At 44.1% G+C, this 142,717-nt stretch overlaps 1 protein-coding gene across 7 annotated transcripts; it reads left to right on the forward strand.

The window, feature by feature from the left end:
• Nucleotides 1-22,850: 22,850 nt before the first annotated feature.
• Nucleotides 22,851-106,220, forward strand: USP44 (ubiquitin specific peptidase 44). Of its 7 annotated transcripts, none has more exons than XM_029601581.1 (7): nucleotides 22,853-23,139; nucleotides 26,272-27,762; nucleotides 51,713-51,911; nucleotides 80,742-80,850; nucleotides 88,045-88,250; nucleotides 96,525-96,625; nucleotides 101,445-102,452. In XM_029601581.1, exons 1-7 carry the CDS (start codon nucleotides 22,900-22,902, stop codon nucleotides 101,565-101,567), a joined length of 2,469 nt encoding a protein of 822 aa, XP_029457441.1. In that variant the 5' UTR covers nucleotides 22,853-22,899; the 3' UTR covers nucleotides 101,568-102,452. The 7 variants fall into 7 exon arrangements, with proteins under 7 accessions (XP_029457448.1, XP_029457447.1, XP_029457441.1 ...); XM_029601586.1 differs by lacking the exon at nucleotides 22,853-23,139 and adding an exon at nucleotides 23,173-23,443; XM_029601584.1 differs by lacking the exons at nucleotides 96,525-96,625; nucleotides 101,445-102,452 and adding an exon at nucleotides 105,540-106,220.
• The last annotated feature ends 36,497 nt before the right edge of the window (nucleotides 106,221-142,717 follow it).

Below are 142,717 nucleotides of genomic sequence, written 5' to 3' on the forward strand. Positions count from 1 at the left end.
GTAGGTAATCTATGACAATTTGCCCCTTAGCGAAATTACTTAGTCTAAAAGGCCTTGATTTATGCAAAAGCTGGATGCGTGCAAAAATGTATACATAGACAGGTCAATATTCAAAGCCATTTCACCAGTTATCCATCTACATGGCAAGTTTAGAATATTCCCCTTGCTTATCTGGCTAAAAATTGCCTGAATAAATCACTATCCAGCTAAGATTTAACCGAATAAGAAAAGGGCATCTTGGGGGCATTCCAGGCAGGGTTGAACTGAAAAATGTATCCAACTAACTCCAATATCTGGAAAACTCACGATGTGCCTGAGAGAATGGCTCTCCAGCTTAGGCCTGGATTTATCAAAATGTGGTAAGTACTGCATGCGATAGCAAAAGGGGCATGTTTTATGCTAATATAGCATTTATTGTGAAGAGCTAAGTTAGCACAAATTGTGATACCCTTTTCAGATTCTGCAATAAGGGCCAACTTGTTGTATTGAGAGAGAGAGAGAGAGCAAGCGAGCACCTGGCCATAATGTCATGGCCCATAGGTAGGTATTTGTATCCCTATGGTAGGCCCACCTAGTAACTCGAGGTGGGGGATTAGGTAAGAGTGTAGGGGGTTAGGGGCCACTTTGACATTCTACAAGACACCTACGAACAGAACAGTGGTCTCTTGTGAAGATTTGATGGCCTTCGGAGTGAGGAAACTCACTCCAAGATGAGATTTGGGCAATGTTCTCTCAACCTAGCTTGATGTTATATATTTTACTGGGGTAACCTTTCACCTGCATAAAATTTAGCTAAATAAAAAGAGAGGCACGTCCTAAATTTATCCAAGCAGTACCAGTGTTCATTGTCCTAAGGTTACCCAGGTAACGTCAGTGGCAGACTTACCCGAATAAGTCCCGCTTCACATTGCAGCCCTGGCAACTTTCCTCGGGTAACTTGCTACTTGCTATACCATTCAATATGGACCTCAAAAGTTTCTTATTGTTTGTATATCTCCTCTCTGTTGCTAATTCTTGTATGACCTGTTTTGTATAGGACTATGTATGGCTGACAAGTATGACTGGATAACAAAGCTGATTTGTAATCTATGTAGTGTGAAGGAGGCGTACTATTGATCTCTGTGTAGATTAGCTTTTGTGGCTGAAATGTGACTGTATGTAAAAGAACTAGGTTGTATTTTAAGTAGTCAGTGTGAATAATTCATGCTTGCTAATTGAATTCTGCTGTATGGCAATAGTGTCTGTCTTCATTCCTGAGGGATCCATTGTGCCACAGATGTGTGTATTTTGTTTAATAATAAAACAAGAGGTTGATAGGTGAAAAGGGGTCTGCATGCAAATAGAAAGTGTATTTAGTACAAGTCTGTGCTAGAAGAGAATGTGTGAAAAAGAGACAAGTTGTTAATGCAAGAAAAAGTAGGCTTAGGTTAGGATAAGAGACCTTTTTCGGCAGACTAACAGTTACATAAGGATACTGCTGAAGAGGACAGCCCAGTGGCTCAGTGGCAGTGCTGTGCACTGCTATGTGGAGGGTTCCCAGCGCAGGCCTTTCGCTCACTACATTAGCTGCAGATGGGGGATGCTGCAGAGGCAGCGTTCACAGCCTCTGGTGGGAGGTGGCCACAGCCATCATGCAGTGGCGACACCTAGTGGCTGAATTCAGGACCCAGGCTTGCTGGGTTGCAAGAGGGATCTGGGGGGGAGGGCCAGGAACTCTAGGTCTGCATACAGGTTGGCCCCCAGCCGAACAGAGCTGCCACAATGACTGGATAAAGTAAGATGGGAGGGAATATAAAATAAAAGGGAAAAACTAAAGGCTCCTGAACCATCGAAAATTTCAGGAGGGGGGAGGGGGGGGGGGTGGATAAGGCGAGGCATTAAGGGGAACACAGAGACATCCCCCAGCCCCTGGGAATGCCCTATTCTCAGCTGGTAAATGTACACTGGGCATGTACTTTTACTTTCACTGAAGCTGGGCCATTTTATGAGTTAAATGCTTCAAAATTGTCATCTTTGTGAGCTCCATGAGAAAATCATTTTCACTGTATTTCAGGTTCAGCTGAGGTTGTAAAGGGCCCGTTTTTTGGTGGGATGCTGAGAGCAGACCCTAGCTAAGGAAACAAAATCAGTCAGTTAAATGTCCCTGACAGACAGCTCACTATAGTTTTGGGAGCGTGACTGACAGGATGGCCAATTCGTTGCAGTTTTTGCTCTGCTCCAAGTTGGCCGGTTTGTTTGTGTTCGTGTTTGTTTTTTTTCTTTTTTGCATTCGGCTTGCAGACTTTCAGTTTAAATTTAAAAATGTGTGCAGCACTTTTGCCCAGGGCTGAAATCTAGCTTCCAGGGGTCCTTCCGCCCCGGATCTGCACGGCATTGTGCTGTCCCTGTCGTGGCAGAAGGCCATCAATCACAGTGGTGCAGGGCCTGACACCGGGGACCCGGCGGCCCTGCCTTAGCGGCCCATGCGTGAGAAAGATCCCCCTCCGGCTTTTCCAGCCGCCGACAACGTGGCCTTCTCTCGCCCCGCGCCTCCAGAAGGATTTGCAGGAGCAGTAGGCGATCGGCTGCGAGCGCCAGGGCTCGGTTCAGCGGGTTTAGCAAAGGGCTCTTTACGCTGCGCCACCCCGGCGGATAATAAAGCCTTTTGCCTCATTTATCTGGGCAACAAAGGGGCAGAAGCCTAAAAGGCCCATTCATGCGCACGGAGCCGTTGCTTTCAGTCTACTATTTACACATCGCGAATGTATTTCATTCCCATGTACACAACGCCAGCTCTGACCGAGAATAAAACCAATGCAAATGAACAGGCCCCATCTCCATGGCAGTAGGCTTGGAAAAAAAAAAAAGTAATAATAAAACCAAAGGAGCCATTTCTAGTTTGGGCTGCATTCCACGGACTTGATGAAATGAAGTAAAATGAAATTCTGGGCCCACGGAACCGTATCTCGCCTTCTCTTTGGATTTAAGCTGGGAATCGTTTTGCTGTCAATGCGGCAGGATTTCTGGACAATGGCAGTGGTTGTTTTTTTTTTTTCATTTGGGAAAGGCTGGCCCAGATACAGAGCAGGACCAGTTCAAGTTTGGGGGCTTATTAGCATTTGCAAGGATTCCTGAAAGCTCCTTTCTGCTGCTCGCCTCAAGGGTCGTCTGTTGTGCTGAGCTCCAGCACCAGGCCAGCCCCGCTGCCGGCTAGGAGCAGAATTTATTACCGCCGCTCCTCCAAACAGTTCATCTTCTTAAGAAGAATTGTAAAAGCTTTCAATGTGTTTTGAATTTTGTCAGTCGCAAATTTTTAAAATCCTGCTTCTCCCACTATGGCTCCCTGTGACTCTGGGCAAGTCACTTCAGCTTCCAGGACCTCGGATACCAACTTAGAGGTGGGGAAGTTAACCGGATATTCCACAGAAGTCACCCAGATAAGGGTTCTGTTGAATATACCCGGTTAAAGTTTAGCCTGATAATTTTAGGGCAATAATTTGTCCGGCCTGACTTAAGGGGTAGCACAGAGTATCAGCACTACCCGGACAGAGTGAAACTGCACCCTGGAAAAAGGCCCCCAGTGCTAGGCCAGCTCTTTTTTTTTCTGTAGTTGCCTGCACAAACTTTAATAAAACTAAAATAGGAGAACTATTAAAATCTCAGGTTTTCTCTGGCCAGCTCCAAAAGTTAGCCAACAAACCTTTTGAATTTTGACCTCTTGAGACTGGGCCAGGGAAATACCTGCCGTACCTGACCTTAACTTGCCTTGATCACAGGCCAGTGATCAAATGTAAAGACTCCAAATCCAATCTAGCTGGAGAGTTTTTGCTCCTGCTCTGTCAGGCTTTAGCGAGCAAATCCTCACTAGGATTAATAAATGATGAGCCCTTAAGTAGAACAGAGGAAAGCTAAAATGATCTCTCGCTTATCCTGCTTTAATAGTACAAAGGCCAGCAGCAGAAGGGAGAGAGAGAGACCTGAAGAAAGGGAATCCAGTGCCTCACCGCTGGCTTATAAATATCGTTTGCAGGGCCTGCAAAGGAGTTGAAATTCCTTCTTCTTGCCTGCAGGTTATTTGCTTCCCATAAAAGCAGGTAACGGCTTGTTAATGTTGCTAGGAAAATACTACAGCACCTAACATGTTGGCCACAAACTTTCCGCGGGAAGGGAAACGATTCAGATGAGACTTGGGTTTTCGCGCAGGGCTGCCACCTCACCCAAGTTAACCCGGTTCAGCCCTGCAATCATCAAAACCGCATGAGTGCAATGCAAGGAAACCAGGACTAGGTCAGCCCCTCTAAGCACGCCTTCCCATCTCACTTCACTTTGTTCTTATTAAATCTTCCCCTACTGCCTTTAGTGGCAGCAAGACTTCTTGCTATGGAGCTCCTGGTTACTAATACTTTTAATTCTTTGTAATGTGATTTATACGGTGCAGCCTGGAAGAAGGCATTTTCATGCCAGACAGTCTAACTTTATAGCACATGGGCCATTCAGCACCCTACTGAATAGAATGACCAGTCAGTTAAAGGAGGGGTGCCATGATTTTTCCCCATCTGTTTTTCTGGCTGTTGAACCTAAGTTATTTGTAAAAAGAACAAAACAAAAAAAAAACCAAAACCACCCAACCTATAAGATCACCCAAACAAATAATAAGTTTTTATTTATATTCTGCCTTTTGTGACACTCCAAAGTGGATTACTTTCAAGTACTGTAGGTATTACCTATCCCTAGAAGGCTTACAGTCTAAGGGATACATTTATTGTGTTAGGCATTTACCGCACGGTAAATGCCTTAATACAGGGATAAACATGCAATATTTTACCCACAGATAACGCCAAAATGGTAAGAAGCTGCTGTGCATGTAAAGCAGCTCATTACCAGACAATTTTGTGATGAGCATAAAAAAGTGCAAACTGGGATACTTTCATGAAGGTTAACTACAACTCAGGAATTGTAGCTAATTTTCCCCTGGAGCATCAGGATGCTAATGTGAACACCGATGTTCCCAGGAGAGGTCTTAAAGGGTCCAAGTGGCCCGAATGAAGTCTTCCCACCCAAAGTATGTAAAACATAATGCTGTGGCTCTTGTGAGACCCCCTGCCCTACCCCCCCCCCCCGCCACTTCTCGAGGCAGTCCCAAGGTAAAATAAAAAAATAAAAATTGCACAGTGAAAGCACTCACCTCCCCTCGCTTCCCAATCCCACCTCTTGTAAAAATGGAAATCCCCCAGTCCTCAGTGGCCCCCTCAGGACCACCCCCCACCCTAGCCCACCACCTTGGCCCCCTTCCCCATGATCAACTTGCAAACCCTCGTGGGCTAGTGGAGCCCGGAGCATCCCATAGGTTACAGGCTCTGCCCCACCTGAAGAAAAATGACACCGGACAGCCACTTATCAGCATGCCTCTATCACATCTCCCCTCCTTTCACACCCCCTCCTCTCATTTGCTGTGGAAATGGAGTCCTTGGGGTGCTGTGCAAACGGCAAACGCCTTGTATTTAATTAGGAGGCTTCAGCCAGTGCTTAGCTTCAGAGTCTGATTCTGCATGCTGCGCAGGGACGGTCAACAACCATTTAGGGGTCGATGCAATACAGTGCACTCAGCCGAGTGCACTGTTTAACCTGCAGTTGGACGTGGGCTGTGTAGGTACGTCCACAGCCCCTTATGCTAAAAGGGGATTAGCACCTCCACAATGCGCCGTGAAACTAATAGCGCTCATCACATGCAAATGCATTTTGATGAGGCTATTAGTCACCCCAAGTGTAAAAATAAAAATGTGCGTCCAATACGCACATTTTTGTGCTCAGAAATTAACATCTGCCCAGAGCAAGCGTTAATTTCTGAGTGCCCCAAAAATGTTGTGCAGAAAATACTGCTATTCTGTAAATTCTCCGACTTAATATCGTGGATGCTTGACGCTGGTGCTCTCTTTCTGACATTCCAGGGCTCTCCCAAACTGCCCTCATCGTAGCAGGTAATAGGTTCCCTGTGACAGATGTTTTACTGGCATAGCACAAATAGAGAACTTTTCCAATCAACAGCCAGGCTGGTGAAAAGTAAACCACTAGGGGGCTGATGCAAATAAGAAAATATGCTGAAAGCGGGCGCTGAATGTTCAGTCGGAGGAATGAAAGATTTAAAAAAAAACAAAAAACATTTTTTTAAAAAAGTGACGGTGGTCAGGTTCGGGAAACGGATGCTCAGTTAAGCAGCGTCCATTTTCTGAACCTGTGGCTGTGTGCTGATTAGAAAAACGGACACAGATAAATTCAGAGTCCGTTTTCTTAACTGGTGGAAAGCCGCGGATAGCCGACTTCTCCCAGGTGCCCGCTGTCAAGGAGGCACTAGGGGTGCACAATTGACCCTAGCACCTCCTTGATAGCGTGACCCCTAATAATATTGCATGGTGCCTCCAGGAGAGGTGCCCGGGGTGTTAGGAAAGTGGGCGCTGAACACTCAACGCCCACTTTCAGAGCATTTTTTTTTTTTTTTGCATCGGCCCCCTAGTGGTTTTCTTTTCACCAGTCTGACTGTTGATTGGAAAAGTTCTCTATTTGTGCTATGCCAGTAAAACATCTGTCACAGGGAACCTATTACCGGCTACGATGAGGGCAGTTTGTGAGAGCTCTGGAATGTCAGAAGGAGAGCACCAGCATCAATCATCCATCTGCACTTACATGAAATGCTGGAAGTTACAGTATCTGCTTTCAAATACTGCCCGCAGTTGTCAATCCCTCCACAGTGTACAGGCAGACACCTCAAGGCGACTCATGTACTCTCTCTCTCTCACATACACACACACACACACACACAAAATCCCACATGAGCTGAGATGCCGAGTGAGCACAGTATTTTCACGGGTGCAACTGAATAAGTGTAGTGTAATGCAGCACTGTAGAAAGCGGGTGATAGAGGCAGTGCTATTTTACGTTACACTTATTCAGATATTCCCAGCGAAAGGACTCCCCATGTGTAGAAGAGAAAGCGGAAGGATTATCAGGAAAGGTTTGTTGTTTTGCCGATAATAACGAAAATTTGAGAGAGCCAGGAAGGAGTGGAAAACTTAAGGAGGATTCTAATGAAGCTCAAGAAATGGTCTGGAGTGTGGCGGCTCATATTTAATGCTAAAAAATGCAGAGTCATAAATTTAGGGAGCAAAAACCCAAAGGTGGGGGGGGGGGAGGGAGGAGATGGAGGTGGGGGGGAGCAAATGGACAGGGATAGAGCTGAGCAGAGGTGGAAGTAGGAAAGAGGAATATGTGAAGGGGCAGCTGAAGGAGAGGCAGCCATATGGAAATGAGGGGGTGAGAGAGGGAAACGGAGTGAGGAGGATGAGGGGAAGGCTGAGACAGAGTCACAGGTAAGGTGAAAGGACGCAAATGGAAAGACAAATGAAGATGGAAGGGCGGAAGAGGTCAGGGAGGGAGGAATGGAACGACGAATCACAGGGAGAAAGGAGAGTGCCTTGGCACACAGAGAGATGCTGTCAAGTTTTAAGCTAGTTTTGTTTTTCTCTTAAGCCTTTTTTGTCACCAGATCTTTTTCATAGTACAATTTTTGCCTTCCAGCATTTCCACTGCTAAATATTCCCGTAGTTTTGCAGAAAGCCCAGTGCCTGATAAAGAAGTCTGACTCTGCTGGTAGCAGTGTGCAGAGAGCCACCTAAGGGCCAGTGGGAAGAACACAGCCCCAGGCAGGCCTGGACTCCTCTCTCTGCCCGAAACGTTCAGTTCTGTATCCTCGTCATGGATGCATCTTCATGGATCAGGACCTCTCCTTCTCGGAGCACTCGACTGACCGCCACAGTACCTCGGCTTCCCCACAAGGTGTTCCTTACGTGAATATTGCAGGCCATGCCCGTAGGCAGTCAGCTAGTACTTCTGGTTAGCAACCAAGTCAAGGATTTAGGGAGGTTTTATAGTGAGGATAAATTATTTATGATCCCTCAGACTAAATCAATCTGAAAAACATGTTTTATGAACCTCTGCTTGATTAAACAGGCCAGAACATTTCTGTTGACAGATAAAGGCTATAGCTATAACCCAGGCTCTTATCTTAACATGCCTGGATTACTCCATCTGTATCTTAATTGGACTTCCAAAAAAGTATATCCACTGTTTACAGTGAAGTGCAGAATGCGGCAGCTCACGTGACTAAATATATGAGAGAATGTTGCCCATTTTTTAAAAATTATACTAGCTTCCAGTGAGCTACCAAATTCTTATTAGAATTTTAATTTTAGTCTTTAAATTTGCACAAAGTGAGGGGCAGGCTACCTTAAAAATTGCCTGCACTCCTACTGCCCCAGCTGCATGCTGCCTTACTTCCAAAAGTGCTCTCTAACGATGGTTCTCTTTGAAAGATGCATGTCTGCAATGTATCCCTGATTCGTGCTTTCAGCTGCATTGGTTCAACGTCTTGGAATAATTTTCCTCAGAAGGTTAGAGACATCCAGGATTATTTGACTTCTGTGAAAACGTTTTCTATGCAAACTTAAGGAATGTTATCATCTGGCAGGAGCTGGGATTTTATGATTGTACTGTTGCGGTCTGGATGTGGATCCTTGGGCCGACCGGCAAGATGACGGTCGGAAGGCAGACACACTCAGCGAGGGATGGATCTTCACCTGGAAACCCGTGACCCTACCAGAGGAGCTGTTAAGGCCCGGGTCGCTAGGACTTAGGTGGCTTCGCCCTGGAAGTCCGAGGTCCCCCCAGGAGGAGCCCATAGGGACCCGGACCGCTGGGACTTAGGAGAGTCGCTGGCGTGAAGGAAAACCTGGAGCGGACTGGGGTCAGGACTGGCAGCAGACAGGCAGAATCGAGAGACAAACCAGGATCAGGACAGGCAGCAATCAGGCAGAATCGTGAGACAAACCGGGATCAGGACAGGCAGCAATCAGGCAGAATCGTGAGATGAACCAGGATCAGGACAGGTAGCAATCAGGCAGAATCGTGAGACAAACCAGGATCAGGAACACAGGAACTCAGGAACAGCAACTACTCTCTCCAGTGAGTGACCACGTTGCAAGGCAAAGCTGAGGAGCCAGGTGCCGGTTTAAATAGTCTGCCGGCGTCTGACGTCAAGAGAGGGGCGGTTCAGCACTTCCGGGTGCTGGACCTACAAAGGCTGGCTCTTCGCGCGCGCACATTCCCCAGCAGGGGGAGGGGCCGAGTACAGGACGCGACGGCGTCTCCACGAGGGAGACGCCGCTGCCATGCGGCCAGGAAGGCCTCTTGCCACGCGGCTCGGGGTGCGGTTGGGGAGCCCGGAGGCCAGGTAAGGACCCGGTCGCCGCGCAGGCGACTGGGGTCGCAACAGTACCCCCCTTCTTACGCCCCCTCCTCAGGGGACCCGGCTTTCCAGGATTGTCCCGATGGAATTGGGCTAACAGCGATTTGTCCAGAATATTTCGGGCTGGCTCCCAGGAATCCTCCTCAGGACCGCAACCCTCCCATGCCAACAGGTATTCCCAGCGACGAGCCCGGAAACGGACATCTAATACTTCTCGTACCTGATAAGTAGGTTCTTCATTAGAGGAGGATGATACAGCATCAGTCGAGGGATGATGGAAACGGGAGAGTACCACTGGTTTCAGTAGAGAGACGTGGAACACGTTGTGTATACGTAAAGACGAAGGCAGACGGAGTCTATACGAGACTAACCCAATTCGTTCTGCTATAGCGAAGGGACCACAGTATCTTGATGCCAGTTTCCTGGAGCGGCCCGGCAAATGGAGGTTCCTGGTGCTTAGCCACACCTTGGTGCCGGGTAAGAATACGGGCGCTGGTCGTCGGTGGCGATTGGCACATCTTTGTGCCTTTTCTGCAGAAGATGCGAGTCGCCGCTGGACCGTCCTCCAGAGATGATGAATCTGTTGAGCCACCGTTAGAGCTGCCGGTGATGGCACGGTAACTGGAATGGGCACCGGTGGTTTCAGGTGGCGACCAAAAACTGTTTGGAAAGGGGATTGTCCCGTTACCGAGTGGGTGTGATTGTTGTAGGCAAACTCGGCCCAGGGGAGGAGGTACACCCAGTTGTTTCCCCTTTCGGAGATGAAACTTCGAAGGAACGTCTTCAAGGACCTATTCATGCGTTCAGTCTGTCCATTACTCTGTGGGTGGAAAGCTGTAGATAGATTCAACCGTACCCCAAATTTCCGGCAGATGGCCTGCCAAAATCGAGCCGTGAACTGAGGGCCCTGGTCAGAAACGATGCTTTGCGGGAGCCCGTGAGCCCTGAAGATATGCTGTGTGAACAGAAGGGCCAACTCGGGTGCCGAAGGTAACTTGGGTAATGGTACGAGATGAACCATTTTGGAGAAACGGTCTACCGTTACCCATATCACCGTGTTGCCCTCGGAAGGAGGTAGGTCCACCACAAAATCAGTGGCGATATGAGTCCAGGGTTCCGTGGGTATAGGAAGTGGTTGCAGGAGCCCCCACGGGCGGCCGCTTAGAGGCTTCTGCCTGGCGCAAACAGGGCAAGAATCCACATACAGGCGTACATCCTGGTGCACCTTGGGCCACCAGTAATATCGATTCAGAAGATCGAGGGTCCTCTCCCTTCCGGCGTGACCACCGGAGAGGGAATCATGAGCCCAAGCGAGAACTCTCTTGCGGTCCCTGCGAGGAACTACAACACGTTCTACAGAGGATACGGTAGTACTGGCTAACTGGACTTTGGCTGGATCAATAATATACTGAGGAGATTCCTCCTTTTCCTCCGGGATATCATTCCTTGAGAGAGCGTCCGCCCGGATGTTCTTAGTGGCAGGTCAGTACTTGAGGGTAAAGTCAAACCGACTAAAGAACAGCGACCACCGCGCCTGTCTGGGGTTCAGTCGCTGGGCTTGGTTCAGGAACTCCAAATTCTTGTGGTCGGTGTAGACCGTCACAGGATGACTCGCTCCCTCCAACCATTGCCTCCACTCTTCTAATGCCAACTTGATTGCCAACAGCTCCTTATCCCCAATCCCATAGTTGTTCTCGGTGGGAGTAAACTTCTTGGAGAAATAGGAACAAGGGAATAAATGGCCCGAAGGGGATTTTTGCGAGAGGACCGCCCCTACCGCAACACTAGAGGCATCCACCTCCACGAAGAAAGGCTGAGTAGGATCCGGATGTCGCAAACAAGTGTCTTGGAAGAAAGCCTCCTTTAAGTCCTCAAAAGCTTTGCAAGCCTCGGCAGGCCAGATTCGAGTGTCCGCACCCTTCTTAGTTAGGGTGGTGAGTGGCGCCACCATCTGGGAATACTGTGGAATAAAGTGGCGGTAGAAATTTGCAAAGCCCAAGAAGCGTTGCAAAGCCTTCAAACCCACCGGCCGCGGCCAATTCCGAATGGCAGATACCTTGCTGGGATCCATGCGAAAACCAGTTGCAGAAACGATATACCCTAAGAAGGGCAAGGAATTCTGCTCAAAGAGACATTTCTCCAATTTCGCAAACAACCGATGATCCCGCAGAATCTGAAGTACCTGTCGGACATGTCGTCGGTGAGAGACTAGGTCCGAGGAGTAGATAAGAACGTCATCTAAGTATACTATGACGCATGACTGTAGGAAGTCCCGAAGAATCTCATTCATTAAGTGCTGGAACACTGCGGGAGCGTTGCATAGACCAAATGGCATCACTAAGTATTCGTAATGTCCGTCCCGGGTGTTGAAAGCGGTCTTCCATTCGTCCCCGGGACGGATACGGACCAAATTGTAGGCCCCTCGCAAGTCCAGCTTTGTGAATACCTGTGCCCCCTGGAGTTTGTCCAACAGCTCCGGGATTAACGGCAGAGGGTAGCGATTCTTCTTGGTTATGGCATTAAGTCCCCGATAGTCTATACAGGGCCGCAAAGACCCATCTTTCTTTGCCACAAAAAAGAAACCTGCTCCTGCAGGCGACTTAGAGGGGCGAATAAACCCCTTTGCGAGATTCTCAGAAATGTAATCTGACATGGCCCGGGTTTCAGGCTGAGACAGTGGATATACTCTCCCACGGGGGGGAGTGGAGCCAGGAAGCAATTCAATCGCACAATCAAAAGGACGATGCTGTGGTAGTAATTCCGCTTTTTCTTTAGAGAACACATCAGCGAAATCCTGGTACGAGGACGGAAGCTGAAACCTGACATCTGTCTGTGCCAGAGGCGTTGGCGGACGCTCCCAGGGCTGGATGCAAGAACGGGAGCACTGTGAACTCCAGCGGACAATCTGGAAATCGTCCCATCGAATCTCCGGGGAGTGCAGTTTGAGCCAGGGTAACCCAAGAACCACGGGATATACTGATTTCTCCAAAATCAGGAACGAAATCCTCTCCGTGTGAAGCAGACCGGTTTGGAGGGTGATGGGCGTGGTACTGGTAGTTATGCTGCCAGAGAGCGGAGTACCCTGAATGGAGGTGACCCGTAAGGGCGGTTCCTGAGGCTGCGTGGAGAGCTGAAGGCGTTGTACCAAGTCCTTAGTGATAAAGTTCCCTCCTGCCCCGGAATCAATGAGGGCCTGTGTGTTGAAGGAACCACCTGGATACTTGAGGGTTACCGGCACGGTACAATGAGGAGTTGCATTTAGACAACCTAGGGAGACATCCTCACTTACCCCTAGGTGCGGGAGTTTCCCGGCCGCTCCTTGCATTGGGCCAGGAAATGGCCCTTACCTCCGCAGTACAGACATAAACGCAAGTCCCGGCGGCGTTGCCTCTCTTCGGGGGTCAAAGCGGACCTTCCTAGGTGCATAGGTTCCTCGATGGAAGACTCCGCTGGGGTGCCGGTGGTACGAGATCCAGAGTTCGAGGATCTAGTGGTAGCTGATGGTACGGGTGCCAGGCGGCGGGGAGAGCGCCCCTCCTTCGCTCTTTGTTGCAGGCATCGGTCGATGCGCCCAGCCACGTTAATAAGCGAATTAAGGTCCTCTGGAAGATCCCGAGCGGCGAGCTCATCCTTAATCCTAGCCGCCAGGCCCTCAAGAAAACCCCCACGAAGGGCGTCATCGGCCCAACCCACTTCTTGAGCAAGTGTGCGAAATTCCAGAGCGTAGTCGGCTAGGGTTCGTGTCCCCTGCCGGAGCTGGAGTAGCTCAGAAGTTGCGGAGGCCTGACGTGCAGGCTCGTCGAATGCTGCTCGGAATTCCTCCACGAACAAGTTCAGATCACTCAGGGCGGGATCGTTCTTGTCCCACATGGGAGACGCCCAGTTTAAGGCCCGACCATCAAGTAACGAGAAGATGTAAGCCACCTTGATTCCATCTGAGGGAAACTGATTGGGCAGCAGGGCGAACCGTACAAAGCACTGATTTAGAAAGCCCGAGCAGGCCTTAGAATCCCCAGCAAAACGCGAGGGAGCCGGAAGCTGCGTGGGGGTATGGAGCGTCACCACAGGTGCAGGTATGGCTACTGGAACCGGAACCGGTGCCGCGGGTTCAACGTCCATGCGGGTAGCCAACCGTTCCACGGTGGCCGCCAAGGAGTCCAGTACTTGTTGCTGCTGTACCAAGCGCTGAGCCAGTCCGGGAATGGCCTGCAGGCCAGCTAGGTCTGCCGGATCCATGGCCTTGCAAACTGTTGCGGTCTGGATGTGGATCCTTGGGCCGACCGGCAAGATGACGGTCGGAAGGCAGACACACTCAGCGAGGGATGGATCTTCACCTGGAAACCCGTGACCCTACCAGAGGAGCTGTTAAGGCCCGGGTCGCTAGGACTTAGGTGGCTTCGCCCTGGAAGTCCGAGGTCCCCCCAGGAGGAGCCCGTAGGGACCCGGACCGCTGGGACTTAGGAGAGTCGCTGGCGTGAAGGAAAACCTGGAGCGGACTGGGGTCAGGACTGGCAGCAGACAGGCAGAATCGAGAGACAAACCAGGATCAGGACAGGCAGCAATCAGGCAGAATCGTGAGACAAACCGGGATCAGGACAGGCAGCAATCAGGCAGAATCGTGAGACGAACCAGGATCAGGACAGGTAGCAATCAGGCAGAATCGTGAGACAAACCAGGATCAGGAACACAGGAACTCAGGAACAGCAACTACTCTCTCCAGTGAGTGACCACGTTGCAAGGCAAAGCTGAGGAGCCAGGTGCCGGTTTAAATAGTCTGCCGGCGTCTGACGTCAAGAGAGGGGCGGTTCAGCACTTCCGGGTGCTGGACCTACAAAGGCTGGCTCTTCGCGCGCGCGCGTTCCCCAGCAGGGGGAGGGGCCGAGTACAGGACGCGACGGCGTCTCCACGAGGGAGACGCCGCTGCCATGCGGCCAGGAAGGCCTCTTGCCACGCGGCTCGGGGTGCGGTTGGGGAGCCCGAAGGCCAGGTAAGGACCCGGTCGCCGCGCAGGCGACTGGGGTCGCAACATGTACTGTTTTTAAATCTTTGATGAGTTTGATCTCACTCCTCGGAGGCCAGAACATTAGACATGGGAATCTTTTATTAGTTGTGGTCACCAGAATGTGGGAACCTGTCTTAAAATTATGTAAAAACAAATGTATTTATTTTTAATATTTTTTATGTGATAGAGGTCTTTAAAATCATGAGAGGTCTAGAATGGGTAAATGTGAATCAATTATTTACTCCTTCAGTTAATAGAAGGACTAGGGGGCACTCCATGAAGTTAGCAAGTACACATTTAACACTAATCGGAGAAAATTATTTTTTACTCAACACACAATTAAGTTCTGGAATTTGTTGCCAGAGGATGTGGTTAGTGCAGTTAGTGTAGCTGGGTTTAAAAAAAGGTTTGGATAAGTTCTTGGAGAAGTCCATTAACTGCTATTAATCAAGCTGATTTAGAGAATAGCCACTCCTATTACTGGCATCAGTAGTATGGGATCTTACTTAGTGTTTGGGTACTTGCCAGGTACTTGTAGCCTGGATTGGCCACTGTTGGAAACAGGATGCTGGGCTTGATGGACCCTTGGTCTGACCCAGTATGGCAATTTCTTATGCTCTTATGGCATTTCTTGCAAAATGAGTTACAAATGTAATAAATAAATGTTAACAAATGACAGTGGTGTCTTAAAATACTTTGATTAGTACTCTATTGCTTTCTATTTCATGATAGAAAATGCATCCCATGTACAAAGTTCCTGGTCACTCATTTAAAAAAATGTCACTTGTAGATGTAAATGATGAATGGAAAGGAACTTCCAAAATGTACTTATAGATAGCATTAAAAAAAGGACAGTTAACCAGGTAAATTCCATAAAAATGTGAAGAGTCAAAATTCACTTCTAGCAAGCCCTTATCAAACTTGCCGCCTAATTGCTTTGTACTCGCAGACCTTACTCCTGATTTCCCTTTGAAAACTGCCACAGGTACCCACAGACGTTTGCAACTGTTTTTTTCTAAAGGAAAAATAACACGCTGTTATATTTGCCAGCTCGCAGGTTGCTCCCATGAGCTGGCTCACTCACCCAATGCTTGCCTAGCACTGCCTCTCTGCGCAGCTAGGAATTCCGCCGCTCCGCGAGGCCAGAAACACCGCCATCTCGTGTCGGGGCCTCCCTCTAAGTGCATGCAGTGCACACCAACATATGTAGGCCCCACAGCGGGAACAGATTTCACCCGTGCTCACTGATGACATCACATGGCCAGGCATTTAAATCCCGGCCGTGCAACACGGAATTGCCTAAGCTATGACTTGCCGCTCCAGTGTTGGATGCTTTTCCTTTTCAGCCTGCCCAGCCTTGTCTTCATTTCTTCAGCTTGCCCAGCCTTGTCTTTGATTCCTCAGCAAGGCAAGGCTGGGCACCAGCCTTGCCTTCGTCCTTCTGGCCCTACCTAGCTACCGCATCCCTATCCTTGTACAGATTTCCGGTATTGATCTTAGTCTGGACTCTCGCTATCCCTGTCTGCTGCCTGGCATTGACCATAGCCCAGACTCTTGTCACCCTTGCCTACCGCCTGCCCACAGAGACTGCTACCTAAGAGCTGCTGGACCCGGAACCCAAAGGCTAAACCCGAGGGGAAAGGGATTGTTACAGGTGAAGCTTCAGTCCAGTCTCTCTACCGTCTGCTCTGCCAGTTGGTGGTGAAGACCTGTAGGGCCTACACTATAGGTTGCGTCAACCTCACCCCAACCAAAGCGTCCACAATCCTAACACATGCAGAGATTTGAAAATACAATTTGTGTAAGTTATTTTGTGATCACGCCCAAAACACATCAATGCCGCTCCTGAACACAGATTTGAACGCTTCCTAGTAAATGTATGTGTGCTATGGAGACCCGGGGAAGACTTTCAGCTGTACCGAGTGAAGGCAACTTTCAAGTGGCCAACTTACCCAGGGAACTGAGCAAAAGGAAAAAAAAAAAAAAGACACATCCACCAAAAATATAATACATATAGCATAAAAAATAGAATATAACAACACGTGTAATACTTTGGGCTAGTCCTGTGGGTCAGGCTACATCATGCTGTGTGATCTGCTGTCAGAGCTTCTGCTCATCAGGCCTGGGCATACTAATTTATTTAGTAAAACATAACTAAATGCAGTTATTTTACTGTACCATATTTCACCATTGGAGGCAGTGTGGTCTTGCATATGTTTTTTCTGAACTGTATTTAACACATGGATTAGAGTGAAAGAAGTCCAAGATGCTCTGAGTAACATCTGTAAATGTTTGTATTGACACGGATAGTTTATATAACAAAATAAAACAAAAGTGGAAAGGAACCCACATTAACAGATACTGGGCCAGATATACTAAGTAGTTGTCCCATAGACACCAAAATGGAAAAAATTCTTTAGTACATCAGGCTTAATTATGTAGAAAACTGTAAACCAAAGAATTGTAAAAATTATAGTAATGGCAATAATTAATTCTTTATAAGTCTGTTGATGCCCCTTCTTCAATTGTGGACCCCTGCGTCCCTTGTGAGGATGTTCCAGAATCTGGGACCAATCTGGTGGAAGTCCCCCTCAGATAGGGTCTTTGATCCTTGTGTGCCTGACATATGCTGCCTCCACCTGAGGAAGAGGGTGTTGGTGGGATTTTCCTTCATTCACCCAGAGAAAACACAAAAAGCAGATGGGAATGTAAACAGGGCTGGCAGTATTTACAAATGTGTACATGTTTTATTAGACTACATGCCTGAATACATTGGTACAAGATATCAAACAGCACATTTATCTACTTGTGAGTATTAGTCTCAGACTATACAACTACGGACATCTCTACGAGATAGCAGCTGGCATATTTAATGATTTGAGTGTATTAGTCCACACTAAATACCAGCATATAGAAAAGAAAGAACATCTTGCATTCCCTTTGATCCAATGCAGTTACCCTCTCATTTTTCCCTTCCCACTGTACCCCTAGTGTTACCCATGTGAAGAAACGCAGCTGGGCTGGTGGGTACTGCCAGTCATCTGGTGCTTCCCGACTGCTGCTGCTGTCTTCCCTGCATCACTTCCAGTCTAATGCTGGATTTGTGTCCTGGAGAACACGACTCTGCCTCCTGATCAGCTGCTGGGATCCGTGCCCCACTAGGGTCCGCAGCTCACCTCCCAATAGCTGCTGGGGTCCCTATCGTCCTGGGGTATGCATGCTGCCTCCCGATCAGCTGCTGGAGTCCCTGTCCTCCTGCTCCACCTCCCGATCAGCCACTGGGATCATGATTCTGGAGACTCCAACACCAACTCTGCACAGCCAACCTCCTGACGTTTTTTCCTTGGGAAGGGTTTTTGATGCTTGGGTTTATAGCTCAATTAGGCTTATAGTTTGCTTGCTGTTTAGTGATTATAGCTCTCAGTGATTCTAGCTCACCTAAGGCCATAACCAATTATTTGCTTTTATCCTGCTTCGAGGGGCTCCTTCTCTTAGCCAGAAGGCTGAGACTCGAGCAGAATCATAGAAAGAGTGCAGACTCCCTCACCCTGCATATCTTTTTTTTTTTTATCTCTGGTCTCTGGGAGATACATGCAGAAGTCAGGCCGGTGCGGATTTTAAAACGTGCGAGTATGTGCCTATCTTCTGGTACCGCGCACAAATTATTTTTCCAAAAGGGGGCAGGGCACGGGTGTGGTCTGGGCGTAGCATGGATGTTCCTACATTTATCAATGAAATTTGCGCTTAAAACTTTTGCTATGCTTGGCATGTAAGTCCTGAAATAAAAAAAAAATAAAGAGGTTAGTGGGATTTTAAGGGTTGGGGCTAATAGGGTAAAAGGTAAGCTGCTTAACCAGGGGGGGGGGGTTAAGAAGTCCTAGCCTTTATCTGGGCGAACTGGGAACAGTCTGGGGAAACTAGTACTTGCGTCGGTGCGCGGATATACCAAAATCCCCCCACTTACACCGTACAGGTGGCATTTGTGTGAGTGCACGCATGCGCCCATACAAAATTGTGCGCATGTACACGCACGTGCACGCATACAGCCTGATTTATATCATGCGTGCATATACGCGTATGTTATAAAATGGCCACTTCCATTGCAGCCAGCCGGCGTATACGCATACTTGTGCGCCCGCATGGCTGTTTAAAAGTCACCATCTTAAAGGCGAATTTTAAAAGCCTTATGCGCACAGAAGCTGGGAGATTTGCGCAAAAGTTGGGCCGGTGCGCACCTCGCGGATTTCAAGAAGCACGCAAGTACAGGCCAATCTCACGGCATGCGCGCACAATTTTTTTTCAAAAGGGCGGGGGTGTGTGCGCGGTCTGGGCAAGGGCACGGGCGATTTCTACATTTCTCAATGAAAGCTGCGCATAAGTATTTACGCGCACAAGCGCATGCCAGGGTCCCCTACCATGTAACTTCTGCCCTGGATGTCTTGTAAGTCCTGAAACAAAAAAAAAATACTAAAGAGGTTAGCGGGGTTTTAAGGGTTGGAGCTAACAGGGTAAAAGGTAGGCTAGTTAACTAGGGGGTTAGGAAGTCCTCTCCTTTACCTGAGCAAACTGGGAACAGACTGGGGAAGCTGGTAATTACGTTGGCGCGTATTTGTACCATGGTAGAGGCGGCATTTGTTCGTACGTGTACATGCATACAGCCTATTATATATCATGCACGCACATACACGGATATGTCATAAAATGGCGACGTTGATTAATGCAAGCTGGCATATGCGCATCTGCGTGTGCCCGCGCGGCTGTTTAAAAGTTACTGTCTTACTGTTCAGGGTGAGGATCTGTTTGTTTGCTAAGACTCTCTTTCAAAAGTGCTACAATTTAAAACTTTGCCATTATGTGTTTGTGAAGTGCTATTTCACTGTAATTCAGCAGTAATATTCAGGGGGTTGTCATATGCAAACTCTGACTCATACTTCTACAATAGGAGTCTGATCACCTTCACAGTAGTGGTCCGATTACTTAGTTATTTTTAGCTGAACAGTCTGTCAGAAAACCGGGAGATACATGGAGTTCACTTTTTTTTTTAAACTACTTCAGTTAAATGCTCTCTCTACAATGCATGGAAATGAAGGTCAGTAAAGAACAAAATATAAAGCTGTCCCTTTTTTATAGAACTGACAATACATTTCTTGACGAGCTTTTGCGAGTTACACTCTTCATCAGGTCAGAAAAAAATGAGCATGTCACAAAAATAGATGATGCAGCCTGAACATCCTCTTTTGCTTTGACCTGTTTATTTTGTTCTGATTTAATGAAGCGTAACTCCCGAGAGCTAGACAGGAACTGTATTAAATTAGCCCTATAAAAAATATCATCATATACTATTTTATTGATATTTCTGTGCATATGGACTAGCACAGCAACTATAACTACTATAGTAATCTAGAGCAAAGCTGGAGAAACGACAGCCCGAGGCTTAAGGTGAGGGCATTTCACCTTCAGAAGTGTTATTGTCAGGCAGTTTGACCTCATGGGTGGACCCTCTCACCCATACAGAGAACTTAGTGTGGTCCTCAGGCCAAAAGGTTTGTCCACTCGTGATTTAGAGGGATGGCGAAACCCCCATCCCAACCAACTGTGTATCTGAAGACAATTCTTCAGTGCAGCCCACAGTTTAAGTCCCTGCCTTTTCCCATACTTGCCGATACAGTACAGTGCGCTCTGGTGGAGCCTTTTCCCATACAGGCCGATACAGTACAGTGCGCTCCGGTGGAGCGCACTGTTCACCCACATTTGGACACGCGTTTTCGACGCGCTAGCTTTACCCCTTATTCACAGGCCGATACAATAAAAATCGTGGCCTGTGAGCGTGCCCGCTCTCCCGGCACGCTCACAGGCCACTCTGCTGTGCGCGCGATTCAGTAAATTAATTTATTTAAATTAGGGCCCACGGTAAAAAGAAGTGCTAGGGACACTAGCGTCCCTAGCACCTCTTTTTGGATAGGAGCGACGGCTGTCAGCGGGTTTGACAGCCGACGCTCAATTTTGCCAGCGTCGGTTCTCAAACCCGCTGACATCCATGGGTTCGGAAACCAGACGCCCGCAAAATTGAGCGTCCGGTTTTCAACCCGGGAGCCGCGGGCCCATTTAAAATTTTTTTTTTTTACATTTTTAACTATTTGTAACTTTTGGGACCTCCGACTTAATATCGCCATGATATTAAGTCGGAGGGTGTACAGAAAAGCAGTTTTCCGATGCCGAGAGAAATTAACGCCTACCTTTGAGTAGGCGCTAATTTCTGAAAGTAAAATGTGCGACTTGGCTGCACATTTTACTTTCTGAATTGCGCTGGCATAACTAATAGGGCCATCACCATGCATTTGCATGTTGCGGGCGCTATTAGTTTCGGGGGGGTTGGACGCGCATTTTTGGCGCGCTATTACTCCTTACTGAATAAGGGGTAAAGCTAGCGCGTCAAAAACGCGCGTCCAAATGTGGGTTAACAGTGCGCTCTGTACTGTATCGGCCCGTCAGAATAGCACATTGAAAACATGCGTCCACCCCCCGAGACTAATAGCGCCCGCAACATGCAAACGCATGTTGATGTCCCTAATAGTCATTCCCGCGCGATACAGTAAGTAAAATGTGTAGCCAAGGCGCACATTTTACTTTAAGAAATTAGCGCCTACCCAAAGGTAGGCGCTAATTTCTGCCGGCACCGGGGAAGTGCACAGAAAACAGCTTTTCTGTCACCCTCTGACTTAATATCATGGCGATATTAAGTCGGAGGTCCCAAAAGTTAAAAAAAAGTTAAAAATAAAAAAAAAAATTTTTAAATCAGCCTGCGGCTTGAAAACCGGACGCTCAATTTTGCCGGCGTCCGGTTTCCGAACCCGTGGCAGTCAGCGGGCTCGAGAACCGACACCGGCAAAATTGAGCGTCGGCTGTCAAACCCGCTGACAGCCGCTGCTCCTATCCAAAAAGAGGAGCTAGGGACGCTAGTGTCCCTAGCACCTCTTTTTACCGCGGCCCTAATTTAAATATTTTGTTTTACTGTATCGCGCGCACAGGACACTGGCCTGTGCGCACGCCGGGAGAGCGGGTGCTCGCCCGCTCTCCCGCAAACTTTACTGTATCGGCCCATAAGAGCCTAAATTGCAATTCCAGCATCAAACCCACAGATTCCCTTTTCTCCAAAATAAGGTTTCCAGTTTTATTTTGGTGGTATTTAGTGCTGTAGCTATGCATGTCTGAGAAAAATAATCTATCATATTCAATAAGGCCCTCTGAAGTATTAATATAGCTAATTGTTGTGACAAATTGTTGACTAAAAAAATCATTTATACTATGTTATTTAATTCTAGTTGGGAAATTTTACATCTGTAATTAAATTAAAGTTTGATGAAGTATCTCCAAAACCTGAATGTTTTAAGACACGTCACACTAGTCCAGCAATTAAAGATTTGAGTATCATGTTATTTGCTCCTGCGAATACATGATAATTTGCTCCTGCGAATACATGGTTATTTATATTTTATTGTTTGATATTTTAATGATGTATGCATATTATCTTTAAAACCCTTGTTTCTGTAAAGCCTGTTGCTGTCAAATGTTTTACTGTTTTTTAAACTGTTACATGTAAAGCCTGTTGCTAATTTATTGTTTCACTGTAAACCGAGGTGATGTATGTCTATACGTACCGCGGTATAAAAGAATCTATAAATAAATAAATAAATAAATAAATTTGGAGCAGAGGAATATCTTAGTGGTTAGAGCTGTGGGCTATAAACCAAGAGACCAGGGTTTGAGTCCTACTATTGCTTCTTGTAACTGTGGGCAAGTCACTTTACTCTCTATTGCCTCAGGTATGAATTTAGATTATAAGCTCTCTGGGGATAGAGAAATACTCACAGTACCTGAATGTAAACCGATGTGATATAAAAAAAATATTAACCAAGTAGACTTAGGGAAGAGCCAGAACGGGATTTATTTAATGTTTAGGTACTTGTGACCTGGATTGGCCACTGTTGGAAACAGGATTCTGGGCTTCATAGACCTTTCGTCTGACCCAGTATGGCAAATCTTAATGTACTTATAACATAAAGGCCTAGAAAATCCATCAGATCTTTCAGAATTTTTAAAATGTCATTTATAATTTTTTCCCAAAGCAACCAGAACTACATCATCATATTAACATGAAGACATTCTGTTAAAAGCCATACGTTTTGAACACATATTGCACATTGTAACGTAGAACCAACTCTCCTCCATTATCTCTGGCTATTTTGTTCGTTTTGTTTATCTCTAGGCAATTCGTCTAAAATCAATTTTTTTATATTAGTTTTATTTCTTGGGATTTCCCAAGTGATTTAAAGAAGGCTGGAATTACAAGTCATTGAGTTCAGGTATGGTGAAAGCTTCGAATTATTTTTCTGATGAATTAACTTTAATCCTGGATTTATTTTATGGGGCAGGTGACTATTTTACTCGAGTAGCGCTACAGAAATATTAAATAGTAGTAGTTGTTGTGAAGGACATTGTCATCTTACCGTACACGTTGTTTAAATAAAGCATTGTTTAAAAAAAAAATCTTCACGGTCCTACAATCTAGAGCGCGAGGGTTTGCGTGCCAAGCCTCTCTCAGATACACGCCGGTTTTGCTATGGTCTACGTCGACAGGTGGAAGGGAGCGTATTGGCTATGGTTCCATGGCGCCGCCCCTTTCTCCAAAGATGGCGCTGGAGCGTTAGCGGCCGCGCTGCGCATTTTGTTGCGCTCGGCGGGATCTGCGACCCTCGGTGATTCCCGGCCGGGTTCTCTCTGTGTTGGTGGCCCGCGGTGCGGAGCACCGTCCCCGGACAAGAGGGCTCCTCGCTTGCTTCCGAGCGACGTTTATTCTCGGGTAATGCTTGCGCTTCCTCCGCGAGGCTCCGGTCACTGGGGTGCAAAGTTGGGAGTTGAGGAGAGGAACAAGTTGTGGTGGAGGAGCGGGTCCGCTGGGCACAGGGGCCGGTCCTCGGTTTCGAGCAGCAGTTCTTGGGCTGTAGTGGAAATAAGCTGGCGGCTTCGCCGTTTTCCAGGCATGGGGTGCGCTGGCTGGCGCGCTTTCTTCACCCGGCCTCTCCTTTCTCCTCGCTGGTGGGGTTGGGGGCTGACCTCATGCCCGACTTGACCTCCCGCGGAGTCCATCAACCATTGCCGAGGAGGTGGGTGGTTTTAGGAACTTTGATGCTCCGGAGTTTACTCCGTGAGTTCAAAACTTTTCTTAGGGATATTCTGTCCGGCTGCAGCTTTCTAGTGTGGCTGCCGGCAGTTGCCAGTGATTTACGAAAAAGCAACTGTTGCAGAGATTGTGCTACCTTTAGCGGGAGAGTTACTGGAGGAAACGGATTGTCTCCAAAAACGAGACTTTGCTAATAGGACTTGATTTATCAAATATTGTTTCTTAAAAATTGAAGACCGTTTTTATTACAGTAGAGTTTATTTACTTAATTGCCTTTCTAATTTGAAAATCAAGGCGATGTACAATAATTGTACAATTCAGACTATATTTTTTATACCTTTTGTGATTTCAGCTGTAGAAGCAATTTAGTAGTATTTTAGGTAAAGTTAAAACAGGTTGATGCAATAAAGCATGCACGTCCAAACTGGGTGCACATTCACATCTTTTGGGTGTTTGATGCAATAGGTAAATGAGCCGCCACGCTAAAAAGGATGCACTAGGGATAAATTGTGCATTCATGGCATTGGGCGCCCAGGAGAAGAGGCTGTGCCTGAGATAGGAAGACGAACTTTCAATTTACAAGCTTCCGTTTTCCTAACACATAGATGTGCATGGGTTAGAAATACAGACACTGGCAAAATTGAGTGTCTGTTTTCCTAATATGACTGCCATCAGACTTTTTTTCTCCCCATGGTGTTGCTTTCTGTGGTTCCTCCAGTGTAATTTGGGATGATAAGTCAGAGGAACCACAGAAAAGTGGTATTTTCTGTTTTTCCGTTCAGGTTTTGGTGTGCCTCAAGACAACGCCAGCTCTGGGGCTGGCATTAATTTTTGAGGGTTAAAATGTGTGCGTTGGGCGCACAGTTATTTTTTTACATTGGAGGTGGTACGTAGCTAATAGCCTCATCTACATGGCATTTACATGTGATGAGCACTATTAGCTACACGCTGGTTTGAATGTGAGTTTTGGACGTGCTGATCCTGAATGGCATCGGGTTAGGGACGCGCATCTAACCTGTGCGCCAGCCTGAGCACATGATATTGCAGCAGCCTGTAAGATCTGTCCCTTCTGTTTGTTGTGACTAATTTCGTGTTCAGCATTTTTTAAACTCCTCCTGCTTAATCTTGGTAACCTGGAGACTGCTGTGGCTTTTGTCCAGAAATCCCATTGATAAATGCAAAATGTGAATATGGCATGATCAAATGAAAAAACAGATATAAGGAGGGTATTTTTAAAACTGCAACATAGCAAATGACAGGTAAAGATCAAAATGGTTAATCCAATCTGTCCATCAAATATTTAGAGTTGTAACTTCCGCTCTGTGGTGCTATCATAATGAAAACATCAACGCCATTTCCAAAAAGTGAAAAAATATAAGATATGAACCTTATTAAGTCAAACAAAATAGAACTACAAATTAACCCCATAATAAAAAAGCAATAATTATGAAACAGTGATAGATCAGTAAGAATCAACTCAAAATATGAGCTAATTTAGACAAATTTAATTGTTAGCATTTTCAAGATTGGGTGTGTGAGTATATGGGTGGGATGAAGGTTGCATGTTGCTGAAATGCAAGGTTTATTGGCATAAAGCAGCATAGTATAAACCACTCTGATTACATCATGAGCAGGACCTGGGTTTTAAACTGTTAATTTATGAGGCATGCAAAACTGATTTTTATTGCTGCTTTTTCTAATATATTAAAATGTCATGCATTTCCTATAAAACAGAATTTTTGTTAGTGGTTGCCAGTCAGTTACGTATTGTATTATGCAAGTGCCCAAAATGTTTGTTTGATCTGTAGATGTACTGTAATGATAGGCCTTTTGCTAACAGATGGGCCGATACAGTAAAACCCGCGGGAGAGCCGGCACTCTGAGGCGAGCACCCGCTTTCCCAATGCGCTAGGGCCACTGGCTCGTCCCTAGCGCCTCCTTTTTGATAGAAGTGGTGGCTGTCAGCGGGTTTGACAGCCGACGCTCAATTTTTCCAGCGTTGGTTCTCGAGCCTGCTGACAGCCACGGGTTCGTAAAATGGATGCCAGCATAATTGAGCGTCTGTCTTCCGACTCGTAGGAGCATTTTACATTTTTTTTTTAAATTTAAAATTTTTTTTTATTTTTGGGGCCTCCGACTTAATATCGTTATGATATTAAGTCGGAGGGTGTACAGAAAAGCCGAAATTAGTGCCTGCCTTTTGGCAGTCGTTAATTTTTGAAAGTAAAATGTGCGGCTTCGCTGCAATTTTGCGGGGGGATGTCTAATAGGCCAATCAACATGCATTTGCATTTTGCAGGCGCTATTAGTTTTGGGGGGGGGGGGGTTGGCTGCGCGTTTTCGACGTGCTATTATCCCTTACTGTATAAGGGGTAAAGCTAGTGCGTCAAACGCGCATCCAAACCCAGGCTAACAGAGCGCACTTTACTGTATCGGCCCGAGAGACTCTTAGAATCCAGGTCTCTTGGAGTAAAAACCCTCTTCAATGTGGATGATTACCTTATGAAATGAGTCTAGAATTAGATCTTAAGTTTAACAAACCACTGGTATCAAGTGTTTATTTCTAATTTTGTAAATTATTTATATGCTTGGTGTTGTGGAAGATGAGTAGCAATTAATTATGGTACCGTATTACTTTCAGACTAATAATTGAATACAATGTTCAGTATTTAATGCACTTGTTTTGACTTCTCCATAGAGGAAATGCTTGCAGATTTACCTCATGCATAACAAAATTATTCTAAAAGCTTTGTCTATAGGCTCTACTACTGATACTTGCTGAATATAAATTCTTTTCTGTTTTGTTTATAGGACAGTATTTTGGACAGAGCATGCAATGTATTGCAGTTGACCACACAAAGATTAAAAATGGATAAGTGTAAACACGTTGGGCGATTACGGCTCGCCCAGGACCACTCAATTCTGAACCCACAGAAGTGGCATTGTGTAGACTGCAATACCACAGAGTCTGTGTGGGCATGCCTTAGCTGTTCTCATGTGGCATGTGGTCGATATATCGAAGAGCATGCTCTCAAACACTTTAAGGAGAGTGAACATCCTGTAGCATTAGAGGTGAATGAATTATATGTGTTTTGCTATATTTGTGATGATTATGTTCTTAATGACAATGCAACGGGTGACCTTAAACTCTTGAGAAGTACGTTGAGTGCAATTAAAAGTCAGAACTATGACTGCACGACGCGGAGTGGTAGGACTTTGCGATCTATGGGCATTTCTGATGATCTCTACCCTTCACACGGGGGTGCCCAAGCCCTACTACAAAATGAAGACCGCATGTTCACTGCTCTTTGGCACCGGCGACATACATTAATGGGCAAAGTGTTTCATTCTTGGTTTGCGCTAACCTCCAGTGGGAAACGGAAGTTGGAGGAAGAAAGAGCTAAAATAGAGGCAGAAGTAAAACGTGAGGAAGCTAGGAAAAGACGACAAGAGCTTAAACGCCAGTTGAAAGCAGAGTTGGACAGTATACCCCCAAAGAAAAGCTTACGTTTGCAACAGCGAACGTACACGGAGCCCCCAAAAGCGGCATTAGATCTTCAGAAAGCACCACATAAAACAGCATCTCCTACAAAACCAAAAGCAATAGCAGCTACCTCAGATGAAGTTAGACTGAAGAAAATCAGTGACTCTCCAGTTAAAAGAAGGCCCACTGTGACTCCTGGTGTAACAGGTTTGCGAAACTTGGGCAATACATGCTACATGAACTCTATTCTGCAAATTTTAAATCATTTGCATGTGTTCCGGGAATGTTTCCTGCAGCTTGATCTCAACCAAACTCAGGAACTGTTGGCTAGTGCAGTCAGTGGGAAAACGAGGTCTGGTAAACTTTCTCCCGTTACTGAAGTGTTAAATATAAAAGGGAAAAACAAGAAGGTAAAAGGATCACTGTCATCCAGGCGGTCTAGTTTGTCATCAGGACTTAGTGGTGGAGCATCACAAAGCAGAAGCATGGAGCTTATCCAGCCAAAGGAACCAAGTTCAAAGCACATTTCCCTTTGTCATGAATTACACACCCTGTTTCAAGTTATGTGGTCTGGTAAGTGGGCACTGGTGTCTCCTTTTGCTATGCTTCATTCAGTGTGGCGGCTGATCCCTGCCTTCAGAGGTTACGGCCAGCAAGATGCTCAGGAATTCCTGTGTGAACTTTTGGATAAAGTGCAGCAGGAGTTGGAGACAATTGGGACCAGATACCCAGCTCTTATCCCTAGTTCTCAAAGGAAACTGATCAAGCAGGTTCTGAATGTGGTCAATACTATCTTTCAAGGACAGCTGCTCAGTCAGGTATGTTTGTCAGTGATAATTATTTTAGATATATTTTTATAGATTTGAGGTGAGACTGTTAGAAAATCTGTTCCTTTGAATATTTGATTTCTTGCAAAATGAGTGCCTGCAAGGTGTAGAAAATTTTCAGCTAATGGCATGAAGCTATAAAGAGCTTTGGAATACACTTTGGCCCTTATATAATTAGAGATTTTTTTTCACAGAATGAGGAAAAGTCCTTTTCGAATAAGGTTCTTGGTGAGAAATGTAGAACTTACCTGCAATGATGTAGAAGTAAAGCAATTATAATCCTTTGTACATTTAGAAAGGCAGTTTTCCAAAGTACCCCATTTTAGAGAGAATTCCTCTCTCCTTTAAGGTTTTCTTTTATGAAGTTTAGATTTTAGCATGGTTTGACAGCAGTCAGCTCCTCTATATCACACTGTCCCCAGGATTCCCTTCTGCTCACAGTTTCTCTTCAGGTTAAATACATGAAAAATCTCTTTAGGTATTTTCCAACATTTAAAACAAAATTGATATCAAATAAGTGTGTTTATATTGTTATATCTTTGATTATTTTCATATGAGTAGCAGGGAAAACTGGTGATAGTGTGATATTACAAAATTCAAGTGAGAAGCTTGCTGGGATCTAAAATGTTTTAAAGCCCTTATTTAAAACAGACTTCTGTAAACTTTCTAATAATAAACCTTAAAGGAGACAGAGCAGAAAAGAAAGAAGCCCCAGAATAGGATACTGTGAAAGGCATTCTTTCTGAGTGTGCGAAGGGATCCCCATAAAGGTTTCCTCACCCTTTCATTCTATTGCTGGAGCTCGGGATCACCAGGTCAGGACAAGAAGTACATTTCCATATGGTATGAGCATTTTCTGGGGAACCAGTAGCGAATACATTTAGGAAACCTGATTTGTTCCAGTTTGTTTGTGTCATTAAAGCATTATGAATCAGTGGCTTGAAACCATTTCCATTTGATACAGCTTTCCTCCAGGTACATAGCTGTGGCAAATACTGCGCACTTCCATGTTATAGGCTAAGGGTTTTCCGCTTCCTGGGTTGGCCAGGCCTGGAGCTGCTGCGGAGATTAGCATTCATAGCCGGGGGGGAGGGGAGGGGAAGAAGTATGTTGCTAACAGGTGACACTGATGACTGGATTTAGAGCCCGTGATGCAGGGTTCTGGAATGAGCCATGGTGCATGGCTCCCAGACTAGGAACCCTTGCTACAGTGAGCAGACTAGAGGGAGGATCTATGAAAACAGGGAGAAAATGAACTGGAAGAAGGAGAAAAGAGGAAATATTGGGGACCCCCCCCCCCCCAACTAGAGAGCAGAGAAAGTTGTGAACAGTTTTGCAGGTTCCTTTGGGGCAAGATGTGAAAGTAACCTTTTATATCAGCTGGTATTTAATCTTTTACTGTATGGCACACATTCTAATGCTTTTTAGTTTGTTCTTCCTTTCCAGGAGTATAGTTTATATTGGCTGAATTCTACTAGATTTTACTGATATATAGGCAGGGATCATTTTCAGTTTTTATTTTATTTTTTCCCGGACATTTTATCAGTTTTTATTATAACAAAAATGGGAGAAATCGGTGGAAAAAATGATTAATTTTTCCAGGTGAATATTTTTGGTTTTGTAATAAATACTTAAATTCTGAGGGAAAATAAAATAACTGAAAACAAAGGTCCCCCGTATATAGATTAATATAAACTGTGCATTTAAATAGGATCCTGTTATCCTCAAAGTGGGCTGGTTTTGGTTTGAGTGTAATAGTGAAGTTTGCAGAGCCTTGCTGTGGTGGTAATTGAAAGAAACAATACTAAACTTGGATCTTTTTTGAGATCTGTTTTCTCAAGAACTGAGAGATTCATACATACAGTGTATTACTTCAGCTTTACTACGTAGTAGAAGCAGTACTTTAAGGAAAGTTTTCTTGCATTCCAGTTTGATGTATTTCATACATTAACTATTTTATATTAGTTTTACCAATGTATTAGTTTCTTCTATCCATGCCAGTCCAGTTCAGGCAAGTGGTTTATGACCCCACCTCTGCCAGCAGATGGAGACAGAACTTCACCCCCCTTCACTTTAGTATTTCTTTGTCTCCAGCAGATGGTGCAGATGTGGACTGGTACTGCAGTTATGGATAGGCTGCTCCTGAAAAGGCTTTGGGCCCAGGATCATAGGGGTACACTGGGTGGTGATCCTGTGGGACTGATTCTCCCTTCCTCCTCGGGAAGTGATTCAATTGGTCTGTGTTCCTGAACTGATGGATCAAGCACCGGGTAGTACTAGATGACTTGTTCTAACAGAGGGTCTGGCAGCAAGAGCTACTGACAGCACATACTCCCTCTTTTCTGGGAGAGCAACGGGGAGGCAGTAAAGTTAATTAAAAAAAAAAAAAAGGCTTGCAGCATAGTCTTTTCCCTGTACTGCCTTCCAGTCTAAGGTGCTGTGGCAGATTGAGGTGATCGGAGTAATGACGCATTTAATAGATGTATGTTAATATTGTACTATTTTTTTGTTTTGTTAGCCACTTTGGGTTGTATTTTGGTACAAGGAAGGTGGTCTAGAAATATAAATTTAACATAACATTGTGTGTAGATTGTGCTACATATTTCAATCTCTTGCATAGTGTCTGCCTTTCTGTAGAGAAATTTGGCATTTTGGTAAGTTGGTTAAGATTTTTGGCCTTCTGCTGTGACTTCAAATGAGCCCTGCTAGCTGTGGGTAAATAGGTTTGGCAAAAACAAAATAATCATATGAGAACTGAGCTACCGTATTTTTCGCTCCATAAGACGCACTTTTTTTCCCCCAAAGGTGGGGGGAAAATGTATGTGCGTCTTATGGAGCGAATATAAAAAAAAAACCAAACAAAAATCTAACAAACACCCCCCCCCCGACTCCCCCAAGACCTGCCGACTTAATTTCCTACAACCCCCCCCCCCCCAAGACCTGCCGAATTAATTTCCTGCAACCCCCCACCCTCCTGACCCCCCCAAGACCTGCCAAACGTCCCTGGTGGTCCAGCGGGGGTCCAGGAGCGGTCCGGGAACGATCTCCTGGGCGTGAGCCGTCGGCTGCCAGTAAACAAAATGGCGCCGACGGCCCTATGCCCTCACTATGTCACTGAGACCGACCGCTGCTATTGGTCGGTCTCAGTGACATAGTGAGGGCATAGGGCCGTCGGCGCCATTTTGTTTACTGGCAGCCGACGGCCCTATGCCCTCACTATGTCACTGAGACCGACCAATAGCAGCGATCGGTCTCAGTGACATAGTGAGGGCATAGGGCCGTCGGCTGCCAGTAAACAAAATGGCGCCGACGGCCCTATGCCCTCACTATGTCACTGAGACCGACCAATAGCAGCGATCGGTCTCAGTGACATAGTGAGGGCATAGGGCCGTCGGCTGCCAGTAAACAAAATGGCGCCGACGGCCCTATGCCCTCACTATGTCACTGAGACCGACCAATAGCAGCGGTCGGTCTCAGTGACATAGTGAGGGCATAGGGCCGTCGGCGCCATTTTGTTTACTGGCAGCCGACGGCTCACGCCCAGGAGATCGTTCCCGGACCGCTCCTGGACCCCCGCTGGACCACCAGGGACGTTTGGCAGGTCTTGGGGGGGTCAGGAGGGTGGGGGGTTGCAGGAAATTAATTCGGCAGGTCTTGGGGGGGTCAGGAGGGTGGGGGGTTGCAGGAAATTAATTCGGCAGGTCTTGGGGGGGTCAGGGGGGTGGAGGTTGTTAATTTAAAGGGATGGGGGGGGGGGGTTTTGGGGGTTCCCACAGAAAGAAAAATTTTCTGATCTGGGGAGTGGACCGAAATGGCCCTCCCCAGACCCGAAAACAAAATGGGGAGAAAAAAACAAACTATGCACTCCCCTAATTTGCTCCATAAGACGCCCAGACGCAGAGCCGGTTTAGCACAATTTTTTTTTTTTTTAATTTTCCCCCTCTGAATCCTAGGTGCGTCTTATGGTCAGGTGCGTCTTATGGAGCGAAAAATACGGTAATTAATCCCTGATATGCTCATGTTAAATAGACTGAGCCAGATGTCAGCCTAGCATACCAAGTAGCAAACGTCTCCCTGTATAATGTGTGAAGTATTTTGTAATTGCAAAAGTATAGTGGGAATTTGAATAGCTGCTAGGGTTTTGGTAATCCCATTGTCTACTGATGTCTGCACTAGACATGTTTTCACTGTGTTGATTAGGCATTTCAAGTTATCCATGAAGCAGCACCACAAGCAAAAAATAATAAAGGTAACAGAAATCTTAAGGATTTAGTTAATTTTATTTTATTGGCTTTTATTTCATATTTGAGGGGGAAGAGAATGGTGATGTTTTTGAGTTAATCTTCAGTTCCTGGTGAAATCAAAGTAAATCGTGATGTGCAAAGCATCATCAGTCCTTGTAACTATCGCTCTGAAACATTCAAAAGACAAATACAACATGAACAGCTAGGAGTGGACTCATTCCCAGAGTTTGAAAAATTAGGGTATAACCATAATAGGCTTGAATTAAAAAAAAAAAAGTGAAAATACAAAATTATGCTAGGAAAAGAATGAAAGCAGAGCTAGAATAAGATGGCAGAAAGCAAAACAGAGCCAAGAAATAGGCACACTATCTTAGTATTAAATTGATTTTGCTGTTTATTGTATTGCCTTTTCTGGTCTGTCTGTATTGTCTGTTTTGATTCCATTGCGGGTAGTGTTATGTAAGTACATTAGGCCTGATATTTTTATGCTGTTAGGCTAATTTGGTTTTTACTGTTTTGCCTTATTTTTTTGTATTTTATAAGTGGTTTTGCATTTATTTTGTTTTGCTGTACTTTATTGCTATGCAGTTAATTTTCTCTTTTTGCTTTAGAAAGGCAGGCTATAATTAAATTACATGGCTTCCTTTACATGCACATGCATTGGGTTTAAATAACAGGTTTATCTATATGTGCAAAGGTAGAGATGTAAAATTTTCCATAATATTGAAGCAACAGACAATTTCTTTGGGGAAAGAATTTTAGGGAAAATTTGAAACATACACAATGCTTATTTTGGGGTATTTAAACTTTACTGTTTTCAAGACACAGAATGAATTATGTACAGCTTAGCACAATATTTTTATTTTTTAATGTAAAACTAAGGCATTAAGTAACCGAACAATTATTACAAATATGCCTGTGTTAGAGATCAACCTACAGGCCACTACAACCCAAATATCTGAACAAGACTGATATTTTGCAGTTGAAAATAAGAACTGTCAACACTGTAGTAAATGGTAATTTTTATTATCTGAAATTTAGAAGTCTTCAGCAGTTGGCATTATCTAGATCATTGGTTCTCATCAGGTTTGTTGGGACACACTGGTGTGTTGCGATGTTCTGGGAGGTGTGTCGCAGGGCCAGCAGATGGCTGCCTCCTTATCAGCCCGGGTGCGAGTTGGTTGACTTCTCTTACATTGGACCTGATGGGAGGCTGCTCTCACTTCCTTCTCTTCTTTCTGGTCCAGTGGGAGGCTGTTTCCTTCTTCACCCAGACATTGCCAGCTCCTGCTGGGCCTAATGAGAGACAAGCTAACTTTATCTTCCCCTGCTGAGTCTGGGCGTGATGCTGCTGCTGATCTCTTCACCCTGTGGAAGGTGGGGGAAAGGAGGTTGGGGGTGCTGGGAAGATGAAGGTGGGATGGAGAGGGAGTATGGGGGCTGCTGAGCAGGAAGGTATGGTAAACAGAGGATCGGGGTACCTGGGCAGGCAGGGAGATGTAATGCAGGGGAGAGAGAGAGAGCACAGGGTAGAGGATGTGGGGAGTCAGGAATGCTGGGAAGGGATGTGAGTGTGAGCAGATGATTGAAAGGGAGTAATTGGGGAAAAGTGCAGGATGATGGAGGCATGGAAGAGGAGTGATGTCAATTTTGGGAATGTACATTTCTTCTATCTTTGTATTTTGCTTAGTGTAGGAGGCTATGTATTTCTGTTTCTAGCTCTCCAGTTTTGCACTGCATGCAGAGTGGCTTTTTCAGGTTTCCATTCCAGTTTTTGTCTCCACATTTGTAAATTGTGGTCTTTTATTCTGTTTTTAGTGAAGGTCGGATCTGTATATGTGACTGAGATGAGGTATTTCCCTAGTAGGTAGGGATTTGTATCAATCTTTGTTTTCTCATTCTCAATAGGACATGCATTGGTGCTGCACTGCTGTCTTTTCATAGAAGAGCTATTGCTGTTTGACTTCTTGGAGTTAGTGTTGCAATGGTATGGAAGGTTGGCTACCCATGTGCTGAGTGGTTTCTTTTTCAGGTTTTGTATTTTACAATGCGCCTGCTAGTAAGGGAGTTTGTGTTTCAATTACTGGGATGGCACCAGAATCAGAATATATTTTTTATATAACGAGTTGCATTTGATGCTCTGCATCCATTTTTTTTGGGGGGGGGGGGGGGTCCTGTGGATGCAGAATATGTTTACATTTAGCCCCATGATGGTCAAGGGTTCAGTGTGTCACGTCTGTAAAGCTTTATCTACCAGGTGTGTCCCAATAGAAGAAAGGTTGAGAACCACTGATCTAGATTACAAAACAAACTCATTTTCGGCACTCTTTCTCAACTGTGATAGTAATGAAATCTCTTTCAAACTACCTTCAATTCTCAGGAAAAACTTGTCAGCCTAATACATCACAAAATTAACTAGCAATAAATATGGATGTTCAGTTAAACTGCTAACAGCTGAAGAAAATCAGCCCCAGGAAACCCACATTTGTTGTAAGAGCTTTATCCAGTTTTGTTTTATTTTTTTTTAATCTTTGGGTGTCCTCTTTTTCCACCAATGAGATCATTATTTGGAAGTCTTTTGGATACAGTTTGGTTGAGATGGTATCTGTTTACGAAATGAAGCAACACTTTGTGGCGATGAGGTTACAGCAGAAACAGGAAGATGACGCCTGGATCGAGAACGTTTGCTGCAAATGCTTCTTCCACTGTGATCTACCACACTTAGTCATAAAGGATTGGTTTATATCTGCAGGATATTTGGTACATGCAAGAATGTCTGCTGTCATCGCGGTAGCCCTTGGAAATGTTCATTTTTGCTTTCCCCCTCCTTCCACCCAAGAATCGCTTGTTTGAAATGCTTCCGTATGCTTGTACCATTTTGCTGAGGGACAAAAGGAAAAAAATTAAAGAAGTAATTTTAATAGCTTGCACTTAAATGTTAATAGATTGAAAGTGTGAACAAATTAGCAATGAAGCTCTTCTTAATGACTAAATCCCTGACACCACTACTGTGGTTAGTAGATAATGCATTCGGAAAACAGATTGGTAGATTTTTTTTTTATGATTGCGTATCATGCAAAATATATTATGTCTGAATTCTGAAAATATGCTTGATGTAGCTCAGTAAATGAGGACTTTTGGGGAGGGTTGACAGGTGTATACTTGTTTAATCCACAGAAAATTCCACATCCCCCCCTTCTGTATGTGAATGGAAGTGCAAACTACAAGGTGGGGACATGCTTTACCCTCCCTGCTCTGCACCTGCAAAATAAATGGGGTAAAGAATCTCAAGTATTCCTTGACGTTTGTATTCAGCATAGTTTAAAAATAAAATACAGGTAAAAAAAATCTTTGTGACCCTGGCCCACCATTGCATTTTCAAAGGTAAATTCTGCAGGGAATTTCCTTTTGAGAATCTGCTTGCAGGCACCCACAGGACTTGCAAGCACCACAGGCAATATTGTACTGTATTGTATTTTTATTTTTATTAGCTGATATATGTACATTTGGAAACTGCTTCATACAATACATTTGCTTAAAAGTATGTAAAAATTTACAAATAAATATTGCCCTCTAAATTCATACTTTCAATAAACAGCATGCTTTTGTTTCTGTACTGCCCGTAATGTGGTCACAGTTCTTTTTTTGAATCTTCTTAGTGTTTGAGTGGGATGGAAAAGGAACTGAAGGAAGCAGGTTCCAAGTCATGGATTTTAAATGTTCAGGTTTCTCTTGAGGCTTTGCTCACCACAGCAAGCCTCTTTCAGCATCTGCTCCCTTTGCCTTTTTCACAGAAGCAGGTAGGGCAGTACACTGCTTGTTTCCTTGTAGCAGGTGCAGGACAAAATCCCAGTTCTCTGAGGTGAGAGAGACTTGAGAAGATGAACAAGGGGTCAAGTCAGGGGGGGACAAGATCTCCACCATTCTCCAGATCAAAGAGGAAGGCAGGCAATAATTCGCAAGTATAGGAGGGCCTGTGTGTTCCTCTAATATAGTGGTTCTCGACCTTTTTTTCTGTTGGGACACACCTGTCAGATAATGCTTACATGCATGACACGCATGACACGCTGAACACTTGGCTATCATGGGGCTAAGTGTAAACATATATTCTGCATCCACGGTCCTCCCCCGGGCCCCCAAACAATGGATGCAGAGATTTCCCCATACAACTCGCCATATATTCTGGTGCTTTCTCAGTAACAGAAACACAAACTCTCTTACTACCAGGTGCATTGTAAAAATACCATCAACACGTGAAGCAAACCTGCCATACCATAGCAATATTAACTCCAAGAGCTCAGACAGCAAAATCCCTACCTATGAAAAGGCAGCAGTGTGTGTCTTATTGAGAGTGAGAAAATGCAGCAAATAAGACATACAAATCCCTATATACTAGTAAAATACCTTACTGATACATACAGTTCCAACCTTCACCAATTACAGAATAAAAAGACCACAGATTACAAATATAGAGAGACAAATGGGAATAGAATCCTCAAAAACCCATTCTGCATGCCATGTAAAACTGGAGAACTAGAAACAGAAATGCATTTCTTCCTGCATTAAGCAAATTACAAAGATAGTTTGGGGAATGTGCATTTCTTCTGACACATAATGGCTCTTGCACCCCTTGTCACTCTTCCTCCGTCTCCATCAACCTTCACTTCTCCCAATTACTCCTTTTCAATCATCTGCTCATACTTATGTCCCTCTCTACCCCCTCGTCCAGCTACCCTGGTCCCCTGTTTCCAATTCCTTCCTTCTCAGCAGCCCCACACTCCCTCTCCCTTACACTTCTGCTGCCAAGTATCTTCAACCTCCTTTTCCCTGCCCTCCACAGGGTGAAGAGATCAGCAGCAGCATCACTCCCAGACTCAGCAGGGAAAGATGAAGTTTGTGTCCCATTGGGGCCCAGAACAGCAGGAGTTGGCAATGTCTCACTCTAATTGGGGTGAAAGAGGAAACGGCCTACCCTCCTGGGCCAGAAAGAAGAGAAGGAAATGAGGAGCTTTCTTTTAGGCCCAATATATAAGATAAGTCAACCAACTCCCACCCAGGCTAAGGAGAAAGCTGGCTTTGTGACATACCTCACAGGACCTCGTGACACACCAGTATGTCCTGACACACCTGTTGAGAACCACTGCGCTAATATGCATCCTCTGAGGGGTGAAGGTAGAAATACATCTGAGATTTAAGATTTATATAACATTATAGCATACAGGATTGGCATTGTAATTATCTAATTAGCAAGTATTTCTCTGCATTCAGGCAGGCTGATCCTCACAAGTGGGTTGTGTGCACCTTTACCAGTAGATGGAGGCAGAGTAAAAAGTGACATCATGGACCTATAACCCTTCCCCGACAGCCCACCAATATTCTCTGTCTCCAGCAGATGGTGGACTTGCATTTCCCTACTGGGGATTGCTTGTAATATATATATATTTTTTTTTTTTTAAGAAAGAAACTTAATAGCACTGATTGAACTCCGGAGGTAATACCAGTGGATTTCTTCCTCAGTAGAGCACCTTTAGTTTAGCAGCCTTTCAATCAGGGTCTTAAAAATAAAAAAAATAAAAACTGGTTGAAGGATGAGGGAGGCTCGGTGATGAAGGCTTTCGCCCTCTCCCTTTGTAGCCGGAGACCCGGTTGTGCTCGCATCCTGGGAGGGCTGAGCTCACATTAAAAAAAAGAGGAGTAGGGAGGAGGTTTTCCCTATTCTTTCCTTACCGGGTCTTCTTCCCTCGGCGTAAGTGATCAGTGTCTTTCCTTTCTCCCTCTTGCTTCTGGGAAGTTTTAGTGAGGTGTGGAGGCAGCGCAACCTCGGCGGGTTGAGCAGCCTTTGGGCTAGGCCCTGCTCTTAGGCTTGAGTTTGAGCCACGTGGTGGACTGCGGCTGCGTTTTTGTGCACTTTCGTATGCGCCCTTTGCCGCTCGGTGGTTTAGTGACACCCACATGAGTGCCTGCTTGAGCGCATACTGTGCTTGTAACTTATTTTGGCACACAAGAAAATCATGGCAGTATGGCGCCAGTGACAAGTCTTAAGTGCGTAGCGTTATGATGTGCTTCCCATATATGGGCAATACAGCCAGGGAATTCTGGGAGTCTGCGTCAGAGCTGCCTGGATGCTCGACGTGATTTGCCTCAGACTGATTTTGCTGACGCTGGTCCATCCCTTCGGACAGGGGGCACTGGAGCTGAGGGTGACACAACGAGGGTGCCCTCTTCTTCAGTTAACCCTGTAACAGAGAGGTCTTCAGGGTATGTTTGTTCAGAAGATGTCAGATTGGGGCCTATGGGGCCTGTTATGGACCCATCCTCCTTTTCCTGGTTGGAATTTTTCCAGGGACTCCAGACCTTTCAAAAGAGAGGCCAATACCTTCGAACGTGGGGTCACGTTCTCAGGGTTACGAGTTGTCTGTCGTCACGTGCCACCACCGCAGTGAAGTGGTCCCTGAAGATGTTCAGGAGGATGTGGATGAGGATGACTCTGATGACAGTTCGGGTTTCTATCTTCTGGAAGAGAGGGAAATTCCCCCGGATTTAGAGCCACACAGAACTCTGCTCCATTTCTTTCATAGAGATGAATTGCCGGGTCTCTTATCTCGGATTCTGAAGATGCTTGGTGTGGCTGGCGGTGACTCCATTGGTGCGCAAAATTAAATCCTCTTTTGGTTACCCTATACAAAGCGTCATGTTTCTTTCCCCTCCTAGAGGCACTCCAGAAGCAAAATTTAAAGGGGGATGCGCTTTGACGGGTCTGTACCCCTTGGATCTGGCGGCAAGGGAGCAGTTGCATTTCCCGAAGGCAGATGCACCAATGTGTTCTGTGACAGACCTCTGTCCCGAAGACTGAAATTCACGGGGACTTGGCGTCCTAAAGAAAAAAAAGATACGTATACATTGTAGCACCACACCTGGGCACAGTGTTACCTCTAGCTTTACAATGACTCCTGATGAAGCAACTTTTGTTGCGAAACACCAGCCACTGTCGAGTCCTTAAGTTATCTATGGGAGCAGACAGGCTGTTTAAAAAAAATATTATTTTGCTATTTTGACACAAATTTAGAAGCACTTCGTGTTCCATCTTACCGCAAATGATTGAAATGACCGGACGGCTTTGATTTTCACAAAGCATGTTGTCAGGCTTGCTGTTGCGGTTTAGAGATATTAAAAAAAATATTAATTTTTTGATTGGTGATGGCTATTTTGAATTGTTTTGGCTGATTCCTTTTGTAAACTTTTGCACTTATGTGCAGGATCGATTTAGGCTCTTTGTGTTTAGTCTGTGACAAAGCAGACCGTGATTCCGGTGGAAGGAGGGGCAGCTCTAAAGGATGCTCAGGAAAGGAGAATTGAAGCTATTCTTAAGCAGGCCTTTGAGGCCTTGGCGATGAATTTGCAAATTGCCTCTTGTTGCTCCCTGGTGGCTCGGGCTAGTTTGCATCTCTCTCAGGAGACTGATGGAGCGGGTGCCGCCTTCTTGGCTGATGTGGGCTGTGACCTTGTTTCCCACTGCTGCCAGAGGGGTGACTTCCATGTTAGTGACTAGGTGTCAGCTGTGGCTGCAAAATTGGTCGGCAGACACAGTTTCCCTTTTATTTAAGGGTTCTCTTTTATTTAGCAGTGAGTTGGAGAAAATGGCAAATAGATGGGGGGGGAATCCCAGATTCCTCGTTTATCAGAAGACAAGAAACCAGTATTGCGTCCTTTTTGGGGCAAGAGGCTGCACTAGAGACTACAGCTGTTTTCATCCCTAAAGAGAATAGACTACCAGAGGTCACGACCTTGGTCCTTTTAGATCGGAAAGCCTCAGAAGAATGCGGGCTCTGGGAGCAGAGCACGTCAATCTTCATGGTAAAGGTGTGTTGACTCGCCTACTGGTGTAGGAGATAGGTGGGCGTCTATCTTGCTTTTATCAGAGATGGGTCCAGATCACGTCTGACCAATGGGTCCTGGAAGTGATACGAGAAGACTATGCTCTAGAGTTTCTTTGCATTTTTCCAAATACCTTTATGGTCTCTCCCTGCAACTCCCTACAGATGAGGGTAACAGTGGAAACTACCTTAAGAACGCTGTTGGACTTAAAAGCTGTAAATCTTGTTCCCAAATCTCAAGAAAATACGGGCTGCTATTCATTAATTTTGTCATACCCAAGAAAGGGGGATCTTTTTGGCCCATTCTGGACCTCAAAAGAGTCAATTGACATTTGCGGGTGTCTCATTTCCGTATGGAAACTCTGAGCTTTGTAATAATGGCAGTACAATTGGGAGTTTCTTATGTCTTTGGATCTGATGGAGGCATATCTGCATATTCCTATTTGCCGGGAACATCAACAGTTCCTGCGGTTTGCCGTTTTGGGACGTCTTTATCAGTTTCAGGCCCTGCCCTTGGGCTGGCCACTGTGCCCAGGATCATCTTCAAGGTCATGGTGATGGTAGCGGCGTTCTTGCGCAAAGACAAATCCTGGTTCACCTGTATCTAGATGACTGGTTTATTCGGGCCAAAAGCATGAAAGAGTCACCTGGCTTCACGCAAAGTTGTCTCATTATTGCAAGAGTTAGGCTGGAGGTGACTTTTGCCAAGAGCAGCTTACAGCCATCTCGGAGTATCTCTGCTACTGATGGGTTGTCCTCTCAGGCTGCCGCCCTGGAACGATCTGCTGCAGCAGGGACCCATTCTACATGACTATCCAGGTTAATTTTGTCTTATAGTTTGGCCCTTGAGGGCTCAGTTATTGAAACATGGTTATTCTGCTGCAGTGATTTCCACTTTTCTTCAAGCCAGAAAGTTTTCTACATCTCTTATTTTAGGGTTTGGAGAGTTGTTGAGGCCTGGTGTGAGGGGCAAGATTCTCAAGGTGGAAATTCCATTAATTTTGGAATTTTTGCAAAAATTAGCCTTTAGCACCTTAAAGGTTCAAGTGTCAGCTTTCGCTTGTTATAGGGGACGCATCGGTGGTGGGGCCTTTATCTTCCCATCCGTGTGTGCCCCTGATCTTGAAGGGAGTTGAGCATCTTCGTCCTCCCTTGCAGCTACCGGTACCTTTGTGGAACTTTAATCTGGACCTGGATTTCTTGGCGGGTCCTGCTTTTCAACCGCTACATAGCCTCTCCTTGAAGCTACTTACCTTGAAGACAGTTTTCTAGTAACAGTCTGTTCCACACATTGGGATTCCAAGCTACAGGCTCTTTCTTGCCACAAACTGTTTCTGCGTATGACTCCTGGGGCAGTACAGCTTCGGACTGTGCTTTCTTTTTTACCAAAAGTAGTTTTGGAGTTTCATTTGCATCGGCCTCTGCCCATGCTGGACAGGAATAGAGATGAGTTAGCATTTTATTTTGCATTCCTTGGATGTCAAGTGGCATCTGGTGCGGTACTTGGAGGTTACTAAACCTGTTGGGAGGTCTGATTGACTGTTTGTGCTCCATGGTGGAGGCAAACAGGGTAAACCGGTGACACAGGCAAATAAAGCAGATGTAGTGGCCCCAAAACTCAGCATATAATTCATCCCTCCTCACAGCACTGGTCACACATTGGGTTAAGAACTCTAAAAAGTTCGTCATTGAGAGCGTACCTGGCACACACATAAATCAACCAAAAATAAGAATAAATAGGCCATTGCTAATAAATTCTACTAGTGTGAACTTATTTCCCCAAAGAAAACACTTTCACTTAAAATTAAAACTGCTGAAAACCAGCCCAAACAACTAAGAACATTGCTCAGCTTGCTAACAAACCTACTTCTCGCCCTTTTGTTAACTTTCTGTTCAGTTTTGCTTCCCTTTCTCTCTCTTAAGCTTATGTTGATTTGTAATAACTTTCCATTATCTGAGATTAATCTGTCTTCTACCCCAAGTTTGCCATTTTCTTTATCGAGTTATGCATTTTCTTCTTTTAATCAAACAGCAACAGGTGTAGTTATTAGCTTCCTTCACTTTAGAATATCTCAACTAGATCCTATGCTTTCTAAGCTATTGAAAAACACTACTTTTGGTCTAGCAAAATCAGTTTCCACTATTGTCAACACTTCATTATCATGTGCAGCTTACTTAAGCAACTAAAGTCTGCCAGTTTGACCATTTCTAAAGGAGGAATCTTTAGACTGCTGTTTTGTCAAACTGTAGACCCATTTCAAATCTCCCTTGGCAAAGTTCACGGAGGCACCCCCTGCCACTTTTTGAGACCTTGGGCAAGTCACTTCACTCTCCATTGCCTCAGGTACAAACTTAGGACCTTTTACTAAGCATTTTTTTTCATAGACACAGAATGGGAGAAAAGCCTTAGTAAATCAGACTTTTAGATTGTGAGCCCTCTGGAGACACTTACAGTACCTGAATGTAATCTGCTTTGAAGTGCTGAAAAGCAGAATAAAAAAAAAAACCCAAAAGTGATTGTTAAAACAAATGTTCTACACTTTCCTTAAGGGTCACAGCAGGGAATCAGTTCTCTCTCTCACCAATGACATTAGATTTCAGGCTGATAATGGGAAAGATGCCTTCATTGTCTTTTGAGAGACAAATGTAGTGCTCGACACCATTAATCATAACTTCCTCAATTTAGTTTAATTTATTTCATAGAATAGAGATTCCTTTTGAAGCTGGTAATGAAGCTTAATGTAATTTTTGTTTTTATGGTGTTTTTATTATTTTGACATTGGTCTTATTTTGTTTTATATATTTAATGTATGTTACATTGTAAACCACCCAGAAATGTTGATGGGTGGTATAGACATTTTATAAATAAATTGGCTTAAAGAGACGGGGCTTATGGACAGGGCTCAGAGCTGGTTGGTTTCTTATCTTACTAAACATTTCTTTTTTCAAGTGGAATGGGAGGAACTTTCTGATCTCATGCCTCTTCCATCTGATGTACCACAGGAGTCCACCCTTACCCCTTTTCTCTTTAATATCTTTGTCACTGCTACCTACACTGATCCAGGGTTGTGGCCTTGGACCAGTTTATGGAGATGATATTCAAATTGCAACCTTTTATAACACCACATCCTCATTTTATTCCATAATTTGAATCACTGCCTAGATCTGGAAGCCCGGGGTGGTCAACTCTGGTCCTTGAGAGCCACAACAGGTCTGGTTTTCAGGATATCCACAACTAATATGCGTGAGATAAACTAGTGTACAATGGAGGCAGCACATGCAAATCTATTCCATGCATATTCATTGTGGATATCCTGACAACCTGGCCTGTTTGTGGCTCTAGGACCAGAGTTGGCTACTCTTGTGGCAGCCGATTAACTATCTGAACGGAGGCTGAAGGTAAATCCGGATAAATCTGAAACCCTGTTGATTAGCCAAAAATCCTCCACCCAGTCCTCACTGATGCTTGGTACTCTGTCTTTGAAAAACGTTTTATCTGTTAGGAGTTCAACTTGATTCTAAACTCTCCATGGTACATTACATTTCTAATATTCACAAATCCTTTTTTCTTAGATTTATCTGTCATTTAAGGCCCTTACTTGATTCTCAAATTTTTAATACACAAGGTCATATCAAGGTTGCTTATTGTAATTTGTGTGTCTTAAGGTTTTGTCTTGTGTATTAATAGTAATAACCATATCGGATCATACCGATCCAATATGGTTATTACTATGAAGGTCGGTATAAAAAAGTGTTAAATAAAATAAATTGTGTGTATAGATTTATGAATGAAACAAGCTGACTCCTGTAATTCCTGTATTCTTCTATCACAACTAAAGCACCAACATTATTTCAAAACACTGCTGCCAAGGTCATTTTGGGGTTAAAAATTGTGCTCATTTGTCATATATGATTTAAGGCCCTGTGTTTAACTTTTCATGCTCTTCACTCTGGGCTTCCGTCTTACTTATTCAAACTTGATTCTTACTGCCAGATCCATTCCCTTCATTCTCAGAAAGGCCTTCTCCAGCTTTCTTCCTTATCAGTTATTTGACCTGACCTACTCAAGAAACCTCTTTTAGCTATCAAGCTCCATTTCTCTAGAATATTTTACCTCGTGCTTTAAGGGCTGAGACAAAAACTATCTGAAATTTAGGAGGACCGGAAAAAGCGTGGTTAAGTAATCAAGATTTACCTAGGCAGTTTGATTTTGTGCAGTTGAGATACCATCTATTTGGCCAGCTTGTGTTAATTTGTGTCTATTATGGTTTTGTCTTGTGTGTGCATATTTTTATTATGAATAAAACAAGCTAACTCCTGTAATTCTGCACCAGAATGAGGGGGAGTGGGGGGGGGGGGGGGGGGGGCAGAAAATCTGCAATGCATAGTTGCAGAGAATTTCCCCAGGAGTACAAAAGGAGAAATTACAACTTACCTGATGATGATTTTCTTTCCTCTAATGAATGCAGGCCAAGCCCCACAAGTGGGTTGTACATCTCTACTAGCAGATGGAGATGGAATAAAAGCTGACATCAAGGACATATAGCCCACCAGTATTCTCTGAAAAAGCCAAACCTAAAAGAAGTTGGCCGTTAAGGCAAAAACTCACAATAAAAACTTTTAAAAATATAGCCAAAGCAGAAAGCCTGCAATGGAGTCGGTTGGACGGTTAGGTGATCGAGGGTTAAAGGGGCACTTAGGGAAGATAAGGCCATCATGGAAAGATTAAACAATTTCTTTGCTTCGGTGTTTACTGAAGAGGATGGTAGGGAGATACCAGTTCCAGAGACTGTTTTCAAAGGTGATGATTCAGATGAACTGAAAGATGTGGTAGGCCAGATTGACAAACTGAAGAGTAGTAAATCACCTGGACCAGATGGTATAAACCCCAGGATTCTGAAAGAACTAAAAAATGAAATTTCAGACCTATTTCAGTTAATTTGCAATCTATCATTTAAATCTGTTGTACCTGAAGATTGTAAGATGGCCAATGTAACCCCGATTATTTAAAAGGGCTCCAGGGGTGATCTGGGAAACTATAGACTGGTGAGTCTTACTTTAGTGCCAGGAAAAATCGTGGAAACTGTTATAAAGAATAAAATCACAAAACATTTAGATAGACATGGTTTAATGGGACATAGCCAGCATGGACTTACCTAAGTAAAGTCTTGCCTCACAAATCTCCTCCATTTTTTTTTTTTTTTGAAAGGGTAAATAGAAATGTTGACAAAGGTGAACCTGTAGATGTGATATATTTGGATTTTCAGAAGGCATTTGACAAAGTCCCGCATGAAAGGCTTCTGAGGAAACTAAAAAGTCATAGGATAGGAGGCAGTGTCCTTTTGTGGATTGCAAGCTGGTTAAAAGACAGGAAACAGAGTAGGATTAAATGGTCTGTTTTCACAGTGGAAAAAGGTAACATTGGAGTGCCTCAGGGATCTGTACTTGGTCTGGTGTTTTTCAATATATTTATAAATGATCTGGAAAGGGGAACAACAAGTAAGGATAAAATTTGCAGATGACACAAAATTATGCAGAGTAGTTAAATATCAAGTGGATTGTGATAAATTGCAGGAGGATCTTTAGAGACTGAAAGAGTGGGCTTCCAAATGGCAGATGAAATTTAACTTGGACAAGTGCAAAGTGATACATATAGGGAAAAATAACCCTTGATGTAGTTACATGGTGTTAGGATCTATCTTAGGATTTACCACCCAGGAAAGAGATCTAGGTGTCATAGTGGATAATAAATTGAAATAGTCTGCTCAGTGTGCTGTGGTGATCAAAAAAGCAAACAATATTAGGAATTATTATAATACCTTTGTATTGCTCCATGGTGGGACTGCATCTTGAATATGGTGTGCAGTTCTGGTCGCCGCATCTCAAAAAAAGATATAGTTACACTAGAGAAGGGTGACTAAAATAAGGGGCGTGGAACGGATGCCCTATGAGGAAAGGCTAAAGAGGTTAGGGCTGTTCAGTTTGGAGACCAGATGACTGAAGTGGGATATGATAAGAGGTCTACAAAATCATGAAAGGACTTGAACAAGTTAATGTATATTGGTTATTTACTCTCAGATAATAGAAGGATTAAGGGGCACTCCATGAAGTTAGCAAGTAGCTCATTTAAAACAAATTGAAGACAATTCTTTTTTACTCAGCACATAGTTAAGCTCTGGAATTCATTGCCAGAGGATGTGGTTAAAGCAGTTAGTGTAGCTGGGTTTAAAAAAGGTTTGGATAAGTTCCTAGAGGAAAAATCCATAAACTATTAATTATTATTAAGCAGTAGTAGCTTGAGATGTATTTAATGTTTGGGTACTTGCCAGGTACTTGTGACTTGGATTGGCCACCGTTGGAAACAGGATACTGTGCTTGATAGACCTTTGGTCTGACCCAGTATGGTAATTCTTATGTTCTTATGAAAACAAACTGATTATAATTGAACATAATTATTAACACTCGACCACTCATGCTTCTAACCAACAGCGAACACTGAGCTCAGACTTAAGAATTAACCTTCGCTAAACTGAGGGTCTGGTTAAGACACTTATCAGTACCCCGAGTAGCAGGCATAACACAGGGTGAAGAGATCAGCAGCAGCATCACTCCCAGACTCAGCAGGGAAAGATGAAGTTTGTGTCCCATTGGAGCCCAGAACAGCAGGAGTTGGCAATGTCTCTCTGATCTGGGTGAAAGAGGAAACAGCTTATCCTCCTGGGCCTGAAAGAAGAGAAGGAAATGAGAGGAGCTTTCTTTCAGGCCCAATATAAGAGAAGTCAACCAATTCCCACCCAGGCTGATAAGGAGGCAGCTTTTGAGAACCACTAAAATAACCTATAGTGCATAACTGGTTTCAGTGATTTAAAAAAAAAAAAACCTAACCAGATTTAAAATTCTGAATCATGTAATGTAAAATTAGCAACTTATCGCAAATGGCATTTATTTATTTTATTTATTTAAAAGCTTTTCTATACCATTCTTAAGTTAAATCACCATCACAACGATTTACAAAAAGGCACAAAAGGCTATTCAAGGTTAATTGGTATAGATTACAAGTTATACATGTGCCAACATGGAACGGTAACATAATTTTAATAATAGAGCTATGAGATAAATTTTAAATGTTGGTTGAAAAACTGCTAAAACGGTTCAGGTTTAGTGTTAATATGTGTTTTGTGATGTTTAAAGAAGAAACTGATTACTTAGCTTTTACTTGTTTTCCTCCTCTTTGTCTTTGTAAAAAGCTTGTTTGAAAAGCCAGGTTTTTAAATTAGTTTTAAATAGCTTCAGGTTACTTTGCAATCTGAGTTCGAGTGGCATGGAGTTCCATAGAACAGGTCTAGCCAGCGACAGAACTCTCTCCCTTACTTGAGTAAGGCACGCTGATTTAACAGAGGGGACAGTTAGTAGTGCTTTATTAGCTGATCTTAGGTTTCTGTGTGGTACGTGTACTCGAAGTGCTGTGTTAAGCCAGTCTGCCTTTTCATTGTGGAATAGTTTATGAATTATACACAGTGCTTTGTATTGTATTCTTTGTTCGATAGGTAGCCAGTGTAAATCAGCAAGTGTTCCTGTGATGTGGTTTCTTTTTTTGCCTGTCAATATTCTCACAGTGGAATTTTGTAGTATTTGGAGCAGTCTAATGGTAATTTGAGGTAATCCTAATAGCAGGGAGTTACAGTAGTCTGTGCTTGCGAATATCATTGCTTGTAGAACTGTGCGGAAATTGTTCAGAGTTAGTAAGGGTTTCAGTTTGAGGACCATTAGTTTGGCGTAACCTTTTAGTTTCTGTGAAATGTGTTTCATGTTTAGTTCTGGGTCAATTATTACTCCTAGGTTCCGTACTTTCATGGCTAAATCAACCATTTGATTATTTTTATTTGTTATTGAGGGCTGGATAGGGTGAATTTTTTTTGTTCCAGGTGTAAGAATTCTGTTTTGTCAATATTTATTACTAGCTCCATTTTGTTTAGTAGCTGTTTCAATATTTCAAGATACATATTGGCTAGTTTCATTGTTTCTTCAATGGTGTTTGTGATGGGTAGTAATAGTTGTATGTCGTCTGCATATATGTAGTGTGTGATTCAGAGTCCTGCGAGTAGATGGCATATTGGGAGAAAGTAAATGTTAAAAAGTGTGGCGGACAGGGCTGATCCTTGTGGGACTCCTATTTGTAGCTTAACATTTTCAGATAGGGAGTTTTTGACTTGTAGTTGAAAAGGTCTATTGCTTAGATATGTCTCAAACCAGGTTATTGTTTTGTTGATGAGTCCTATTTCTTTTAATCTAAGTATTTTATGGTTCACGGTGTCAAATGCTGCTGAGAGATCTAATAGAACCAGGATGTAGTGTGTTCCTGTGTCAAAGCCTCTTAATATATTGTCTGTTAGTGCTAATAGTAAAACAGTGTTGTGCAGGATATAGTATGTTATTACTTTCTAAGTGCTCTGTTAGTTGTTCTTGGACAGTTTTTTCAATAAGTTTGGCTATTAATGGTATATTTCCCTTTACCTTCTGCCGCCTCTACTAGTGTTAAACATGGAAGACAAAGCAATGCTTCATTGCTGGAACTCTGTGCCGCCTTAAGATCTTTTTTGACCTCCCTATCCATAGTGACCGTGCCCAGTCGCACAACTAATTTTTTTTTCACCCCTTCCCACTCTCCAGCAACTTTCCCCGTAGACATGATGGCCACTGATATTACCAGCCAGGCACTATCCCACCTTACAAAATCTCCCAGGAATGACCCCCCCACCTGTAAAACTCGCCCTTTAAGCAAACCACCGGGTGGTGTTTCAGTTGGAAGATAAAGGGGCCCAGCCAAGATGGAAGTCACCAGGTAGGGCTGTAGGTCTGATTGTGGGCCAGATGACCCTTAATCCATCTGTGCTATTTCAAATCAAATGTACTTTTATATGAAAAAATGTTCAGTATGTGATATTTACTTTAGTCTCTGCCATTATAGCATTAGTAAAATATTTTCCTAACCTTTGCGTTCTCATTTTTCTCTTACCTTTTACTTGGATTCACATTTCCCTTTTTATCCAGTCATCTTTTCTTGGCTTATCTCAGTCTGGCTTCCTTTATTTCATCTGCATTATGGATTCTGTTGTACTCCAGACAGTACCTCTCTCTATCATACTTTATACTGCTTTCCCCCTATTGCTTTTGACCTTTCATCCTCCTTGCTTCTCTCTTCTTTCCTGCCTGTTTGCTGCCAAGGTCTGTATTCTGCTATTTTCTCCCCCTCTGTGTCTTCTCTTTTGTCTCATCATTTTATTTATTTAAAAATTATTTTTAGCCTGTGCCCTTCAGCGTTCGGGATGGGTTACAAAGAACATACAAAATGAACTGATATACAGGTCTGTGTGTTTTGCCTTTCCCATGTTTTTTTTCTTCACAGGTTATTTGACATACATATTTTGTTGCTTAGCTCTGTTTATGCATGTTATCTTTTTCTGTTGTAGTTTTTCCAGTTTTTCATTTGGCTGCATTCAATCCCTTTTGGTTCCCTCATGTTTTCATCTGCAGCTCCTGGTGCTTGTGCTTTTCTTATTGTGCCACCAGTAGAAGCCAGTGAAACTAGCCCAGTGGCACCATGATAATTTAGTGAGTGTCAGGACCTGCAGGAGAAAGCTGGAATAGAAACTTTTTGGGTGTTTGCACCCTCATGGTCCTTGGAAACCAAAATCCTGCCTCATTCTGGAGAAGCCAAAGAAAATCCCTATGGCTTCTCTGGCCTGCTGGGAATTTGCTGAATGGTTTCCCTGTGGCAAAAGGAGCATTGTACACACCTTGGAGAAAAGCATCTTTTAAATGAAGATATTCTTCCTCCTAATTTTCTTACCTGCCCTTTAATGCCTTCCTGAGTTTTGTACCTGGATCCTCTATGGTAGGCTCACTGGGCTATTGAACTATGCTAAGCTTTTCTAATGTTTTTCCAAGCCTGTTATATGTCTAAGCTAGAGTGGTTAATTGGGTTCAGCTTTCGGTGTTTGATTCTAAGTCTGACAGTATAGGCTATCAATTAACTGTCTTTGCTTATCTCTTTTACAGTTAAATTTCCCATAGATGCACATCTGATATATTAGCCATGTCTGTAGTGTATGGTCTTCTTAATGGCCATCCACCAAAGACCTATTTCTTTCCATTTACTGATTACATTTCAATGCTTGTAAACTACAGGGGCCAAGTTTAAGCAATGTACAGATGAAAAGATTGCTGCATGGTTTGCCTCTCATATATCTCCGATCTGGTATTTATTCCCAGCCCTCAAGGGCTGCAAACAGGTTGGATTTTCTGATATCCCTAATGATATGCATGAAAGAGATTTGCATACAATGGAGGCAGTATGCATGCAGACATATTCTATGAATATTTGTTAGGAATATATTGAAAATCTGATGTGTGTGTGGCCCTCAAAGGCTGGGAGTGAATGCCACCTTTCACCATGTGGGCTCTTGAGCTACTGACCTGGGCAGGGGTTCTTGACGTAGGCCTTCCAGGTTTTCAGGGTATCCATAGTGAATATGCATGAGAGATTTGCATACAGATAGGTCTCATGCATATTCACTATGGATACCCTGAAAACTTGACTGGCTTTGGACAGGGCTGAGACTGCCTGGGCTTGGATATGGCGTCAACCTAGGATCTTTGAAGTGTCCAGTCCTCCTCACGCTTGTAAGAAGCAGCTCACTTGTTCAGATACCCATGCTAATGGTATATGGTGTTTCTGAGAGGAAAAAATGTATGGTTAAAGTGGTGTTCAATGGATTTTCTTTTTTCCTTGTAGGGCTCATTTTAATTAGATTATTCTTTGGCAGGTAATTGATTTTTAGAACCACTTCTGGACAAGATTGTAAAGGACCTTGCTGAATGAAAAAGCTTTACTTTCCTAGGAGAGGCAGAACAACTTTCAGGCACTGTAGTTTTAAGAGTTAGAGAAACCAAACTTGTCACAGTTCTTTCCAGAGGCAGACTAGTTAGGCAGGGTTTGGAAGGAAGATTGGATTGTTTTTCTTCAGACAAGCATGTTTTAAATGGGATGATAAGCAAGGGTGGAAAAATATTTAGAAAACCTGGGTACTGGCCAAACTATTTAGGAGTGAAAGGGGAAATATTTTGTCGTCTTTTACTTTTTTTTTGTTCTCTTTCTGGATAGGGGAGGCTTTTTTTTTTTGCACTTGGTTTGCTTTTCTTTGCTTTCTTACCCATCTCCCTGGTCTTTTTTCCACCTCTCATTTTAGCTGTCTTCCCTCCTTTTCATTCTCCCTATGACCTTAACTCTGGCTTCCTTCCCCCACAGACTCTTTTCTTTACCTTCCCCTGCTCTGAGGAATTAAATTTAGGTTGATTAGGCGCCTGGGAATTTTCCACCCTTGATAAGGCTGTGATAGTTGTAGTCTCTGAAAATAAGGTTTGTCAGTTCAAGGCCCACAAAAGAGAAGGCAAAAACAGCCACTGTACAGTTCACCATTCATCATCTGACAGACATTGAAGCTGCTGTTCCATTTCCTCCTCACAAAGTGTGTTCGAAGATAGAGTAAAAAATATAATTGGGATGTATATGCCACAATTTCAGTAGCAAAGTAGGAAGTTTATATTCCACTGGAAGAATGTTATGTTCCTAGTGCACTGTCAAAGGTAAAAAGCTTTAGAGTAAATTTAAGGATTTATTATAATAATTTTCCACAAAGAGATCTGTTTTCCTTTGTAGCCGACGTAGTTCACTATTAATAGAATTGAATGATGGGTATGTGTTTGTATGAAGATTTTATATTTTGTCAATGAAAGAGCCTAACAAAATCTTTTATTTGGCAGGTTACATGTCTTGCATGTGACAATAAATCTAATACAATAGAACCCTTCTGGGACCTGTCACTAGAGTTTCCTGAAAGATACCACTGCAATGGGAGGGAGACTGCATCCCATCATCCTTGCTTATTGACGGAAATGTTGGCCAAGTTCACGGAGACTGAGGCTTTAGAAGGGAAGATTTATGCATGCGATCAGTGCAACAGTGAGTAAAGGCAGTATGTACCCAGACATATATGTATGTTCTGCAAGAAAAACTTGAACTGCATGAATACAACTAAAGGGAAACTGTAAATAACTGGAAAGGAAATGGAACTGTATTGTTCTAGACCTGAAGAATTTCAACATTTCCAGGATGCATGCTAGAAATTTATGCATGACTAATTTTATCTTGCTTGTGTGAAGGCTCATGTCAGTTTTTCTTCCTCCTTGAGCATTTTACACAGTGCATAGAGCTGATAATTTACTTAGAATGATCACTAAGGGCAAATAATTTTCTTGATGGCATGTTTAACCTATAAATATATCCAAATGAGAGAAAAAGAGTGTTTTGGAATACGCATATGCTAGATGGGAAAGATGTTTGGTGGTAAACAATGACAAATGTACATCATCCAACTTGTATCACTTCCTGCAATTTGGAGTGCATCTATTTTTATTGTACCTTCTATCAAATCATAGTAATCTGGGCATCTCAAGTTTTGTCTTTACTACCTGGGAAGGACTAAAATGACACCAAGATGTTTACAGAAAATGCAGTTCACTGGGCATCAAGTGATCTGTTTAAGGCAGTGTTTCTTAAATGCAGCCATCACAGATGGAGTCATTTAAGTTAGCACAGTGTATTAGAAAAAAAATACAAACCATTTTTTGTGTGAACTCCTCGTTTAGGGTGTGATTTGTCATAGGAAATGTAGCCCCATGAATTGCAAGTATAGGTAACATTGAAATGCCTCTTTTTAGGAGGAGATCAAAGTGTAAACTTGTTTATCTGAGTAGGAAACTGTATTTGAATACTTTAAACAATTTTTAGCAGCAAAATTGCATGGGTTGCCAGTTCTAATGTATTCTCAACTGTGGTTGTAGTTTCCCCTCTTTATGTGTAATCCTTTTTACTATCTACCAATTTAATGTTGAATGTAACGTTATTTGTGTGTGATTCTTTGAGAAAATGAAAAGTATTATTTAAAATAGCTTGAGGAGAGTAGGATTTGAACATGAAACAATCCTTTTAGTTTAGCATTTTGTGGTGATACATGCGTTTGCATTGTATCAGTACTGAACTAGGCCTTCAAACGTTCTATTCTACACTCACTTCAGTCCATCCTGTGGATAGAGTATTCTGATGGATATAATAGTTCCCAAAGGACAAGCAGGATGGTAGTCCTCACATGTGGGTGACATCATCGGATAGAGCCCGGCATGGAAAACTTTTGTCAAAGTTTCTAGAAACTTGACAGGCACACTGAGCATGTCCAGCATGTTGCTAATCATGCGGGATCCTTCTTCGGTTTCTTCTTTTCCGCGGAGCTGTCTCCTTGTGGTTTTGGAGCTCGTGCTTCTTTTTTTGATATTTTACTACTACAAAGTGATTTTCTTCGCCTTCCACGCATCGTGTAGGGTCCCTCAACCTTCTTGGCCTCCTGTCGGTAAGTTTTTGGGTCACCGTGCTAGATTGCCAACGGCATCTCCTCTTGGTACTTGCTGACCATCGACTGCGCATCGCGCTCTTTTTCCTGTGGCATCTACCGGCTTCCCCAGTGCCCTCAGACTATGTCCATCATGGATCCCCCACGAGGACTGTGTCCTCTGCCTGGGAGCTTCCCATGATGTCAGTGTCTGCGATCTCTGTGCCCAGATGACCCCTAAGGGTCATCGGGCCCATCTCGACAAAATGGGAAAAACACTTCGGGTCCAAGCGGTTGAAGCTATCCTCGTCGGGAGCTTCCACCCCACTTGGTAAGGAGCCCCCAGCTCTGTCTGGTTCTTCTGCCCCGGTCCTCTTGGGTCCTGAGCTCGGTGTGGGGGACCGACTGTTGTCCCTGTCATCCCGTTCCCATCGGGCTCCTGGATGTCTGCATCGGGCAAGGATCACGGTGATCATGGAGAAAGGTCCAAAAAGCACCGGCATCGATCATCTTTGGCTTCCAAACCAGACCGTGAGAAGGCATCAACCTCTGTGCCTCCCACGAAGCAGTCGAGGGTGGAGGAGGCCATTCCCTCACTCTACCGAGGCCTCCAGGCAGCCTCCACTGGTACCAGTGGAGGGCTTGGTTCCCCTTCAGCCAGGGGATACACTGATTCCGCCAGCTCCTCCTCAGCCCATTTTATCCTCGCAGGCTTTTGAGGAAGAGCTAGAGAGGCGTGTGCAGCTGGCGGTTGCCAGGCCCTGCAAGGCCTTGAGTCTCCAGGTACTGCTTCTGCCACAAGAGCCTGCTCCACCGGTGCTTGCAGCGGCTCAACATGCTGCTTGGTGTACTACCCATGCAGCCGGCTCCGGTGGCCCAAGCCCCTCAACGGCCTCTGGGTGCACCACTGCCATCGCCACCGGCCTTCATACCATTGAGCGCTTCCTCTGGGGAGGAAAGGCCAATGGGCATGATGGCGGGCTGGAGACATGCGGTGCCACCTCACTCTCTAGCTCTCCCAGGGCCCTCTGGGTCGATCCCACAGATTCCTTCGGTACCCCTGATCTCGCTATCACCATCAGATCCCTCGCAGATGCAAGGCCCTCAGATGCCTCCAGTGCCTCTCTTGGTACCTTTGAGGACCAGGCCGTGCACACAGATGGGCCTTAGGCCTCCCACATCCCCGGAGGGTTGTAGCGAGGGTGAGGCTTCTGTATCCTCGGAGGAATCGGAGGATCTGACTTTCGAACCTTCTCCCCCGGAAGAACTATGGCAATCTCCCCCCAAGGACCTCTCTTTTGCGGGGTTCGTCAAAACCATGGCCGAGTTGGTGCCCTTCCAATTATTGACGGAGCAGGACTCCAGGCACATAATGCTTAAGATCCTGCAGTTCATGGATGCCCTGAAGGAGGTGGTGGCAGTAGCAGTCCATGACATTGTCAAGGAACTGGTATCCATCCTGTGGGAGCATCCCATCTCAATATCACAGGTTAATAGAAAGACGGAAGTGGTGTACCTAGTCCAGCCATCAACTGGATTCGACCGCCGTCAAATCCCCACCAATCGGTGGTGTTAGTCCTGAAAAGGCTAAGCAGGTTCGTACCCATGCTTCGGCTCCGCCAGGGCGCAAACATAAATCCCTAGATGCGTTGGGACGTTGAGTGTTTCAGGGCGCCATGCCCGGAATCTGTGGAAGCAGGCCCTGGAGTTCAGTGAGTGCCTGCCTCAATAATTCTAGGAGGATTTTCAGGCTGTCGTCCAACAGGGCCTGGAATGTGATAAACATGAAGTCCACTCAACTTATGATGTCTTCGAGACAGCCATGAGATCCGCTACAGTGGGCATTGGGGTTCATTGGGTGGCTTGGCTACGAGCCTCCAGCTTGCACCCTGAAGTACAGGACCATCTCGCCGACTTGCCTTGTACGGATAAGAACCTGTTTGGGGACAGGATTAAGGAAGCTATAGCTCAGCTGAAGGATTACCAAGAAATCCTTCAATAATTGTCGGCTAGCACTTCCGACATGCAGCCTACCAGGAAGCCCTCACATCAATGCCCGAGACGGCCTTTCTATCGGCCTTGTAATTTTTTACCTGCCCACACAGAGGTCCAGGGCTCAAAGGCCTGTTCCCACAGCCAGACAGAGGCAGCCTAGGCCACCTAGGGCGCCCATGGCTCCGCCACAGAACCCCACCATAGGATTTTGACTGGCAGTGAGGGAGTATGAGCTATCCTTCTCTGTGGGATCCTGGGTTTCATATCCAACCTTTTGTAGATCGATGGATCTCGTTCACATCAGACCTCTGGGTCCTATCAATCATTGGCCATGGTTACCGGCTGCGTTTCTAGCGACTTCCACCCTGCTCTCCCCTATCTCCCAAGTGGAGAGCGGCAGGGGATGTTCTGATACTTTGGGTAGAGCTCTCTGCTCTCCTTTCCGCTCAAGCAGTCAATCATGTTCCGACCAGCCGACAGGGCAGAAGAGTTCTAGTCCAGGTATTTCCTAATTCCCAAGAAAACGGGTGGCCTCAGGCCTATCCTGGACCTGAGAGCTTTATCCGCTTCTTGGTAAAGGAAAAGTTCAAAATGGTCTCATTGGGCACCCTGATCCCCCTGCTCAGGGCAGGGGACTGGTTCTGCTCCCTTGATCTACAAGACGATTACGCCCATATCCCCATTTTTCAGGCGGATTGGCAGTACCTAAGATTTCTGTTCGATGGGCACCACTATCAGTATTTGAGTTCTGCCCTTTGGCCAGGCATCTGCGCCTCGAGTTTTCACAAAATGTCTGGCATTTGTTGGTGCCCATCTTCGAAGGCAGGGAATTCATGTGTTTCCCTACCTTGACAATTGGTTCATCAAAGGCAACTCCCGTCAAGGGGCTCAGAGTGCCATGCGCCTCACAATCGAAACTTTGGAGACACTGGGATTCTTGATCAACTCTGCAAAGTCCCACCTTCAGCCAGCCATGCAGCTAGACTTCATTGGGGTGTACCTGGACACTGTCTAGGAGAGGGCCTACCTACCTCAGGACAGGGCAGAGATTTTAGCAGCTATTGTACGACATGTCTCCAGCTAACCACATGCCCCTGCCTATCAGTTTCTCAAGCTGCTGGGCCATATGGCAGCAGTGGTGCATGTCACCCCGTTTGCTCGGCTACACATTCACCATTCACAATGGACGCTGAGCTTTCAGTGGTGTCAGGCATTGCAGGGCATGTATGGCCACATCATGGTCACCAAGAGCTTGCAACGGTCCTTCCTGTGGTGGACAATCCCCTCAAACCTAGAGCTGGGTTGCCCCTTTTGGAATGCTCAGCCCCAAGCCACACTCACCACCGATACTTCTCAGGCGGGGTGGGGAGCGCATGTACTGGGTTACCGCACACAGGGACTTTGGTCGGTTCAGGAGGCTCGGCTCCAGATCAACCTCTTGGAGCTACGAGTGGTCCACTATGTTCTGCGGGTATTCCAGGAGCTTCTCCTGAACAAGTTAATTCTGGTTCACACCAATAGTCAAGTGGCCATGTGGTACCTGAACAAGCATGGAGGAACTGGGTCGTTTCCCTTCTATCAGGAGGCAGTCCAGGTCTGGACATGGGCCATCGAGAACGATATCACTGTCCGGGCGGTATACCTTCCAGGAGTGGACAACATCCTGGATGACACATTAGTCTGACATTCAGGCCCCACAAATGGTCCCTCAGTCAGGAGGTAGCAAACAGCATCTTCCGCTGCTGGGGGACCCCAAACATAGACCTGTTTGCCTCTGTGGAAAACAGGAAAGTGCAACGGTCCTCTGGGACCTCCACCTATGGGAGAGGGTATCCCGTGTCCTCCAGGAGTCCAGAAAACTTTCCACCAGGAAGTCCTATAATCTGAAGAGGAAACTATTCTCTTTCTGGTAGGAGGGTCACGGTTTGGATCCCTTCTCTTGCTCCCCTCCTGCACTTCTGGACTACCTGTTGTCCCTCTCTGAGTCTGGTCTGCAGATCACGTCAGTGAGGGTCCTCCTCAGCGCCATAGGGGGCATACCATTTGGGTTCAGATGGTTCCCCAATTTCCTGCCATCCGTTCGTTGGCCGGTTCATGAAGGGTTTGCTTCAACTGAAGCCTCCCACTTGCGCGCCCCCCCCCCCCCCCCCCCCCCCCGGACAGTCTCTTGGGATCTCAATGTGGTCATTTCACAACTCATGAAACCTCCGTTTAAGCCGTTGTGCTCTTGTGATCTCCAGTACCTTTCATGGAAAGTGATCTTTTTGGTTGCGGTCACATCGGCTCGCAGGGTAGGTGAGCTGCAAGCACTGGTGTCATATCCGCCTTATACAAAGTTTTGTCACAACAGGGTGGTCCTATGGACACACCCCAAGTTCCTCTTCAAGGTGGTTACAGAGTTCCATCTCAACCAGTCCATTGTGCTGCTGTCATGTTTCCCATGCCCTCACGCTCACTGTGGTGAATGGGCTCTGCAAGAGGGTGCTTGCATTCAACTTGGAATGGACAGCACCCCACTGTGCCTCTACTCAGCTGTTCGTTTCTTTTAACGAGAACAGATTAGGAGTCGCGGTCTCCGAAGCCGGGATCCAAGATGGCGGCACGCTAAGAGCTGGAGCAGAGTGGCGTCCTGTTTTCTTCCTCGAAAAATCTTCAAACTTTCGAAATGCCACCGAAAAAGGAAGGGGAAAGTCAGGGTATACCCCTCGACACCCCCACCTATATCGGTATTGCAACAGGAGATCACACGCTTCCTTACCTCTTCAACCATAAATTCACCAGGAATTGAGGAGCCCTTGGAATGGGGAACTGAGAGAGCTCTCCGTTCCGGAGGAGACTACCCTGAGTCCAGAACAAAGAGCAGCACCGACACAAGGAACAGGGTTGCTGTTTCAACTCGATGCTTTGAATGTGGGAATCTCTTCCGGGTTACAGGCAGAGTCACCAGCGCTGACCGAGCCCTACAGGCTACACTAACAAATTCGGTCATCCTGGGAAAGATGAGCTCCAACGCGGGAACAACAGGATCCGTTCAGGGAGAAGGTGCAGTTGGGGTAAGTTCAGTGGGTATAAGGCTGCCAACACCCAAGCTTATACCCATTGTTTAAGCCCCTAAAAATCCCAGACCCCCCCTGAAACTGTGACCATGACTGCACTATGGGACTTGATGGTGGGTGTAGCAACTGCGGTAAACCATTTGAGCGAGAAAGTGGAGATATTGGCCTCTCAAAGCTTCCAAACACTGGAGGAGAAGGAGCAAGAAAATTTAAAATTCAAAGCAGCAGTGATTAAAGACAATAAATTTATCTCTAGAAGAGTGGAGACTTTAGAAAATATTTCCAGAAATTTAAACATAAGGATCTTAAATTTTCCTCGGCTTTTGGGTGAAAACCCATATATTACCTTAAAAAGATTTATGATAGAGGTCCTGAGTTTTGAAGAAGGAAATTTACCTGCTATTAACAAATGTTATTTTCTACCTAAAGCAATTTCAACATCAAATAGACTTAATATTCAGGAAAATTTAACTGAACTCCTAGAAGATTCCGCAATAGAAGTATTAGACCCACGTTATTGGTTTCCCTAATATCACTCTTGGATGTTCAGTTAATTATGAAAAGTTATTTCAGAAAGTTTCCTACTGTTTTCCTAAATGAAAATGTAAAAATGTTTCCGGACTTGTCTCCGATCACCTAGGAAAGGCGTAGTGAGTTTTTAGCCTTGCGCCAACAGGCTATTACATTGGGTTATACCTTTAAACTAAAGTTTCCCTGCAAATGTTTGTTAAAGAAGGGTGCTGAAGTCAATATATTCTTCACTCCTGAGCAATTGAAAAGTTTTCTTCTATTAAAAACACCTATTACATCTTCTTCCATAACTATCAGGCCGATACAGTAAGGGTGCGTAAGAAAAAGTGCGGCTTTGCTGCGCGCACAGTTCGGATCACATACCGCTCGATACAGTATTTAAATTAGACGCAAATGCAAGCCGCGTGCATGAAGCGCAATCCATTTTACTGTATAGAGCGCTATACAGCTCCTATACAGTATCTTGGGTGAGCTGGTACCTGTCATTTCAAATGACATTTGAAATGACAGGTACCAGGAAGTGGATCCCAACTTTAAGCAAAAGAAAAGGATCAGAGAAGTATCAACCGGCCATTAACAGCAAGGGTCATGATTTAGCAAGACAATTCCCCTAGGGGGAAAAAAATACAATCAAATCAGACCAAAAGAAAAATGTATTAGGAAGGACCTGTTGTTTCCAAGCATAACCTAAACTCTTGCCTGCCCAACCTAAAAGCCAACGCACCGGGGAAGCCACTCTTCGGATCGTGACTAATCCCATCACTGGAAGGACGAAAGATTTTTTTTAAGCGTCCCAGTTCCTCTCTCCGCTATGTTAATGCATTCTCCTTTCTACTGCAATGCGAACAGTATTCTGAAAAATAACTTTAAAACCCAGGGTGGTGGAGCATTGTTGTGCTTGATAAAATCTGCACTCAACAGGATCAGGCAAACTTTCCCCCAGCCCCCGCTCACCTGCCCTGGCCGCATCCATGGGTGCCAGTCTCCGGAGCAGCCCCAGTCCTCTCTCCCCTCCTCCCGGGGGCAGCCGGCGGCGAGAGCAGCTTCAGCAGCCCGGGGCGGATTGGGCGGGCGCTTCCCACATGAGGCGGCTTCCAGCAGCCTCGCCAGCGATGGTAAATGAGCGCATGCCGTGACCTTGGACGTTCAGCTGGGCGCTCAGGTCACGGCGTGCGTTCATGCACCTTTGCTGCCATGAGCGCACGCCGTGACCTCAGACATCTAGCCGGGCGCTTTTTTGCATTTGAAGATTATTTCTTATTAATGTAACTCTTTAAATTTTGGATCCCACATTTTAGCTAAGGCTATTATATATGTTGTTTAATATTTAAGAAAGAATGGATGTATTTGAATGTTTCTTTTTTTTTTCTCTTTTTTTTTTTTTGAAATGCATATATGTGAATGCCTTTTATTTTTCCATCCTATCTGCTTTTTTTCTGTATTTGCAAAATTGATGGTTTTGTAAAGCAAAAAACTGATAAATAATTAAGAAAAAAAGTTGCGGTCTCCAAGCAGATACTATCCTGCTGGCTAGCGGATTGCATCGCCTTCTGCTACGTGCAGGCGGGTTTAACTTGGTCACATCAAAACTCACTCTGTCCGGGCCTTGTCGGGCTCAGTGACTCACTTGTGTGTGGTTCCCATCCACAAGATCCTGCTGGCAGTCTTTGCCTGGACAAAGACTGCCAGCAGGACAGTCATTTCAGACAGTCCGTCCTCTAGCCATGAAAACCCAACTCTCGCCTCCATGGGCCCTATCTTTGGGTGCAGGTCTGCTCCTCTGGTTACTGCAGCTCCAGTTGTTGTTCACATCGGCACCTGTTTTTTGCTGCTCATGTTCGAAGAGGCCTGCTGTTACTTAATCACCCATGTGTGAGGACTACCATCCTGCTTGTCCTTGGAGAAAACAGAGTTGCCTACCTGTAACAGGGGTTCTCCAAGGACAGCAGGATGTTACTCTTCACAAAACCCGCCTGCCGCCCCGCAGATTTGGGTTTCTCTCAGTTTATTTTATTTTTCCCTGAACTCTACATATTATCAGATTGAAGAGGGGATCCCACGTGGATGCGTGGTTAGCGGCATGCTCAGTGTGCCTATCAAAGTTTCTAGAATTTTGACAAGTTTTCCGTGCCGGGCTCCATCCGATGATGTCACCCATGTGTGATGATTAACATCCTGCTGTCCTTGGATAACACCTGTTACAAGTAAGGAACTCTATCAGCGGTTCCTTCCTGTAGTTATCTTGTACTGAATTCTTACTTACATCAATGAGGTTGATGAGTTTGTTTCTTTCTTTCCATTTTTTTTTTCATTGGTTGCAGTGAGTCAGACCACATGGTGTATTGGCTCACTGACTTTAAAGGTTTTTTTTTTAACTTTTCAGAACTAAAATAATTACCTGCATTTCCTGAGGCTGGGGTTGATTTTCATTGCGGAGATGGAGCTTTTGGTGGACAGACCAGGAGTGTTCACTAAGGGCAGGTCCTGAGAACAAAAATTATTTACCAAGAGACACGCATGCATAATCACATCTGATAAATCAAGATCCTTGTGTAGCAGTGCAGGATCTGATCTGTCAGATTACAGCCATTAGAGGTCTCTTCATTTTGTGTGCTCTATCAGAAAGCAAACATTTAGAAAGATGCTATTGAAAGAGAAAATCTGTAGTCGGGTAGGATATGAGAAGCCTGTGTTGGCAGGCCCTTCACAAATTCTTGATATGTCTCCATCTGATTCTCTTGGCCTATTTTATTACTTGGCTAAGTAAAGTTTGCTAAGACTCTTCAGTGTTTTCAGCCAGCTCATATTGATAGCCCAGACCACAGAAGAGTCTTGTTCTGTGCCCACCTTCCCGTGAGTCTGTGATGATTTCTGAGGCAACATAGATTTACTAGAGGGAGACTGTGCCAGATAAACCTGCTCAATTTCTTTGATTGGGTGACCAGAGAATTAGATTTTAGGTGGGCACTGGATGTGGTTGTCTTGAATATCTGCAAAATGTTTTAAATCCTGTCCCACATAGGGGGCTCATAAATAAACTGAACAGTCTAGGGGTGGAACCTAAGGTGTCGAACTGGATTAGACACTGGTTGAGTGATAGTGTAGTCGTAAATGGATTTCACTCTGAAAAAGGAAAGATGAGTGGAATGTCTCAGGCATTGGTCCTGAGGCCAGTTCTGTTCAATATCTTTGTTTCAAATTATTGCAGAGGGGTTAGGAGGAAAAGTTTTATCTCTTTTGCCGTTGATGCTAAAATCTGCAACAGCATGACCACATCTGATGGCTTGGGACGTCCGTTTTCAGTTTTTATTTAATTTTTCCTGGGAATTTCAGTGTTTATTACAACAAGAACAAAATGGTAGAAATTGGGAAAAAGTCATTATTTACAGGTACATTAATTTGTTCTTGCAACAAACACTGAAATTCCCAGAAAAATAAAATAAAAACTGAATATGAAGGCCCCTACTGATGGCATTGGTGACATGAGAAGCAATCTAAGAAAGCTCAAGGAGTGATTGACTGTTTCAAAACTATTTTTCAATACTAAAAAGTGGAGTTATGTATTTGGATGTAGAAATCCAAGAGTTCAGTACACATATCAAGAGTGAGGGTGGGATAAGTTACTAATATCAAAAGAATAGAAAAGAGATCTTAGGATGATTATATCAGATTATTTTGGCAGGCAGAGTTAGAGTGCATTAGAAAAAGGTATAACTAATAGAAAAAACAAAGTGATTATCCAGTTGCATAGATCACTGGTGAGAGCTTTATGTGGAGAATTATGTCCAGTTCTGGAGGACATGCTTCCAGAAGGATATAGACCGAGTAAAGGTGATCTGAAGAAGGACTACCAAAATGGTCTGCACCAGAAGGCCCTGTAAGATGAAACTTAAGCATCTAAATAGTATACTCTAGGGAGGTGGGACACAGGAGACATGATCGAGATGATTAAATACCTGAAAACTATTAACTGTGCACAAAAAGCAAATGTTTTTCAATAGAAAGGAATTTCTAGAACAAGCCTCATGATTTTAGGCTTCAAGGAGATAAACTCAGGAGGAAAAACAGGAAAGGATAATGGTTCGTGGAAGCTATAATGGTAACAGACTTCAAGAAGGCATGGGATAAACATGAAGAGTTAATGGAAGAATTAGTAGCTGGGTCTGACTAGCAGGCTGCTAGTATATCAGAAGTGGAAATGCTGATGCTCATATAGCAGGCTACTTGCTCCTTGTGATGACCAGATAGGGGCAGCAGATTAGTGGCGGCAGGAAGCTATCTGGTAAGACCATGGTGACTAGAAGGCTGAATCTTAAGGTAACAGCTGCTCTGGTGTTAACTATTTGGATTATTGTGGGACCTTGTGATTGGAAATGGGAGGGAAAATGGTGCTGAGTGGAAACTAAAAGAAGGATCTTGCATTCTCTTATACCCAGGAGAGTGACATATAACTGAGGAAGACAAAAATTGTCTTGCATAAGGAGTGATAATCCTACATAGCTGGCAGCAGGGTATGTCTTTAACAGTGTAGGCAGGAATAACTAGGCAGAGTGGATGAAACAGTTGGTCGTTTCCTGCCATCATCTACTGTTACAAGCACATATTTGTCTAGGCTCCTTCCATGAAAACATTTACATTTCAGACTGTTACGCAGAACCATCACACTCTGAAAAGCTAGGACTGGTTGATTCAACTGCCAATTCCTTATTATACAAAATGCTAATACTTTCAATTTAAAATCTGATGAAAACAGATTTTGTCAACAAGCAGGGCTGAATTAGCTGTGTGTGAATGACATCATCCAACAGCGCCAAATGGACTCTTCTCTCTAGCTCAGTAGTGCTTTTTCCCTGCTGGGTTCCTGCATGAGCACTGCCTCATGAGCTTCTTCAGTCTCTTGCTTGCTCTTACTTTCTTACACTTTAGTGCTTTTTTACAATTCTTCTATCACCTTTTTTCATTGTTTCGCTGCCCCTCCAACTTCCATAACAGCACTTTCCAGTGCTATTAAAAAGAAAAGAGAAATTTTGAGGATGCCAGGAAAGGGAAATACCCTAAGTTGCTTTCAGGCCTGCGACTGCAGCCAAATTGTGTGTCTCTGGGCATGCTGTCCATTACCTGTGCCTCAGCCCCAACCGTGAACCTGCAGTTGCCATCACTGTGACAGGATGTCTCAAAGAGCACAGAAAAACCATGGGTAAAAGATGGCCAAACTTCACCATACCCTTGCACACAGACATCACCCTTTCTTCTGCTTATTAAACTTCAGTAAGGAATGGCCCCTCTGGATCTTCTGAGACATCAGGGTCAAGCAAATTGAAGAATAGCCACTGACATTAGCAATGGTAACGTGGAATAGACTTAGTTTTTGGGTACTTGCCAGGTTCTTAATGCCTGGATTGGCCACTGTTGGAAACAGGATGCTGGGCTTGATGGATCCTTGGTCTGACCCAGTATGGCATTTTCTTATGTTCTTAAGAAGCAAGGGGCACTGGAGCACTGTGGCTCCGTTACACATTCCCAAACTTCATCCCCCATGGGTACCTATGAGGTCTCCCATAAGAAGGAACGCTCTGCCTTGGAAAAAATCCACCTCTAAGCAAGCAAGTCACAGAGAGCATTCAGCACTGTTGGTGCTTTTGGTGCTATTAGCACACAAGACAAGACACAGCACCATCAAAGCTTCCAGTACCACCCAAGCTCCTGGTGATGACACAGATTCATCTTACACGTTCTGCTTCATCTTTCCACTCTCTGGATGGATTCTGTGATCTAGGGTCTACACAGGAAAGTTTCACTGAAGTTCTTCCTTCTTCCTGGCTAGGAAGATCTCACTGTTGTCTTCCCACCTATTTTATCTGGATCTCTGGCCTGCTAGATCTCCAGAGGACTCTCTTCAGCCTCCTGATATCAGACTGACTATGCCAGATATAACATGCTCTGTCCTGCCCTTCACCTCTATTAGGTTACCAGCAAGCCAATCCTCCTGCAGTCCCATGGAAGTGTCTTAGGAAAAAGAATCACTTTTTGATTTCTTTAGAGGATGTTTCCTCTTCAATGCCAGCCCAAATAACTCAGCATTCCGTGGACCAGATTTCTGATCTGGTAAAGAATTCTTCCCTTAGCTGGTGGATTGCTCTAGAGAAGGCATATTATATCCAGTCATATCCTAGTTATTGGCTCTCCAAACTGAGTCCCTCTCGTGGAGGACCTTTGGACCAGACCTGTGAAAGTGCTCTCGTAGCCTACCCTTCTAAAGTGGGAAACAAACTGATCTCCATTCAGCCACTGGTATCCAGGTTCCTGAAAGGTTTTCTTCATACCAAATCCGCTGTTTGAGGATGTCAGTGTTATCCTGTCACTACTCACGAAGTCTCCCTTCAAGCTTCTGGGAGTTGTCCTCATTGAAATTCCTGAAATGGAAAATAGTGTTCTGGTGGCCATCGCTTCAGCCAGAGGGTCAGCAAACTTCAGGTATTGGTATCTTACTCTCTCCACGCCTTCAGTTTTTCTCTAACAGAGTGGTGCTTGTACCCATCCTAAGTTCCTATCTTGTGTGGTTTCTGCTCTTCACATCAATCAGTCCATCATTTTGCCAATGTTCTTCTCAAGGCCTCACCACCCATAGGGGAGAAAAGGCTTTTCATATGTTGGTCTACAAAAGGCAACACAGCAGCATCATTAAGCCTCACAACTGTTTGTATCCTTTGATCCCAACAGGCTGGCAATTGCAATCATCATAAATATATAGAACTGGTATACTATGTGATAGATATTATGACAATGAAAGAAACAATCACATATAAAGAGTTTTATGATGTTTTAAACCATCATATGTCTGAGCATACCATACATATACGCTAATTAAGCGTTTACATGTTCAAAACACTAGAAAAACTTAAGTGTTTAGCTCAGGTTATTTTATAATCACCGGGTTTTTATAACGTCATTACTCGTGCCACAGCGTAATCTATATTACCACTTTTTCATACTTTACTTTTTTTTGTTATGTTTTGGGTTTTTTTTAAACTTTACTTATCTGCTTTACTTTTTCAAAATTAAGCAAGAAAAAGGTTTTTTTTGTACTTAGCCTTTCAAGAAAATGTCCATCGGCAAATCCATGGCTCACGCTGTTCTTCTTTCAATGAATCTTTCTACAAACAGTCCAGCCGGTTAAAGCTGCCCGACTTAGACAGAAGCCGTTTTTAAACCGCTTATGAAACAACGCCCGACACCACTGGTGTTTCGCGACCTTCATTAGGGGCTGTGAAGCTTATTTGCATCTGGATCCTGTAATGCCACATTGAAAAGGTTCTTGGCTATCCTAGTTCCAGACGCAAATAAGCTTCACAGCCCCTGATGAAGTTCGCGAAACACCAGTGGTATCGGGCGTTGTTTCATAAGCTTTGTTTAAAAATGGCTTCTGTCTAAGTCGGGCAGCTTTAACCGGCTGGACTGTTTGTAGAAACATTCATTGAAAGAAGATCAGCGTGAGCCATGGATTTGCCGATGGACATTTTCTTGAAAGGCTAAGTAAAAAAAAAAACCTTTTTCTTGCTTAATTTTGTAAAAGTAAAGCAGATAAGTAAAGTTTAAACAAAACATAACAAAAAAAAGTAAAGTATGAAAAAGTGGTAATATAGATTATGCTGTGGCACAAGTAATGACCTAATAAAAATCCGGTGATTATAAAATAACCTGAGCTAAACACTTAAGTTTTTCTAGTGTTTTGAACATTTAAACGCTTAATTAGCGTATATGTATGGTATGCTCAGACATATGAGGGTTTAAAACATCATAAAACTCTTTAATTGCAGTCATCAAGCATAGCATTTCCAACTGGCTAGCAGACTGTATAGTGCACTGACAAGTTCTAGCTGGTCTCCAATTACAGACTCCATTAGGGTTCATCATGAGAGCCATGGCTACTTTAGATGGAAGTTTCTATCAAGGACATATGCAAGGCTGCAACTTGGTCGTCTGTGCACCTTCATGGATCACTACTATCTGGACAGCCTCTCCAGAGTTAATAGCAGCTTTGGACAGGAAATCTTGCATATCTACTGTTCTTTGAGTAATCCACTCTTGACAGTAGATACTCTGCCTCCTCAACCCTCAGCTTGGACCTCCTTACACATCGTGGCTAGTTCAGCTCTGCTTGTTGATGGAGAAAAGTATATTTACAGTAAGCAATTAGTGTTGTCTGAAGTGAGCAGGATGAATTAGCCATGTTTTTATACCTACCCACTTTCCTGGAGAGTCAACTACCTACTTGGTCAAGCTACGAACAAACTGAAGAGCTTCACGAGGCAGTGCTCACTCGGGAGCCCCTCACACAGGCTCAGTAAGGTCAAAGCTCTACTGAGTTAGAGAAATCTGTTAGGTGCTGTCAGATGTCACCCACACGTCATGGCTAATTCATCTTGTCTACAGAGAGAATGTTATACGGTAATCAAACATGCCTTTCTTCAGCAGACCAGTTACTGAATAGTCATCAAAAAGGATGTAGAATGCTTCGTGTACATCTTAGAAATGATCCAGAAGGAATAGATTCATTGCAAAGGTACCAATCCTAAAGCCCTTTCAAAGATAATCACCTTACAAAGTTAATTTGTATACAAATGGATTATCTTGGATAGTAGACCTCTCCATCACAGAATTGACCAAATGTAATCATTTCTGCGTCTTCCAGCTTAAAAGAAACCATTGGCCATAAAATGGATGCTTGCTTAAAAAAAAAAAAAGTTGAGATGAATAGATAATGCAGTTTTCTGCGTCATTCAAAGTAATGATACACAGGATTCTGAATTTTAAACAAGTCTAAAAGAGTTCCTTTTGATAAGTGTTTTCTCTCATCATTGATTGATATGTCTGCAAGATACAGTATATTGCTGCCTCTGCATATTACTTTTTTTCTCTGTCTGTAAAGGTTCTGGCTTCTGATGTGGTAGCCAGGAGAGCTGTTTGGATTAGACATGGTCTGCAAATTATTTCTCTAAATCTTACCTTATAAACTTACTATATTCAAAAGATATTATTATTTGGCCATTCTGTGTACAAATGTTAGAAAAAGACTTAGCTGAGGGGAAGAAAGTCTCCCACAGGGCAAGCCTAAACAAAGAAATTAACTTAAGATTTCTAAAGGAGACTACGTTTTTATCTTTCAGGTAATTATTCTTATTCTCCAGACAGTAACAGTGATAGTGTCTCAATCCCAAATGCTTGTTTCTGAAGCAAGCTAAATTGAATATCTTTGATTCCTGGCTGCTAAATATTGTCACAAAGAGTTATCTGAAGGACTCAATTTTTATTGTGGACCCCAAAAATCTCAAACTTTTTTCTCTTTCCTTCCTTCCCCCAGTGTCTGAAACTGGCAAAGAGGCCCAATTTCCCCAGTTAGCAGGAGGAAAGCAGAGCTTCATACCTGCGTCTGCCATGTCTGCTGGCTGGCTTTACTGTTTTGCTCTGCATGGAGCTCCGTAGTCTCATGGTACTTGCCAACACCATGGTTCAAATAATATGACTAAAGCCAGCTGGTAGAGGAGGCTGCTGCTTTCTTGCTAATAGATTGAGGAGAGGAGTGATTTGGGGGGATAGGCCTGAAGAGCCATATCAAGCAATAATGTGTTACTCCAAGAGACTTACTTGGACTTTTTCATTATCAAAAGAACTGTTTTGTTGTCCTTCACTGGATTTATAAAGATCGAATGTTATAAAGAGAGACTTTCAGATGGAATCTGTCAAATTTCTAATTCAAGCTATTGAGCGAGGCAAATTCCTTTGTGCAGTAGAGCTTCAAGAAGCATATCTTCATACCCCAAAGCAAAATGTCATTGAAAGTATCTAAGTTTTTGGTAATTTGGGGCAACATTTTCAGTATACATAAGGGCCTTTTAGTATCTCATAAATTTTAACTGTCTCTTTAAAAGATCTGATAAGACTAATTGCACAACTGGGTCGAACCAAAGATTTTTGGATTCCAATACTTAGGGGTAGATTTTAAAAGAAGCGCGATCAGCCTACTTTTGCTTGTGCATCAGACTCAAGCAAAAGTACGCTGGATTTTAGTAGATACGCGCGGAGCCGCGCGTATCCACTAAAATCCTGGATCGGCGCGCGCAAGGCTATCGATTTTGTATAGCCTGCGCGCGCCGAGCCGCGCTGCCTCCCCCCGTTCCCTCCAAGGCCGCTCCGAAATCGGAGCGGCCTCGGAGGGAACTTTCCTTTGCCCTCCCCTCACCTTACCCTCCCTTCCCCTACCTAACCCCCCCACCCGGCCCTGTCTACACCCCCCCCTTACCTTTGTCGGGGGATTTACGCCTCCCGGAGGGAGACGTAAATCCCCGCGCGCCAGCGGGCCTGCTGCGCGCCGGGCCGCAACCTGGGGGCGGGTACGGAGGGCGCGGCCACGCCCCCGGACCGCCCCGGGCCGTAGCCACGCCCCCGTACCCGCCCCAAAACGCTGCCGACACGCCCCCAAAACGCCGCGACGACCGGGCCCGCCCCCCGACACGCCCCCTCCGAAAACCCCGGGACGTACGCGAGTCCCGGGGTCTGCGCGCGCCGGTAGGCCTATGTAAAATAGGCTTACCGGCGCGCAGGGCCCTGCTCGCGTAAATCCGCCCGGTTTTGGGCGGATTTACGCGAGCAGGGCTCTGAAAATCCGCCCCTTAGAACGTTCTTGTTAGAGCATTTTCCTGCCAGGAATCTATGGTGACCAGGTAGTCAATACTTTTCACTTGAATGACTCAAAAATTTTGGGGAAAAAAAGTCTGACTGCTCTGCAAGATCTGACATATTTTAAATGCAAGACTCTTCATAAGCATGAGGCTTGTAATCTTGCCATAGGACAAGAATATCTTTAATGCATCACAGTCTTCTTTTGACTTAGGAAGAATGGCTTTCCCAAAGGCAACTTATGCACTTGTTAGGTTTCTTGGCAGAGTTGATCCTATAGAGATATGAGGCACGGGGCAAATCAACCAGAGCATGACCAGTCCTCCATTTTGAAGAATAGGTGATGGGCTCCCCCTCTGAATCTGAAGAGCTGGAAGGGGGTGTTTACTTTCAAGGCTGGAGTTTTAGGTATTTATTTAACATGATTTACATTACACCAATCCTCAAATCTTGATGGATAACAGTACATACATAATCCATGAATAAATGGAGAATAAAAAAGCGTGTTAAACACAGTAACAGTAAAAATTACTTTAACACTAAACCCAGTCTCAGATATGAGACAAAATAAAACTCAAATGCAAAAAATAAAAGTAAAAAGTAAAAAATTTAAATAGAAATACAAACCTACCAAGCCTGTGGAAATAGTGATGGCCATCTTGCCAATCTCCAGAAAAAAATTTAAGGAGAAAATGCCATTGAAAAAAATACATTTTAAGAATTTTTCCTGAAACGCAGAAGATCCTTCTCTGCTCTAATTTCTTTGGGTAGATTATTCCATAGGATCAGGCCAGCATTTTTAAACATCCGGTTTCTTGATTCAGTTAACCCTGCCTCTTTTAATGGAAGAATTTCTGAAAGGCATTGGATTGAAGAATGAAGTAGCTGTCTTAGTTGGTAAGTGTGAACTGCAGATACAATGCAGGGCGGGACCAAATTGTGTTGGGCTTTAAAAATTAAGGTTAAAGCTTTACATTTTATCTGCCATTTAACTGGTAGCCAGTGTAATGCAGCTAGAACGGGAGTAATATACTCCCATGAAGCTGAACCGTAAACCAGATGGGCAGCTGATTTTGGTCTTGTAAAGATTTTGAATATGAATTGGGAAGACCCAAGAAGAGAACATTGCAGTAATCAAGAGTGGACAAGATCAGCGATCAACTATATGAAAGTCAGATTAACTTAGGAGTGACTTTAATGAACACATGAGGCTTAATTTAAGAACATAAGAAATTGCTTCTGAGTCAGACCAAGGGTCCATCAAGCCCAGTATCCTGTTTCCAACAGTGGCCAAGCCAGGCTACAAGTACCTGGCAAGTACCCAAACGTTAAGTAGATCCCATGCTACTGATGCCAGTAATAGCAGAACTAATGAGCTAAAACATGGGCATAGAAATACTGAGGGTTCTATTTAGACTCAAATGTCTAACCTGGTTCTTGTCAGGTACAGAAACTTCAACGAAAAAACTTAAAGGAGCGATGTCTACTTTAGATCGAGATAAAAGCATGACTTCCATTTTCTTAATATTCAACAGCAGCTTGTTCTCATGTAACCAATCCTTAATCCACGCTAGACACCCAGATAACTTCTCCAAAGCTGCATGTATAGAAGGCGAAATTAGAAAGAAGCGTATGACATCCGAATAACATTTTGAGGAGAAATTTGGACTAGAAAGAAGTGAGCAGAAAGGAGTTAAGTAGATATTGAAAAGGATTGGTGACAGAGCCTTGAGGAACCCCTGTGAGAAGAGAGCAAGTCAGAGGAGGCAGTACCAATCTTCACACTATAAGACTGATTTACCAAGAAAGAAGAAAACCAGGAGTAAACAGTGGCACTTATTCCCAAAGTCCTCAGATGGTCCTACAAGATCTTATGATTTAACGTGTCAAAAGCTCAGGATAGATCCAGGAATACTAAGATATTTGGTACCAGAATCAAATCCCTGGCAGATGCTATCAAAGGTGGACAGTAGTAATAATTCGGTACTACAAATTGTCGAAAACCAAATTGGTAACTGAGTAAAATTTCTGAAAGATATTGTTATAGTTGCATGAATACTACTTTTTCAATTACCTTTGCCACTAATGGCAATGTAGAAACTGGACGCTAGTTTGAAAGGTTGGAGGGGTCAGTATTAGCTTTTTTTTAATAGAAATTGAGTTGCAAATTGACCCTTAGATAGAGATACATTGGTGAGCCTAGTAATAAAAGGGCTAACCACAGTATGCAAGATTTTAATTAAAGCAGAGGAGCAGGAATTAAACATAGAGTAGTCATCCTTTTGTTTGAGTATAGAGACAACTTCAGAGTTAGTGGCAGGGGTAAACTTACACCAAGTAGACAAGGTTACGTGTAGACCTACAAGACTGCTCCAAGCATGATCATCAAAGAATTCCACAGTCTTAGCTGTTTTCTGAGTGAAGAATGTTGCAAACTTCTCACAAGGTGCATATGATGGTGAAATAGTTTTAAGATGGAGCTGTAGATAATATACACGCAATGTGGAAAAGTTCCCATGGCCGAGAAACTGTGGCTGAAATGCGGACTGAGTACCAGCTGCACTTAGCCTGATCTATAGTTTCTCTTAATTTACTAATTTTGCACGGTAATCAAAAAGATTAGTCTGATTTATTCTTACGTCATCTGTGTTCGGTAATGGAAACTTCGTTTTAATGTCCTCAGAGCAGAAGAATCCCATAGGGCTGGTCTTTGGCTCTGCAATACCCTAGTTTTTATGGGTGGTAAAATGGAGAGAAGACTGCCAAAGTATAGTTAAGCTATCAAGATCGTGGCCTTGAGAGAGGGCTGGTAGCCATTGTAAATGTAGTTGCTCAGCATTAATCAGTAACCACCTAGAGATCGTGCAGGGATTAATTGATTCACAGAGTGTAAGATCCAGATGTGACTGCAAACATTGGATCAAAGCATGATCCAACCAAGGTATTTCAGTGCAGGACTAGCAACAGAAACCCAGGCAGTTATTAAGGGCAAAAACAAAGTTCAAGATGTGGCCCAATCTGTGCATTGGTGAATGGACTAGTTGGAACCATCCCAACACCTGCATGGCTACTAACAGATCTTTACATACATTTGGGAGAGGAACACAGTCAACCCAGAAGTTAGTCTCCTAAGACTATTGTGGGTTTTTTTCCTACCCACTTTGATGGCTAACAGACCATTCTTCAAAGTAGACAAGTTTGCGTTAAGATACCAGACACAAACTTCAGTTAAAAACTGAGGTTAAATAAAGTAATTCTGTTTGCATCGTAGATAATTGAAGGGTGGCCTTAACGATCACCCGAAAGCCGCCGTCCAGTTTTGACACTCGAGACTTAGAAAATACAGCATAATTAGGAAGAGACAGCTCATTCAATAGAGCAGCATCTGACTAAAGTAACCATGATTCAGTCAGACACAAAATATCCAGAGACTTCTCTATTAATAGATCAGCCAGCACAGGCATCTTCTTCCGAATAGTCTGACCATTTGCCAGGAGCAGAGAGAGAATAGGTGCATTCAGGCCCAAATTCATGGAAGATTGCCCACAATCAGTCTGCACATTTGCTGAAACCCTAGCAGTTGTATAAGTAAAAACATTGTGACAAGTGTATAACTGGCCATATTATTCTCAACTTGTTATAACAAGAATTGGATTCTCCGTAGTAGATAAATTCCCAATACTATAATAATAGAAGTCACTGTTAAACAGCATAACACAAGGCAATGACAACTTCAAATGTTTAAATGACAATGCTGAATAGCAGACATCACTAAACTAAAAAGACAGAGATAAATATTATTAAAAAAACAAAACAAAAACTAATTGAATTACTGCCCCTAAGGAAACTAGTGGCACTCCAGGTACTCATGAACTCGCTCACTTTATGAAGTGAAGAGTGTGGGGAGACAGAGGGACGGGAAGACTATTTACAACTCTTCACTACATGGGCCCCTAAACTCCTGGCAAGCTGGCACTCTAGCTCGAACCTCCACCTCTAGCTCAGAGGAAAGGAAGTGATATTGGCGTGAAGATGATGTGCTGTGGTGAAGTTTGAGTGCGGGGCCTGGGACAGTTGTTTCAGTTGGGATCCCTTGCCCAGGATTGGCCCAGATTCTTGGTTTCTATAACACACAGTCCTATAGGTACAATTTCACCATTTCTGAATTGGCTCATTAAAAGTGGCCATTATCTAAAAGGGATAGGTCTTTTCTTTTACAAATACCTTCAGGAAATTGAACACTGGTTCTCTCGATTCCCCAAATCCAGAACAAGACACACCTCTGATCACACTGTCTTGGAAGTGTATCATCATCGATGCAAATAGAGAATGTGGGCAACTCGAGCAGATTATACCACTTAAGAACATTGGTCAGTTCTGGAAAAGAGACTCCATATGAATATATATTAGGTGAGAGCCATATTTAATGCACTTTTATACTTCAAGGGTTTGGTAATCAACCCATCAGGGTGAGGTCATACAATATTGTTACAATATCATATCTTAACGAAAAAAGGAGGTACAGAGCTAATCAATGGTGAGTGAAAGCAATAATTTTTGCATGGGCAGAAACACTTATCGATTAACAGCAGTTCACATTGCAGGCAAATACAATATTCAAGCAGATTGGCCTAGTCATTTCAGTCTATATTCAGGGGAATGGGAACTCTAGACAGAAATATTCAATCTAATATGTCAACACCAGGGAACATCTACACCTGAGCTCATTGCAACATTTCTGAACAAAAAGCAAATAGTTCATAGACTTGAAGAATGTCAGGCCATAGTTGCAGATATATTGGCTTAGACAAGCTTTTTCCTTCTGGTTTCATTATTTCAAATACAAAGGATTATACCACAGTCATATTCTAATTTTCCTTGTACTTTTATTGGTTAACAAGATCATATTTTCCAGATTTACTAGAGATGTCCATTGCCAAAACATCTGGTCTTCCAAAAGTAAGACCGCCTATCTCATAGACCAATCTTTCACCCAAATACAAACATTTAGAATTGACGGTGTGGGAACAGAAATGCTGACGAGCATGGTTTACTTGCAGGCCGATTCAGAAAAATGTGCGGGAGAGCCGGCGAGCGCCCAGGCCACTCTCCTGGCCGCGTGATTCAGGAGGGTGGCCTATACAAATTGGGGACAGAAGCGGCGGCTGTCAGCGGATTTGACAGCTGACGCTCAATTTTTCCGGTGTCTGTTCTCAAACCCGCTGACAACTACGGGTTCGGAAAACAAATGCCGACATAATTGAGCGTCCGTCTTCCGGGTCACAGGCAGAATTTTAATTTTTTTTTTACTTTTGGGACCTCTGACTTAATATCGCCATGATATTAAGTCGGAGGGTGTACAGAAAAGCATTTTTTTCTGCTTTTCTGTACGCTTTCCTGGTGCTGGCAGAAATTAGCACCAGCCTTTGGGCAGGCGTTAATTTCTGAAAGTAAAAGTGCAGCTTGGCTGCACATTTTACTTTCTATATCGCACGGGAATAACTAATAGGGCCATCAACATGCATTTGCATGTTGCGGGGGCTATTAGTTTTCGGGGGGTTGGCCGCACGTTTTTGACGTGCTGTTACCCCTTACTGTATAAGGGGTAAAGCTAGCGCGTCAAACGCGTGTCCAAACCCGGGCTAACAGTGTCCAAACCCGGGCTAACGCGTGTCCAAACCCGGGCTAACAGTGTGCTCCACCGGAGCGCACTGTACTGTATCCGCCTGTACTGTATCCACCTGTTGATTAGTTCGCTAGCAAGGAAAGAACCAGCAAAGTGTTGCAAATTTTTTCCATATGGAATAGTAAGTTTGAGGTTTTAATAAAATTATTTCAAGTCCATCTATGAAATCTTTTCTAGACTTTGTATAGGGGCCTTGTTTTGGATTTCAGATACAGCTCTTTTAAAATTCCTTTAGCTGCATCTGCAATCTCCATAGTAAGAGAAGAGAGGGAAATGTTTATTTTTTTAAGGGCTGTAAAGTCTAAAGGATTTTTTTTCTTGTTGAGATTTAAATAGTGTTACCTTAATCCTCCTCTCAAACTATTGCTAAATACATTTTATATTTTTACTTTAAACGTTAACTCTTTGTTCAGTGCTGTATATTAGTGAATTACAAGCTTAAATTCAATATCTCCATGCACTCAATTTTTTTAGGACAAAGTAGTTCTTAGAATTGTCCCACACTTTATTTAAAAAAATTAATTATTTCCATATTAAACCAGAGATTACATTACTATCATTGTGTCCTAAAATGCAGAATGCACAATTTTTGGATATTGAGTGCAAAATTTAATTGACACTGAACAAGAGTGTTCAGAAAATTAGAACAAGTGTTCATGTTTTTTGGAGGACACACGAGAAGTTTATCAGAGAGCCTGATGTATTAAAGGGTTTTTCCCATTTTGTCTCCGTGGGCAAAATGTTAATGTATTGAAAGATTTGTATGTGACTACTTATTGGTTTTTGCAATGTATTGCTGCTTGTTGTGAGCCACAGTGAACAGCCAATGTTTGGAAGAAGCAGATTATAAGCCCATTTAAATAAATAAAAGTAAATGTGTACCTGGGAGAGACAATTGACTTGTGTGAAAGTTAACAGTATTAAAATCAAGTGAAAATGTTTATTCTTTCACATCATACCATTAAGAGGTTGGATTCACTGCAGCCTGGAGACATCTTCTGCCAAGTTTTGTAGATACCGAAGACCATGAGTGCTTTAAAAATATGTGCATGGTATTCCAAGCTGCAACTTTGCTAGTTTTTTCCACAGAAGCAAAGAAGCTTTTCCAGCATACCATGTAGCTAGCAATTATTCTTGCAGAGTGAGCTTCTACAAAGTAAGTAGGGACCTTGTTGTTTTCAGTTTTTATTTCCTCTTTCCTGAAAATTTATCAGCATTTACTATAACAAAAAAAAGAAAAATCAGTGGAAAAAATGACACACTACCCACCAATATTTCTACCGATTTTGTTCATTATAACCAAAACTGATAAAATAAAAACTGAAAATTAAAAGTTCTCTAAAAATAAGGTAGGAGGTTTGTTCAATATTTATATGCTTCTGTAATACTGCCCTGTCTTCTACGTGGAAATGGATCTCTCTGTGTGTCAGATGTATTACACAAATAAGTGATATGATCATTCCCCAGTTCCATAAGCCTGAGTAAATAACTTTGCATTTGCTCTTTTCCTAAAATCTAACTTCTGATTTTTCTTTTAACTCTGTGAATTCTAACAATCAAAAATGCCTTTCTTGTATCGTCCAACTTATTGTCCTTGCCATTAAAATAAGTAGTAATTATAATAGCTCAAACAAAACTACATGGGGTGAGAACTCAAAATGATTTAGAGATCTTTAATTTATATTTCTTTTGAGTATTTCTAAATCGTGATTGCTAGGAAGTTCTCCAAACTGGGTCGGAAGAGGCAAATTTGCTAACATTGTTACAGTTAAGAGTTAGTGTGAGAGAACATTTGGGAAGAGCCATTGGTCTATTACCTCGGTGATTGTATTCTGCACATGGTGTAGACTCATGTAAGAGTTGAGAACAAGAACAGACAATAAGCGAAAAGTTGTATTTCCTTGTCTTTCTGCTACTTCAGTCCAGAATGATTAGGTTTGTCCCCGCTTCCAGCTGATAGAGACAGAGGTTTGTGTTTTATTTTTATATTTTGTTTTTTTATTTATGTTTGGGTTGTCAAATCAAAAGGATGCTTACAGTGTTGTACAACAGTGCTTTAAAAAAACAAACAAAAAAAAAACTTGCTACATACAATTAAAGTAACATGACACAACATTGCCATAGAATACATCAATATAATGAATCAAAAACATCTTATACAAAAGTGGTAACCAACTATGATCCTCAAGAGTCGTAATAAGACCGTTTCAAGATTTCCACAATGAATATGCATGGGATAGATTTGCATGCATTGTCCATATTTTTAAAAATAATAATTTTATTGTTGTCAGTAGGAAAGATAGACACTACAAAGATGGAAAAAGATAAGGCAAAGCAAATAAAATGTTCAAACGATGATAATGATTTTACAGTATTAATCCCACCCCCTACCACACTTCCTCCTGTCCTTCCAAATACAATCAGTTTTAGATAAAAGCAAATGATAATCTTAAATGTAAAGCAAAATATCTATAGGTATAATGTTAGTAGTATTCAAGTTTTCTCCAAAGCAAATATAGACCCCCAGATCGAGTTAAATTTCTTGAGACTGTGTTTTTTAATGGTAGTGATTCTACTCATGGGTACAGACAGTATCCTGTCTAGCTAGCACCCTGTTTAATGGTGGGGCATTTTTCTGTTTCCATAAAACCGCAATTTCAATACGAGTGGCGGTGCAAATTTGTTGAATCAGAAGTTGAGAGGCAAGATATGAACACTGAGCAGGACAATTTAATAGAGCTCTGCTTGGAGCTGAATAGATCCTTGAATGATCTCAAAAATAAGCCCCATCATCATTTACCAAAACAAATGTATAATAGGGCAGTCCCACCACAAATGGAAAAAAGATCCTATAGAAGTACAGTCTCTCCAACAAAGATCACTAGAACTATGGTAGATCTTGTGCAATTTAACAGGGGTATAATACCAGCTAAACATTTTATAATTGTTTTCCAAAATTAAAGATGGAAGATTTACTAATCTTGAGGAAAATAAGATCCCATTCCTCCTCTGAGAGGGCATAACCTAAATCTTTCTCCCAGTTTTGAATATGCAAGGACTTGTCTTTTAACGAATAATTCAGTAATTTATAAATTTTGGATATGAATCCCTTCAAGGAGCCCACATTGGCACAGAAACCCTCAAAAAGAGACTTCCCAAGAGCTAAATGAGATCCCACCTTGATACTATATAAAAAAAAGATACAATTGTTGACGAGAGAAATTCCGATTGAGGAAGATTGTATTTCAACTGCAAAGTATCAAATGGGATTAATCTGCCTGGCTCCCAAATATGGGCTACAAGAAAAATGCCACGTTCCTTCCATACCTTAAAGGATTGCAAGGGGATACAAGGGGGGGGGGGGAGGAAACTTTGTGAAACAGATGAGGAATAAAAATATTCTTGTCCCCACCAAATGACGCTTCCATACATGCCATGTATTCAAAGTATTGCGAGTGCTAGGCCCAATCACACCAAGTACATCGGGGTTGCCATAGAGCCACCTGTAAAGGCATATTATTCATCCAGGACTGCTCAAGCAAATTCCAGTGCTTGATAAACATTAGAATTAGATCATTCCACCACTGGACGGAGCTGGGCAGCTGCAACATACCACAGAATATTTGGTAACACCTAGCCCTTCGTTAGTTTTAGATAGATACATAACCTTCTGACAGACCCTGGTGGGGGGTCATCTTTTCCAAATGAAACTGAATATTTTCTTTTGCCAGGATTTTAATTGGCCATTAGACACAGAAATTGGTAAAGTTTGAAATAAGTAAAGCAATTTTGGTAAAATGTTCATCTTAATTGCAGATATCCTCCCTAAGAAAGGGACAAACGCTCCCATTTATCCAGATCCAGACAAATAGTCTTAAGTAGGGGAGGATAATTCAATGCAAATAAATCTTTCCTATGTTTGCCAAGATAAATTCCCAAATACTTAATCTTGCTCAAGGCCCATTTAAATGGATGATGCAATTTTAAAAAGGATTCCAAACTGGGATCACAGGTAATATTAAGCAACTCAGACTTTTCCCAATTAATCTCAAAGCCAGACACTTTACTAAAGTTGCCTAGATCGTTTTCTATGGCTGTTAAAGAAACATGTGGATTACTAATGGTAAACAAAATATCATCAGAGAAAAGTGAAAGCTTAAATATCTGTGAATCCAGTTGAAACCCAGAGATAACTGATTTCAAATTGTAATGGCCATGAGTTCAAGAAATATAGCAAACAAGAGTGATAATGGACATCCCTGATAAGTACCCCTACTAACCATAAAGTCAGAGTAACCTCCATTTACATTAATACAGGCCCTTGGTTGGTCATAAAGCTTGTGTATCCAAGATCTAAAGAACGCCCCAAAACCCATTTTCTCAAGGGTATGAAAAATGAAGGGCCAGTGCACCATATCACATGCTTTTTCAGCATGGATGATGAGTAAAAGAGGCTATATTTTCCTTATGGGCCCACCACATGATATCCACAAGCTTACGTACATTGTCTCCCACCATGCTCCAAGGAGCAAAGCCCACCTGATCTTGATGAATAATCTCCCAATAAATTTGTTGAGATGTGTAGCGAGTATGTTAGCCAAAATTTTAAGGTCTAGGTTTATTAAGGAGATGGGGGTGATAGGATGCACAAACCGTAGGATCAAGACCAGGTTTGGCTATAATAGTAATCCTGGCCATATTAGAGTCAGGAAGTAATGACTCTCCAGATCTCAAGAAATTAAATACTTTTTGCAAGTGCGACAAAAAAAACAAACCCCTCTGTTTTCATTGCTGGAAGTGGGGACAAGCCAGGTCACTCGGGACTAGTGTAGCAGAAATAAAGGAAAGAAAATTGTCAGATAAATTCATTTTTTTCTTATGATGATGCTATTGTGGACTTAGTTTTTACTTGGATTTCAAGAGAGGCAGTTGATTAGACTTGGGCTAATGAATTAGAACACTGCTTTTCCAACACTGCTATGATGATAGTCTGCACTTATGTGTAGTTTCACACAGCATTTTTTTTTTTGGTCATTCTCTGGGTATATTTTCTCCACAGACTCTAGAAATTTAGAAAAAAAAGTAATCTGCCTAATCAAGATGGCCATTGCTAATCCAGTTTATATCTGAAAAATAACAGATGCCTGTATGTACACAGAAGAGCTTGTTGAAAAACAGCAAACTACACATTTTTAAAATAAATAATAGGATAATCATTCTTGGCTTTACCTCCTGAAGAGATTGCTGCTACCCAATAGCATTCAAAAAACAGGGTTTGTAATTAACCAAATGTTCTTCGAAGTTGAGCCTGAAAATGTCTACTGATGCTTATGGAGTGGAAACTGAAGTGTTAAACAGCTTTCAGTGTGTGGTAGTGTGTATATGTTCTGAAATATCAGTATGGTTTAATTCTGTTGCTGACCCAGTCAGTACCTCACCACCATATTTCTTCTTCATCCCAGCAAAACGTAGGAAGTTTTCAGCCAAACCAGTTGTACTTACAGAAGCTCAGAAACAGCTTATGGTGTGTCAGCTCCCTCAGGTTCTGAGACTTCACCTTAAGCGATTCAGGTAAGGAGGCAACACAAGGACTTGAAACAAGTCATCACTTTAGATGAAGACTATGTAGGGGGCAGTAATGAATCTGCTGGGAAGTTGGATGAGTGCATACTTTTTTCCCTTTGGATATTCTATTATCTAGTTAGCTTATTTTCTATTATCTGAGAGCCATAGGAGTACTATTGCTAATCCAAGCTGCCCCATCTATTTTATTTTTATTATTCCTGTTGGAAAGTGCTGTTAACAGTTGTGTTTAAGCTGGAAGGCTCTTTCAGTGGGATAAGGCCTGCCCAGTGTAACTACCTGCAAGGCGAGGATTTCCACTACTCACAGCTCCTGTTAGATTGGCAGCCAGCTGGAAGAGAAATGTATCCAACATTGTACTACATTATTAATGGAGTAGTTTCTTCAGTGCTGTGGATAATGGTTTACTCTTTTTCCAATAGTTTTACAGTGCAATTTCAGGTTCAAAATGTTTTGATTAGTGCATTTTCATATTACTATTCCTTATCCTTCCTCCAGACTAGTCCACACGCATGGGTTTTGATCCCCTACCAGCAGATGGAGACAGAAAACAAAAGCTTTACTACACTCTTGGTATTTAAGCCACTGTACCACCTGTAATCTCTCAGTATTCTCTGTTTCCAGAAGATGGTAGAGGTGGCTAACCAGCGGTCATGCTTTGGTGAAGAAATTGCTCTCAGGGGTGTTACGTCGCGGTCTTGGGGCCACCCCCCTGGTAAAGCAGGGTGGAGGAGGGGCTTGGTGGCCCTGTTTTAGCTTGTACCCTAGAACTGAATATGGTTTGATAGCCAATGGTGCTGGCTCCTCATTCCCTGAATCCTCCACCTTCTCACTGGCTGCTCTGCCTGGCCCTCTGCAGAAGACTTTGAAAGGAAAGTAATTCTTTTCTTCAGAGGTTTCTGAGTTGGGACCGGGGGCATTTTCTTTTTAAGAAGTTTGCCTTAATTCTTTTTCAGTGAGTGGAAATGCGGTTTGGGATCTGTCAGGCAGAGCAAATAAGCAGCAGACCAGCCCATGGTGTGGGCTTTGTGGAATGCTGCTTTTTGGCTGAAAGAGGGAGAGGAGAGCCCGATCGGGTTAATTTTAGTTTCTCCTGCAAGGTGCCGCAAGTATGACTGCTCCTGCGGAGCACAGGAAATGATGCTTGGCCATTGGAGATCACGAGGCTAAGCCCCATGCTTCTGGATTTTGTGCTGGGTGTGTGACCAGTGGAGAGAGCTCAGGAAACCAGTCAGTTTCTCCCATGTGGTGCTGCGAGTAATGCCACTCCCGCAGATCATGGAAAGTGGAGCCTGGCTTTTAGAGTTGATTGGGCTAATCACCATGCTTCCAGGTTGTGTGATGGGTGTATGACCATCGGGGAGGCCTGTTTGGGGAGCCCTTCACCAGCCACAGAGGTGGATATTTTTTTTAATTAAAAAAAAAAAAAAAAGGGACTGCTGGTAGGAAGCAGCACTTCCAGATATCTGAGCAATTCTCTGTTGGGGACTTTTATAGAACGGGAATGGCAGCCATTTTGTCTAGCACTCCTACTGCTCGTGGTTGCTCAGGAGAAAAACATATCGTCCCCTGGGGGGGGGGGGGGGGGGTAGAGTGCTCCACGGGTCATCTCTGGGGACCAGATAAGGGCTTAGTCACTGCGGAACCTTTTTACCTTGAGTTCTTTGTGCTTTTAATGAACAGCCATTTCTAAGAAGAAAAAAAAAACTGGGGGCTCTCTTGGAAGCCTTTGTGGTTCCGTCCTGGCCCAAAAAGAGATGACCCTGATCCAAACTTGGGATTGGGGGGCTTTCAGATAAAGGATCATCTGGCTGGTTTCCTGGGGAATGAAGATGGGCCTTTGGACCATCTGAAGGAGGGTTAAATCCCAGTACCTGAAGGCGATAACCCAAAGGTACTTTGACTTCTTTAGAGAGGGGAGTTCCTAGCTCTAATTTCTCGAATCCTAAAGGAGTTTAGGATTAAAGAGAGAAAAGTGGATACATAGCAGGAAGGAGAAGATTCCATTTTTGAGGGGTTTACAGAGCCTGATAAGGCCTTTTTCTTTCATTTAGTGGTACAAGCCTTGGTCTATAAAGAATGGTGTGCTCTGTAGGCTGGCCTGATATTTCTAGGGCCATGGTTCTGCTATAGCCTCTACAGGAAGATGCCTTGGATTTATTGAGGTTACAAAAGATAGATGCATTGGTTTCAGCTGTGACCAAGAAGCCCACCAATCCAGGTGATGGTTCTAAAGCTTTTAAGATGGGATCGGAAAATGGAGAGACCTTTCAGATTTTTTAGGTACCTGCCGTGGCATTCTGGGTGGCTCTGTGTAGCAGTTTCAGGTCTAATGCACTAGGTACAGCAGATTCTGGTGAAGGACTCTGAGAATGTCATTTGGGGGATACCCAAAATCTGAGATTATTTTCAGGTTCAGGTCTATACTACACCTGGGTCCTTGTACGGTGGCCATTTTGAGGCTGTTGCAGAAAGCTCTTCTTTTATTTATTTATTTATTTATTTATTTATTTAAAAACTTTTTTATACCGGCATTCGTAGGACACATCATGTCGGTTTACAAATAACTGAGAGAGAAAAGGAAATTACAATGAACAGGGGAGGGGTTAACTGGGTGATATACAAAGAAGAGGAGAGGAGAATCAAACAGGCAGCGTTACAAAAAGAACCAATATACAAGGTTAGTTGGCATGTGCATTTGAGATATTTGGTATATGAAACTTATTTACAGTAGGACAGGGGCAGGTGCACATAAGAATGATTAAGGGGGGGGGGAGGGAGGGGAGGCGGGGGGAGGTGGGGGTGGTGGGAACCGGGTACAAACGGTGATAGTTTCCAGGGCGAGGTTGATGGTGGTGAGGGGGAGAGGAGAGTCAAACAGGCAGCGTTACAAAAAGAACCAATATACAAGGTTATTTGGCATGTGCACTTGAGATATTTGGTATATGAAACTTATTTACAGTAGGACAGGGGCAGGTGCACGTGAGAATGATTAAAGGGGGGGGGTAGTGGGGGAGGGGAGGTGGGGTGGTGGGAACAAAGTCATGCAAAGTCATGCATATGGGGAGTGGAATCCTCAGTCTCAGAATTTTGAGATCTGTTTACCTCTGATTGGAGAGGCCAGATTAAATCTTTCCTGGTAACTCTTGAAGGCACAATTTATCCAAGGATATGGAGTGGGAAATCCCAGGGTGGATAATGGTAACTATGGATGCTAGTGTGAGTGGTGGGGGAAAGGGGGGTCTGTAATTGGTGCAGGTATCCTCATGGTCCGGCAATCAGAAAAACCTTAATGTTCTTTCAACCTTTAGTCAGAGACAAGTCAGACAGTGTTGTCGGACAATGCGATGGCTGTAGCGGACAGAAACAGACAAGGAGCAACCAAGAATCCAACAGTGGGCAGAGAAAAAATGTGGAGATGGTGTCAGCAACTCCCGTTGCTGGAGTGGAGAATGCACGAGCAGATTTTCAGAGCAGTCACAGAACCATCCCTGAGGAATGGGAGCTGGCAGACAAAGCTTTCTCTCTCATCAGTGTCATGTGGGGGATCTCCCAATGGGAATTGATGGCAATGAGGAGGCAGAATGCCAAGATTCCAAGGTTCTCCAGTCAGGTTCAGAGGGCCTAGATGCTCTTTCTCAGTTGTGGCCTTGAGGGCTTCTGCTTTGTCTTTCCTCCTCGACCTTGGATAGTCAAGGTTCTCAGGTACATAGAGAGGCATCATGGAAGGGTGGTTCTGGTGCTCTGGAATGGCTCGGATGCCCATGGTTTGCAGCTTGGTAAGTCTCAAAGAGGAAGGAACCTTGCGACTCAGCTGTATTCCGATTTTATTTTTTTAGATCAAGTGGATATCTTTTTTTTTTTTCTTGTGGCCTGGCTTGTGAGAGGCTTTTTGTAAGAAGTCATCATTACTTTGGTGCACTCTAGGAGAGTGACTTCTCTGGTCTATGTGTGCCTTTGGAAGGTTTTTGAATTTTGGTGATAACGTCTTACAGAAGGGAAGGGGCATAGCTCTTCTCTGGCTTCGTGTCTAGACGTGGTGAGATTTCTCAGAGTGGTGAATCATTTACATCCCTTATTAGACATGTAGTCCATCTTGGAATCCGAATTTGGTTTTGAAGTTTTTGTGTAAACCTTCTTTTGAGCCTATTAGAAGAGATTCAGTAGAGGATCTTACTCTGCAAGTGGTATTTTTGATGGCTGTTCAGTGAGGTGGATTTTTGAGTTAAAGGCATTTTCTTACAGGGATCCGTCCCTTCAATTTTCAGAAGAGGTTTCAGTTTGTATGGTGCAGTCCTTCTTACCGAAGGTAGTTTCTACTTTTCATTTGAAACAATCTGTAGAACGAGAAGCTTAGGAGTGAGTGCTGAGATGGTGACCTGGATTGCAAATTGGTTGACGGACAGAAGACAATGTGTGATGGTAAATGGAACTCTCTCTGAAGAGAGAGCGGTTTTAAGTGGTGTACCGCAAGGATCGGTGTTGGGACCGGTCCTGTTCAATATCTTTGTGAGCAACATTGCAGACGGGATAGAAGGTAAGATTTGTCTTTTTGCGGACGACACTAAGATCTGCAACAGAGTGGACACACCGGAAGGAGTGGAGAGAATGAGACTGGATTTAAGGAAACTGGAAGAGTGGTCAAAGATATGGTAGCTGAGATTCAATGCCAAGAAGTGCAAAGTCATGCATATGGGGAGTGGAAATCCAAATGAACTGTATTCGATGGGGGGGGAAAGGTTGATGTGCACGGAGCAGGAGAGGGACCTAGGGGTTATAGTGTCTAATGATATGAAGTCTGCGAAACAATGCGATAAGGCGATAGCAAAAGCCAGAAGAATGCTGGGCTGCATAGAGAGAGGAATATCGAGTAAGAAAAGGGAAGTGATTATCCCCTTGTACAGGTCCTTGGTGAGGCCTCACCTGGAGTACTGTGTTCAGATCTGGAGACCGTATCTACAAAGAGACAGAGACAAGATGGAGGCAGTCCAGAGAAGGGCGACCAAAAAGGTGGAAGGTCTTTATCAAATGACTTATGAGGAGAGATTGAAGAATCTAAATATGTACACCCTGGAGGAAAGGAGGAGCAGAGGTGATATGATACAGACTTTCAGATACTTGAAAGGTTTTAATGATCCAAAGACAACGACAAACCTTTTCCGTAGGAAAAAAATCAGCAGAACCAGGGGTCACGATTTGAAGCTCCAGGGAGGAAGATTCAGAACCAATGTCAGGAAGTATTTCTTCATGGAGAGGGTGGTAGATGCCTGGAATGCCCTTCTGGAGGAAGTAGTGAAGACCAGAACTGTGAAGGACTTCAAAGGGGCGTGGGATAAACACTGTGGATCCATATAGTCAAGAAGGCCGTCAATGAAGAGTGGGTGGCTCGCCAGAATGACGGCTACTGCCTGGAGATAATACCCTTATTCAATAAACATACACATGGTTACTGTGACTCCAACATCGTTCTAAGCTTCAACAGCAAGAGGAAATGTGGACAAAAGGATTTGCACTCACAAAGCGGGGAGTAGCTGGCTTGTTACGGCGGTTACTACCCCAAACCAAATAAGCCTGATACTTCACTATCAATGCATATCCAGCATGGCTCTCTGCTTCAACGGCAGGGGAGAAGAAAAACTGATACTTCACGCATATCCAGCATAGCTCTCTGCTTCAGCGGCAGGGGAGAAGAAAAACAACCAATAAGGGCTGAATAACATAGTCTGGGTAAAACAAATAAGCATGGGTGTAGCTTGCTTATTGCGGCGGTTACTACCCCTAACTAATCAAGCTTGATATTTCACTTGGATGCAGCTCCATCACTGCTCTCCACATCAATGGTGGAGGTGGAAGGGAAATAGAACCAAAGAGCTAAGAGAAACAGATAAGTATGAGAAAAAGTGTGAAGCTTGCTGGGCAGACTGGATGGGCCGTTTGGTCTTCTTCTGCCGTCATTTCTATGTTTCTATGTTTCTATGTAGAGAACACACTCAAGAGGTTCATGTTTTGGATGTGTGTAGTCCTTCTGAGATATTTGAATGTCACCAATGTGTTCCTCAGAACTAATCATCTTTTTGTGCTATTCAGTGGTTACAGTAAGAGGGAGAAAGTGTCAGCTTCTATTGCTAAATGGATCAAGGAAGCAATAGCTTCAGCAAACTTTTCTAAAGGCCTACAGATGTCTTTGGTTCTAAGAGCTCACTCTACTAGGTTGCAGGCAGCTTCTTGGGCAGTGTCAGTTGGTTTCGCTACAAGATATTTGTAAGGCCGCGACATAGTCTTCAATGCACACTTTTTTTTTCCAGACATTACAAGCTGGCTGTTCAGGCACAGGGTACAATGGTGATTGAGGACAGTGTATGAGTGGGTTTTGCAGGTTCCTGCCTAGTTTAGGGGAGTTTGGGTACATCCCATGCATCTGGACTGGTCTGGGGGATAAGAAAGGAAAAATTGGCTCTTGCCTGCTAATTTTCAAGTCTTGAGCCCCACAGACAAGTCTGGCATCCTGCCCTTGGATCCTAGACAATGCAATGTGGTGTATATTATACTGTCTGTGTGTTATATTAGTCTTTCCTGATGTTTAATCTGTCTTGGAGGAAGGGTTTTAAATTTAGTTAAGGTTTTCACTTTATCCCTCCTCAAGGAAATTATGGGGGTTGTCGTTTTTTTTTGCTTTGTTACATAGTTACTGAGAGACTGCAGGTAGCACAGTGGCTTAAGCAGCAAGAGTACAGTGCTGCTCAAATTTGTTCTTTGTTGCCATCTGATGGTGGGAGAGAAAAACCCATGAGTATGAACTGCTCTTTGGGACTCGAGGAAAAAAAAAATCAGCAGGTAGGAACCAATTTTTCCTTATGTATTGGTAAGAATACTTTTAGCAGAGCCCCTTTCATGGATGCTAATTGTCCAAATATCCTGCTATTTTAAGAATCTTCTGGTAGCATGCAGCAGATGAAAATAAAAAGTGTAAAAATGCCAGTTAGTTATTATAAGTCAATAAAAATAGAGGCTATAGTCTAATCAATTATTATACTTGGTTATGAGTTGTATTGGATATAAAGTGTGATAAAGGGGAAATCTTGTTTGAAATGTATTTATATAAAATGTGATAACTGTACACATTTCTTGATATTCATGAATAAAAAGGTTTGAACCATAAATGTTGTCATCTTGATATTGTAGGTGGTCGGGGCGTAACCATCGTGAGAAGATTGGCGTGCATGTCAGTTTTGATCAGATGCTCAATATGGAGCCCTACTGTTGTAGGGATTCAACTAGATTGCTGAAGCCAGAGTGTTTCATATATGAACTGTCTGCTGTAGTGATGCATCATGGGAAGGGATTTGGCTCTGGGCACTACACTGCCTACTGTTACAACCCAGGAGGAGGTATGGATGTGTTAATATTTGTTTTAAGATATTCTGTTTATAGCTTTGATAAATTGCCAAAAAAACTAGTATTACTAGATCATAGTACATCAGCTTGGAAAATAAATTAGAATGAATCTGGTTTACCTACAGGGAAAGTACTTAACATTTAATTATAAGAAGTGAGTGCCAGAGGGTATATCTACCAGCAGCAATCAGACTCCAGGTCTGTTTGCCAGGGAGGGAAAGTACATTTCATTTTTGTGTTTCATTTCATTTATAGACCATGGATACAATAACTCAGTGTGACTTTACAAACAAAACAATCAAATTGGCAGTGCATTGTAAATAAAATACATCTCGGTATACACAAAATCATCCAGTTTAAAAGCTAGTTAAGGGCTGATCCAACCACTCTTTATTAATAGTCTTTTAACATATACATCAAGAATAATCCTGATAGACAATCCAGAAAATTTTAAACAATCCTTAAAAAATCAACACATAAAGAGCTTCAGATCCCAAAATCCATCATACTAAGAGTCCAAAAAATAAAATCATAAAGGCTGGTAACAATGAAAGAAATTAAAAACAAAAAAAAGAAACATATCCATAAGGAGTTATCCCTTCGTAAAATTACTAACCATAACACACATAAGTACTCATTTTCTCGGTCTGTTTTCATAAGATCTAAAAGGCAGCACAATAGAGAGGGCTCAAAAAAATATATGCAAGTTTAAACAAACATAAGGAAATTTTATAAGAAATGGAGCTCCAGTGGATAGCCTCACCACACATCGCAATAAACTTTTTCTTCCAGTCCTGTATAGCCCTATCCAGGTCTGGAAAAATCCACATTCTTTGCCCCAGAAATAGAGCATTATGTTTGAAGGAATAGGCGCAAGTTGTTATCTTAGTGCTGAGGGAAAACAAGTCACCAGAAGAGTAGCTTTCGTAGCTCCAGGCTGCCAGCTAGATTCCCTTCTCTCTGCTTATCTCTTTCTTCTGAAATGGGGGAGAGAAGATTTAGCTTTTAGGAGTCATTAAATCTGCCTGTCTTCTGAACCTAACTGAAGGGTCTTTTAAACTTCTCTAGAGGTGGAATAAACATTGTTTTCCACCACCTTAAGAACTGTGTTTAGGAATCCTTTGTTTTCAATTTTTATTTTATTTTTCAGAGGAATTTCAGTCTTTATTACAAGAACAAAACAGGAGAAGCTTGTGAAAATATAATTTTATAGGTAAATATTATTTTTGGTCTTGTTGGAATAAACACTGATAAATTCCCAGGAAGAATAAAATAAAAACTGAACATGAAGGTCCCTAACTGTGCTCTCTTCCTTTTCTTCCTGCTAGACAAGTCCATTACCCTTGAGAGTTCCCTGTTCGTCAGCTGCTGGAGACAGAGGTCATATCCCCTTTATGACTTTACTCTTTTATATAAAGGGGAAGTGTTCGGAGGTCCTTGCCAGTAGTTTCTGAATCAACGGTTACTCTCAGACTCAGTGTGCAGCCCTAACCTTAGTGTGTTAAGCTCCTGGGACAACAACCTCAATCAGAGTTGATTTTCCCAGTATAGCTGCTTACCAGTGACTTATCTACGATCATAGGCATTTAGGGCTTGGATCCCTAAGAGGACTCCCTTGGGAGTGTTAGATACTGAGGGGGACCTGGCCTTTCTACAGCTATTGGGGTTTGAGGTCTCCCCCCTACCCCGTTTCTCTCTAGCTGGCTCCTTCCCATTGGGCTTCTGCTGTTGCTCCAAAGTTAAGGAGAATAAAGCCGAAAAAAGCATTTTGGCCAAACTAATATGAGAGGACTCCAGCAGGCTGTGGCAGACAGAAGAGCTGTATCCAGCAGCGGTGGTAGGCAGCCCGTGGCAGCGTACTTCCCTGGAAGTGGTAAGCAACCCGAGAGAGGAAATGTGAGAGAGGGAGATCAGCGAGGATTTCACTGCCCCGTGTTGGGATGGAATTGGACCCACACAGCAGTGTTTATACCATGGCATGCCTGGAAAAAAGGCAGTGTAGTCGTTTGACTCACTCTAGCAGCACGCAAGCTTAAGAAGTACAGATAGTCCCTGCTGCAAGTAAAAAAAAACATAAACCTTTTGGGGTTTTTTTAAATTATCTTTTAAAAACCTGCTGTTTTGTTGTAGCAACGTATCCTGAGCCAGGGCCTGCAGGCTTTCCCACACAAGTTTGGTTGTGCCTAGGTGATAGAGAATTAAAGAGCCAAGAACATGCTCGGAGACCATAGGAGTAATGCCTGTGGCGCCAGAAAGGAGCCCAGCGTGGCAGGCTCCTCCTTTTATCAATTTTGTGAAGATGGACCAGATGGGGACCCACAGGAAGGGCTCTGCAGTAACCCCACCTCATATGGGGGAAGGGCATGTAAGGGGGAGAATCAGCAACATATATTACTGCCCTTAGCTTAGGGAAGGAGGAAGGTCTTACCACACGACAAGAGGAAGGTCTTACCACACGGCAAGTACCTACGGTAGTCCCCTTAGCAAAAGGGGACAGTGAAGGAGCCCAGCAGAAGAGACTACTAGGCTCAGAACAGGGCCTTGTTCCAGGCCCCACTAGGGACTTGGCAGAGGGTTTCCCTAGATTTCATTTCTCATAATGCACTAGACCTTCTATGCCATGGAGAAGCTAGGCTGTATGGCAGATGCAAAATCCCTAGATCATATGACCTTGGAGGACAGATCTGGAGTCCCTAAACGCTTGAAGGATATGCAGAGGGGTTTGATTGGGATAACTGCCACATGTACTCCAGTGAGGAAGGATGATCTGCAGAAGAGCCAGTACCAAGTGCATCCTGAACTTGAGGAAGAGGGGCAATGCTCTTCTGATGAAGAAGAGATCTTGGTGATTCGACTGTTCCAAAAGGAGGAACTCTTAGTCCTCATCTCTAGTGATCAGGTAGTCTTGAAGATAGGCAACACCAAGACAGAGGATGTGAGAGAAGATGATCCCATCCTACAGGGCATTAGGAAGCCTGCAAGGACTTTCCATTTATATGAGGCCCTAAGGTGAAGGGTACTAATAGAATGAGACTCCCCTCAGTGTGGGTGAGAATAGGCTGTTGTGGATCCCAAGAGTTGATGCACTTGTGTCAACTGTGGCATGTAAGACCACCATCCCGGTAGAAAGCATTTTGGCCTTTAAATGACCCCCAGGACAAGAAGATCGAGATGATCCTAACGCAGGTCTTCACAGGGGTCATAGCTATTCAGGTCTCAATCTACATGGGTTATGTAGCTGACTGCCCTGCGCTGGGTCAGCAATTGCCCGAGAGTCAGAAATCGACTTGCCTGGAATCTGCAATTGCCTTTCTGGCAAATATTGTATGACCTGGTCAGGTTGGTCACCTCCAGAGTGACAACTAAAAGACAATTGTGGCTCCACAACTGGGCAGCGGACTCAGCCTCCAAGGCATGCCTGTGTAAACCCCCCTTTAAGTGGGGACTCCTGTTTGGTGAGGAATTGGAGAAAGCTGGTAAAGGACTTGGGTGAAACCAAGTCACAAAAGCTACCAAAGGATAGAGGTCGTTTTAGCATATGGGCCTTAGAAGGCAGTATTTCAAATACCAGTATAAGGGCAAGGAGGCAGGGATGGCAGCCTCTCATGCATCTAGAGGAAGATTTGATTACAGTCCTTTCACGAGCTAAACGGCTGAGGGCTAATTTGCCTGCAGCTGGAGGTGGTAGCCATTCTGCTCACTGATGTTTTGTAGCCCCCCCCCCCGGCTAGTAAAGCCAGGCAACAGTCCCTTGGAGGAGGGTCATATTTCAATGGACCAAACCATCTCAAATATAAGTTTAAAGGGCACCAACCTAGTTTCGAGTGTGTGTTTGTGTTTCCTCACATGTTGCAGTGCAAAGTTCAACCAATAGACGTGTCCCTGCAAAGGTTACACGACTTGGTAGCAATAGTTCCAGTCCTGCTCCCGGGAGAAGGATAAAGAGTGTATTTACTTTAGCTAGGAAGGGCACAGATGTCCAGTCATGCTAGATTTAAGAGGAATGAATAGGGACTTGAAGGTACTTTATTGCAGATTGGAGGCCCTTTACGCAGTCATGAAGACAAGAAAAAGGTTACCTGGCATCAACGGACTACCACTATTAGGTCGATTTGGGGAGGCAGAGAAAGGACCACCCCAGAGATACACCGTACTTAGGCCATACCAGTCCATCTATTGGAAAGGCTGGGGTGAGCAGTAAGCTGGGCAGGCCCTGGGGGGCCAACCTGGTTGGCTGGAGATTATATTACCAGGGTCATGTAGTAGTTGGGATAAAAAAAAAAAAAATCATGTGGCCCAATGGGTAGTCATTTGCTCTCCTAATCTGGGGGAAGCAAGTGGGAAAACTCAAGTGGGCAGAGAAGTACCCTGGTTAGTGGCATTGCACTTAGTAGGAATAGATGATATGCAGAAGGATCTTGCCAACAGATGTGGGCCAGACCTAGGAGCCAGTCACTGCAAGAAGGTGAAATCCATGGGGAGAGCAACCTGAATCCGCCTGACACACAAAGACCATTGTATTACTGATATGTAAGATGGGAAAAAGAAGAGACCACCTCTTAAAGATGATAGCAACAAATCCAGCTTGACCAGGAAGGCACTGGTGGGCAGCTATGACAGGACTGTGAGTGGGTATTGCTCAGTGGCAATCCTGAAAGCAGGACAGGGCAATCCTGAAAGCCAGGACAGGGCCCAGTACTGATGGGAGATCCCTCTCCATCTTGGCATATGGTCCAGCCCTTAAGAAGGCATGGCTTCATAACAGAAAACTCACAGGTAGTAGTGGCCATGATGCTCAAGGTGCACAAGAAGCTTCTCAACCTCTTTGGCCTGTGTCAGAGTCTGGAGGCTGTTTGAGAGAGACTGTCAGGAGAATGGGATTTCTCCATGGAAAGCGGATGTATCACACATTCTTGACTTTCTACAGAAGGGCTTGGATAAGGATCTAGCCTTCTATTCACCGAGACTCCAGGTGGCAGCCATATCATGCTTCAGGGGCTGCATTGAAAGTACCCAGGCTTCCAGGCACCCAGATGTGGTACACTTTTTGAGAGGGATGAAGTGGATTCTTCTGTCCTTTAGACCAATTTTCCCTCAATGGGAACTTAACCTGGCACTTAAAGCCATAGTGGGAACACCTTTCGAGCCCTTGAAAAGGGTTTCCCTCAAGGACCTCTCATTAAAAGAGGCCTTCCAGTTAGCAGGTTAGCCCAATGCATTTTGGACTTGCAGACCCTCTCTCGTAGAGTCCTATCTAATAATATCTCCACGCTCTGTCACAGTTAGGCCGGTTCCTTCCTTTCTTTCGAAGATGGTTTTACCTTTCTGTCTGAATTAGGCAATGGTCTTGCCAGCTTTGGGAGAGAAGAATGTAAAGGCAAAGAGAATAGTCTGCGCCTACTGGATGTGCTCCGGGTGCTCCTGAGATACCTGTAGGTGACAGATCCCTTCAGAAAGGCTGATAAAACTGTTCCTGTTTGGCAGGCCATGCAAAGGAGAAGCAGCTTCCCAAGCCATGATAGTGAGATGGATCAAAGAAGCCATCTCCTCAGCGTATATACTCAGAGGTAAGCAGACACCTGTGGCGTCGCACGCACACTCTACTAGAGTGCAGGTGTCTTCCTGGGCAGAAGCTTCATTCTCTTCAGGGGAAATCTGCAGGGCCAGCACCTTGTTTCCTACATTTGTTTTCAAAATATACTACAAGCTGGGCATCCAGGTGAAAGAGGAGAGAGAGCCTTTGGCTCTGGGGTTTTGGGGGCAGACCTGTCTTCCTCCCACACTTTACAGAGGGCAGCTTTTGTACAGTGGCTTGCAAAAGTATTTGACACACCCCCCCCCCCCCCCCCCTAAAAAGTCAGCAGATTTGTGTGGATTACAAATGACACTTACAGATTGTTCCAGGCAGTGTGTTTATTGCAAACCAGTATACTCATAAAGTAATTTTTTAGAGTCTCAATTCATTATTTCTCTGCATTGTTTTGTAAAATGAAAAATGCTGCTTGCATAAGTATTCAACCCCTGGCTGTAGAAGCACCAAGTTTACACAGATAAGATATTGCTCTAACAATGTTCTGCTACCTGAGAATCATTAAAAAAGGCCAGTTTTTCTGGATAAAAGACCCCCTAATTCCATTATCATTGGTCAGACTGTGACTCTGAAGGAAAGCTGTGAAAATGAAGACCAAATAGCATTCTAAGGAAATTAAAGATAGTTATAGGCATGCACAAGATAGAAAAAGGCTCCAAAATAAAATCCAAGTGCTTGGATATCGCAGAGAGCACGGTTGGATCAATTGTGAGGAAATGGAAGCTATATCATACCACCCAGACACTTTGTAGACAAGGCCGTCCCTCAAAACTCAGCATCAGATCAAGGAGATTTGTGAGGGAAGCCACAGAGAGGCCAACAATCACTTTGAAGAAGCTGCGGAGTTCAGTGGCTGAGACTGGAGTGGAGGTGCACCAGTCAAGCATATCAAGAGCTCTGCATACAGCTGGCCTGTATGGGAGGGTGGCTAGAAAGAAGCTATTACTGAAGAAAAATAACATCAAAGCAAATCCTGATTTTTCCAGAAAACAGTGTGACTCAGCTAAAATGTGGGATAAGGTTTTGTGATCAGATGAGACAAAAATGGAGCTTTTGGCCAAAACTCAAGACGCTATGTGTGGCTCAAACCTAATACTGCCCATTGCTCAACAAACCCCATCCCAATAGTAAAGTATGGGGGTGGCAGCACCATGTTGTGGGGATGCTTTTCCTCAGCGGGACTGGGCATCTTGTTAAACTGAAGGACGGATGGATGGTGCAACATACAGGGAGATACTGCAAGACAACCTGCTTCCGTCTGCTAAAAAACTAAAGCTTGGGAGAAAGTTCACCTTTCGGCAGGACAGTGATCCCAAGCACAAGGCCAAAGCAACACAGGAGTGGCTGAACAACAAAAAGGTGAATGTTCTACAATGGCCAAGTCAAAGTCCAGATCTCAATCCAATGGAGAATCTGTGGCACTATTTGGAAATTGCAGTCCATAAACATCATCCAGCCAACCTGAACAACCTGGAGTAAATCTGCCAGGCAGAATGGGCAAAAATCCCTCCCAGTGTGCAAAGCTGGGAGAAACTTACCCCAAAGGACTTAAAGCGGTTACTGCAGCAGTACTAGTCTGAAAGGGTTGAATACTTATGCAAGCAACATTTTTCAGTGTTTTATTTTATTTTACAAAAAATGCAGAGAAATAATGAATTGTGACTTTGAAAATTGACTTTAAAAGCTTACTGGTTGAGGATCCAGGATGGCGTCGTAAGGGGAGGGCGGAGTTTAATCGGCTCCTCGAATTTGTTTTCTTTCTTCGTTTCCTACATGCTGCATACCAAGAGGAAGGGAAGGATTTGGCTAGAATCCTCTGTGCCAGCCCCATCCACCCCTTCTCAGCCTACCATCGAGGGGTTTTTCACTCCGGTAAATGCATCAACCTCGGGAGGGAGGTCTGCTGAGGTGCCGGGTGGAGAACACACCCTGGCTTTCCTGGACATGCAAATATCGTTGAGTCCAGGGGCCCCTGAGAACTCCCTCCCACGGTATTGCTTGGGCCCAGGATTGGGCTTCGCGACAGTCATCGACCGAGGTGAAGCCGATGGCAGAGGCTGGCTCCAAGCTACTTGGTGTGGATTTTACAGCTGAAGGCGCTACAAACCCGGAGGTTCGATCTGGGAAAGTGAGGGCCGCTGTGGAGGAGCAGGCCACACCGGGCCTGAGCGGCTTGTCTATACCACTCAAGTGAGGGGAGAGGACCCGACAGACGAATCCATAAGGATTACAGCAATCTGCCATGAAGGTGGGGTAAGCACAATTCTCAACTCAAAAAAAAAAAAATGCTTAAATCTCAAGAAATCACTTTAGAAGCTGTGTGGCATGCTCTAATTTCCTTGGAAAAATTGATTTCCTCTCTTACTGTGGCTATAACCAATTCACAGAAAAGTATTCAAGCTATGGAACTATTATTAACTTTCCATGAAACTAAAATTGGATACACAAGTTTCTTCTTTACAAGAAGTTCAAACTAAATTATTACAAGGAGAAGCTGTTACTTAAAAAAAAAAAAAAATGGAAAACGCTCTGAGATATTTAAATCTGAGTGTTAAATTTTCCCCATGTTAAATTAGTCTCTCTGAGGGATCAATTTAAAAGATATTTGATGGATATTCTTCAGCTACCTGTAGAAGCTGTGCTGCTGATATCTAATATATATACTTTTCACCACCAGTAAAGAAAGGAGATCTTCACCTCAGAATATTGACACGGATCTTACAGCTTTTTTGGAGACATCGATGGAGGGAACAAGTGGACTTTCATGGAACACTATTGGTAACTTTTGTTTTCCCAGCAGATAGACATTCCATATTGAGACTTTTTCTTCGGAATAGAGAAAAGTTATATTATGGACAGAAGATATGGGTTTATCCCGATATCACTAGATCCTCTCAGTTGTTGGGAATGTGTCAGGAGGCTAGACAGCTAGGAGCACAGATTACAATCAGATACCTTTGCCAAATGTGTGATGAAACTAAATATTCGGTATATTTTCTTTGAGCCATCTCAGCTACGCTTCTTGGATAATCATGGAGTTGAGGGAAGTGCTACCTAGCCAGCTCCGGGTATTGTAAAAGGCAGGAAAAAGCTTCCCTTTATTTTCTTTTTCCCTTTTTCTTTAAAAATGTGTTCTTGTAACCCTTGGATTACCGCTTATAAGGTCAATATTTACTTAGAATATAGGTGCTTTGAAATGTACAATCCTTTTGGAATTTTCTTAGAACTCAATGTGAATGAATGATATATTTCAGATTGGAAATTTTCTGTTTAATATTGTTAATAATGAATAAGTAAAGAATTAAAAAAATAAAAGCATACTGGTTTGCAAAAACATACTGTCTGGAACAATCTGTAAGTGTCATTTGTAATCGACACATCTGCTGACTTTTTTAGGGGTTTAAATACTTTTACAAGCCACTGTATCTCCCAAGAGTAATAGACTGTTCTAGCAGGAAGAAAAGGAAGGTGACATTTTTAACTAATTTTGTTTCCTTGAGTCCTGCTAGACCAGTCTAGGCCCCATCCAGGAATACAGGGGCCGTAAGCAGAGTTGAGAAAATAGCCAAACGCTCCCTCTTGGCCCTGCCCCTGCCAAAAAGGGAATGACCTCAAGGGATCAGAAAAAAAACAAACATAATAAAAGAAAAGTAGGGCGTACAGGAGATTTCTTGTCCAGTTGCTTTGGCAAGAGACTACTGGCCAGGGCTTCCAACTACCCCCCCCCCCCCCCTGTTATGTAAAAGAGTGAAGTCAAAAAGGGTATGTGACCTCCTCTCTCTAGCAGCTGAGGAACAGGGAAATCTCAAGGGTAATCAACTGGTCTAGCAGGATTTAAGGAAAGAAAATGATCAGGTAAGAATAATTTCACCATCTTGGACAATCCCCTCCTGCACCACAGATATTGGGGAAACCACATGCTCGATCCTATGGTCACACTTCTCCAATATAGCAACTTGAGACTGTACCATTGCAAACATATCAGTAGAAATAGTCATCAACATTGAAATTGACTTCTCAAGAGAAACCAAATGAAATTCAAAGGGACAGTGGGAGGACACACCAAAAGAGCCAGCACTGCTCCATTACCAGGAACTGCAATTGAGCCCCTTTCCAACCATGATACAATTTCTGTGGCCTGAGTTGGAAGATTTGGGCTAGTCTCCACTGCCCTCGGACCCTTCAATCCCTTCAATATTTGATCCATAAACTGCTCAGCAAACTCAACTGAAGTATCAAACAGCACTTCAACTGTATTCATTCCATCCATTGTGTGTGCTGTGATTGCTGCTGTTCTCCATCGACTGAGCATCTCGCTGAGAGGCCACGAATGCAAACCTCATGGCTGGCAGCATGGCCTCCTCTGCCTGGCAAAGTGAAATATCCAGATCAAGCCAGGAAGCTGTCTCCCAGCAGTTGTTTGAACAAGCGTTGGGAAAGAATTGCAGACTGGCAAAATGGGATGTCTTGCAAGATATCAGAGGGGGAAGCCTTTTCACTTCACTCTTACTTGTGAACGCACTGGGGAAGTCAGAGACTGGGCTTCTTCTCTAGCTGGCCCTGCATTGTGGAACACGCTGCCGGAGCAGCTGAGCATGCTAACAGATATAAAGGCATACAAGAGAGGCTTGAAAACCTGAATATACACACAGGAAATTGTAGTCTACATCGCAGCCGTAAAATGAATTATGACACAGTGGTTTAATACTGTTTTTAGTCTTATTTGTGATTTTATTTTATTGATCTTTTGCAAATACATAAGTATTTTATTATGCATGCCATATTTGTAAACCACTATGATTTATGGATTAACAGTATAGAAGGCTTTTTAAAATAAATATTAAAACAGTCAAAGGGCAAAAATTGAGGAAAACAGTGTCAGGAAAAGAACTCGCAGTGAGTTCCCGATAGCTGTCATATTGGACCTCGTTCAATCATCCAACCACCTTTAAATATTTAAAATTCGAGGGATCCAAGATGGTGTAACATCTCACCTGCTGTGGCGTCCTCTTACTTCTGTTAACTTTTTCCCCTGTGATGCCGCATACCAGCCGCAAGCAATAAGCCAAGGCGAGGGTTATCTTTGAAGCCCCCCCTGGTTCTCTCGAGGACAGCCCGATGGATGCACATGTGGTGTGGGGGCCATTGCAGCCGGTGGAAGAATCACTAGGAGCAGAGCAAGAAAGAGTCACTTGCCCTCTCCTCTGATTTACTCAGCACTCTCTCTCTGGGTGTTCGGATTCCCCGTTGAACCCATATGCTGTGAGGGCATCAACCCCCAGAAGCGAAGCGTCGTGGGCTGATGATGCCGTATCGACAGCTTCCCTTTCAGAGACCGGAGGTCTGCATGTGGCTCCAGCAACACCAGGTTTGGACATCTCTGGAAGGCAACGGGGTTCTCCTGTTGTTGGCAGTTTTGGTATGACTGGAAGAGGAGAGATCCTTCCCTTTGCCCAGAATGGAGGTTCCTTTACCTTTGTCACCCTTCACATTTGTAATACCTACCCATTTTACTTTGGAAATGATATGGGAGGCTGTTGAACGTTTGGGCCAGATGATTTCTACTCAGATTAACCCCATGGTGGTAAAAGTAGCTGATATTGAGACAAGAGTTTCAGTATTGGAATCTTCTAAATCTATGCTTGAAAAGAGCGTTGAATCTATTAAGAGAGAAGTTGAATCTATGAAGGCTCTCCAACAGGCCACTATTAAAGAAATACTTTTTGACTTACAAAATAAAAAACTTAGAAAATCTTATGAGGGGTAAAAACTTATTTATTAATTTTCCTAAGAATCATTTGATACCACCCAAGGACATGCTGAAAAGACTTTTCTTGGAGATACTAAAGATATCGGAACAAGCTTTTCCCCCCATCTCCAAGGCATATTATATGCCTGGTTCCAGGAGCGAAATTCCTAACCTGGATCAGCAAACCTCTATGCAGTCATTGGAACTGGACAATCTCTCTGCTATCCTGGAGAAGTCACTTTGATAGAGATTGGGTATTACGTCTGTTCTTTAGACATAGATCTGAGCCTTTTTGAAATTGTAAGGTTAGACTTTTTCCTGATGTGGCCAAGGCGTCAGCAGTTCTTAATTTTGAAACCTAGAGTTTTGCAAGTGGGTGCGATGTTCTTTTTGAAATTTCCATGTAAATGCTGTGTAAAATGTAAGGGTGCTTCTTATGCTTTTTTTTTTAATTTTTCAATCTGCACAATTGTCCCTTTTTCTGGCTGACAAGAAACCATTAGAGGAGACTCTCTTCCTCCCCTGGTCACCCAAATGCCATAAGTTTAGACAGGTTTTTGAATCCGTGTTATTAGTAAGCCCTCATTGTTCCAACACATTAGTTGAATATAATAGATATAATTTCCTTGAAATTGTGTTTGGATCCCCACTTTAGTGGACTTGGACTGAATTCAATAATGTTTACTGAGTTTTGATATTTGCTTTTGTAATATTATTCTTCATTGTCTATTCTACTTTTCATGACCAGATATTTCTTTTTATGTGCATGTAAAATTGCATAAACAAAAAAAAATTTAAATTCACTAATTCAGTGACCAAATTCAGGTTACAGTTAACCCTTTAACTGAGATCAGGGTCACCAAATACAGAATTAAATAGGTGGGTCTGAAGAGATGATGATCTGATTCATGCTATGCTATTCTAGAGGTGTAGCCCTATCTGAGAAAATGCCGCCTACTCATGCCCTTCAGATGGCCATCTGAATGTGTAGGTAGACTCAAGAAAGCTTCGTTCATTTAGGGATATAACTAGTTTAACAATCTTGGTAAATACTGGGCACCATAATCTCTCCGTAATCGGAAAAACAGTTACCAGGATCTTAAATGAGAAACATTGTTTGATTGGAAACCTTGCAGATATTTCCAAATGAATGAGGAATAACAATTATACTCAAACCTCAGAAGATTGAAGTTCTGTGTTACAGCTTCTTCCTTGTCCAGAATTAATTTACTGCTTCAGTTTAGGGACAAGGTCTGGAATTTAGGACAAATTCTGGATCCCTTCCTGAAAATGGAGAGATGTGCAGTTATCACTTCTGTGCCCCTGATACTACTCTGCCTGCACATTTCTGAACTAGTTGAAGACTATTCAGCAACTTATCATGAAGACTAAGAATTGTCAACATCTTGAAATCCAGTGTGTGCAGATATAGCTCATGCACATTGCAATGGAGATATTCTGGAAACCAGCCTTCTGTTGGGTCACCAGGATCCTGATCTAGCTTCAGTCATTGCCAGCACAGTCCTTAGCCAGAGATTTCAGGCTGTGACTCCTCCCAAGTCTAGGTGTTGCCATTGTATGATAGAGGCTATTTCCAAGGAATTGAATACAAGCTACCCTGTGATCGGGCTCTGTTGTAATGTGAAGTAATGAATGGTGGCATACTTTGAGAGAAAAAATAAATAAAGTTGCTTTAGTGTCAGCTTTTGTTAGTGTTTTGTATCTATTTGTGCTGAATGTTATAAAACTGTTCTGTATTGTAACAGGAACTGACAGATTTAAGTTTTTACTATATTTGGTACAAATATTAGTGTAAATCTAATTTACATGTGTGCAATTCTGTTCTAGGATTTTGGGTACATTGCAACGATTCCAAACTCGCCATATGCACTGTGGAGGAGGTTTGCAAGGCCCAAGCGTACATCCTGTTTTATTCCCAGCGCGTTCTCCAAGAGAACGGACACACTCTAAACAGAATCTCTCGCCCAGGTTCACCGATTACCACCTCTGCGCCAGCAGCACATTAAGGTTTCCATGAACACAGCTGCCATGAACCCAAAGATGGTGTATTCTTTGTACTCTTCTTAATCCTGTATATAAACTCTAAGTAGATAGAGCTATTTTCTGATGAATTAGTGTACAGTATGTTTATACGCTTTTGTATTAAAGCACTCTTTTTAAAAATTTAGTATAAATTGATGTAACATTTGTACATATGCAGCAGGTAACTTCAGATGTACTCAGAATGTGTTTGTACCCGACTGTGTGTTGCAAATATTTCCATGATATTCTGGGGCCCAATATTCAAAGAGATCCAATTACCTGGCTAATTTTGGAAGGATATTCAGCAGCACAACTATGCTGCGGAACATAACCAGATAAGGTCTAGTTATCCAGATAAGCTATGTCTGGCTAACTTTAGACCTGCTGTTGAGCAAGTCTAATTTATTCGGTTAACTTAACTGGATAAGACTGAATATAAGCACTTATGCGGTCAAGATAACCAGATAAGTAGCACCGTCCAAATCCACCTGTTGACTATCCAGTTATCATCTTAGCTGAATAACTGATTTATCTGGCTAAGTGGCACCTGCTGAACATAGCCAGATATTCAGCGGTTGCCACTTAGCTGGATAAATCCTACTTGCCCGGCTGAGTAACGTTTCAGTATTGGGCCCCTGATTTTTTACCTCAAGCTGTTTTAACCGTCATTTTGATAAAATTTTAATTGGCTAAGTGGTTTATGCATTATAGATTATCTTCGTGTCTCTACGTAGATTAGAATAGAAAATGTACATTTAAGGGGCAAATCCACTTTAAATTAGTAGCTGAAAATAAAGCAGCAGTTCCCTGTAACGCCAGAGAAAAATGGAAAATCTTTTTTTGTAGTTGAGATTCCACTTGGCAAGTGTGTGGTTGCTTGACTGGTCCTGGGACTGAACACAATGCTGTAAATTGTTTTGGTAATAGCTTCAGTCAGGACTAATCCCATTCTGACCAAACCGGAATGTGGTAAAGCACTTTACCAAACAAGGTAGAGGGGGAAAAAGGCTTTGTGGCTGGAGGTTCCATGTGGATCGAAAGGGACCTGCTGTTTCCAGAGAGAGCAAAAAGATAGGATTAGGAGGGAGGGCTTTACAAAGTCTGCTCTAAACGGTTCTGTTGCAGGGCTTCCCAAACCTGTATTGGGGACTCCACAGTCAGTCAGGTTTTCAGGGTATCCACGAAGACTAAATATGGGAAACCCAGTGTATGCAAACTTCCTTTGTACATAAGTGTCATGGGTAGCCTGAAAACTAGCCTGGTGTGGGGGTCACCAACACAGGTTTGGGAAGCCCTGCTCCACTGTCAAGTGTAAAGTGACGATTCTTCATTTTTACTCCACTATAAATACTGTAGTGGGTGCCTTTTTCTTAGCTGACCCCTTGTGTTTTCTGTCTTCTCTTCGGGGTGGGGAAAAATCAGTGAGAAATTTTTTTAAGGTGCTAGGTTAGAATGTAAATCCAAAGTGAAAATGGGGAAAACCCTCTTCAGACATAGTTGGAGTGTGTACCTGCGAAGTCTGGCCCCCATTAATGTGAGTTAACTTTCTTTACAAAAAAAAAATCAGTATTTTTCTGCCTTGGAGATGGAGAAGCTTAAAGCCTGTAATTATTCACATTACCTGCAGCAAAAAATTCTTTCTAAATAAGAATGGTCTTTGCTAACTTGGGCCAGCTTGGCATTTGGTGAAACATGTCAGCAGGTGGGGAGAAACCTGCAAATTTTCATATCCACCAAAAATCTCAAGCTTGAGAAATGACCAAGCGTACAGCAGGTGCGTGCTCTACAAATTCACAATGGTAGCTTCATTTCTTTCAGGGAAACTGGCCATATAAGATCATCGTGTCTCCAATCTCGCTGTGGTTGTGCTGACATGTGTCCCTTCTTCCAATATTTTTGAACTGTTCATCCAGTTTCATTCTACTATTTTTGCCATTTTTGAAATCTCAGGGAGATCAGAGCACAAATTGTCAAACATTTTGAAAGCTGCCTGGAGCCTAGCATATGTGTGTCTTTTCCTCTGCTCCTCTTCCCCCCCACCTAAAAAAGGTCATTTTTGAACTTTCCAGTTTATTGCATATTTCTGCCAGATAGCATACCCAGTGACTCCTGATGCACCTTACATGTGAAATCTGTTTTATAGTCCTGTTTAGTACAGAAAAGCTGACCTTACAAGATATCAGTTTGCATATTCCCCTGCCCCCACTTTCATGCAAATGTCTGCCAGGGTAGAGCCCCCGGTGACCCTTTGCTCACAACACTTAGCAATCTCCCCTTGTATTTCCTACAGGGGCACTGACCAGTGCAGTTGAAATCTCAGGTAAGTCAGAGCAACAGCAAGAGAGAGAGAGAGAGCAGAAAATAGTTACTACCTTTAAGGAGTTCTGCTGCTTTAAATCTGTTAGGTATTTAAAAGAGAGGCAACAAATGCTAATACATAAGTTAATTTATCCAACACTTTGACCCACCTCAAAAATACCATACCGATAGGTAAAATGTCTGCCATTGTTAAGCATCCACTCGGTTTGATAAATTCAATAACAGTATTGGTTCTTACTTGAAATGATTAGGCCTTCCTTAAAAGGTAGGGAATTCAAATCAGATTCATCTTCTTATGGGTTGATGGGGATTGTATAAAATGTCAGTTAACCTATCTGCAAAGGGACAGTCTGTTCCTAAATCTTTTGTGCTGTGGCTACTATTGGTTTGACTTTTTTTTCCTGCTGCTAAGAACCATTTTTGCAGCACTGGGAGGGGTGACAGAACAAAGATTTTTGTGTAGGGTTTATAAAATTTGAATATACAAATTACATGTTTTTCTGAAAAAGGGAAATGATAAAATCAATCTTATTGGTTAGAGTTGGCCTGACCTGTAAATTTGAATTGCCATTTCATAAACACCTATGCAAAATGTTACCTCAAATGTTCAGTTATACCTCAATAAAACATTTTCATACTATCTGCAGTGGCTTATTCAGACAGTATCTACATGTTTCCAGTTTGAAAGCCTAGCATCTGCTCCATTATAAAAGAAAAACAAACAAACACTTAAGCCATTCTCTAGTAACAGATTTTGAACTCTGATATAGAATTGGGGGAAATTCTTAAGAAATCTTGGTAATAAATATGTTTATCATATAGGTGTTAAAATAATTGAGGTATGTATTTCCCCCCACCCCCCTTCCTTTTAAAATGTATCAATGTACACAGAGAGGCAGTCCTGAGCAAGGACCCCAAAATAGTTTGCAGTTTTTGCATTGTAAGTTCTATGAACTGAGAGATGTAAAGTGCATAAATATGTATACCTGAGATGGAGTATATGATAAATATTCAGATACCTCAAAAGTGTACAGAATGCAGAGGAACCATGCCTTTTCAGTGGAACATAAATTCTAGACCACTGTTTCTCATGCCAGTCCTGGAATATCCCCTAGTCAGTCAGATTTTCAGGATGTCTATAATGAATGTGTATGACATACACAGTAGAACTGCTGAAGTATGGAGCAATTTAGTCTTGCTTGCTAGCTTCCTTAAGTCCAGCCAGGCCACTTCAACTGCATGGGTTTATGCTCCCCTACCAGCAGATGGAGACAGAACTTCAGATTTGTTGACCTCACCCCTTATAGAACCTAATGCTGACCTCAGCCTGCCAGTATTCAATGTAACAAGCTAAGAGACTTCAACTGCACCCTACATCGATACCTAACTAGGAGCTTCCAAGGGAGAACAACCAACTGGAGATTTCACAACCAGCTGTCTGATTGTGAATCACAGTCCACTCTGCCAACCTGTTAATCTGAAAAATAGCAGCCCCCTTGCAACCCCCGATGGTCCTGGACAGATCTGCTGGACTTGAGAAAAGGAAATTAGCAGGTAATTAAATTTCTCCTTCCTTTTCAGCTAGCCAGATCAATCCAGGAGCATAGGATGTACCCAGGTTATCCCTTATCTTGGTGAGACCCTGCCAGACCAACTCTCAAGATGCCTGAGCCAAAGGCCACCTTTTATTTGTCTTGGACATTGAAACAACAATAATGCTTTGAGAAAGAAGGAAGTAATATAAGGAGGCACATGTAGCTGCTCTACAAACTTCCATTGGCGAAACCAAGCTCATTATGAAGCCTGTACTTTAGTAAAATGTATCCTGATTTTAAGTCTTTATGTGGTTTTAATGTAATACTTGATTGTTTATTGTTACCTGCCAAGAACAGTGGATTAAGGTACTTAAAACTTGCCTGCCTGATGTGAAGGAGAGGACCTCAAGCATCATGTAGATAGAATTTTAAACAGTGCTGAGAAGGAGCTGGCTGTCATGGTACATGTGGCTATCAACAACAGGAAGGTGTGGAAGGGAGGTTCTGGAAGCCAAATTTAGGTGGAAAATTGAAATCCAGAACATCAAGGGTAGTATTCTCAGAAATTTCTCTTCCATGTGCAGGACCCTATGCAGGCAGAGCTCTGGAGTCTCAATGCGTGGATGAGATGCTGCAAGGAAGAGGGCTTTAGAGTTGTTAGGAACTGGACATTATGGGGAAGGAGCCTATTTGGCAAGGATGCTTTTCACCTTAACCAGGGTGGAACCTGGCTGCTTGCGCTAACCAATGCTTTCTGTCTGGGGAAAAAAATAAAGGTGCTGGTAATCACAGGATGCATGTTTTGGGTTTGTTTGTTTTTTGAGGGACCATTGGGCAAATCATGCAGGTGAAGCAATGATGTGCTACTACTCTGTACCGGTAAGTACCTCTTGAAAAAAAGCCCTGGTGATAACGTTTAAAAAACGAGGAGAGAACAGTTTTTAAACTAAAACATATAGGGGGGGGGGGGGGGGGAGAGCCAACAGTCACTCAGCAGTGCAGGGTTTGGAGGGAATTATCTTTGAAAGTTACTAACAAAACGGAGGAGTTAGAGCATCCTGAGAGGCTACTTTTGCCTTTATTGGAACCTAGGTGCATGTCAGTAAAGAGCAGACTTGAGTTAATAGATTCTAAGTTATCTCGCTCAACTGCTAGGATGGCTGTATATGTGACCCAAAAACATACCTTGAAATATCTCTGTGCTCTAAGTGGGAGGTTTAGAATGTATAGCATTGAAAGAAGAGGGTAGACATAAGTGACATCTCAAGCGATGAAAGGATAAGCAGGGGGATGGTGACCCAGCTACAAATTATATCGCAATAAGGCCGATTCAGAAAAACGCCTGGGACAGCTGGCGAGCGCCCGCTCTCCCAGCGCGTGCACAGGCCGCTCGATTCAGGAGCGTGGCCTATGCAAATTAGGGCCTGCGGTAAAAGGAGGCGCTAGGGACACTAGCGCATCTCTAGTGCCTCCTTTTTGACAGGAGCGGCGGCTGTCAACAGGTTTGACAGCTGACACTCAATTTTGCCAGTGTCTGTTCTCAAACCCGCTGACAGCCATGGGTTTGGAAAACGGACGCCGGAATAATTGAGCGTCCGTCTTCCGACCCGTAGGCCGATTTTTAAAAATTTTTTTAAAATTTTTTACTTTTTGGGCCTCCGACTTAATATCGCCATGATATTAAGTCAGAGGGTGCACAGAAAAACAGGTTTTTTTGGCAGGCGTTAATTTCTGAAAGTAAAATGTGCGGCTTGGCTGCATATTTTACTTTCTGTATCGTGCAGGAATAACTAATAGGGCCATCAACATGCATTTGCATGTTGTGGGCACTATTAGTTTCAGAGGGGTTGGACATGCGTTTTCGACGCGCTATTACCCCTCACTGAATAAGGGGTAAAGCTAACGAGTCAAACGTGGGTTAACAGTGTGTGCCATCGGAGTGCACTGTACTGTATCGGCCTGAATGACTGGTTAGATCAAAGGGGTAGGGAGGTGGTGCTATATATTAGGGATAGCATAGAGTCAAATGGGATAAAGATCCTGCAGGAGTCTAAATACCCTGAGGAATCTTTATGGATAGAAATTCCATGTGTGATAGGGAAGAGTATAGCGATTGTATACTACTGTCCACCTGGCCAATAAAAAGCTGAAAGAAATTAGGAAAGCTAACAAATTTGACAGCATTAATGGGAGATTTAAATTACCTCAATGTTGATTGGGTAAATGATACATCAGGACCTGCTGGGGAGATGACGTTTCTAGATGAAATAAATTGTTTCATGGAGCAGCTGGTCCAGGAACCAACAAAAGGGAAGTTATTTTAGATCTAATTTTAGTGAAACAGGATTTGGTGTGTGAGGTAATGATGCAAGTGATTATAAGGCAAACACATTTGAATTAATAACTGGAAGGAGGACATTAAGGAAAGCTAGTGCTCTAGCATTTAACTTTTGAAAAGGAGACAGAGGAAAATACAAAAAACCCTAAAAGGTGTAGTTACAAAGGTTAAGAGTTTACATCGGGCATGGATACTGTTTAAAATGCCATAGTGGAAGCCCAGACCAGAGAGAGTATATTTCACACATTAAAAAAGGCAGAAGGAAGGTCAAACAGCAGCCAGCATGGTTAAAAGGTGAGGTGGAGAAGGCTATTATAGCCAAAACAACTTATTTCAAAAAGTGGAAAAAAGAAAAAGCATAAGCACTGGCAAGTTAGATGCAAAATATTGATAAGGCAGGCAAAAAGAGAATTTGAAATGAAGCTGGTGATAGAGGGAAAAACTCATAATAAAATCTTTTTTCAAATACAGCCAAAGCCGGAAGGGAGGGAGGTTAAAGGGATACTTAGGAAGGACAAGGTCATAGAAGAAAGATTAAATGAATTCTTTGTGAGGAGGATGATGGAGAGATACCAATGCTGGAAACTAATGGTGATGATTTGAAGGAAGTGAAATAAATCTGGATGAGCCTGTAAGATGTAACAAGGCAAATTACCTGGACCAGATGCCATACACTCCAGAGTTCTGAAAGAAATAATTGAAATTGCAGACCTATTACTAGTAATTTGTAACTTATCACTAAAATCATACATTGTACCTGAAAAGTGGAGGGTAGCCAGTGTAACACCATGTGTGATCTGGGAGAATATAGACTGGTGAGCCTGATATCAGTACCAGAAAAAATCAGAAGCTATTCTAAAGAACAAGATTACAGAACATATAAGTAAAGATGTTTTAGTGGAACACAGTGAACATGGAAGGGAAGTCTTGCTTCACCAATCTCCTACATTTTTTGGAAGGGGTTAATAAACATGTGGATAATGGTGAGCCGATGGAAATTGGTGTATTTGGATTTTTAGAAGGTATTTAATAAAGGCCCTGATGAGAGATTCCTCACGAAATTAAAAAGTCATGGGAGAAAAGGTAATGTCCTATTGTGGATTGCATACTGGTTAAAATATAGGAAACAGAAAGTAGAACTGAATGGTCATTTTTCTCAATGGAGTGCTTCAGGGATCTTTACTGGGACCAGTACTTTTTAATATATTTATAAATATCTGGAAAAAGGAACAAGTGAGGTGATCAAATTTGCAAATTACAAAATTATTCTGAGTTGTTAAATCACTATTAGCTTTAATGTATGGTATGTTTGTTTATTTTTGATTATATACATCGCATTGATATAAGCACGAAAGAAATGAGATTCATCAAAATTAATAAATAATGACGAAGATTGAGAGAAATTGTAGGAGGATCTTGTGAGACTGGGCATCCAAATGACATGAAATTTAATGTGGACAAGTGAAAAGTGATGCACATAGGGAAAAGTAATCCAGACTCTAGTTGCCTAGCATATACCCAGATGGACTGCTCCCCTGCCAGCAAATGGAGATGAAGTCAGGTTTCAAAGGTGACGTCACCCTATATACACCCCTGTAGTGACCTCAGCCTTTCAGTATTTCTCCATTTCCAGCAGATGCGGACATCACTGTACCTTTTAAATTGGAGAATAATTTAGCCCTGCTCTCCTGCAGTGATACATAAATGTCCCTCCCCCAGTTGAGAATTCCTGAGGTGATTTCCGAGATCCCTCAGAGGTGTGCCTTGGTCCGGTAGCTGGTTCCTGGTGTGGACTTTGCTGCTGAAGCAGCTGAAAAGCAGCAGGTGCAGAAAGCAGAGTGTGGCAGTGATTGCCAAAGCCCTCTTCCCCCGCAGCCAGAGACCATCTCTGTACTCAGGCAGTAAGCGCTGATCCTAAGTAAGTAAAACTAAAACTAAATTTCCTCCTGATTCACAGATGGAGGGGTTTCAGCAAGACTTCCTCCAATCTCCTTGCTCGGCGTGCTGTACCGATGTCGTTCCTGATCAAGTTGGGGTAAGGGGAATTTGGCTTCCGAGCGGGTTGAGTGGCCCCCGGTGGCTAGGCCCCTCCTTACACTTGGTCGGCACATCGTGTGGTAGGCCACGGCGGTGCCATCTTGCCCTTGTTTTTATGCCTGTATTAGAGATGTGATTCAGCTGAACCTTTTGGTTCAGCCTTCATTATCGGCCTGGTGCAGGAAATTTTATTTCCTGCAGTTTGGGCTGTTTTGGTTTTTTTGCTGTCCCGAACCGAAAAGAACAAACCCCACCCCAACCCTTAAGATTTAATTAATTACAATCCCCCACCCTCCTGACCCTCCCCCCCCCCAAAACTTGCCTAAAGACCCTGGTGGTCCAGCGGGGTTCCTAGGAGCGATCTCCTGCTCTTGGGCTGTCAGCTCCCTTACCATGTGACAGGGAGTATCAGTGCCATTGGCCGGCCACTGTCACATGGTAGGAGCAATGGATGACCCGTGCCATTTTTTAAGATGGTGCCAGCCGTCCATTGCTCCTACCATGTGACAGAGGCCGGCCAATGGCACCGATAGCCCCTGTCACATGGTAAGGGCAAAGGGCCACTGACATCATTTTGATTAGTGGCAGCTGACGGCCTGAGAGGGGGAGATCGCTCCCAGGACCACTAAGGACTTTCGTTAAGTCTTGGGTGGGGGGGTTGCAATTAATGAACTTTGAAGGGTTGGGTTTAGGGGTTGGTTTTTTTATGTGCCTTCCACCCCCCCCCCCCCCCAAGATAAAACCACATGAAATTTTGTGGGTTTTCCTATCGTTTCGGTGACCCCCCTGAAATGCAATGAAATAGAAAATATCATCTATATTTCCTATTTTGTTCCAAACGAATGCACATCCCTAGCCTGTATTACCCACCATAGAGCTTCGGTATGCGCAGTGGGTGTAGGCTCTGCACATGTACATATGCACACAACTTACTAGGTGCAGAATACAAGTAAAGCTGGGTGCACGGGCCTGAAATCTATGCGCATAAAATTTTAAGCGCGAGCTGTTTGAACATGCAGTTACTGTCACCAATGGCTATAAGAACAAAGAAACATAAGCACCTTTTTCTCTGCGCAGTCTGACTTAGATCTTGCTTATGTCAGCACTGTGAGGAAGCCCACGGAGAGTTGGCCTCCCCGGACTTTGCTAAGCCTGGCTCCCCCCATTCAGAGGATGGGTCAACCACAGCCTTAACCAGAAGTACCCTGGATTTGAGTAACCCCAGGATTGGGTCATCCATGGGAGAGGGAACTTCAGCGGCATCTACCACAGTACCTCCTGGGCTAGGCATGGACCCGACCGGTTGGATGACAGGTTGATCAGGACAAAGTCCATGGAAGAGAGTCTCTGGGTGACCAGCAGGGTGACCTCCTTACTTCAGGAACTTGGTTGAGTCGTAAACCTGGACAAAAGCAGTCTCAAACCCTCCCAGTCCTTGGAATATCTGGGTGTCCAGTTCGACACCAAGCAGGGTAAGGTCTTCCTTCCGACCATGTGGCTAAGGAAGTTGATGGCCCACGTGGAACTGTTGATGAACACAATATGCCCAATGGTGTGGAGCTATCTTCAAGTCCTTGGTTTGATGGTGGCAACCCTGGAAGTACTGCCGTGGATGAGGGCACACATGCGACCACTTCAAAACTCCCTGCTGTCATGTTGGAACCTGCTTTCTCAAGATTATTTGATTCGCCTCCACTTACCAATGGAAGTATGCTTTTGGCTCTAGTGGTGGCTGCAGGAAGCTCATCTGGGCAGGGATGTACCCCTGTCCCCTCCGAACTGGCTAGTCCTCACAGACACGAGCCTCTGGGGCTGGGGAGCTCACCATCAGGAACTGATGGCCCAGGGGCGTTGGAACAAGGAAGAGGCCCTCTGGAACATAAATCTTCTGGAAGCCTGGGCAGTCAGATTGGCATAGCTACAAGTCAGCCACATACTCCAGGGTCAAGCGATCTGTGTAATGTCGGACAATGCAACAACGGTAGCCTACATCAACCACCAGTGTGGAACCAAAAGTCAGCAAGTGTCACAGGAGATAAATCTTATGGAATGGGCGGAAATACAGCTACACATGATCTCAGCCTCCCACATCGCAGGAAAAGACGTCGTCAGAGCAGACTTTCTAAACAGGGAGAGTCTGGACCCAGGAGAGTGGGTGTTGTCGGCCAAAGACTTTCAGCTGGTAGTAGATCGCTGGGGTCTTCCGTCCATCGACCTGCTGGCCGCATCTCACAATGCGAATGTTCCTCAATTCTTAAGTCACAGAAGAGATCAGTTGACCCTGGGGATTGTCGCTCTCGTTCAGACCTGGCCGGAAGAGGAGCTGCTATACGCCTTCCCTCCGTGGCCCCTCCTAGGCAGGGTCATTTGCAGAATTGAGCGCTACAGGAGATCAGCCCTACTAGTAGCTCCCACTTGGCCAAGGCGTCCGTGGTATGCGGACATGCAGAGACTCCTTGTGAAGCCCCCCCCCCCGTGCCTCCCACCGCACAGGGACCTGCTACAGCAGAGACCAGTCCTTCACAAAGATCCGACTCGATTCTGTCTTACAGTCTGGCCCTTGAAAGGGCTCACCTGATGAAGTGAGGATATTCGGCGGCAGTAATTGCCACCTTACTCTGCGTGCGGAGGTTCTCTACATCTCTAGCATATGTGTGGGTCTGGAGAGTATTTAAGGCCTGGCGCAAGGAATACGGTGTTTCCCCTCAGATGGTCAAAATCCCACTAATTCTGGAATGTTTGCAGGATGGCTTGAATAAAGGTTTGACCCTTAACTCCTTGAAGGTCCAGGAAGCGACTCTCTCCTGTTTCAGGGGCAAGGTGCATGGAAGCTACCTGTCGGTATTCCTGGTGGCTATGTGCTCGGCGCGTCGCATCTCTGAACTACAGGCATTGTCATGTTGGGAGCCGTTCCTCCCGATGACTCATTACAGCTTTGTACCGTTCCATCCTTCTTGCCCAAGGTAGTCGCGGTGTTTCATTTGAATCAGTCTATTTCATTGCCATCCCTAGATAAGCACAAGGATGCGGAAGGATACTGCCTCCTCCGCCATTTGAATGTTAGTAGGTTTTTGGTGAGGTATCTGGAAGTTTCAGAACTGGTCCGAAAGATAGACCGCCTGTTTGTCTTTCACAGTGGAAGGAAGCAGGGTGAACCAGCTTCGCAGGCTTCCATAGCTCGCTGGATTAAGGAGGTGGTCACAGGAGCCTAGGTGGAGGCAGGAAAGCCATTACCCCTTCAGGTGAAAGCTCATTCTACTAGGGCTCAGGCAGTCTAATGGGCGGAAGCTAGACTGCTGTCTCCCTTCGACATCTGCCAAGTGGCGATGTGGTCCTCCTTGCACGCCTGGACGTTCAGTTATGTGGGATCCTATCAGACACTTGTGACCTAGCTTGGCTACTATTGGAAACAAGTTACTGGACTTGATGCACCCCTGGTCTGACCCATTATGGCAGTTATGTTCTTACGATTTTTGCAAGGAACTATAATTATTTCACATAATTGTACTAGAATGTCATAGCGACCTTTTCTATTGTCATTGCATCACAAGTAGTTTTCTGTTGTGGGTCTGGATGGTCTAAACTGACCCTTATGCATATTTATCAGAGACTCTTAAAATTTCTGTAGTGGTATTTTTCAGTGAAGATCTTTGTATATATATTAAACTTTTTGCCCAATAATGCATGCATAAAATTTCAAAATACCAACAGACCTAAAACATGAGAAACAACTTTTTTTATTTCTAGACGTGGCAGCTTGCAAGACTTTTCACTTGGAAAGGAATATACCAGCTGCATAAACTTCACATATTGTGCTCCTTACCATAGGTAAAGTTGTAAATGGCAGTTTATCATTTTGGTGATGAGTATTTCTGTGTCTCAGGATCAGCATGCTGGCCACTCTCCGTCTTTCTTGCTGCTTTCTCTCCTCCAGGCTGTATTACTTTATTTAGATTTGCTCATGCCTTTTCGTTGCTAGCTAAAGCTTAGTTCCATTACAGGCATCGCATGATGCACTTCTCTCGGTGATATTGGCATGCCATTTCCTCTGCTGGCAGAGACGCAGTTCCACCCACCCCACTCATCATAAAAACTGTGGTACTAACCATTACGGCAAATCAAACCTATATAAAAAAGCAGATTCCAGGCCAGCCAGCAAAGTACTTAAATTGGGGCAGAAAGATAGATATATATATATATATATATATATATACATACATAGATGTTTAAACTTTATTTTACGTTGGCACACAATTCATGTTTATGAATTAAATCTGCCCTTACAGAGGATGTTCCGAATATGCAGATTAAGTTAGAAAAGACTAACAAAACAGAAAATGAAAAAAGCAAAGTGGTTAGGATGAGCGGTGCATGCAATGGTAAATCATCATATAAACACAGTATAGCGCTAGGGATGCAAATAAAAAGTTCAATTAATGCAGTGGGCAACAAGCAGTGCCATTGTTTATCGTGAATGTAGAAGCTAGGTGCAAGAGATTTCGGTCCCCTGACACGCATCGTGTTTCACCACTCCAGCTTCAGCGGGAGGGACTGAAGCCCAAACTGTCAACAAATAAAGGGAGGGTAGGAATAAGGATCCACTGCAAAGGGTACATCAAATTGTGTAAACGTATATTTAAAAAAATGAGAAAAATATAGAAACATTATATAAAAATATATGACAGAAAAAAGTGTAAAAAAAATGCTTTTGGCCAACATACCTAATTCTTGGCAATGTAACAAAACAGGCACTGCATCCGGGGTCTCCAGACACGAGCAAAAGGTGGAGGAAGGGAAGGAAAAATGAATAAACTAAAACCAAAAGCAAACAGAACAGTGAAGAGGAGATTCGAAAAATATCTAAAAAAAAAAATCTGTAGATATATATGCATTGCAGCCAAACACCCGATTTGTGGTAGTTTCAACAAATCAGCTCAACAGCACACAGTGTCTCCAGCTCACTAACAAGAAAGATAAAATCTAAGATTAGATAAGGATGGCAGGGTCCTTGAATAATATAAACAATTGTAACAGAAAGAAGAGGGGGGGGGGGAGGGGCGGCTCAGGGCAATCTGCTGCCTGAGGGGAAGGATGAAATGCCCCCCCCCCCCCCCCATGGCCCAGTGCAGGTGAAATCACCTGAGGGCCAGGGCAGGGGGAAGGTAATGGAGGGGAAGTGACTTGCTGAAGGTCACAAGGAATGGCAATAGGATTTGTTGGCAGCCCACTGCTCTAACCACTCAGTTTTTGGGCCTGTTATTTTTTTTGTTCTCAGTCTTCAGTGCTGGAGAAATGTTTAATGGGGCTTTGGCCGCCCCATCCCCTGGGTCTAGAAATAGGACTCCTCCATTCCCTATTGCCTGCCTCCCAGCCTTCTCCAGGATCTGCTCCCTGGTGGTGTGAGAGGTTGGTGAATGGTGGGAGTCTGTGTGTGTCACACACTCTCTCTTAGGGCCGATACAAGAATATTAGATGCCCTAGACAAACCTTACAGCCTTTCATTTCCCCTTCCCTCAACCTGCCCACATAATTAAAACTGGAGAAATTACTTACCTGATAATTTCATTTTCCATAGTGTAGACAGATGGACTCAGGACCAATGGGTATATGTGCACCTGATAGCAGATGGGAGACGGAGTCAGATTTCAAAGCTGATGTCAGCATTACATATACCCGTGCAGGAAGCTCAGCCCTTCAGTATTCTCCTCGAAAAGCAATTGTGGATATATGTGTGCTTTAATAACTTGATTAACTAGGACTGGTTCAACTGATTTCCAAATTGGAGACTGCCAGTGCACTCAACCAAATAATGCCGACACCCAGCAACTATGGATGTCTTGAACTAGAGATAATACTTGGCTTACCCATGTTTGTCTTGTTCTCGGGGTTTGTCACCTGAGGTTCCCGGATTCTGGGGTAGCCGTGGGTGGGGTGCTGAGTCCATCTGTCTACACTAAGGAAAACGAAATTATCAGGTAAGTAATTTCTCCATTTCCTAGCGTGTAGCCAGATGGACTCATAACCAATGGGATGTACAAAAGCTACTCCCGAACAGGGCGGGAGGCTGCCAATGGCCCACTTAGTACTGCCTTCACAAAGGTTGTGTCCTCCCGGGCCTGGACATCCAGGCAGTAGAACCTGGAGAAGGTGTGCATGGAGGACCATGTCGCTGCCCGACAGATCTTGGCGGGAGGAAGCATCTTGTTTCTGCCCAGGAGACTGCCTGGGTCCTTGTTGAATGGGCCTTGACTTGCAGAGGTGGGGGTCTTCCCTGCCTCTACATAGGCCGCCTTGATTATTTCTTTGATCCAGCGGGCTATGGTTGCCTGCGAGGCCGCTTCCTCCTGTTTCTTCCTGCTGTGAAGGACGCATAGGTGGTCCGTCTTTCACACAGATTCCGATCTTTCCAGATATCAGACTAGGAGTCTGCCGACGTTTAGGTGGCGAAGAAGGCATGAGTCTTCCGAGTCCTTATGTTCATCTGGAGATGGCAGCGAGATGGTTTGGTTTAGATGAAATTGAGAAACCACTTTCGGTAGGAAGGAGGAGACAGTGCATAGCTATATGGCTCCCGGTGTGAACCTGAGGAACGGTTCCCGACAGGATAGTGCTTGAAGCTCAGAAATGCGATGAGCTGAACATATTGCCACTAGGAATGTAGTCTTCAAGGTGAGGAGCCATAGTGACAGGCTGCGTGTTGGTCTGAAGGAAGTTCCTGTTAGGAAGTCTAATACTAGATTGAGATTCCATAGGGGCACCGGCCACTTTAATGGTGGTCGGATTTGTTTGACCCCTCTCAGAAAGCGGGAAACATCTGGATGGGTTGATAGACTGATGCCGTCCACTTTGGCTCTGAAGCAGGCCACCGCGGCCACCTGAACCTTAAGGGAGTTGAGAGACAACCCCTTCTTCAAGCCATCCTGCAGAAATTCCAGGATCATGGGAATTTTGACTGTCCACGGGAGGATCTCGCGATCGTCACACCAGGCTTTGAATACTCTCCATATTCTTATGAAAGCTAGTGATGTGGAGAACTTGCGTGCTCGAAGCAAGGTGTCAATCACTGCCTTAGAGTATCCGCTTTTCTTCAGGCAAGTCCTCTCAAGGATTGAGTCGGGTCTTCGTGGAGGATCGGTCCTTGCCGGAGAAGGTACCTATGTGGAGGTAGGCACAGAGGGTTCCCCGCAAGAAGTCTTCGCATGTCTGCATACCATGGCCTTCTTGGCCAGTCCGGGGCCACTAGAAGTACTAGTCCCCTGTGGTGGTCTATCTTGCAGATGATCCTGCCCAGTAGTGGCCATGGGGGAAAGGTGTACAGCAGGTCTTCCTGTGGCCAGGTCTGGACGAGGGCGTCAATTCCCCGGGATTGTGGTTTCTCATCTGCAGCTGAAGAACTTGAGTGTTGGACCGGGTTGCCAGTAGATCCATGGCTGGGGTTCCCCAGTGGTTTACTATCAACTGGAAGGCTGTATTCGACAGCGTCCATTCCCCTGGATCTAGGCTCTCTCTGCTGAGGTAGTCCACAGAGACGTTGTCTTTTCCCGCGATGTGGGAGGCTGAGATCCCTTGCAGATTTATTTCCACCCACGCCATGAGGGGGTCTATCTCCAGGGAAACCTGTTGGCTTCTGGTTCCTCCCTGGCAGTTGATGTAGGCAACAGTTGTGGCATTGTCCGACAAGACTCTGACAGACTCACCCCGGAGTCTATGGCTGAATCGTAGACAGGCTTGTCTGACTGCTCGGGCTTCCAGTCAGTTTATGTTCCATCCCGCCTCTTCCTTGTCCCATTGTCCCTGGGCTGTCAGTGCCTGACAATGAGCTTCGCAGGCTCGCATCCATGGTGAGCAAGAACCAGTTTGGTGGGGATAGTTTTACTCCCTTGCTCAGATGGTCTTCCTGTAGCCACCATTGGAGCTGGGTCTGAACCTCTGCTGGTAGCTGGAGGTGAATGGAGTAGTTCTGGGATGTCGGGTTCCATCGTGACAGTAGGGAACATTGTAGTAGGCGCATGTGGGCCCTTGCCCATGGAATGACTTCCAGGGTTGATGTCATGAGACCGAGGACTTGGAGGTAGTCCCATACTTTGGGGCAAGCATAGTTCAACAGTTTTCGCAGCTGACCCATCAGTTTCCTTCTCCTTGGAGGGGGAAGGATAACCTTGTCCTACTTGGTGTCGAACTGGACTCCCAGGTACTTTAGCGATTGGGAGGGCTGCAGGCAGCTCTTGGCTGTGTTGACGACCCACCTGAGATTCTGCAGCAGATTCTTGACTGTGGTGGTCACCTGGTGACTCTCCTCTGGAGATTTTGCCCTGATCAGCCAATCGTCCAGGTAAGGATATACGAGGATTCCTTCTTTCCTCAGTGTTGCCGCCACTAACACCATGATTTTGGTGAAGATCCGAAGGGTGGTAGCTAGTCCGAAGGGTAGCGCCCGGAACTGGTAATGATGGTCCAGTATCGCAAAGCATAGGAAGCGCTGATGGTCGTGATGGACCGGGATGTTGAGATAGGCTTCGGATAGATTAAGTGAGGTCAGGAATTCTCCCACCTGTACTGCCCTTATGACTGAGCGTAGGGTTTCCATGCGGGAAGTGTGGTACCCTCAGGTAACGATTGACGTTCTTGAGGTCCAGGATGGGCCAGAATGTTCCTTCCTTCTTGGGAACGATAAAATAGATGGAATAGTGACCAGTATCTTTGTGCGTGGGCACCGGGGTAATTGCCTTTAGGCTGAGTAGTCTTGCCAGTGTGGTTTCCACTGCCGTCCTCTTGGAGAGGGAGTGGCATGGTGATCTTGCAAATTTGTCTGGAGGAATGCTGTAGAAGACCAGATAGTATCCCTCTCGAATGATGGTTAGGACCCACTTGTCTGACGTTATCTCGACCCATCTTTGGTAGAAGAGGGTAAGTCTGCCCCTTATGACTTCTTCCTGTGCATGGGTCTGCTGATTCTCATTGTGGGGTGCGGCCGGGGCCTGTACCTGAGCCTGCTCCCCTCTTGTGTCTCTTTCGAAAGGACTGAGCCCTGCCTGTGGAGCGAGGTGCTTGGTAGTGTGTGTTCTTGACGGTCTAAAGCGCTGAACTCCTCTGCCCTTGGTTCTTCGGGGGGGAGGGCACTGATTTCTTTTATTCCTGTCCTCCGGTAGACAAGGTACTGGAGATTCGCCCCATTTGTTGGCTAGCTTCTCCAATTTGCTTCCGAACAAGTGAGATCCTTTAAAGGGCATCCTCGTGAGGTTTGCTTTGGATGTCGCAGCAGCTGACCAATTTCGGAGCCATAGATGTCTTCTGGCTGCCACTGCCGAGGCGACGTTCCTGGCTGAGGTGCGCACTAGGTCTGAGGTCGCATCCATGAGGAAGGATACCGCAAGTTCCATAGTCTCACCGGGCGTGGTTGCATCTCTGAAGAGGAGCAAGCAAGAACATGCCAGCAGGGCGCAGCAGGAAACGATCTGAAGAGTCATGGCTGCTACGTCAAAGGATTGTTTAAGCATGGATTCCAGTCGTCTGTCCTGTGCATCCTTTAATGTCACTTCGCCCTTGACAAGAATGGTCGTGCGCTTGGAGGTTGCGCAGACCATGGCGTCCACCTTTGAGAACCGCAGGAGTTCCTTAGCCACGTCATCCTTTGAAGCTGGCCTCTGGGGCATTCCATTCCAGGTCAATCAGTTGCCATATGGCTTGCAACATTGGAAAATAGCATGAAGCCTGACGGAGGGAGACCAAGATGGGGGTTTATCTTTGCTTTCGCTGTGGTATCCGTGCCTGGAATGTCCAGCGTCTTCAGGGTCTGGGACACGAGATCTGGTAACTCGTCTTTGGAGAAGAATCGCAGCATGGTTCGATATGGTTCCATCCCTGGACGATTTCTCCTTCCTCCAGGGAGTCAGCCTCGTCCTCCGAGGTGTCTGTAACCCCGGTAGGGAGGCTCTTGCTTAGGAAGGGCACGTCTCGATGGGCCCGAGAGGTGCTTGGAATGACTTGCACTTCTGGTGGCGACTGGGACTGAGTCTCAGCCGGTACTGAGTGTGCTTGGACAAAAGTTTGTAGCCCTTTGAAGAATTCCACCCAAGAAAAAGTCCCTGGGTCCATGTTGATTCCAGGAGGCGTTATAATGGAGGCTCTGGAGGTGCCTTCCTGTGTAGGTGCCGAGTTGGAGATACAGAGGTCTGGGGTACTATCATTAGTGGATCTAGGTCCCTTTACTGGCTGTGAGGGACCTTGCTTTGGTTCACCCTGAGCCTCTTCGCACTGCTGGCATAGGGAGGAGGCCACTTCAGGTTGCGCAGCTCTCAGGTGGCAGGCTGGGCAAAGGCTTGTCCCTTGGCCTTCTTGGCAGGCGGTGCCACGGTTTGTGCTCGTGGGGAGCTTCAAAACTCATCTGTGCACAGAGGTGTGCGCACCGGGAGGCTTGGTTGTGTGTGCGGAATGCATAAAGATGTGCGCGCAGGCTACTACTTTGTGCACCTGGCTGAGATATGTGTGCCGCTGTGTGCACAGCAATATTTGTGCGCTCGGGCCACTATGCACTCGGCACCGTTATGCGCGTCGCTGTGTGCAGAGCTCAGTTGAGCAGACAATACGGCGTCAAGGGGGGGAAAATGGCGCCGACGACCACGCCGACAAGATGGCGACCCCCCCCCCCCCCCGGAGGGTTTCCACATGTGTGGACCCTTGCACCGGATCGGGGGTCTAGCCCAGATGGGGCTGCTCAACCCGATTTAACAGACGCCGGAAGGGACAATCTGTGCGGCTATTCGAGCCTCGGAGACCGGAGACTTAAGAGAGGTTTCTACCTTACCTGGTCTCGGCCTTTCCCGGTCTCATGCCGGGAGGTCTTCGGCTGCGGGGGGGGGAGAGGGAATTACCTTCACCGCCGTGCTCGATTCTGCACCCACTGCCTCTCAGCCACCCTGGGGGCTACGTCCACACCGGGAGCCGGCTACCAGACCGAGGCTTGCCTCTGAGGGATCTCGGAAATCACCTCAGGAATTCTCAACTGGGGGAGGGACCCTTAGGTATCGCCGCAGGAGAGTGGGGCTCGTCTTCTAGAGGTAAGTTTTCTTTCTTCTTTGGTTTAAAATTGCTAACGCTATTCTAGTGAGTGTAGTGTCCCTATCTGCTTAGGAGACAGAGAAATACCAAAGAGCTGAGCTTCCTGCACGGGTATATGTAGGCTGATGTCAGCTTTGAAATCTGACTCCGTCTCCCATCTGCTATCAGGAGTACACTATACCCATTGGTCCTGAGTCCATCTGGCTACACGCTAGGAAATTATGCATTCTTTTACATTTTAAAATTTATTTATTTATTTCCCCAGCCTTACAACAACACATGTTATATAGGCATACACTGCAAAAAAAAAACCCCCCAAAAAAACACACTTTCAATAATAATAGTTTAATAGACTTAATAAACTACCTTTCTCATAGTAATCAAGGCGGTTACTGGATCCCATATGGTATTAGGCTTATGTTCAAGTGCACTGGGTGTGGACTTGGCCCACAGAAAGCCAGGAATAAACCGAACTACAATTCCAATATAGTAAACCTTCCATATCATAATTGCCAGCACCCAACCTATGAAAAAGCCATACTGCAAATATTACATCAGGCTCTAAATACCAATGCACCTCCTATTAGAAAAACAGATTAAAGCCAGGTTGTTGTAAATCCCTACAGAGAAACTACTAGCAGAATCCCTACAGAGAAATACTAGCAGAATACCTAAAGCCTCAGTCACACAAGCAGAACACAGATAGACTCTCACCAAATACAGAATAAAGAGATCATAAAATATAAATTGAAATATGCAGACAAAAACTGAACTGGAAATCACAAGAAGCCAAACACTGTAAGCAATGCAAACACAAGAAATATAAAACATTAAACAAACCAATAAAAAGAATGTCAAATCCGCTGATGAATTCAGCCAATTAGAAACACATATAAAAATGTTTAAAATATTACCAAACACTAATAAAATATTTCAAAACAGCAGACAGATCACATCCAATAATTAAAACTAACAAGGATTAAAAAAAAAAAAATCTCCCTGGAACTTTAGATTTCCAGTCCTCCTGAGACTGTCATAGATTGGAGGAGGGTGCACAGACTTTAACCTCTCTCACACATATATATATACAGACACACAGACAACCATGCGCAGGCACTCTCTCTCATATATACACACACAAACGCCACACTCTTTCATATACACACACCTCCCCCACTACCCTCTCATACACATTCACGGTCTCTCTCACACACATGCACTCACTCTCACAGAGCAAGTCGCTTTCAAACACACATTTTGGACCTGTTCTTTGGCTGCACAGCAAGGCCTCTTCTGCCACCAGCTGCGGGGAAAACGCTGGCAGCACCTCAGACCCTTTCCTGCTGTCGGCTGTGGGGAAAACGCTGGTGGCACCGCATGAATCTTCTTTGGCCGCTGGACAGTGGCGTACCTAAAGGCATTTGGCACCCCTCCCTCAGATTAATTTCTCCGTCCCCCTTCCCAATTCACTTCTCCACTCCTCCCCCCCACCAGTGATCTTGGGATCCCCTCTCCTTCACACAGACTTCCTCTCTCTTTTGCACACACTATCACACACCCCTTCACACAGGTTCCCTCACACACACAAACATGCACCCTCCCTCACTCCCATACATATACACACATACATAGACTGTCCCAGACCACACACACAGACACACACATGAGCACAAACACACTCTCTCACCTCCTACCCCGTTTCCCATCAGAATTACAGCAGCAGCTGCCTCCTTCAGCCCCCATGACAGATGGGATCTCTTCCTTTTTTCTTGAGGCCACATGGGGGCTGGTATGGCTCTGTTTCCTGCACTTGTGGTGGGAAGGGGGGCAGTACTGTTGCTGCTCCACAAACAAACGCTAATTCTGCTTTTTCATGGGACCCGGGACATGTGCTGATCTTCCTTCTGCTTTAGACTGCGACTGCATGACCTTTCCTTTTTCCCGCCCACACCGACCCATCACTTCCTCTTCCAGGCCGCGTGGGTGGGAAGAAGAAAAGGCTCTGCAATTGCCGGCTCCAGACCCGTAGCTTCCACCGGCCCTGCTTCCACCGCTCATGGCCCGGAGGCCTCCCTCTTCTTCCGCCATGAGCAGGATGCATTCTGCTCGTGGCTGCCAAATTTCCGGCTGGCACCCCGCTCTTGGCTGTCACCCGGGACGGACTGCACCCCTCCTTAGTACGCCACTGCTGCAGGATCATCCTTTTGCTGGTGGGGAGTGGGAATCCCACCAGCCTATCGCAGTTCTGCACCACTGGGACCTTTCTTTTGCTGGCGGGGAGTGGAAACCCCGCCAGCATGTCGCTGCTGCACGCCGCCAGCACTGCAGGTTTTTCTGCTGCCAGAGTTTGCCTGAATGAAGGGTGAGGTGACTGTGGCAGGAACAGGGGGCAATTTTTCTGACTCATAATGTTGCCACCTGAAGTGGCCCCCTCATTATAGAACCGCCCTTGAGTGGGGTAATGTGTGGTACATATTGATATAGAGTACTGTTGAAAGAAAACCTTCGGGGGTTCTTGGGAAGATTAATTGTGGGGGGGTCCCACTGCGATAGCGTCAGCCATGCTGGGTTAGGGGGAGCCCTGAGCAAACACACCCAAATAACAACAGGCAAGCCCATTTCAAGATGGGAAAGAGACACTAGTGGTAGACTAACATAAGAACATAAGAAATTGCCATGCTGAGTCAGACCAAGGGTCCATCAAGCCCAGCATCCTGTTTCCAACAGAGGCCAAACCAGGCCACAAGAACCTGGCAATTACCCAAACACTAAGAAGATCCAATGCTACTGATGCAATTAATAGCAGTGGCTATTCCCTAAGTAAACTTGATTAATAGCAGTTAATGGACTTCTCCTCCAAGAACCCACCCAAACCTTTTTTGAACCCAGCTACACTAACTGAACTAACCACATACTTTGGCAACAAATTCCAGAGCTTTATTGTGCGTTGAGTGAAAAAGAATTTTCTCTGATTAGTCTTAAATGTGCTACTTGCTAACTTCATGGAATGCCCCCTAGTTCTTCTATTATTCAAAATTGTAAATAACCGATTCACATCTATTCATTCAAGACCTCTTATGATCTTAAAGACCTCTATCATATCCCCCATCAGCCGTCTCGTCTCCAAGATGAACAGCCCTAACCTCTTCAGCCTTTCCTCATAGTGAGCTGTTCCAGCCCCTTTATCATTTCGGTTGCCCTTCTCCATTGCAACTATATCTTTTTTGAGATGCGGCAACCAGAATTGTACACAGTATTCAAGCTGCAGTCTCACCATGGAGCAATACAGAGGCATTATGACATTTTCCGTTTTCTTGACCATTCCCTTCCTAATAATTCCTAACATTCTGTTTGCTTTTTTGACTGCTGCAGCACACTGAGCCGACGATTTTAAAGTATTATCCACTATGATGCCTAGATCTTTTTCCTGGGTGGTAGCTCCTAATATGGAACCTAACATCGTGTAACTACAGCAAGGATTATTTTTCCCTATATGCAACACCTTGTACTTGTCCACATTAAATTTCATCTGCCATTTGGATGCCCAATCTTCCAGTCTTGCAAGGTCCTCCTGTAATGTTTATTTATTTTATTTATTTTTTATATACCGACATTCAATCTGAGATATTACATCAGTTTACATTCAGGTACTGTAGGTATTTCACTATCCCCAGAGGGCTTACAAGGAGTAAAGCTAGCAGGTCGAAATGTGGGGCTAACAGCACTGTATTGTATCAGCCCATATGTTTGTACCTGAGGCAATGGAGGGTAAAGTGACTTGCCCAAAGTCACAAGAAGCGACAGCGGGACTCAAACCCTGGTCTTCTGGGTTACAGCCCACTGCTCTAACCACTAGGCTATTCCTCCTCACAATCTGCTTGAGATTTAACTACTCTGAACAGAGAGTAGGATTAAATGGACAATTTTCTCAGTGGAAGGGAGTGGGCAGTGGAGTGCCTCAGGGATCTGTATTGGGACCCTTACTTTTCAATATATTTATAAATGATCTGGAAAGAAATACGACGAGTGAGATAATCAAATTTGCAGATGATACAAAATTGTTCAGAGTAGTTAAATCACAAGCAGATTGTGATAAATTGCAGGAAGACCTTGTAAGATTGGAAAATTGGGCATCAAAATGGCAGATGAAATTTACTATGGATACGTGCAAAGTGATGCATATAGGGAAAAATAACCCATGCTATAATTACACAATGTTGGGTTCCATATTAGGTGCTACCACCCAAGAAAGAGATCTAGGCGTCATAGTGGATAACACATTGAAATCGTCGGTTCAGTGTGCTGCGGCAGTCAAAAAAGCAAACAGAATGTTGGGAATTATTAGAAAGGGAATAGTGAATAAAACGGAAAATGTCATAATGCCTTTGTATCGCTCCATGGTGAGACCGCACCTTGAATACTGTGTACAATTCTGGTCGCCGCATCTCAAAAAAGATATAATTGCGATGGAGAAGGTACAGAGAAGGGCTACCAAAATGATAACCAAAAGTTCTGTATAATGACACTGTCAAAAAGTTTTAGTTATCTGTAAACAGATACGATGTGCAAACGGCTATCGGTATATAAAAACCTATAAATAAATAAATAAAATAAATAAATAAGGGAAATGGAACAGCTCCCCTATGAGGAAAGACTAAAAAGGTTAGGACTTTTCAGCTTGGTGAAGAGATGGCTGAGGGGGGATGTGATAGAGGTGTTTAAAATCATGAGAGGTCTAGAACGGGTAGATGTGAATCGGTTATTTACTCTTTCGGATAATAGAAAGACTAGGGGCACTCCATGAAGTTAGCATGTGGCACATTTAAAACTAATCGGAGAAAGTTCTTTTTTACTCAACGCACAATTAAACTCTGGAATTTGTTGCCAGAGGATGTGGTTAGTGCAGTTAGTATAGCTGTGTTTAAAAAAGGATTGGATAAGTTCTTGGAGGAGAAGTCCATTACCTGCTATTAATTAAGTTGACTTAGAAAATAGCCACTGCTATTACTAGCAACGGTAACATGGAATAAACTTAGTTTTTGGGTACCCAAAAACTGTTGGTTTTTGGGTACTTGCCAATCCAGTGCCAAACCAACTGTTGGTTTTTGGGTACTTGCCAATCCAGTGGCCAATCCACTGTTTCCAACAGTGGATTGGCCACTGTTGGAAACAGGATGCTGGGCTTGATGGACCCTTGGTCTGACCCAGTATGGCATGTTCTTATGTTCTTAATAATTTTGTATCATCCGCAAATTTGATAACTTCACTTGTCGTATTCCTTTCCAGATCATTTATATATATATTGAAAAGCACTGGTCCAAGTACAGATCCCTGAGGCACTCCACTGTTTACCCTTTTCCACTGAGAAAATTGACCATTTAATCCTACTCTCTGTTTCCTGTCTTTTAACCAGATTGTAATCCATGAAAGGACATCACCTCCTATCCCATGACTTTTTACTTTTCCTAGAAGCCTCTCATGAGGAACTTTGTCAAACGCCTTCTGAAAATCCAAATACACTACATCTACCAGTTCACCTTTATCCACATGTTTATTAACCCCTTCAAAAAAATGAAGTAGATTTGTTAGGCAAGACTTCCCTTGGGTAAATCCATGTTGACTGTGTTCCATTAAACCATGTCTTTCTATATACTCTACGATTTTGATCTTGAGAATAGTTTCCACTATTTTTCCCTGGCACTGAAGTCAGGCTCACTGGTCTATAGTTACCCAGATCACCCACTTCCTCTCTCTCACGCACACATGCTGACAAAAATTGAACTGGAAACCACAAGCCAGATCTTGTATGCAGTGCAACAATGGAAAAGCAGAAAAACACTATTCCTCAAAACAATACTATCAAGAAATATAAATCACTTGGAAATTCACATGACCTCCAGAGAACAACCAAAACAAATTAGCAGAGGTGTGGTCCTCTTCTTAACATGCAATTCTCACCCTCCCTGCACTCCAGCTGATCCCATTTCTCACCCTCTCCAGTCAATTCTTTCTCTCAACCTCCACCCCTTTAGCTGATCCCCTCTTACATCCTTCAACTCCTCTCTATCCCAACCCCTCCAGCCCTTTTGTTGCATTTGCCGGCTCGTGGGCTGCCCCTGTGAGCCGGCTCATTCACCTCACACTGCCGGTTCCTCAAAGCGTGGCAGGATGACGACACTCCTTCTCCTCTCAATGTACCAAACCCAGCCAGATTTAAAGGATCCATGGCGGGAAAAGGCCTGCGGATGACATCACCCACCTATCCCTACAACAGTCCTCCACTGGCTCTCACTTACTGCCTCAGCAACAGGTCAACTCTGCCTAGAGTACTAATTACTGCTTCTGAATCCAGCCTTGCCTTCCTCGTCTTCAGCCTCATCCAGTCTTGCCTTGCTTTCCTCGTTTTCAGCCTCGTCCAGCCTTCCATATCCTCATCCTTGCCTTGCTTTCCCTTGGATTGATCTCTGGTACTGACCATAGCCTGTGTCATGACCATCCTTGCCTGCCGCTCACCTCAAGCATAGCCTGTGACCACTGACCATCCTTTCCTGCCTGCCTCGACCATAGCCCGTGATCTGACCTTCCTTGCTTGCCGCGCAGGTTAACCATAGCCTGCCATTGGAAACTCTCTTCGGCAATCACATCACGGACTATCACCTAAGACCTGCCGGCCCCTGAAACCCAAAGGCTCAACCTGCAGGGAAAGGGGCTGTTAAAGGCGAAGCTCCAGCTCTGTCTCTGCACCATACACTCTGCCAGTTGCCAGCGAGGACCTACTAGGCCTTCCCATTAGGTAGCATCAACCTCACACCAATACAAGAGTCCACAACGCTAGCAGTTTACTGAGGCCATGGATCCAATGGCTCAGGCTTCACTCCAAGCAATACCAGAATTGGCAACAGGTACTCAATCAGGTCACCGCGGCTGTGGAGAAATTAGCTGTCTGAGCCAGGAACCCCTTCTGAGACCAACCACGCCACCTCCTCTGGTACCTCTTGTCTCCGCCAGACTTTTACCTCAGTTACCACCACCCCACCCCACACTTTATATGGGATCCTAAACAATGCTGTGGCTTCATAAACCAATGTCAGATGCATTTCCAGCTACAGGCCGCAATGTTTCCTACCAAACCAAGATCATGTGTGTTCTCTCTATTTGGTGGCACCGCATGGTCCTGGTTTCCCCCCTTTGGGAGTGTGAGGATCCCATACTTCAAAACTTGGCAAGATTTCTCCAGAAGTTCCACCTCTTTTTTTTTTTTTTTTTTAAATCTTTATTTCTAAATTTTCACATTTCAAATATACAGAAACATTCAAATAGATTCCACATAAATCCTTTTTTCTTTTTCTCCATTCCAAACATATTCAAGAAACTGCTAATTATATATTGTATATCTGAAATACGAATTTAAGCAAATTAAATAAAGAAACAATAGAGACTATAAAGGAACATTAGGAATTCAATGGAGATAATAAATCAGGAAAATCATACATATTACAAGCATACATAATCATGCTGGATATTTATCAGCCACATGATATTTACTCAATACCCTGTAACAACTCTACAGATGGCATATCAGTAGGCACTGGGGTTGATGCAGTAGGTTGTTGAGCATCTAAAAACTTCTGGAGTTGCTCAGTTTGGAAAAAAACATATTCATATTCCCCTTTCTTGATCTCACATCTACAAGGATAGCGTAGAAAAAAGGAAAAACCTAATGAAATTACTTTTTGTTTTAAAAGAAGAAATTCTCTACGCCTTGTCCTTGTGATGGGGGCCAAGTCTGGGTATATTTTAACAATCTGACCATGAAAAGAAGTGGGAAATTTTTGAAAGTATTTTTTCATTATAATGCCTATATCTTTCACAGCAATAAATGATACAAGTAAGGTATTCCTATGTATCACATCTAGGGTCGAGTCTTCTAAAAAATTTGTAAGATTAGCTGGAATTGCTGCTCTTTTCAGAAAAAAATGACACGTATTAACAGAGGGAAGTTCTTCCTCTGAAAAGGACAATACTTCTCTAAGATATTTTTTTAAAGAAGTGCCGATGATCCAGGTGCAGCTTCTTTGGTGGGAGATCCACCTCTTTTTTGATGGGCCAGGAAGGGACACTGCCCAAGCCACAGACATGTTACAGATCAGACAGGACTCTCAGCCCCTCTCAGAGTACAGGACGCCATCAAGTTCAGGACGCTCACCTCTGAAGTGAACTGGGCGAGGTCAGTCACATGGCCATCTTTATATAAGGCCTGGCAGGCTGTATTAAGGATGAGCGCGTAGCTCGGGAACTTCCTACTACATTGGATAATCTCATCGCTCTGGCTGGGTGAATAGACCAGGAGAGGACATATAAGCAAAGGACTCGATGCTTCATTCCTTTGGCATCCCACTTCCAGAGGAGCATCTTGATGGGGGGGGGGCGGTGCTTTATGTCCGGGATGGCATAGAGTCCAACAGGATAAAGATCCTGCATGAGACTAAATGTACAATCGAATCTTTATTGGTAGAAATCCCTTGTGTGTTGGGGAAGAGAATAGTGATAGGAGTTTACTACTGTTCACCTGGCCAAAATGGTGAGACGGACAGTGAAATGCTAAGAGAAATTAGGGAAGCTAACCAAACTGGTAGTCCAGTAATAATGGGAGACTTTAATTACCACAGTATTGACTGAGTAAGTGAAACTTCAGGGCATGCTCGAGAGATAAAGTTCCTGGATGGAATAAAAGACAGTTTTATGGAGCAATTTTAGATCTAATTCTCAGTGGAGCACAGGATTTGGTGAGAGGGGTAACAGTGGTGGGGCTGCTTGGCAATAGTGATCATAATATAATCAAATTTAAATTAATGACTGGAAGGGGAACAGTATGTAAATCTATGGCTCTAGCGCTAAACTTTCAAAAAGGAAACTTTGATAAAATGAGAAAATAGTTAGAAAAAACAGGCGTGGGCCTTGTTTAAAAGTACCATCCTAAGGGGCAGATTTTAAAAAAATACACAAGCGTGTACTTTTGTTCGCGCACCAGGCGCGAACAAAAGTACGCTGGATTTTATAAGATACACGCGTAGCCGCGCGTATCTTATAAAATCCGGAGTCAGCGTGCGCAAGGGGGTGCACATTTGTGCAACCTGCGTGCGCCGAGCCCAGCGCGAGCTGCATGTTCCCTCCGAAATCGGAGCGGCCTCGGAGGGAACTTTTCTTCGCCCTCCCCCCATCTTCCCCTCCCTCCCCTACCTAACCCACCCCCCCCCCCGGCCCTATCTAACCCCCCCCTTACCTTTGCGCGCGTCACCGGCAGCCCCGCTCCGTCCTCCAGTCCCGGGGGCTGGTCCGGAGGCCTCGACCACGCCCCCGGGCCGGCGTCACAACCCCGGGCCCGCCCCCGAAACGCCAGGGCACGCCCCCAAAATGCCGCATCGTTTCAGGAACGCCCCGGACACGCCTCCTCCCTCCCCTTTTCGAAAGCCCCAGGACTTGCGCGTAAATCTGGAAGGATTTACGCACGCGGGCCTTTTAAAATCCGCCCCTAAAAGCACAGACCAGATGTATTCCATGCATTAAGAAAGATGGAAGGAAGGCAAACTGATTACCAGCATGGAAATGTTCCCAAATTTAGCTTAGCCGGTTCAGCACTGAGAAGCCTCCTGAAAACTTACCCTGAGCAGCTCCAGAGGATCTAACCTCACTGAAGGGCCTGTCCCTTAATCTAAAAAGAATACCCACCTCTACCCTGACTCCCAGTCGCTCGGTCATTTTTGATGCAGGCTTGTCTTCGTCTGTTAAAGAAAGGTTCAGACTTTAAAATGTGTAAGGCTGAATGCACATCACCATTATATACAGGGAGGACAATAATGAAAGCCATTTCTGGTGGTAAAGCACTCTTTTATCCACAGAAATAGGCTGTTTGATTACTGTCCATCCTCTACACAAGTAAAGGTAGGAGCATATAACAAGTGCAAGCTGCTTTAGAAAATTGTGTTATCGCCTCTCTCAAAGACCCTTTACTTATAACATGCGATGCAGAGAAGGCATTTGATAGAGTAGCGTGGCCTTTTCTCAAACAGGTTCTCCTTAAAATGGGCTTTACGGGAAGAATATTTGAATACATTACACTACTTTATTCTAATCCAACGGTGAGAGTATTGGTTAATGGGCTGCTTTCGGAGGAATTTTCTCTGGGAAGAGGCACACGTCAGGGATGCCCTCTCTCTCCCTTACTGTTCATCTTGACGGTAGAGCCTCTTGTCCGGAAAATTCAGGACACATACTCAGTATCGGGGATTCTGGTTGGGGCTCAAATTTATAAAACACTGCTTTTTGCAGATGATATACTACTCTTGTTAACAAATGCCAAAACAGTGCTCCCGGAAGCCTTACAAATATTTTCTCACTATCAATCTTTATCAGGATTTAAACTAAATTTAAACAAAACTGAAGCCCTGGACTTGACAGAAGAGATGACACCATCTTGGCCAGCTTTTCCGGTGAAATGGGCAGGATCAACTATTAAATACTTAGGGATTCAGATTCACCCGAACCCAAACAAGTGGTATATTTTAAATATAGTACCAGCTATAGAAAAAAATCACTTGCACTCTGGTTAGTTGGCAATCCTTGCCCCTTTCCATGTGGGGCAGAATTGCACTTAAGATGGTAATTGCCCCCCCCCCCCCCCCTAATCTATTTACTTTCTATGATCCCGTGTTTTTTAAGGGCTAAAGACAATCATAAACTGCAGAAAGAGATTCGATCCTTTGTGTGGAGGGGCAAGAAACCACGATTGGCTTATGATACCCTTACTGCCCCAAAGATTCAAGGAGGATTTGGTCTCCCTGACTTTATGATTTACTCTAAAGCAGCGAACCTCCGATTTTTGGGGGATTGGATTCTTGGTACTTCACACTATACAGATACCTCCTTAATCGAGGCCCTATGTGCGCCCTTGGATCCCAGATATGTGCTGCACGTCCCGTCTCTGGAGCTACAAGGCCCGCAACTTCATTTTGGACTAGTTAAAACTATGCGTAAAATTTGGGCTCATATTCAACAAGTTTTACACCTTCCTACCCATATGTACATATACTACCCCCTAGCGTATGCTTTTAAAGACCCCCACATAGTGCCATCCACCCACAATTTTTCCATATCTGCTGGGTGGCCCTTAAAGGATTTCATGGACCCCCACACGAGTCACTTACGTTCTTTTAAACAGTGTCAGGAGATGCTGGGGATGCAGCCACATCACTTTTTACTATATGGCTCTGTTCGTGCAGCTTATGTTGCCTTGATGAAGGGAGCTCCTGGTGCTATAGACTCTCCCCAATTTTCAGACCTGATTAATAGTTTTGTTACCAAAACAGCCTCTTTGTCTTCTATGTATTCTTATTATTGTTTTATACGGGTCTATCCCATATTCCAGTTTTTGCTTCCCAAATGGACTCGGGACTGTGGGGAGGACTTGACTACCCGGATGCTTCAGAATGCCTACGTTTCTATCTCCAAGATATCTATCAGTGTTACTCTCCGGGAACTTCAACAGCGGATATTCCACAGAACGATTATATCGCCAGCCAGAGCAAAAACTATGGGGTCTTCTAGCGGTGGATACCTGCCTCGAATGCGAACAACCACAGGCATCTTTGATACACTGTCTTTGGTCCTGTACGGTTATTCAATCCTTCTGGGAAGACATTCGCAAATATTTATCCTCTATAGTGGGCACTGATATTTCTTGGTCATGCTCTTTCTGTCTCTTGAACAATGAAGTAGGAGATTCCAGCATCTCGATAGACAATGTTCTTCTGATGTCCAAGGCTTGTCTTATTGCAAAAAAGTGCATTTTGCTACGATGGATAGAACCTACTCCTCCAACTCGTCGACAATGGACTATTCTAATGACTGAAATGTTTCATTTGGAATATGGATCATTATATGTTCATTTTCCTCCTGGGAAGAAAAGACTTTTTAGAGCACCTGGTAGGTGTATTATGACATTCTCCCTTTGGCGATTCAGGCATCATCACCCTTAACCCCGAGCCCAAAAATCTCATGAGTGTTAGAGCTCAGTTTTCTTTACCTACAGAGCATGAGACGGATAAGGTCCAAGATCAATGTTAAACGTTAATGTTATGAAGCTTTTATGTTCTAGGATTTCACCAGGGGATATCTTATATATTTTTTAACCGATTTTCATAAAGAATAACGTAACTCTACCTGAGATTCTCTGTATGGGAGGAGTGGGAGGTGAATGGGAGGTTTGGAATTCTGAGGGGGTTGGGGGGAGGGATGGTGTTTGGGAAACAATGGAAAATTCATGTTGAGGTGCTATATTACTCATTCTGCTGTTTTGTTTACTGTGTTATCTTTCCTCAATAAAAAATTACTTTAAAAAAAAATCATATCTAGTTCCTAAAATGGTGCAGTAATCTTTCTTTAAGGTCTAATAGGTAGGGATTGTGGGGTGGAGAGTGGGTGGGTAGCTGTCAGTAGGTTAGTTGTGTGTTTTTTATTTTTGTTATGTATTATATTGGCTTTATTTCTTTTTATTATGTATGCAAACTACTGTAAATTGCTCATTTGACAAGTTATGTGGTAAATACATTTTATAAATAGAAGGGAGAGTTGGTGAAGTGAAGGATTGGCACAGAGAAGTGGGAGAAGGGGGGGATGAAATCTAGATGAGTAGATCAAGAGACAGCTAAAAAGAATGAAAAGGGAAACATCAGTGGGGCAGATTTTGTAACCTGCGCGCACAAACATACACCTGATTTTATAACCTGCGCGCAGGTTATAAAATCCGGGGTCGGCCTGCGTGCACCGAGCCCCGATGACTTTCCCCGTTCCCTCCACTCTCCCCCACCTTCCCCTATCTAACCCACCCCCCAGCCCTATCTAAATTCCCCCCCCCACCTTATTTTCATAACTCCGGCACACCGGCCAGCTGCCGGCACACCATCCCCCGGCAGAGCTGCTGTGCTGGAGGCCTCGGTCCCGCCCACATCCACTTCCCACCCATTTTTAAAAGCCCCAGGACATACGTGCACCACCGAGCCTATGCAAAATAGGAGCAGGTTTTCGGAGTTACACATGTAACCCTTTGAAAATTTGCCCCAGTGTTAGAGCTGCAGGGGAGGAATTGAAAAAAAGATGAAATGGAAAATGAGCAGGAGATCCTGTAAAGAAGATAGGAGACCAACAAAAGGAAAGCAGTATAAAGAGATGAGGAGCAAAGTAATTAGAGAAAAAAAAAAGGCATTTTATATTCAGCATATTGCATGCAAAATGTCATCTTTGGGAATGTGTGGCTCAGGATATCTTATCTTGCACAATACAGGAGGAAATGATTTCTGTTTCTATTGCTCTGGCGTTGCACAACATGCAGCATCTGGCTTCTTGAGGCTTCCAGTTTAGTTTTTGAACTGAGGCTTATGGCACAGGAGCCCTGTACTTGTTCTGAGGAAGCCCAAAGGAGCAGAAAGAAAAAAATGAAAATTAAAGCCCCATCCCTGTAAGAGTCTCCCAGTTCATGGTGGTGTAGGTGGGTTTAGGGTGAAGGTACTTTTTTTTTTTTTTTTAAACTTGCCATAGTTCCTAATGCCCTGGCTAGAGCTGATTGTTTTGTGACCCCAACCCAACATTGGGGAAACCCTAACCTATGTTCTTCCCTACTAACCATGAGTGACAAGAGAAGCACTCGCTGAAATTGAGGCAAGCAGAATTTAGATGACATAGAACAGTAAAATACTGAAAATTGTAGGGTGAGGGACATCTACAACTGGTACATGCAATAGAAAAGAAACATTTTTTTAGTTTGAAATTTTACTTCCCATTTCTTGGACTGCTGACTAGGCCCAAAAAAAAAAGAAAAGTTGATTTACTAACACGCTGAAGATTTGTAAGCAGTTAAACAGCCTAGTGTCTCTGGTTCTTTACAGCACGCCTTTTCTTTAAATTTAGCTCCAGCAGGAGTAGGGCCACAGCATTCACCCCCATGGTTCCTGGCCGATGCCGTCACATCTGTGAATGCTACTGCACACCTGGCAGGAACAGGTGACAAGGACATTGAGGGAGTTGTACTGTCCCAAACTATAGTTGTTGCCCCTACGTGAGACTTCCTCCTTGTCCTTACGTGTATAGATGAAGTTTTGAAGGCACTCGTTACTGAAAATGTGGGGGGAAACAAACATGCAAACTGATTTACATACCAATTTCTAAAACATCTGCATTGTTTTTTCATGGATCATCTCTTTTCTATACATTTCTTGTAGAGGGCTATTTTCAATCCAAGTGTTAAATGTTTATGCATGGTATAGCATCTTAAAAAAAAGTGCTTCTTAAACCCATGTCCAGATGAAGTTGAGAGAGTAATCTCTCTAAACATATTTATTCAAATCTAAGTTAAAGGTGCTGTTGGCAGCTTAGAGTAAAAGAGGGGCCCCTGGCCCAGAACCCTGTTGCACACAAAGCTGTGTCAGAGACTTCTTACATCTGTCAAACAAAATATTACTATTTCAAAAATTAACTACTGGCAAGTAAGTATCATTTACATCCATTTCTTCCTCTATGACTTTCTTCTTCTTGCTGGCTTCTTCTAGCACACACAGTGGGGACCTACATGAATTTGATCAGTGCAAGATGCTACCTTCTATTGCTATACAGCATTGATTCACTTTAGCTAGAAGATATGGTTCCCGATAGCAGGGGTATCCTACCTATAAAGCCCTTAGACCAATTGCAGCCTACTCTAGTATTTGTTTGGTATGGTAAAAGATTTTTTGAATGCAGGATGGAATCAGAAAAGCTGGCAGCATGAGCAGTAGTAGGGAGACTAGGTGCCACTAAGGAAAGGCATGGCTGGGGAGGCCAGGCCCTGCCTCAAAAGAGGCAGTGGGACTGGGTAGTACTAACAAAAGGTACTGGCTTTGGTGGGAGTCAGAAAGCGTGTGTGCATGTGTGGTAGGGGAGGGGCAGGAGTCAGATCCTGTGAATGGAAGTCAAAGAGTGTGTGTGTGTGTGTGTGTGGGGGGGGGGGGGGGGGGGGGAGGGAGGGAGATAGAAAGAGCTTGTGAGTGGAAGGGAGGAAGCAGGAGCCAGGGATCCTGCATGGTATGAAGTCAGAGATCCTGCGTGTGTGTGTGTGGGGTGGGGGGGGGGGGTGGAGAGGAGTCAGTGAGAGCTTGTGGGTAGGAGGGAGAAATCAGGGAGAGCCTGTTTGTGTGAGTGGTGGAGGGAGAGAGTCAGAAAGCCTGTTTGTATGTGGGGGAAGTTAGCGTGTGTGGGTTTGGGGAGGGAGTCGGAGAGAGAGAGCCTGTATGTGAGGTGAGGGGAGAGCGCCCATCTGTATGCGTGTGGGAGGGGGATAGACAGAGAGGGCCTGTGTTTGTTGGAGGGAGGGAGTTGAGAGCCTGTGTGGGAGTCTCGGAGAACATATCTGGTGTGTGAGCCTGTGAGAGTGAGAGCCTGTGTGCATGAGGGAGAAAAAGGGAAGACGACAAGTAGAGAATCTGAAAAAGGAATTAAGAAGAGAGACTAGAGGAAAGTGGAAAAAAAATCAGGACCAACCAATTAGAAAAATAAAAGATCAGATAAAGCTATAAAACTGTATTTTGAGTTTTTAGCCCATTGGAATGTGCATTTCTTATATTTTGATCTTCATTCAGTACAGTGTCCAACCCCCATTAACCCTGGCGGAGGAGACGGCTGCACTTCCTCTTTCCTGCTCGGCAAACTCCACGGGGGACCCCCCCCCCATTTCCCTGACCCTCTTGGTAATTTGAAATTACTTATGTGGCCCTTCCCTTGAAAAGTTTTGGGAGCCCTGCTCTGTGGAGTTCTTCCTGATCAGTTCCTTGTTTGTACAAAGTAGCATGCCCCCACAGCTCAGCTGTCTTAGCTCTCTCAACAACCTTTAAAATTCACTTAAGTTGCTGCCATATTTTTAAATTAGAACAAAATGAATTATATGTCCTTCAATTTTTTCACAGCAATTTATAATACAATTAAAGTACTTATACCACTATGCAACAATCAATCTTAAGTGCACCGCACCAAGCACACAACTACCGAACACAATCGCTATGCACGTAACACAGCTACCAGCAGTCCCCTCTCCTAGAACACCACACACCGCTTCGAAAGCAGCAGCACCACCACACTGAGCCCGTGAAATACGCCCACAATACACTACCATACCTGTAAGTAACATGCAAGATTCATTCCTGGACCTGCACTCATTGTGTAGCCCTGAATAAGTGGGATAGCACCCAACTGTAAAATGCTCCTAACGTTTCTATGTTGTGTGAGCTGTTATTTATTCACTTTTATATACAGACATTCATGTTGACTTCATATCGGTTTACAAGGCAAATAAATACAAGCAAAATCCATTGGAAAAATACAACAAATTAAAAAAAACAAACCTGTCTAAAATAATGTCAAAAACTTTGGTAAAAATTAAATTCTTAATATCAGTTACTACAAAAACAAAAAAACCCTAAATTCTAAAAACTGCCCTTAAAATTAGAGTAAAAGTAAAATAAAATGCATTATTCAGAATCACTTACTGTAAAGTAAAAATAAAGTAATTAAAAGCAATAACTCAAACAAAAAGAATAAAATAGAATATTATTTAGGGGATTATACCAACTATGAATGCTTATTCAAATGACTATGTCTTCAGCTTTTTTTTAAATGAGTGTAGGTTTGACTCTAGCCTGATGTCCAACAGTAGTGAATTCCATACTTTGGGGGCTGCCAGTGATAGTGCCCTCTCTCGGATAGTGTTATACGATTGCTTTGTGTAGCATGTATATTTTAGGATAAAATGACAACCCATTAAGTTATTTTCCTTTCTACTAATGCCTCACCCCAGGCTATACTATATGGCAGAGGTGGTCAACTCCAGTCCTCAATAGCCTCAGATGGGTCTGGTTTTCAGGTTATCTACCACAAATATGCATTCATATTCATAATGGAAATCCTGAAAACCGGACCCCTTTTGACTCTGGAGGACTGGAGTTGGCCTCCCCTGCATATGGATATAGTGCCATCTGGTGGAGACCAGAAGTTGCCCTCTGACACTACTTCCTCCTCTAATTTCCTCTGTGTTCCTTTTGGAGCATGATGCCTCTTTTTAGCTGAAGCAACTTGCAGCTCTTTTCCAACTCTGTGGGACTCGGTAGTTTTGGCTGGGGGGGGGGGGGGGGGGGGGGAAGGGGTGGTAGCAGTGGAAGGCCTGGTGTTGAAAACATGTAGGACCTCTTTTGCAAGGCCCCAGAGTGAATAAGTCCAAAAATCCACCTGCTGCAACCATATTCCTTGCGGCCCAGAGCACAAAGCAACCCCTCCACTCACAGGACTGCATCCTTAAATGCAAGCAATCAGAACTTTACTCAGCACCATTAACAAAATCAACCTAACCCCCAATTCATAGTCTCAATTCATCAGTATAAAAGTGTAGAGGTGTCTTAAAGTAGTACCACTGCAGCCCCTTACTTCCCAAATAATTATGTTCTTTTAGAAAGTTTTAGAACTTGCTTATGCGGTGGCATACAGTTTCAGTTTATGGGGCAAACACTTCAGAGGTGCCATTCCCAAAGTGTGCTGGGACTATGCTAATACAATCACCAAGTCCTCAGTAGTGAAGTCTAAAAAGAGGGTAATTGCTTCTCATATCTTCCTCTAAATGGTAAAAACATAACATAAGAAATTGGCATACCGAGTCAGACCAAGGGTCCAGCAAGCCCAGCATCCTGTTTCCAACATGGCCAATCCAGGCTACAAGTACCTGGCAAGTACACAAACACTAAGTAGATCCCATGCTACTGCTGCCAGTAATAGCTGTGGCTATCCCTTAAGTCAACTTGATTAATAGCAGTTAATGGACTTTTCTTCCAAGAACTTATCCAAGCCTTTTTTAAACCCAGCTACACCAATCACATCCTCTGGCAACAAATTCCAGAGAATGTGTGTGTTGAGTGAAATGGAGAAATCACTTACCTGAATTTCATTTCCTTAGTGTAGACAGATGGACTCAGGACCAATGGGTTATGCTCCCCTGCCAGCAGATGGAGATGGAGTCAGATTTCAAAGCTAACGTCACCCTACATACACCCCCTGCAGTATTCTCCTCAAAAGCCACTGTGGACTTACTAGTGAAAAAAATCTTGATTAAAAATGGATAACTGTACTCAAACAACCGTGAACACTTAACTTCAGTAAGAATATAGGTACCCTAATCTAGGGACTGGATGAACATTTACCCGTGATCTCTTGGATTAGATGCCCACTCCACAGGAGGACCCGTGGCGCAGTTCTTGGGCAGCCAAGAGCAAGGTCTGAGCCCATCTGTCTACACTAAGGAAAATGAAATTCAAGTAAGTGATTTCTCCATTTCCTAGCATATAGCCAGATGGGCTCAGGAGCAAATAGGCTGTACAAAAGCTACTCCCGATCGGGGTGGGAGGCTGCCCGCAATCCTGTTAACACCGCCTGTGCAAAGGCTGCATCCTCTTGGGCCTGAAAGTCGAGGTGATGAAACCTGGAGGTATGTAAGGAGGACCACGTCGCTGCTCGGCAGATATCAAATGGGAGACAGCAGTCTGACTTCCGCCTATGAGACTGCCTGAGCCCTAAGTGGAATGAGCTCTCATCTGAGAAGGTAATAGTTTCCAGCCTCCACATAGGCTTCTGTACCACCTCCTTAATCCAGGGAGCTATGATAACTTACGAAGCTGGTTCGCCTTGCTTTCTTCCACCATGAAGGACAAACAGGCGGTCTTGTCTTTCGGACCTGTTCTGAGACTTCTAGATACCGCACTAAAAGTCTCTTGACAGCCAAATGACGGAGGAGACAATATTCCTCCGCGTCCTTGTGCTTATCCAAGGATGGCAATGAAATGGACAGATTCAAATGAAACTCCGAGACTACCCTGGGCAAGAAGGATGGAACGGTATAAAGTTTTAACATTCCTGGAGTCATGCGGAGGAATGGTTCCGGGCATGACAATGCCTGCAGTTCAGAGATGTGACATGCCGGGCCTATAGGCACCAGGAACACCATTTTCAAGGTTAGTAAATGCAAGGAAATACTGTGCAGTGGCTGAAAGGAGGGCCCTACCAAATATTCCAATACTAGATTAAGATGCCACCAGGGAACTGGGTGCAGGAGGGGTGGCCGAAGGTGCTTCACTCCTTTCAGAAAAACAGGCCATGACTAGATGAGCCAACTGGGGGGGGATTCTGTTCACCTCACCCCTGAAACAGGAGAGAGCCACTACCTGCACCTTCAAGAAGTTAAGGGCCAAACCTTTATTCAAGCCATCCTGCAAAAAGTTCAGAATAAGTGGGATTTTGACTGCTTGAGGGGGGGGGGGGACACCATATGCTCCTCGCACCAGGCCTCAAATACCCTCCAGACCCGCACCTACACTAGGGATGTAGAGAACTTCCGAGCGCGGAGTATGGTGGCAATTATTGCCGCCAAATATTCTCACTTCATCAGGCGAGCCCTCTCAAGGGCCAGCCCATAAGGCAGAACCTTGTGAAAGACCGGTCCCTGCTGTGGTGGGAAACAGCGGGGGAGGGGGAGTTTGTCTCTCCACCAGGAGTCCCTACGTCCACATATCACAGATGGCTGGGCCAATCTGGAGCTACTAGGACTAATTCCCTGAGGTGCTTGATTCTGCAAATGACACTGCCCAGCAGGGGCCACGGAGGGAAGGCATATAGCAACTCTTCTTCCGGCCAGGTCTGAATGAGAGTGTCGAGTCCAAGGGAGAACCTTCACATTGTGAGATGCGACCACCAGGTCGATGGATGGGAGGCCCCAGTGATCTACTATCAGTTGAAAGGCTTTGGCTGACAACACCCACTCTCCTGGATCCAGATTCTACCTGCTTAGAAAGTCTGCTCTGACGTCATCTTTTCAATCAACTCCTGGATGGCTTCCAGTATTGGAAAGTAGCAAGAAGCTTTCTCCTTAGGGAGATCAAGATGGGATTCTTCTTTGGTTCCATCATAGAATCGGTCCCAGGGACACCCAGCATCTTCAGTGTCTGGGAAACCAAGGCTGACAATTCGTCTCTATGAAAAAGCCACAATATGCTTGTTGGAATTTCCTCCTCTTCCAAGGGGTCCAGATCATCCTCTTAGTCTCAGCCATCTGGGTCCCTACCAGGGATGCCCTTGGTAAGGTGAGGTATGCCTCAAGTTCTGCCGATAGGACTGGGAGAGGGAGGGCTTATCTACTGATGTTCTGCCCAGATGGGGCAAGTGAGGTAGTAGACTGCACCTGTACGAAGGCTTGTAGACCCTGGAAAAATTCCACCCAAGAGAAGGCAGCTGGGTCCATGCCTAGCCCAGGAGGCACTGTGGTAGGAGCCACTTAATTGCCCTCTCCCATGGATGACCCAGTCAAGGGAGAGTACTCAGATCCAGGGTACTTCCAGTTAAGGCTGTGGTTAACCCATCCTCTGAATGGGAGAAGCCGAGCTTAGCAAAGTCCGGGTGCCTGGCTATTCCTGGTTCTGTGCTTAGAAGTTGTGTGCGTACGTACATGCACGATGTTATGTGCACGGCGCATGTGTGGAGCAGATGCACTGTGCTTACCGAAGTTTTATGGAGGCAATATAGCACGCACAAAGACACATGCAAGATGGCGCCGCCGCGGCCTACCACGCGGTGTGCCGAGCAAGCCTAAAGTGGGGCCTAGCCCACCAGTGCCCACTCAACCCGTGCGGAAGCCTACTTCCCCTTACCCCAACGGGATTGGGAACGATGTCGATACAGCATACCAAGCAAGGAGACTGGAGGAAGTCTTACCGAAACCCCTCCAAACGTCTCTGAATCAGGAGGACATTTTTTTTTTTTTTTTTACCTGGGCACAGCGCTTACTGGCTGAGTACAGAGACTGTTTCTGGCTGCAGGGGGAGAGGGCTTTGGCCATCACCATCATGCTCACCTTCCTGCACCCGCTGCCTTTCAGCTGCTTAAGCAGCAAAGCCGTAGCTGGAAACCAGCTACCGGACCAAGGCATACCTCTCTGAAGGATCTCTGAAATCGCCTCAGGAATTCTCAACTGGGGGAGGGACCTTTAGGTATCACCGCAGGAGAGCAGGGCTCAGTTTTCGTTCAATTTCGAAAGTAGAATTTCTCCTTCCAAAAAGTACAGCAATCCCATAGGGAGAGGCACGTCCATCATCTGCTGGAGATGGAGAATACTAGAGGGCTGAGGTCACTGCAGGGGTATATGAGGGGTGATGTCAGCTTTGAAATCTGACTCGGTCTCCATCTGCTGGCAGGGGACCATAACCCATTGGTCCTGAGTCCATCTGGCTACATACTAGAAAAAATATTTTTCTCCGATTAATTTTAAATGTGCTACTTGCTAACTTCATGGCGTGCCCCCTAGTCCTATTATTCAAAAGAGTAAATAACTGATTCATATTTATCCGTTCTAGACCTATTATGATTTTAAATATCTCTATCCTCTCTCCCCCTCAGCTGTCTGTTCTCCAAGCTGAACAGACTTAACCTCTCCTCATAGGGGAGCTGTTCCATCTCCTTTATCATTTTGTTTGCCCTTCTCTGTACCTTCTCCATTGCAACTATATCTTTTTTGAGATACGGCAACCAGAACTGTACACAGTAGAATTAAGCCCACTCTTAAATCATTACACAAGACATTAACATAGTAGATATTGTTAGATCTGAAAATTCAACTTTTAATTTTTTTTACAAAATGGATTCCAGGGAATTTTTAAAAGGCAATGCTCTTAAATGCAGAA

Source organism: Rhinatrema bivittatum, chromosome 4 (assembly GCF_901001135.1).
Source record: "Rhinatrema bivittatum chromosome 4, aRhiBiv1.1, whole genome shotgun sequence".
NCBI lineage: Eukaryota > Metazoa > Chordata > Amphibia > Gymnophiona > Rhinatrematidae > Rhinatrema > Rhinatrema bivittatum.

Coding starts and splice junctions, on each gene's coding strand:
- USP44 (XM_029601581.1), top strand. CDS start 22,900: ATGGTCTACGTCGACAGGTGGAAGGGAGCGTATTGGCTATGGTTCCAT. Junction 80,851..88,044: donor CTTCACCTTAAGCGATTCAG/GTAAGGAGGCAA, acceptor TTGATATTGTAG/GTGGTCGGGGCGTAACCATC. Junction 88,251..96,524: donor CTGTTACAACCCAGGAGGAG/GTATGGATGTGT, acceptor TTTCACCACCAG/TAAAGAAAGGAGATCTTCAC.